Source organism: Coregonus clupeaformis, chromosome 27 (genome assembly GCF_020615455.1).
Source record: "Coregonus clupeaformis isolate EN_2021a chromosome 27, ASM2061545v1, whole genome shotgun sequence".
NCBI classification, from domain to species: Eukaryota; Metazoa; Chordata; class Actinopteri; order Salmoniformes; family Salmonidae; genus Coregonus; species Coregonus clupeaformis.
In genome coordinates this window covers 12,194,545-12,338,723 of record NC_059218.1, presented here as the reverse complement: position 1 = coordinate 12,338,723, position 144,179 = coordinate 12,194,545, and the positions used below count along the sequence as shown (strand labels likewise).

General features: G+C 44.9%; 1 protein-coding gene across 2 annotated transcripts; it reads right to left on the bottom strand.

The window, feature by feature from the left end:
* Nucleotides 1-46,619: 46,619 nt before the first annotated feature.
* LOC121541461 (electrogenic sodium bicarbonate cotransporter 1-like) lies at nucleotides 46,620-134,155 on the bottom strand. Of its 2 annotated transcripts, none has more exons than XM_041850491.2 (26): nucleotides 133,724-134,155; nucleotides 116,722-116,795; nucleotides 112,819-112,995; nucleotides 100,092-100,227; nucleotides 93,228-93,388; nucleotides 91,592-91,774; nucleotides 90,654-90,794; nucleotides 88,658-88,734; nucleotides 87,380-87,537; nucleotides 87,073-87,160; nucleotides 83,369-83,523; nucleotides 83,013-83,144; nucleotides 82,359-82,533; nucleotides 71,324-71,457; nucleotides 63,908-64,182; nucleotides 62,443-62,498; nucleotides 61,859-62,044; nucleotides 58,556-58,669; nucleotides 55,814-55,975; nucleotides 54,428-54,606; nucleotides 54,004-54,076; nucleotides 52,682-52,750; nucleotides 52,263-52,436; nucleotides 51,747-51,911; nucleotides 49,570-49,640; nucleotides 46,620-49,385 (listed from the first exon to the last, which is right to left on the bottom strand). In XM_041850491.2, the coding sequence occupies exons 1-26, from the start codon at nucleotides 133,741-133,743 to the stop codon at nucleotides 49,277-49,279; spliced, it is 3,444 nt and encodes a 1,147-aa protein (XP_041706425.1). In that variant the 5' UTR covers nucleotides 133,744-134,155; the 3' UTR covers nucleotides 46,620-49,276. The 2 variants fall into 2 exon arrangements, with proteins under 2 accessions (XP_041706425.1, XP_041706426.1); XM_041850492.2 differs by lacking the exon at nucleotides 90,654-90,794 and adding an exon at nucleotides 50,894-50,996 and having other exon boundaries at nucleotides 49,294-49,385.
* Nucleotides 134,156-144,179: the final 10,024 nt, after the last annotated feature.

Sequence of the window (144,179 nt, the reverse complement as noted above, 5' to 3'; positions counted from 1 at the left end):
GGCATTAATATGGAGTTGGTCCCCCCTTTGCTGCTATAACAGCCCCCACTCTTCTGGGAAGGCTTTCCACTAGATGTTGGAAAATTGCTGCCTCCATTCAGCCACAAGAGCATTAGTGAGGTCGGGCACTGATATTGGGCAATTAGGCCTGGCTCGCAGTCGGCGTTCCAATTCATCCCAAAGGTGTTCGATGGGGTTGAGGTCAGGGCTCTGTGTAGGCCGATCAAGTTGGAAGCACAGAATCATCTAGAATGTCATTGTATGCTGTAGCGTTAAGATTTCCCTTCACTGGAACTAAGGGGCCTAGCCCGAACCATGAAAAAGAGCCCCAGACCATTATTCCTCCTCCACCAAACTTTACAGTTGGCACTATGCATTCGGGCAGGTAGCGTTCTCCTGGCATCCGCCAAACCCAGATTAGTCCATCAGACTTCCATATGGTGAAGCGTGATTCATCACTCCAGAGAACGTGTTTCCACTGCTCCAGAGTTCAATGGCGGCGAGCTTTACACCACTCCAGCTGCTGCTTGGCATTGCACACGGTAGTGAGTGTTGCAACCGAGGAGAGACAATTTTTACGCGCTTTGCACTTCAGCATTCTGCGATCCCATTCTGTGAGCTTGTGTGGCCTTCCACTTCGTGGCTGAGCCGTTGTTGCTCCTAGACGTTTCCACTTCACAATAACAGCACTTACAGTTGACCGGGGCAGCTCTAGCAGGGCAGAAATTTGACGAACGGATTTGTTGGAAAGGTGGCATCCTATGACGGTGCCACGTTGAAAGTCACTGAGCTCTTCAGTAAGGCCATTCTACTGCCAATGTTAGTCTATGGAGATTGCATGGCTGTGTGCTCGATTTTATACACCTGTCAGCAACGGGTGTGGCTGAAATAGTCAAATCCACTAATTTGAAGGAGTGTCCACATACTTTTGTATGTGTAGTGTATGCAAAGTGACTTTGGATGTCGTGAAAAGTGCTCGAAATTAAATGTATTATTATTATATGCAGAGTATGATAGACATGGGATAGAACAACAACTCAGCATTCCAGTGATGCAGTCAGAGATTGTTTTGGCTTTGTCTTCTCTCTCTCTTCATCGGAACAGTACAGCCACACTGTTTTGGAGTGGAGTCCCATACGACTCACTCCCTTCCTGGATGACATCACCACTTCATCAGTTTGGATTAAGTCAATTGTCTCCACCGTAGCTCTGTTCCATGTTCCAGGAGGAGGGAGATCAGGAAGGCTCTATCCCTAAGAAAACACTGGCTATCCCCTATGGGCCCTGGTAAAAAGTAGTGCACTATAGAGGGACTTGGATGCCATTTGAGACATAGTCACTGTCTACCTTTCTACTTCCTCACCACTCTAGTTTGCTAGTCTAACAAGAGACAGTGTGTAAGTAGAACTTGGAAGTTTCCACAGAGCACATACTGATAAGCATCTGACAGATGACCAGGCTCAATTCATGTGGGATTGGCTAACAAGGACTCTGTGTGAAGAGAGGGAGACTTTGTGTTTGTGTGTGCATGTGCATGTGAGTGCCTTGTTTGCCTGCCTGCCTACCTGCCTGCCTGTCTACAAACAGCAGTATACTTTAGTTTTTCTCTAAACCAAATTGAATGCATAATGCAAACTTTCACCACTCCAACAGAAACGACGTCATTCTGGGGTTAAATCCATCTGTGATCCCTATCGTCTGTTGCAGCCCTTATTGAGGAAGACTGCTCATTGTTCACTCAATCCCTGTACCAGACCCATCTCTCAGCCTAACAGTCTCACCCTGACTTTTCAGCCTCAGTCTCAGCCTTCCTTCCTGCTTGTCTCAGAAAAGCACCAAGGATGATAACCTTGAACAAAGGAGAGAGGGGGGAGGTGTACAAAAGGCAAGAATGCCACAGCGATGGCGTATTTCTCCAGTAAAAGAAGAGAAAAGAGAGAATGAGAAGTAAAAACAGAACCAGATAAAGAGAGAGAAGGAGAGAGAATATCTGAGGGAAACATCTGGTCTGATTATGCTCTGGTTCCTCTCCATACAGTTCAATGTAAAAGTGTCAGCTTCCTGCTTCCCCTGTTTGTCTCCTGGCCTCTAGAGGTCAGCTGTGTTCCCCTTTGCCTTAGTTTTTCCTCATGTGTCCTAATTAGCTTATCTATGTCACCTGTGCCTTGTTTCCCCTTGAGTAGTTTAGCTGTGTGTTTTCCCCTTGTTTCTCACTTGGTTATTGCGTCCTGTCTATGTGTCTCCTGCTTTGTCCCACCGTATCAGTCCTAGTAAGTTATTCGAAGTTATCTTTAGTTTGTTTTTTCTCCCTCGGGGAGTTGTTTTGTTTTGCCTCCTGTTTTGGAACATTAAATCTACTTACCTGGAGTATTGCCTTGGGTGTCTCATTTGGGTCCTACAACATCTCCTCTGTGGCTAAGGGGTAGTACCCCCAGCTCTACACATTTGAGACCGGAGTTCTAGCCCGGCTTGTGACAGAATAACCAAGTCAATCATGGACCCAGAAACACTCAGTTCCCAGGACCTGTTGGCGGTGATCATTCGACATGAGGCTTCTTTCCAGCGCCATGAAGCCGTTCTCAGCCGACAAGAGGAGCTGATGGCTAGACATTCTCAACTCCTGGCCGAAATGATGAGTTCCCTTCACCAGCTCTTTGAACGCCTCCTTGGTTCTCCCCCTTCCCCCCGGTCACCTCCCAGTGACGACAGGCCTTCTCGGTTGGCGGAGCCCCGACTACCACCTCCCAAGCCCTTTTCTGGGGATCCAAGCTCTTGTCAGGGTTTCCTCACCCAATGCTCCCTCACCTTCGAGCTCCAACCCTCAAGTTTTCCCACAGACCGTTCCAAGATTGCCTACCTCATTACCCTTCTTTCAGACAAGGCGCTCGCCTGGGCCTCTGCGGTGTGGCAGTCCCAGGAGGCCTGTTGTGACTCCCACGCTGCATTTGTAGAAGAGTTCAAGCGGGTGTTCGATCATCCTGTCAGTGGGCGGGAGGCTTCCAAGCGCCTACTGTCTCTCCGTCAGGGCCCCCGAAGCACGGCAGATTTTGCCATTGAGTTCGAACCATAGCAGCAAGGAGCGGATGGAATGATGAAGCGCTGAGGGTCTGCTTTCAGGGAGGGTTATCTGAGCCCCTTCAAGATGAGTTAGTCACCCGTGAACCAGCTGAAGATCTCGAGTCCCTCATAGCCTTGGCCATCCGCCTGGACAATCGTCTAAGAGAGCGGAGAACGGCTCGCCGTCAGGTGTCTCAGTCCCAAGTTCCTCTGAGCAGCTCTGTTTCTCCTGTTTGGACTCCGTCATTCAGAGCTGCCCCGGCTCCTGAACTGCCCCAGGATTCCCCGGGAGAGCATGCAGTTAGGCCGTTCCAGGCTTTCTTCCAACGAAAGGGAACGTCGCATGAGGGAGCGTCGGTGCCTCTACTGCGGGGTTGCCGGTCACTTCCGCTCCACTTGCCCCCGAGCTGGGAAACGCCTGTCCCGCCCAGCTACAGGAGGGTTGTGATGGGGAAAATTAGAGCTCCTCCTACTAACGCGGTCCTAGCTATTCCAGCCACTCTGTCCTGGGAGGGCCACCAGCATCGGGTCCAGGCTATGATCGATTCCGGTGCCGCAGGTGATTTTATGGATGTAACCTTGGCTAAGGAACTTAAGATCCCTACCCAACTACTTCCTCAACCCCAGGCAGTTACAGCCTTAGATGGCAGACCTCTGGAACCAGGAAAAGTTACTGAGGCGACTCAGTCCCTGCGACTTACCATCTCTCAACACCAGCAGGAGGAGACCTTCTATCTCATTGACTCTCCCGAGTATCCTATTATCCTGGGTCACCCTTGGCTATGCAGACATAATCCCCAGATCGACTGGCCTACTGGCACCATTCTTAGCTGGGGTCCCACTTGCCAACTCACCTGCATGCTTCAGAGTTCCTCAGCCCCTAGTACCCAGTTTCAAGAGTCTGTTGACGTCTCCCGAGTCCCCAGTGTTTACCATCGGTTCAAAGCAGTGTTCAGCAAGGCCCGGGCTACTGCCTTACCGCCTCATCGCACTTATGACTGTGCCATTGATCTACTCCCTGGGTGCTGCCCTCCTAGAGGTCGGATCTTTTCCTTGTCCTCCCCCGAGCACGCAGCTATGGACACCTACATTAAGGAGTCCTTGGCAGCCGGCCTCATCTATGCCTCTACTTCCCCGGCTGGGGCGGGTTTCTTTTTTGTTGAAAAGAAAGACGGGGGTCTGAGGCCTTGTATTGATTACCGGGGACTCAACAAGATCACGGTTCGGAATCGATACCCTCTTCCTCTCATGGCCACTGCTTTTGAGCTGCTTCAAGGGGCTTCCATTTTTACTAAGCTGGATCTCCGCAATGCTTACCATCTCGTGCGGATCCGGCCAGGAGACGAATGGAAGACGGCGTTCAACACGCCCACGGGACACTATGAATATCGGGTGATGCCGTTCGGGCTCACCAATGCCCCCGCAGTATTCCAAGCCCTGATTAATGATGTTCTCCGGGATATGCTTAATCTGTTCGTCTTCGTGTACCTGGACGATATCCTCATCTTCTCGAGGTCACTGAAGGAGCATGAGGGGCATGTTAGCCGGGTTCTCCAGAGGCTCCTTGACAATCACCTCTACGTTAAGCCTGAGAAGTGTGAATTTCATGTTTCTCAGACTCAGTTTCTCGGGTTTATTGTCACTCCCGGGCACCTAGAGATGGATCCCAAGAAGGTCAAGGCGGTCCACGATTGGCCCACACCTGCCACGGTCAAGGAGGTTCAACGGTTCATTGGCTTTTCTAACTTCTATCGGAAGTTCATCAAGAATTTCAGCTCGGTGGTAGCCCCCTTGACGACGCTTACCAAGGGAGGAGGGACCAAGATTCACTGGGGTCCGGAAGCAGCAGGGGCCTTCGAGGATCTCAAGCGCCGCTTCACTTCTGCTCCGATTCTGGTGACCCCTGACCCAGAGAGACCTTTCGTGGTGGAGGTGGACGCCTCAGAGGTGGGGGGTGGGAGCCGTCCTGTCACAGAGGGGTGCGGATGGGAGATTACACCCTTGTGCCTTCATGTCTCGCCGCCTGTCTGAGGCCGAGCGCAACTACCACGTGGGGGATCTAGAGTTGCTTGCGGTTAAACTGGCCTTGGAAGAGTGGCGCCATTGGCTTGAGGGGGCTCAGCACCCTTTCCAGGTTCTCACAGACCACAAGAACCTGGAATATCTCCAACAGGCTAAGCGGATGAACCCTCGGCAAGCACGATGGTCCCTTTTCTTTAATCGATTCCAGTTCATCCTGACTTACCGACCTGGCACCAAGAACGTCAAGCCGGATGCTCTGTCTCGAGTCTATTCTCCCGAGGTACAAGAGAAGCCCTTGGCATCGATTATTCCGAGGTCTAGGATCGTCGCACCTCTTCAGTGGGAACTAGAAAGAGGGGTACGAGAAGCTCTTGCCCATGAGCCCGATCCAGGCGGTGGTCCTGCCGGTCGCCTGTACGTTCCTCTCTCGGTTCGGGCCCGCGTCTTGCAGTGGGGTCATGAGTCGCCCTTGACATGCCATCCTGGCAGTGCTCGCACACTGGAGTTCCTCCGACGGCGGTTTTGGTGGCCGTCCATCAAGAAGGACGTGCAGGTCTATGTTGAGGCCTGCCCTGTGTGCAACCAGGGAAAGTCGACACGCCAGCGACCCCAGGGACTGCTCCATCCCTTACCTGTTCCTCGAAGGCCATGGTCACACCTTTCTCTGGACTTTGTTACGGGACTTCCTCTATCCCAGGGCAACACCGTCATCCTTGTGGTGGTAGACCGTTTCTCTAAGGCTGCCCGGTTTATTCCCCTGCCCAAGCTGCCCTCGGCTAAGGAGACTGCGGAGCTCCTCATGAACCATGTCTTCCGGATATTTGGCATTCCCCTGGACGTGGTCTCTGACCGAGGTCCCCAACTCTCGTCCCGGTTTTGGGGGCCTTCTGCAGGCTTATTGGGGCCACAGCCAGCCTATCGTCAGGATTCCATCCAGAGTCTAATGGCCAAACGGAACGGATTAATCAGGATCTGGAGACCACCCTGCGGTGTATGGCGGCCAGTAATCCCACGTCTTGGGCCACCTATATCATTTGGGCTGAATATGCCCACAACACCCTCCAGTCCTCAGCCACCGGATTGTCCCCTTCGAATGCCAGTTCGGTTACAACCCTCCTTTGTTTCCAGAGGAAGAGGCGCAAGTTGGTGTTCCCTCGGCCCAGCGCTTTGTCCAACGCTGTAGGCGGACCTGGAAGAAGGCCAGGTGTACCCTCCTTCGGACCTCCCAGAGATACCAAAGTCAGGCTAATCGCCACCGCCGGACGGCCCCTAGTTTCCGAGCTGGTCAGAGAGTTTGGTTGGCCACTAAGAACTTGCCCCTCCGGGTCGAATCCAAGAAGCTTTCCCAGAGATACATCGGCCCTTTCCGCATTTCTAGAAAGGTTAACCCTGTGTCGTATCGTTTAGTTCTGCCTCGCTCCCTTAGAGTTAACCCCACTTTCCATGTTTCACTCCTTAAACCTGTCTTGTCTTCTCCTTTTGCCCCCCCACACAGACCCCCGCCACCTCCCAGGATTATAGACGGCCAGCCAGCCTACACAGTCCGCCGGATACTGGACTCCCGGAGGGTCCAGAACTCTCTGCAGTATCTGGTGGACTGGGAGGGCTACGGGCCAGAGGAGCGCTCCTGGGTTCCGGCCAGGGACATCCTGGACCCAGGGTTGATCCGAGATTTTCGCACCCTGGGGCCAGGGTGTTCTGGAAGGAACGTCAGGAGTCGTTCCTAGAGGAGGGGGGTCCTGTCAGCTTCCTGCTTCCCCTGTTTGTCTCCTGGCCTCTAGAGGTCAGCTGTGTTCCCCTTTGCCTTAGTTTTTCCTCATGTGTCCTAATTAGCTTATCTATGTCACCTGTGCCTTGTTTCCCCTTGAGTAGTTTAGCTGTGTGTTTTCCCCCTTGTTTCTCACTTGGTTATTGCGTCCTGTCTATGTGTCTCCTGCTTTGTCCCACCGTATCAGTCCTAGTAAGTTATTCGAAGTTATCTTTAGTTTGTTTTTCTCCCCTCGGGGAGTTGTTTTGTTTTGCCTCCTGTTTTGGAACATTAAATCTACTTACCTGGAGTATTGCCTTGGGTGTTTCATTTGGGTCCTACAACATCTCCTCTGTGGCTAAGGGGTAGTACCCCCAGCTCTACACATTTGAGACCGGAGTTCTAGCCCGGCTTGTGACAAAAAGAAAGAGAAAGAAAAGACAAATACAAAAAGAAAGACAGGTCTGGAAATAGAACCTGATTTACATGCAGATAAACACACTGAACTTCTCTCTATTAATTGGTTGTGTTTCAGGTTGTATTTCTGTTGGCAGACATGCCATAGTGTCTATCTGTGTGTCTATCTTTGCGTGAAGAAGGTGGGTGGACGGAACTATACCTCCATACAGTAATGCAGCAGCACAGCAACATACATTTTTCTACAGGTGTAGGATCTCACTTTGAGCCAGTTTACTACAGCAGGAAAATAATCCTGCATCAACAGGAAATGTGAATTATTATGAGGATTATAATTAATGGACATATTTGTAGGGGTTGATACATTTTTCGTTAGGGCAAATCAAGTGGAAATTACAAACTTTAGAAGCCTTTTTAAAACTCAAATACACTACAAGTTTGCATTTCCTGCCTTGCAGGAAAATTCTCAGCAACAAAAAGAGCAGTACAACACACTGCACCGCACACAAAAACCATAAAACACAACACTCATATATTGTGCTTACACACACACACACACAACGCATTCCCACTTTATCTATTGTCGGTTGACTATTCATTAGGTTATTTATGGAAGTTTTACACACTAATGAATTTTTCCTGTGATGAATGGTGGTAATAACAGGGTGCCGAGAGGAGAATGCTGTTCAGTGTGCTCTGTAAGGCCTAATCAAGCCAGGGTGATGTATTGTGTGTGTGTGTGGTGCGTGCATGTGTGTGTGCCTAATCAAGGCAGGGCTAAGTATTATGCATGAAATAAAAGCATGACAGCCCAGTTTATTGATTACTGGGTAGATTGTACATTAGTTTCTCCATCTCTGTACACTAGGCTCACTCTCTATCTCTACATCTATCTCACTCTCTCTCCATTCACAATTCTGGGGGTTGCCATGACACCCGGCAATAAGAGATAACAGGTTATATTTTAACAAATCTTAGTGCTGGCGGTAGCGCTATACTGTAGGTTCAAGGGTGTTGTCAGAAATATTTTTGCTATTTTCATAATCTGAATTATAGTAGCTGGCGGTGGCGTGAAAAGGCTGGGTTTTGATGAATAAACAAGTTTCAGGTGTGTCTAGGTTTTACCTTTCACTGGCAAATCAGAATGTGCTCCATGGCTAAATATGTGGTTGCTCTCACATTTGAGAAAACATAACATAATTTCATATCTGATAGACCTCCGGCCTGAGCTTTCATAAGCCATACGATCTATCATAACGGTTATTCATTCATTTTTGCATTCAACAGCCAGAAAGCTTACTATTTTTAAGGGAATCATATCACAGATAAACATACACCTAATGAGATATCTAGCTAGCTAATAATAATAATAATAGTAACCCTCTTTATTTCTTTCTTTCTTCTGGCTGGCAGGCTAGTTGCTACAAATCCAATCACAAGCTTGTTTTAGCTCTAGCTAAATCCTAATGACAAGTATGCTTCAAATTTGAGCATTTTATTTTGAACACAATGAAAACACGAACATAAAAAAGACAAGACACAAGACTGACTCAGCCTGCAGCTTGAACAACAGTCAACAGGCTAGCTACCATTAGTTAGCTCACAGACTTTGGTAGCTAGCAATCTAGCTAACATTATCTGAGGAGACACTATAGTGGCATGGAAATATGATGACATTGCTAAAGTAGGCAAGTCATTAGTAGAAAACAACTTTGCCATCATTATCACGTCGTCAAATTTACTTTAGAGAAATGGCAATTGCCATAGAAAGAAAAGTTAGTCAAAAATAGCTAGCTAGCAATGCTAACGTTAGCTAGCTAAAATCCGGTCCTGTCCCTCAATCTTAGCTAGCAATCTAAAGTTATACTCCATCTAAAGTCAATCTGGCGACATCACAGTGATAACAAAACGTTTTTGCCTCCTTTAGAAATGTCATAATTTTTCCAAGTCACTATAATGCACTTTAAACTAAATCTTCATCAGCATATGGCGGCTCAGAGAATGCCATTGAGTAGCTAGTAGAACGTTCATTAGGGCATCAGTCCTCAAGAGAACATTCATGATAAAAAGGGAATGTTAGCTCTCTGTTTTGCTATTCCCAAACTTTCTATTTTAATAAGGCTTTGGTGATTAATATTTATTTCAAAGCAGTCTCACAAGCCAAACCCTTTATTGAATAAAATGTTATTCGTCACATGCTTCGTAAACAACCGGTTACTTACGGGCCCTTCCCAACAATGCAGAGAGAGAAGAAACTGAGAAATAATAGAAAAGTAATGAGACGTAATAATAAAAGTTATAATAAATACACATTGAGTAACGATAACTTGGCTATATACACGGAGTACCAGTACCGAAATGATGTGCAGGGATATTAAGTAATTGAGGTAGATATGTACATATAACTAGGAATAAAGTGATTAGGCAATAGGATAGATAATAAACAATAGCAACAGCGTACAGTATGAGATGAGTCAAATAAGTTAGTGCAAAAAGGGTCAATGCAGATAGTTAAATAGTTAATAACCAAATAGCTACCCGGACGAACTATTTAGCAGTCTTATGGCTTGGGAGTAGAAGCTGTTCAGGGTCCTGTTGGTTGCAGACTTTGAACATCGATATCGCTTGCCATGCGGTAGCAGATAGAAAAGTCTATGACTTGGGTGGCTGGAGTCTTTGACAATTGAGGGCCTTCCCCTGACACCGCCTGGTATACAGGTCCTGGATGGCAGGGAGCTCGGCCCTAGTGAGGTACTGGGCCGTATGCACTACCCTCTGTAGCACCTTGCGGTCGGATGCCAAGCAGTTGCCGGTGATGCAGCCAGTCAAGATGATCTCAATGGTGCAGCTGTACAACAGTTTGAGGATCTGAGGGCCCATGCCAAATCTTTTCAGCCTCCTGAATGCCCTCTTCACGACTGTGTTTGTGGACCATGATAGATCCTTAGTGATGTGGACACCGAGAAACTGGAAGATCTCCACCCGCTCCACTACAGCCCCGTCAATGTGAATGGGGGCATGCTCGGCCCTCCGTTTCCTGTAGTCCACGATCATCTCAGCTGACATTGAGGGAGAGGTTGTTGTCCTGGCACCACACTGCCAGGTCTCTGACCTCCTCCCTATAGGCTGTTTCATCGTCATTGGTGATCAGGCCTACCACCGTCGTGTCGTCAGAAAAATGTATGATGGTGTTGGAGTCGCAGTTGTGGGTGAACAGGGAGTACAGGAGGAGACTAAGCACACACCCCTGAGGGGGCACCCGTGTTGAGGATCAGCATGGCAGATGTGTTGCCTACCCTCATCACCTGGGGGCAGCCCATCAGGAAGTCCATGATCCAGTTGCAGAGGGAGGTGTTCAGTCCCAGGCAGAGGAGGTTGGTGGCACCTTAATTGGGGAGGACGGGCTTGTGGTAATTTCTGGAGCAGAATCGGTGGAATGGTATTAAATACATCAAACACATGGTTTCCTAATATCATGACTTATATCAACATTATTATTATTAGCCGTCCTCCCCTCAGCAGCCTCCACTGGTCCCAGGGTCCTTAACTTAGTGATGAGCTTGGAGGGCACTATGGTTTTGAACGCTGAGCTGTAGTCAATGAATAGCATTCTCACATAGGTGTTCATCTTGTCCAGATGGGAGAGGGTAGTAGGGAGTGCAGTAGAGATTGCGTCATCTGTGGATCTTTTGGCGCGGTATGCGAATTGGAGTGGGTCCAAGGTGACTGGGATGATGGTGTTGATGTGAGCCATGACCAGCCTTTCAAAGCATATTATGGCTACAGATGTGAGTGCTACAGGGCGACAGTCATTTAGACAGGTTACCTTGGCGTTCTTGGGCACACAGACTATGGTTGTCTGCTTGAAACATGTAGGTATTACAGACTGGGTCAGGGAGAGGTTGAAAATGTCAGTGAAGACACTTGCCAGCTGGTCAGCGCATGCTCTGGGTACATGTCCTGGTAATCTGTCTGGCCCTGTGACCTTGTGTATGTTAACCTGTTTAAAGGTCTTACATCGGCTACGGAGAGCGTGATCACGCCATCGTCCGGAACAGCTGGTGCTCTCATGTATGGTTCAGTGTTGCTTGCCTCGAAATGAGTATAGAAGGTATTGAGCTCATCAGAAGCATGATATAATAAATCACATCTCTCATTCCATGGCACTGTGCACACATAGGCCTAAATGTCTTTATGCATAACATTTGCACGTCCATACAAAATAGTAGGCTCCTGTTAATTGTATCGTTGCCTATTTGTGAGGCACATTCTCAAAACAATTTGCAGTTGACATGGCATTGTTGGAGGACTGAATAACATTTTTACATTTAAGTCATTTAGCAGACGCTCTTATCCAGAGCGACTTACATCAGCAATTAGGGTTAAGTGCCTTGCTTAAGGGCACATCGACAGATTTTCCACCTAGTCGGCTCGGGGATTAGAACCAGCGACCTTTCGGTTACTGGCACAACGCTCTTACCCACTAAGCTACCTGCCGCCCTTGTAGGAGCACGTCCAGGGCTCTACAGTGTGACCATTTCACTCACATATGCGACAAAAAATAGATGTGTGCAGTAGTGCCACCAAAGCCATCAGATGGACCCTTCAACCACTCTCCTTTGAGCCCTGCACGGGCATGAATTTTAAGCCCGAGCCCTACCCATGTCCGCGACGTTCAGGCCCTACCCTACCCAGGCACGATTGCTTCTGCCAAATTTAAGGCCCGGTCCTGCCTGAAACCTGAAATCAGAAATAACTTCCTCTGTTAGTAAATCCATTAGCTGCTCCTCTCTGTCTGTCACTCGATCGCTCTCTGCGCAGGCAGCTCGCTCTGCATGCACTCTGCTCCTGGCTGCTCTGAGTCTGTATATCCATACAAGCAAGTTCTCTGCTTGGGCTGCTCTGCCAGAGATATTAGAGAAAGGAGATAGGAATCCCTTTGGGCAATGAATGGAGGAACGCCCCACCCAGGAACGCCCCACCCAGCAGACTATCGACCAATCGCGTTCACGTTGTCATGCTGCGTCACGTGGTTGCTAAGCTAATCGGCACGCAATCCCTTCTCAAAGTCAGGGTATGAGTCGAGAAACATGCCCATTTTCCTCGAATCTCACGATTCCAAAGCTATACAATATGACATATATCAAGTTATTTATCTCACATCTCTGAAAATATTTGTAATGTTGTACTTCTTGTTGATGAAATTCATGGGCGTTAATACGATTCCAGTGGAGTTTCCCATCTCCTCAAAAGTATCTCTGGCTCTGCTCAATGAACGAAGAGACATGAGAGACCTGTTAGCTACTTTTGGTCACTCTAAACAATGACAAAACTCAAGGAACATTATATATTTTTTTAATAATCTCTCCTGTCTTATATTTGACAAGATTTAAGCACTTCTGACACCATGTTATGATCTTAGTCACATATGACTGTACTGCGCAGCAGAGCAAGAGCAAATGGCTCAGCTTCAAAATGTTAGTGATCAATTTAGTGATATCCGAGCCCTACCCGTACCCTAGTTATTGATGAAAAAACAGGCCCTACCCGATGTATAAAGTCAGGTCCTGTCAGGCTCGGATGGGGTAGCAGACCTCTAACTCTCCTTGGCACACCTCAATGACCAGGCTCCAATCAATAGTCAATAGTGGATCTTTTCATTGTAGTACATGTTAATAGTCACCACTCATGGAACAACATGGAGTGGCCCAGCCCTCTAACTTTTAACCACTGTGTGAGTTTGATTGAAGACCACTCTTGGAGAAGACGCTTTAAAGGAGAAGACCCTCCTCATCTAAACCCATCCCAGGTTAGGGATAGATTATATCAGATCTGTGGTAGCGGATACCCGCATAGTGGTTGTTTTGGCGGTGTCAGAAGTGGAACTGCATTATAGCTGTCAAATCCACAAGCGGTCCCGGCATTATAAGTAAAGCGGACATTGCCATTGGCTGCACAGAGTTGCATTAACCTCCCATTGTCCTAGGTTCAAAATGACCCGCCACTGTGTTGAACCAACTTTATTTAATTTTTATATTTTTTGGATCATTTGTGAGAGGGAGGCAGTGATACTTTCTTTAAAGTCTCACTGCCTCCTTCTCACAAATGATCCCTTAAATATAAGAATTAAATAAAGTTGGTTCAACACAGTGGCGGGTCATTTTGACCCTAGGACAACGGGAGGGTTTTAAGATAAATTCCATGCAGCCTTGCTTACAAGTTTGAACACTGCAATGTGAGATGTAGGGTGCATTCATAAATTCACTCTGGCCATCTACTCCGATTTCAGAGGACTCTCGTCTGTGTGCCAGAGCGTAGAATAACTGATGAATTCACGAACACTCAACACCTGTTGAAAAAAAGCATAATTCAATTGTTGCCAGCAGCACAGTTACAGTGACTAACGATCTGGATAACATGAAAACAGCCTAACCAGCTCTGCAAGGGCGAGTAAAATGGGAGGTGTTCTCTCATTTTCGTCTGGAAGTTGCTAGCAAGCTAGCCAATGTTAGCCAGTTAGCTTAGGTGCTTGACTGTCGTTGTGAGGTCAGAACGCTCTGGACAACCCTACTCCTCGGCCAGAGCGTCCAGTGTGCGCCCTGAACGTTCTGAGAGCGAAACGCTCTGAATTTACGAACGGACAATCGGACAATCTGACAATGAACAATCTGACAATGCTCTGAGCGCACTCTGGCACTCTAGATTGAATTTACGAACACACCCATAATCTACACCTAGATTATTTTGTTTAATGATTTTCTATTTGAGTGTCTTTATTTCTGTATATCAGTGACATGTAGTCAGGGTAGGCAATGCTTACCCTGTGATAATGTTTTTTTTTTAAACTGTTATGAAAAGCCAAATAAAATATGTGAATGATATAAAAAATAAAACAAATGTTATCTAATGTTTTTCTCAATGTTTCTGGTGGTCTTTATGCTCAAAATCTCAAAATGTGCTAAAACTGCGCCAGGGTTCGCATGTCTTCCTTCCCATCCAAATCCATTCAAATTCTGGATGCCCACGGCCATTCCTGACTAAAGTCACTTTTAATAGACAGGATCAATAGGCTTCGCTGCTTTCCTAGCTAAAATATGTTGGATTGAGCGGATTTCACATTTTGTGCATGCATATTGCTTACACATGTTGTGTTGGAAAAGCTCTGCACATTTGGGCGTGTCTACGTAATTTGGCGTGCACATATCTTAAACTGAATGAAGTCAGAGATATTAGAGAAAGGAAGAGATAGGAATTCCATTGGGCGATGAATGAAAAGATCTCGGAAAATATTTGTAATGTTGTACTTCTTGTTGACGAAATTCATGCTAATGTTGGGTTTTTGAACTAGCGCCCAATTGACTCTCATTCACTCCTTGAAGGAGATCTCTCCTTGTCCCAGAATCGCCCAGAATGCACGGCCCATTGATGATGCATGGGCAACGTACTCAATGGCCATTAATACGACTCCAATGGCATTTTCCATCTCTTCAAAAGTATCTCTGATAAAGCTAGCTATCTAGAAAAAACAACTTGACAAAATGGTCTGTCGGAAAACCACACAAAACCGGGGTTTCCAGTCGAGGAGCTCACAGGTGATGGAGTGTGGCTGGTAGAGCTTTTTGAGAAGACGCGACATGGCGGCAAATTCAAGCTACAAGAACCACTTGAACAGTTTGCTACTACAGCGGATGAAGGAGCAGAACGAGTGTGGAGATGTGGAAATGGTCAGCGAGGAAGAAGGAAAGGAGCTGATTGTAGAGGGAAGCGGTGTGGTGAGGAAGATTGGCGTCAAGTTCAAAAAGAAAAAACGTATTCCAGTTGCTCTGAAATTTTACCTAACGAGAGTAAGGATGAATTACTGTACCTGTGGTGGCAGATGCGGTGAAGACTGCCGAGTTTGACCCAACCCGATGATTTTGGCTCAGTGGGAATGAAATCTTTGGAGAGAATGGATGCTTGCCTTCTGGCTGATCCATGTGTGGTGTCAGATTGGGTGGAGAAGAGGTTGGTAACTGTTGAGACGATTAAAGTAACTCGCAGTGGATTTTTTGCGTTTCTTCTGTCCAGAGGGAGTGGGCGCTCAGCACCACGTGCCTTGGGACAAGAACTGTGACTTGCTTCGCTCTCCAGAGCAGGGCAACATTGAAAGGAGTGATAATTGGGGTGGCGTTAAGTGTTGAGAAGGATCAACTGAAATGGAAGATTCCAGGTGTCTGTGACGTCCATCATTTGGTGCGACGCAGACCCGGTGGAGAGTGTGGTGAAACATGACAAAGTCAAGTTAGGATGTGTCAGTTATACTGTGAAAGCTTTTGTCCTGTACCCATTACGGTGTTTTAGGTGCCAAGCTTATGGTCATGTTGTAGCGGTGTGTACGAGGGAGAATCCTAGATGTGATAAGTGTGCAGGAGGGCATGAGACAAAGGAATGTGTAGTATCGGTGGAAAAAGTTGTGTGTGTTAACTGTAAGGGTACCCATGGTGCTGGAAGTCGGGTGTGTCCGGTGAGAGAAAGGCAGTTTGAGGTTGCAAGGATCTGAGTAGTTCAGAAGGTGTTGTATGCTGAGGCAGTAAAGCAAGTAGTAGAAGAATCCAAAGAGGCTCCCTGTGAGTAGGCCAAGGCTCATAGGGGCTGATAGGAATAACGTGTCAGTAAAGTTTGTTTCTTAGTGTTCATAGTGGTACCTCAGAAATGGAATGTAAATCACATAAAATAGATGTTGTGGTGGCAGCTGCAGAGAAGTACTTGGGTCTATGAGATTGTTTTGCAGATGAGTTACAAGGTGTGTTGAACGATAATGTCCCGTCCTCCCAGGCTGCTGGCCTGATGTAGAATCAGATAGGGCCAAGTAGTGGAATAGTGGTGAGGTTTTAATAGGTGTAGGATTAGTTAGTTGGTACATTTTTCTTCCCTTTTCCCCGTCCTGTTTCCCTTCCCTTTTTTGTGTCACAAAGTGTAATGAATTCACATTCCAGAACAGTAGGCAGGAACACAGGGCTAGATAAGAGAAATAGATGAATAGGGAGGCTGTGACCGCCCTCACACTCCAGTACAATAGGTGGTGGTGTATGCACCTTTCAGTTGGTTTGCAATCCGCCAATACAAATTTAAAGAAGAAGAAACTGAACGTCAAAATGTTTCTACATTGGATTTCCAAAGAAAAATTTGGTCTGCGCTTCCAGACCTTCATCAGAGGAAGGGACAGAAAATCGTCTGATCGTTTTAACAGGAGTGGCATGAACGAAAAGCGTGGCTGTGCTACCAGGAGCCACCAGCACTGTCTCCCCTGCCTGCTCTTCTCAGCCAGGTACAACATTTGAGTAGAAGGCAGCTACTGAAACCTCAACAACCTGACCAATGCCCTCAACAAACACGAAAGTTGCAATCAAACATCCAACAACAGATCACCCTAAAAACTTTTGGGAACACACAGATCGAACTGGCATTAAATGAGCAGCAAAAACAACAAGTGACTATCCACAATGCTAAGGTAAAGGAAAACCATGAGATTTTGAAAGACCTTATTAGAGCAACATTACCTTATTAGAGCAACAAGAGTTAGCATTTTGCGGTAATGAGAGTACAAGCTCATGTAATCGTGGCAACTATGTGGAGTTATTGTATATCTTTGCTGAAAAAGATGAAAGGTTAGCTAGACACTTGGAGGCTATACAGCCGATTACAGAGTAATTTTCAGCCAGGTACTTTTTCCACTTAAATTAACTAGGCTACTTTTCAATTCGCTAGTCAGAAAAAAAGTCTACAGAACCCTCTCCCGCTAGAATGAATGATATGCATCTTCTAGAGATCTATTGATAGGACAGACAATGTGAGCGATGACAGGGAAACACTCCTGGTTTGACAGTCTGCTGTCTGGTTGTGGTCGAATTTCTACACGGAGGGAGAGAGCATGAATTTGCACGTCCCATACAATGTGAGTGAATTTGCACAGCCCATATAATGTGGTAACGATGAGTCGAAATCGATTTAGCCTATTGTTTTGTGGCACATTCATTTATTTTCTTTCACATGCAGGGTCTGACATTAATGATGGCCCACCGGAGCCAGTAAAAACATGTCGGGCCAGTGGCTCGCTGTAAATTTTCAGCCATTTTTGCATTCCAGTTGAACATTTACCTGCTATGTCACAGTCTACCATTGAAGACTACACGCGTAAATGTCATGCTATTTGAATTTGAGCATATGATTAGCCGTTCATTCATGCACCACCATGCTACCGCAAGTCACAACTTCTCAAGCAGTACATGAGTTGATGCCTTCACACAGCACATGCAAGCTGTCCAGAGGAAAAATAAGCTCTCATCAATCTATTCACTGAGCTTATTTATTTTAGGGAAAGCAATTTACAAAAGTAAACCTTCAATAGTGAACATACTAGCAATATGCTGGCTACTGTTGATATTCTGCAAAAAGAAAGCTACAAAAAGACACCTAGCATTGGTCTTGGCTAGCCTACTGTAGCCATGTCAAGATCTCTTTTGGAACATTTGTCTTAAAGGGCAAGCTGGTCTCAGAGGATTTCTTATTAAACTAAAGTTGTCCGGGATTAGATTCGAACTCGCAACCTTTGGGTTGTTAGACGTTCACGTTATACGCTTACCCATCCACCCCGACTAACTGCCCTATTTTCGTTTTTGCCTTAAGTAGCCATCTGTCTTATGTAACCATACCAAACGTAACATATCATACTAATTTGTCTGAGCAAAGAAATTATATATAAAAACAATTTTTTTTTTGGGGGGGTTATTGTTGGACATAAAATACTGTAAAACACCACAAAATCAGCTCCAAGTTATTTAAATGCTAGAAATATGTTCCCATGTATTCCCACGTGATCGCATACAAATGTAAGCAAGGTTTGAAATGATTATGTTTTAGTAAAATATTATATCTGTTTGGGCTTCTTGCAGTCAGTTTGCAGTCTACAAATTATTTGTAATTATGTTCTGGCCCCCCAACCATCCGCTCAAGAAAAAATCATCCCGCAGCTGAATCTAGTTGATGATCCCGGCTGTAGGCTATCAAATGATTTTCCTTTGTAGCTTACTTCCTCATTTTCGCCATTGTCTATACTTTAGTGGCTTTAATGTGTATTTCATATTTACAAGACCATGGTGCTTGCCTACGGAGCTGTGAGGGGAACGGCACCTCCGTACCTTCAGGCTCTGATCAGTCCCTACACCCAAACGAGGGCATTGCGTTCATCCACCTCTGGCCTGCTGGCTCCCCTACCTGTGCTGAAGCACAGTTCCCGCTCAGCCCAGTCAAAACTGTTCGCTGCTCTGGCACCCCAATGGTGGAACAAGCTCCCTCACGACGCCAGGACAGCGGAGTCACTCACCACCTTCCGGAGACATTTGAAACCCCACCTCTTTAAGGAAAACCTGGGATAGGATAAAGTAATCCTTCTACCCCCCTAAAAAAAAGAAAAAGTGGTTATCCCACTGGCTATAAGGTGAATGCACCAATTTGTAAGTCGCTCTGCTAAAGCGTCTGCTAAAGCAGCGTCTGCTAAATGACGTAAATGTAAAAATATCCTAAAGCGGTCTAGCTGTTTATGGTTTGGATTTATGGACATCACTTTGATCAGTGGTGTAAAGTACTTAAGTAAAAATACTTTAAAGTACTACTTAAGTAGTTTAGAAAATAATGTACTTTTTACTCCAAACATTTTCCCTGAAACCCAAAAGAACTTGTTAAATTTTTTATGCTTAGCAGGATAGGGAAATGGTCCAATTCACACACTTATTAAGAGAACATCCCTGGTCATCCCTACTACCTCTGATCTGGCGGACTCACTAAACACAAATGCTTAGTTTGTAAATTATGTCTGAGTGTTGGAGTGTGCTACAGGCAATATTTAAATTAAAAAAACTAGAAAATGGTGCAGTCTGGTTTGCTTAATATAAGGAATTTGAAATGATTTATACTTTTGATACTTAAGTATATTTAAAACCAAATACTTTTAGACTTACTCAAGTAGTATTTTACTGGGTGACTTTCACTTTTACTTGAGTCATTTTCTATTAACGAGATATTCTATCATTTGGTGTTTTGTTGATGGTGGTGGAAAACGCTGTCTCAGGTGCCGCTCCAGAATCTCCCATAAGTGTTCAATTGGGTTGAGATCTGGTGACTGAGACGGCCATGGCATTTGGTTTACATCGTTGTCATGCTCATCAAACCATTCAGTGACCACTTGTGCCCTATGGATGGGGGCATTGTCTTCCTATGGTAGCCAAAATAATGGCCTGCCCAGCATTTATATACATGACCCTAAGCATGGTGGGATGTTAATTGCTTAATTAACTAAGGAACCACACCTGTGTGGAAGCACCTGCTTTCAATATACTTTGTATCCCTCATTTACTCAAGTGTTTCCTTTATTTTGGCAGTTACCTGTATATGTGTGTAATAATATTTCACATGATAATATTACTATGTGTGTACCTACTAGCATGCTAGCAGATACCAATAGACTTCCAGTCATTGTGCTAACGCTAGTTAGCATTGGCTCGCAAAACAAACTCTTCATTCTTACTGGACACAGAGACATAAAAATGGTATCCACGAGTTCATCTGACTCTGGGGAAGTGCCAAAATCCTGAAGAATCCCTTTAATCTGTGTCCTGACAGCGAGGTTACAGGGCCCCAGGTGTGAAGAACTCGAGATTTAACAAATCACACACACAGCAGGGTGCAGGCTTTCGAGTAATGCACATCAGTGATTCCGCTGCAATCATTTAGCTGTACTGCTGGAACAATAAAAAATAAAAACTCTGCTGAAGCGCACTTTGAAGATGCTTGTTTTTTTTTTATTGTTAGGTATTACTGCACTGTTGGAGCTAGGAACATAAGCATTTCGCTACACCCGCGATAACATCTGCAAAATATGTGACCGCGACCAATAACATTTGATTTGATTTGATTTGATTTGAAGAGTCCAGATTTACTTTTCCTCTGCAAACAAAATGAGTAATGAATACAAAAATCCAACAACCTATCCAACTGACAACCTCTTAGAAAAAAATATAAACTATTGCAGCCCAGACTTTAAAATAACAGATATTGGCACAAGATGGAGGGAATGCTGGAACATAACTAACACAATTACAGGTAATGAAAATGTACGCTTAATCCAGTATAAACGAAGGCTTGGAACCAGTTCATGGAACAGAACCGTAAACCAGAAAATAACAAAATTATTTGAGGAACATAACCCAAACTGGAAACGTAAGTGATCTATACCGTTACGGAACAGAACCGTTATTTTAAAAGCATGGGAACCAGTTAATAATGTTATTTTACGTTCCGGGCATTTCTTTTTGTAAATCATAAACCTTTCATAAATCACAACAAAGCACCTAGGCAAAGCCCTCACTCTGTCACTCAGAAACTTATTCCAGCATCTTCCTGCCAGCTGGAAATATTTGCCAGTGGGTGTGTGTGTGTATGTAGGCTACCTGCTCCTCCCCTTTGAAACATAGGTTTTTGTAGCCTACTGACAACGTTACAAGCATGATTCAGAAATTAGGGAGAGATGTTTTAAAGAATGGATTCACTTTTTCATTATAGTTAAGGATACTGTAGTTATCATGTTTCCCATTGGATTCACACCAAGAAAGTTGTAAAGATGGCAAGACAACACCTTTTCCCCCTCAAGAGACTGAAAGAATTTGGCATGGGTCCCCAGATCCTCAAAAATTTATACAGCTGCACCATCGAGAGCATCCTGACCGATTGCATCACCGTCAGGTATGGCAACTGCTCGGCATCCGACCGTAAGGCGCTACAGAGGGTAGTGCGTATGGTCCAGTACATCACTGGGGCCAAGCTTCCTGCCATCCAGGACCTCTATACTAGACGGTGTCAGAGGAAGGACCAAATAATTGTGAAAGACTCCAGCCTCCCTAGTCATAGACTGCTCTCTCTACTACCGCACAGCAAGCGGTACCGGAGCGCCAAGTCTAGGTCCAAAAAGGCTCCTTAACAGCTTCTACCCACAAGCCATAAGACTGCTGAACAATTAATCAAATGGCCACCCGGACTATTTGCATTGTTTTTACACTGCTGCTACTCGCTGTTTATTATCTATGCATAGTCACTTTACCCCTACCTACATGTACAAATTACCTCGACTAACCTGTACCCCCGCACATTGACTCGGTACCAGTAACCCCTGTATATAGACTCATTATTGTAATTTTATTGTGTAACTTTTATTTAGTAAATATTTTCTTAACTCTTATTTTCTTAAAACTGCATTGTTGGTTAAGGGCTTGTAAGTAAGCATTTCACGGTAAGGTGTATTCGGCGCATGTGACAAATACAATTTCATTTGATTTATTAACTACACAAAGGTAAGACGTGTTTTTAATTCTAGTGCTGCTCTGCACACACAAACTTGGAAGTTAAAATATATTAAAAGTTCCTCTGTAGAAGCCGCTCCTCCGTAGGTATAATTATGTGGACCTAACAAGATGCCCAGCGCTTCAAGGCAAGCTTCCTCCATCCTCTCTCGCTCTCTCCTCACCTGCAAAATGTTAGTTGCATCTAGCGCCCTACACTGTGACTGGCAGCACAGTGTGTGTGTTTGTCTTTCGTTATGTATGATTAAACCATGCTGTTACAGCAAAATACAATTTGCTCTTAACTAGGGCTGTGGGGGTCACAGAATTCCGTCAGCCGGTGATTGTCAAGCAAATAACTGTCGGTCTCACGACCATTAATTAACATACACATTTAGCATCTCCTGGCTTCCACAGATATTCTACAAGCCACTGATGCAGACCTTTGGAACATCTACATTTAAAAAGTCTAATAAATCCATGTATTAAAGCCTACACCTCCACAATAAATCCATTATTTATTTTAGACAGGTCTAAAGAAACATGATATGAAGAAAATGCATCTATTTCAGAAGAACAGAATAGCATACTCTGAGTTGTCCTTATGTTAGGTCCTGATCTGGCTATACAAAATGACTGTGGGCTACACTAGTTCATTTAGCAGACAACATTTGCTTAGAATTCCGTGGCATTATTTTATAGTATGAAGAATACAATTGAACATAGCTGAATAAAATAGAAAGGATATTTTCTCCAAACGATTTGAGGGAGTGCGCACATGTGGCTATTCTGTGTTGTGCGGTTAACAGTGAAATAGGTACTCCTACAGTGAGGGAAAAAAGTATTTGATCCCCTGCTGATTTTGTACGTTTGCCCACTGATAAAGAAATGATCAGTCTATAATTTTAATGGTAGGTTTATTTGAACAGTGAGAGACAGAATAACAACAAAATAAACAGAAAAACTCATGTAAAAATGTTATAAATTAATTTGCATTTTAATGAGGGAAATAAGTATTTGACCCCCTCTCAATCAGAAAGATTTCTGGCTCCCAGGTGTCTTTTATACAGGTAACGAGCTGAGATTAGGAGCACACTCTTAAAGGGAGTGCTCCTAATCTCAGCTTGTTACGTGTATAAAAGACACCTGTCCACAGAAGCAATCAATCAATCAGATTCCAAACTCTCCACCATGGCCAAGACCAAAGAGCTCTCCAAGGATGTCAGGGACAAGATTGTAGACCTAGACAAGGCTGGAATGGGCTACAAGACCATCGCCAAGCAGCTTGGTGAGAAGGTGACAACAGTTGGTGCGATTATTTGGAAATGGAAGAACCACAAAATAACTGTCAATCTCCCTCGGCCTGGGGCTCCATGCAAGATCTCACCTCGTGGAGTTTCAATGATCATGAGAACGGTGAGGAATCAGCCTAGAACTACACGGGAGGATCTTGTCAATGATCTCAAGGCAGCTGGGACCATAGTCACCAAGAAAACAATTGGTAACACACTACGCCGTGAAGGACTGAAATCCTGCAGCGACCGCAAGGTCCCCCTGCTCAAGAAAGCACATATACATGCCTGTCTGCAGTTTGCCAATGAACATCTGAATGACTCAGAGGAGAACTGGGTGAAAGTGTTGTGGTCAGATGAGACCAAAATGGAGGTCTTTGGCATCAACTCAACTCGCCGTGTTTGGAGGAGGAGGAATGCTGCCTATGACCCCAAGAACACCATCCCCACCGTCAAACATGGAGGTGGAAACATTATGCTTTGGGGGTGTTTTTCTGCAAAGGGGACAAGACAACTTCACCGCATTAAAGGGACGATGGACGGGCCGTGTACCGTCAAATCTTGGGTGAGAACCTCCTTCCCTCAGCCAGGGCATTGAAAATGGGTCGTGGATGGGTATTCCAGCATGACAATGACCCAAAACACATGGCCAATGCAACAAAGGAGTGGCTCAAGAAGAAGCACATTAAGGTCCTGGAGTGGCCTAGCCAGTCTCCAGACCTTAATCCCATAGAAAATCTGTGGAGGGAGCTGAAGGTTCGAGTTGCCAAAAGTCAGCCTCGAATTCTTAATGACTTGGAGAAGATCTGCAAAGAGGACTGGGACAAAATCACTCCTGAGATGTGTGCAAACCTGGTGGCCAACTACAAGAAACGTCTAATCTCTGTGATTGCCAACAAGGGTTTTTCCACCAAGTACTAAGTAATATTTTGCAGAGGGGTCAAAAACGTATTTCCCTCATTAAAATACAAATCAATTTATAACATTTTTGACATGCGTTTTTCTGGATTTTTGTTGTTGTTATTCTGTCTCTCACTGTTCAAATAAACCTACCATTAAAATTATAGACTGATCATTTCTTTGTCAGTGGGCAAACGTACAAAATCAGCAGGGGATCAAATACTTTTTTCCCTCACTGTATATGCTTAATTTAGAGTTATTAATGTAACTTTAGTTGTTCTACAAACGTTGGGCTATATATTTGGATTTTTTATTGTAAGGCTGTATGATATGACTCTAATGATGATTTGAAAAAAGTTGCTTGAGAGGCATGAGCTCTGCTTTGTTTTTTTGCGCAGGCTGTACATACTTCATCAGTCTCTCATTCACAATTTGACAAGCACTTGATAATGCCTCAAATTTCCTGGCGGCATCCCCTTTGTGTGGCCGTAATGCACCCTAAAAAAATCCATGCCTTTTGGGGCCAGTGGCCGTTGTGCCCTTGGCCCTGGGGTTCTGCATAAATATTCCAAATGTAGTCTGGGACAGTTGTGGGATGTGATAGATTCCAAATTAATACAACCACTAGCATCAAAACAACTTTTTGACGCAATGTGGCTGTTGCAACAGATCTGAACATTTAGCTTAAAATGATGATAAAGTATTAGGCTATTTCTTCATATTATAAGCGCAGCAATGTGCACACGGCAGTAGGCTATAAGCGCAAATGTTCCATTAGCGGGAAAACACCATTATCAAAAGTGACTGCAAATGCGATTATGCGTGTAATGCTTTTATTATAAAGGTGCATTTTTTGGTGAAAATGATCTTCCCCAAACTTGAAACTCACGCGCTGCTTATGTATTCCAGTTAGGCTCTACACCCCTTGTAAAGCGGATTAATGTGCTTAATTTTAAGAAGTTATTTGGCCACTTTAGTTGTGATACAAACCTTATCAAAACATATAGGCCTATGGGCAAGGGTACATTTTGGCTATGATTTGAAAAAGTAGCACAAAAAAAGGCATTGTTTCTTGCCTTACGCTGGGCATCATTCACAAGTGACAATATATAATTCAGAAGTGATAGGCTAATATTGTCACCCATCAGACTATTCTTGATTTAATCTTGTCTTTATATATACACTAAATAATATATGTGTAAAATTTGTTTTGATTTAGAATGGACCATTATCATGCACCTGTCTCGAAACAGGGGCAGGGGAAAAAATAAATGTACTTAAATAGCGAATGGAGGACGCTTTTCCTGTGGTTCATTTTCATACCAGCCAGGTAGGCTATACTCCTGTTGTAAATATAAGCAGTGTGCTTAATATTAGGAAAGTTGAGAAGTAAATATAGTAGGCCTAGCCTATAGAAAGTGTCACGACCCGGTGCGAGAAACAGTCACTAATAATTGTCAGAACCCAGAAGATGAGGCAGACACAGCTGTACTAGAGATGGTGGTTTAATTAAAGAACAAAATCTTCAGGCAAAGAAACTAAATCCACAATGTCCAAAAATAAAGCCAAGAGGCACAAAGAGGAAAACCTCCAAAAAACAAAAGAAACTCCACAAAGTGGTAAAAACAGCAGGGAAAAACAAACCTCAAAAGACTACTCAAACAAAACACAAGAACTAAACCAGAGAACCTCTGGAAAATCCCACCAGAGAAATATCTATATAAAACAAGGCTTGGGCTGGGGCTGGGTGCTAACTTACAAACACTGAGCAAGGAACTGAGGAACACACAGGGTATAAATACTAACAAGGGAATGACCTACAGGTGCAAACAATAATTAGAGCAAGAAAAACAAAAGGTACAAAAAAGGTGCAATGGGGACATCTAGTGACCAAAACCCGAACAGTCATGGCCAAAACCTGACAGAATCCCCCTCCTAGGAACGGCTCCTGACGTTCCTACCAGCCTTCTCAGGGTGGAGGGCCCTGAACTGACGAATGAGGTCAGGGTCCAGTATGTCCTTGGCAGGAACCCAGGAGCGCTCCTCGGGACCGTAGCCTTCCCAGTCCACCAGATACTGCCAGGACCGCTGCACCCGGCGGGAATCCAGTATCCGGTGGACGGTATAAGCCGACTGGCCACCGATGACACGGGGCGGAGGGGGGGAGGTCTGCCTGCCGGGATAAGGGGAGAAAAAACAACAGGTTTTAATAAAGAAATGTGAAATGTTGGATTGATCTTAAGTGATCTGGGTAAGTGCAGGCGAAAAAGTAACGGGATTGACTCTCCTGGCAATCTTAAAGGGACCGATGAACCTCTGGGACAGCTTGCGAGACTCCACCCGTAGTGGTAGGTTCTTAGTTGAGAGCCATACTCTCTGGCCGGGGTACAGGGTAGGACCGGGACGGCGACCTCTGTTGGCTTGTCGTTGGTACTGCTGAGAGGAACGCAGAAGATTAAGACGTGCCTTCTTCCACGTAAGCCGACAGCGTCTGATGAACCTCGAGGCTGAAGGCACTCTGACTTCTGCCTCCTGGTCCGGGAACAATAGAGGCGCATAGCCAAACTGACACTCATGCGGGGACATACCAGTGGAGGAGGAGCACAAGGTGTTGTGCGCGTACTCGGCCCAAACAATGAAGGATGACCAAGTGGACGGGTTGTTGGAAACCATGCATCTGAGGGTGGTTTCCAGTTCCTGATTCATCCTCTCAGTTTGGCCATTGGACTCCGGATGGTACCCTGAAGATAAACTGGCCGTGGCCCCTATGAGTTGGCAGAAGGCCTTCCAAAACCTTGAGGCGAACTGGGGACCTCTGTCGGAAACCATATCTTGCGGAATCCCAAAGACTCAGAACACATGGTTAATCACCAACTCAGCTGTTTCCTTGGCAGAAGGTAATTTGGTCAAAGGAACAAACCTGGCCGCCTTAGAAAACCTGTCGATGATGACTAGGATCGTAGTATTACCATGGGACGGAGGAAGGCCAGTAATAAAGTCCAACGAGATATGGGACCAGGGTCGGTGGGGAATAGATAGAGGGTGAAGGAGTCCTTGAGGGCGGAGGTGAGAAGATTTGCCCTGGCAGCACACGGAACAGGCCTTGATGAAAGTGGCAACGTCTTCTTTTATGGTGGGCCACCAGAACTTACGCTGGATGAACTCCAAGGTGCGGCCTACGCCCGGGTGACAGGTGAGGCGAGAGGAGTGCCCCCACCGAAGGACTTGGGACCTTGCTGCCTTGGGAACAAACAACCGATTAGCAGGACCTCCTCCAGGGCCCGGTTCGATGGCTTGAGCTTGTTTCACGGTATCCTCCACTTGCCACGAGATCGGAGCCACGATCTTAGCGGCCGGAAGGACAGTCATGTCAGTATCTTCTCGAATGGCAGGAGAGTAGATTCGTGACAAGGCGTCCGGTTTGAGATTCTTCGACCCGGGTCTATAGGTGAGGATAAACTGAAATCGGCTGAAGAAAAGAGACCATCGAGCTTGTCTGGCGTTCAACCGCTTCGCCTGCTGGATATACTCCAGATTCTTGTGGTCCGTAAGCACTTGAAACGGTTGAGAAGCCCCCTCGAGCCAGTGTCTCCATTCCTTCAATGCCATCTTAACCGCTAGGAGTTCACGATCCCCCACATCGTAATTCCTCTCGGCCGGGGTAAGCCGGTGAGAGAAGAAGGCGCAAGGATGAAGCTTCTTGTCTTCACCCCTCTGAGACAGGACAGCTCCAACCCCAACCTCTGATGCGTCTACCTCCACCACAAAAGGTTCATCCGCCGTTGGTAGTGTCAGGATGGGAGCAGAGAGGATGCGCTGCTTGAGTCCTTGGAAGGCCGTCTCAGCTTCTCTACCCCACAGAAACCTTGTGTTGCCACCCTTGGTTACCGCCGAGAGAGGGCTGCCACCGAGCTGAAGTTCTTGATGAACTTGCGGTAAAAATTGGTGAAGCCCAGGAAACGCTGAACTTCCTTAACGGACTTGGGGGTGGGCCAATCCGCTACCGCCTCTACCTTCTTGGGGTCCATCTGGACTTGTCCGGGTTCCACTATAAATCCCAGGAATTGTACTCGAGAGGAATGGAATTCACACTTCTCCGGCTTAACGTACAAATGGCTGTCTAGGAGGCGTTTGAGCACTTGTCTGACATGCTTAGTGTGTTCTTGAAGGGAGCTCGAAAAGATGAGGATGTCATCCAAGTAAACAAACACAAAGATGTTAAGCATATCCCTAAGCACATCGTTTATGAGCGCTTGGAACACAGCCGGAGCGTTGGTCAGGCCGAAGGGCATCACCGAGTATTCGTAGTGACCAGTAGGCGTGTTGAAAGCGGTCTTCCACTCGTCCCCGGGTTTGATCCGCACAAGATGGTATGCGTTCCCGCAGGTCAAGCTTAGTGAAGACAACTGCTTCCTGGAGCAGCTCAAAGGCTGTGGCCATAAGGGGTAGCGGGTAGCGGTTACGGACGGTTATGGCATTGAGTCCCCGGTAGTCGATGCAAGGTCGTAATCCACCGTCTTTCTTGGCCACAAAGAAAAACCCTGCTCCCGCCGGCGAGGTAGATGGACGCATGAGGCCTGCTGTCAGAGCGTCCTTGATGTAGGTATCCATAGCAGCTCGTTCGGGAGGAGAAAGGGAAAAGATCCGACCCCGGCAATAATGGCTCAGAAACACTGAGCCATTATTATGAACCCAGAGGCAGCCAGTACCCAGGATCTTTTTTCCATGCTGTCCCACCATGAGGGGACTGTCCAACGCCACGAAGCTGCTCTGGTTCAGCAAGAGGCCTTAATGGCTAGACATTCTCAACTTCTGTCAGAGATGCTGACTTCCATAAAGCAGATTTCGGATCGACTTTCCCCGGCAACCGCTTCTGCTCCAGTTCATCCGATTCAAGGGCCCCTGGCAGTTAATCCCCTGGCTGAACCTCGTCTGCCGCCTCCCCAACGGTTCTCAGGGGATCCGAGTGTTTGTAAGGGGTTTTTCACCCAATGTTCTCTCTCCTTTGAGCTGCAACCATCGTCGTTTCCCACCGACCGGTCCAAGATAGCATATATCATCACCCTGCTGTCGGAAAAGGCCCTAGCCTGGGCTACTGCTGTGTGGGATGCCCAAAGTCCCTGCTGTGCCAGCTACTCTACCTTTGCTGAAGAATTCAAGCGAGTGTTTCAAGGTCCTACCAACGGCCCTGACTCAGCCAAACAGCTCCTGACTCTCCGCCAAGGTCGGCGCAGCGTGACGGACTATGCCATCCAGTTCCGCACTGTGGCAGCAGCAAGTGGCTGGAACGACGAGGCGCTCACAGTGTGTTTTTGAAGGGTCTTTCTGACACCATCCAAGATGAACTGGCCACTCGGGAACCTCCGGACAACCTCGAGTCCCTTATCAAGTTGGCTTCACGCATAGACCAGCGTCTGAGAGAGAGAGAACAAAACCATAGACCGCTCACCCTAGCTCCTATCGGTTCCAGCTCCGAGTCTCCACCTTTATCCTCGCTGGCTCCACCAGAACCCATGCAGGTTGGACGCATCTCCCAGGCTGAGAGAGACCGCCGGATGAGGGAGCGATGCTGTCTATATTGCGGCAAACCGGGCCATTTCCGCTCCACGTGTCCCGGGCTCCAGGGAAACGCACTCTCCCGTGCAGGCCTGGGAGGACTGTAACAGGAAACATAACCTCCTCCCATCCATCCAACTCCCGCCTGCTCATTCCAGTTACCCTTTCCTGGGACGACCACGAGTTTTCTCTTCAAGCCTTGGTAGACTCTGGAGCCGCAGGTAACTTCATGGATGGGATCTGGGCGAAGGAGAATGGCGTTCCTTCTGAACCTCTAAGTGACCCCATAAGGGTTACTACGTTGGATAGAAGTCCTTTGGGATCTGGACTTGTCACTCGTGCCACTACCCCCCTTACGACTTTCAGTTTCCCAACACCAGGAAGTGATGAACTTTCATCTGATCTCCTGTTCCGAGTTTCCTCTCGTCCTTGGTTATCCCTGGCTTCACAGCCATAACCCTCACATCGACTGGTCTGTGGGCACTATCAAGCAGTGGGGTCCTACGTGCCAAGCCACTTGTATCTTCCCGAGTTCCCAGAGTTCTCCTTCCGAGTCTCTAGAATCCATCGACTTGTCCCGAGTTCCTGAGTGTTACCATGACCTCAAACTGGTATTTAGCAAACAGAGGGCCACCAAACTACCACCCCATAGACCTTACGATTGCACCATCGACCTGTTGCCGGGGACCTGCCCTCCCAGGGGTCGGATCTTTTCCCTTTCTCCTCCCGAACGAGCTGCTATGGATACCTACATCAAGGACGCTCTGACAGCAGGCCTCATGCGTCCATCTACCTCGCCCGGCGGGAGCAGGGTTTTTCTTTGTGGCCAAGAAAGACGGTGGATTACGACCTTGCATCGACTACCGGGGACTCAATGCCATAACCGTCCGTAACCGCTACCCGCTACCCCTTATGGCCACAGCCTTTGAGCTGCTCCAGGAAGCAGTTGTCTTCACTAAGCTTGACCTGCGGAACGCATACCATCTTGTGCGGATCAAACCCGGGGACGAGTGGAAGACCGCTTTCAACACGCCTACTGGTCACTACGAATACTCGGTGATGCCCTTCGGCCTGACCAACGCTCCGGCTGTGTTCCAAGCGCTCATAAACGATGTGCTTAGGGATATGCTTAACATCTTTGTGTTTGTTTACTTGGATGACATCCTCATCTTTTCGAGCTCCCTTCAAGAACACACTAAGCATGTCAGACAAGTGCTCAAACGCCTCCTAGACAGCCATTTGTACGTTAAGCCGGAGAAGTGTGAATTCCATTCCTCTCGAGTACAATTCCTGGGATTTATAGTGGAACCCGGACAAGTCCAGATGGACCCCAAGAAGGTAGAGGCGGTAGCGGATTGGCCCACCCCCAAGTCCGTTAAGGAAGTTCAGCGTTTCCTGGGCTTCACCAATTTTTACCGCAAGTTCATCAAGAACTTCAGCTCGGTGGCAGCCCCTCTCTCGGCGGTAACCAAGGGTGGCAATACAAGGTTTCTGTGGGGTAGAGAAGCTGAGACGGCCTTCCAAGGACTCAAGCAGCGCATCCTCTCTGCTCCCATCCTGACACTACCAACGGCGGATGAACCTTTTGTGGTGGAGGTAGACGCATCAGAGGTTGGGGTTGGAGCTGTCCTGTCTCAGAGGGGGTGAAGACAAGAAGCTTCATCCTTGCGCCTTCTTCTCTCACCGGCTTACCCCGGCCGAGAGGAATTACGATGTGGGGGATCGTGAACTCCTAGCGGTTAAGATGGCATTGAAGGAATGGAGACACTGGCTCGAGGGGGCTTCTCAACCGTTTCAAGTGCTTACGGACCACAAGAATCTGGAGTATATCCAGCAGGCGAAGCGGTTGAACGCCAGACAAGCTCGATGGTCTCTTTTCTTCAGCCGATTTCAGTTTATCCTCACCTATAGACCCGGGTCGAAGAATCTCAAACCGGACGCCTTGTCACGAATCTACTCTCCTGCCATTCGAGAAGATACTGACATGACTGTCCTTCCGGCCGCTAAGATCGTGGCTCCGATCTCGTGGCAAGTGGAGGATACCGTGAAACAAGCTCAAGCCATCGAACCGGGCCCTGGAGGAGGTCCTGCTAATCGGTTGTTTGTTCCCAAGGCAGCAAGGTCCCAAGTCCTTCGGTGGGGGCACTCCTCTCGCCTCACCTGTCACCCGGGCGTAGGGCCGCACCTTGGAGTTCATCCAGCGTAAGTTCTGGTGGCCCACCATAAAAGAAGACGTTGCCACTTTCATCAAGGCCTGTTCCGTGTGCTGCCAGGGCAAATCTTCTCACCTCCGCCCTCAAGGACTCCTTCACCCTCTATCTATTCCCCACCGACCCTGGTCCCATATCTCGTTGGACTTTATTACTGGCCTTCCTCCGTCCCATGGTAATACTACGATCCTAGTCATCATCGACAGGTTTTCTAAGGCGGCCAGGTTTGTTCCTTTGACCAAATTACCTTCTGCCAAGGAAACAGCTGAGTTGGTGATTAACCATGTGTTCTGAGTCTTTGGGATTCCGCAAGATATGGTTTCCGACAGAGGTCCCCAGTTCGCCTCAAGGTTTTGGAAGGCCTTCTGCCAACTCATAGGGGCCACGGCCAGTTTATCTTCAGGGTACCATCCGGAGTCCAATGGCCAAACTGAGAGGATGAATCAGGAGCTGGAAACCACCCTCAGATGCATGGTTTCCAACAACCCGTCCACTTGGTCATCCTTCATTGTTTGGGCCGAGTACGCGCACAACACCTTGTGCTCCTCCTCCACTGGTATGTCCCCGCATGAGTGTCAGTTTGGCTATGCGCCTCTATTGTTCCCGGACCAGGAGGCAGAAGTCAGAGTGCCTTCAGCCTCGAGGTTCATCAGACGCTGTCGGCTTACGTGGAAGAAGGCACGTCTTAATCTTCTGCGTTCCTCTCAGCAGTACCAACGACAAGCCAACAGAGGTCGCCGTCCCGGTCCTACCCTGTACCCCGGCCAGAGAGTATGGCTCTCAACTAAGAACCTACCACTACGGGTGGAGTCTCGCAAGCTGTCCCAGAGGTTCATCGGTCCCTTTAAGATTGCCAGGAGAGTCAATCCCGTTACTTTCGCCTGCACTTACCCAGATCACTTAAGATCAATCCAACATTTCACATTTCTTTATTAAAACCTGTTGTTTTTTCTCCCCTTATCCCGGCAGGCAGACCTCCCCCCTCCGCCCCGTGTCATCGGTGGCCAGTCGGCTTATACCGTCCACCGGATACTGGATTCCCGCCGGGTGCAGCGGTCCTGGCAGTATCTGGTGGACTGGGAAGGCTACGGTCCCGAGGAGCGCTCCTGGGTTCCTGCCAAGGACATACTGGACCCTGACCTCATTCGTCAGTTCAGGGCCCTCCACCCTGAGAAGGCTGGTAGGAACGTCAGGAGCCGTTCCTAGGAGGGGGGATTCTGTCAGGTTTTGGCCATGACTGTTCGGGTTTTGGTCACTAGATGTCCCCATTGCACCTTTTTTGTACCTTTTGTTTTTCTTGCTCTAATTATTGTTTGCACCTGTAGGTCATTCCCTTGTTAGTATTTATACCCTGTGTGTTCCTCAGTTCCTTGCTCAGTGTTTGTAAGTTAGCACCCAGCCCCAGCCCAAGCCTTGTTTTATATAGATATTTCTCTGGTGGGATTTTCCAGAGGTTCTCTGGTTTAGTTCTTGTGTTTTGTTTGAGTAGTCTTTTGAGGTTTGTTTTTCCCTGCTGTTTTTTACCACTTTGTGGAGTTTCTTTTGTTTTTTGGAGGTTTTCCTCTTTGTGCCTCTTGGCTTTATTTTTGGACATTGTGGATTTAGTTTCTTTGCCTGAAGATTTTGTTCTTTAATTAAACCACCATCTCTAGTACAGCTGTGTCTGCCTCATCTTCTGGGTTCTGACAATTATTAGTGACTGTTTCTCGCACCGGGTCGTGACACTTTCTATAGGCTAGGCCTACTATATTTACTTCTCAACTTTCCTAATATTAAGCACACTGCTTATATTTACAACAGGAGTATAGCCTACCTGGCTGGTATGAAAATGAACCACAGGAAAAGCGTCCTCCATTCGCTATTTAAGTACATTTATTTTTTCCCCTGCCCCTGTTTCGAGACAGGTGCATGATAATGGTCCATTCTAAATCAAAACAAATTTTACACATATATTATTTAGTGTATATATAAAGACAAGATTAAATCAAGAATAGTCTGATGGGTGACAATATTAGCCTATCACTTCTGAATTATATATTGTCACTTGTGAATGATGCCCAGCGTAAGGCAAGAAACAATGCCTTTTTTTGTGCTACTTTTTCAAATCATAGCCAAAATGTACCCTTGCCCATAGGCCTATATGTTTTGATAAGGTTTGTATCACAACTAAAGTGGCCAAATAACTTCTTAAAATTAAGCACATTAATCCGCTTTACAAGGGGTGTAGAGCCTAACTGGAATACATAAGCAGCGCGTGAGTTTCAAGTTTGGGGAAGATCATTTTCACCAAAAAATGCACCTTTATAATAAAAGCATTACACGCATAATCGCATTTGCAGTCACTTTTGATAATGGTGTTTTCCCGCTAATGGAACATTTGCGCTTATAGCCTACTGCCGTGTGCACATTGCTGCGCTTATAATATGAAGAAATAGCCTAATACTTTATCATCATTTTAAGCTAAATGTTCAGATCTGTTGCAACAGCCACATTGCGTCAAAAAGTTGTTTTGATGCTAGTGGTTGTATTAATTTGGAATCTATCACATCCCACAACTGTCCCAGACTACATTTGGAATATTTATGCAGAACCCCAGGGCCAAGGGCACAACGGCCACTGGCCCCAAAAAGGCATGGATTTTTTTAGGGTGCATTACGGCCACACAAAGGGGATGCCGCCAGGAAATTTGAGGCATTATCAAGTGCTTGTCAAATTGTGAATGAGAGACTGATGAAGTATGTACAGCCTGCGCAAAAAAACAAAGCAGAGCTCATGCCTCTCAAGCAACTTTTTTCAAATCATCATTAGAGTCATATCATACAGCCTTACAATAAAAAAATCCAAATATATAGCCCAACGTTTGTAGAACAACTAAAGTTACATTAATAACTCTAAATTAAGCATATACAGTGAGGGAAAAAAGTATTTGATCCCCTGCTGATTTTGTACGTTTGCCCACTGACAAAGAAATGATCAGTCTATAATTTTAATGGTAGGTTTATTTGAACAGTGAGAGACAGAATAACAACAACAAAAATCCAGAAAAACGCATGTCACAAATGTTATAAATTGATTTGTATTTTAATGAGGGAAATACGTTTTTGACCCCTCTGCAAAACATTACTTAGTACTTGGTGGAAAAACCCTTGTTGGCAATCACAGAGATTAGACGTTTCTTGTAGTTGGCCACCAGGTTTGCACACATCTCAGGAGTGATTTTGTCCCAGTCCTCTTTGCAGATCTTCTCCAAGTCATTAAGAATTCGAGGCTGACTTTTGGCAACTCGAACCTTCAGCTCCCTCCACAGATTTTCTATGGGATTAAGGTCTGGAGACTGGCTAGGCCACTCCAGGACCTTAATGTGCTTCTTCTTGAGCCACTCCTTTGTTGTTAAAAAACAGCAGGGAAAAACAAACCTCAATAGACTACTCAAACAAAACACAAGAACTAAACCAGAGAACCTCTGGAAAATCCCACCAGAGAAATATCTATATAAAACAAGGCTTGGGCTGGGGCTGGGTGCTAACTTACAAACACTGAGCAAGGAACTGAGGAACACACAGGGTATAAATACTAACAAGGGAATGACCTACAGGTGCAAACAATAATTAGAGCAAGAAAAACAAAAGGTACAAAAAAGGTGCAATGGGGACATCTAGTGACCAAAACCCGAACAGTCATGGCCAAAACCTGACAGAAAGCTGACGGGATCCTCCTCTTTTTAATAAAGGCCATCACTGTTTTCTTGTGCAATTGCATAGCCTATAGTAATGTTGCGCAACATGAGATCATGGGCTCTCATTAAGTGTTTCATTAGATTTTCGATTACATTTGCATTGATGTCAGAGTGATTAGAGGGACAATAGAGTGCTGAGTACCAGGCAGTTAGCAAGTTTGGTAGGCTACTAATGACCATCAGCAGCATCAGAGCTTGGAGAAGCCTAATTACCGTGACTAAACGGTCACATGGAATTTGACTGCCTTCATAACTTGACCGCCGGTGTGGCGGTAATATGGTCACCGCAACAGCCCTACTCTTAACGACTTTCCTATACATATTAAATTGCTTACCCGCTCCATAGCAAGCTGCTCTATCCACACTGATTGGTGAAGTAAATAAATAATAAATAAGTAATTTTAATGTTGAGCTAAATGTTTTTAGAAAAAGTTGATTTCAGAGTTTTAAAAAGGAACTATATAAACCAGTACTTTTTTTTGTTTTGAACGGTTCAGAACTTTATTTTGATGGTCGGAACAGTGTAACGGAACGAAAATAATAATGGTTGTGTTCAGAATGTAACGTTTGGAAAATAATTTCGGTTCCAACCCCTGTAATAAACTAATATATAGAATTTATTATACAAGAGAAAACATTTACAAATCCTACAGCGCAATCACAGAGTCATGTCTTAAGTGTAAAACTAACAATTACTCAATAATCCATACCTTCTGGGAATGCTATAAAGTCCAAAAGTTATGGGCGGGGTAAGAAAGTTGGCTGTCAGAAGTATTACATTTAAAATGTACTTTTAATCAGTCTGTCTGCATATTTCAAGATGTCATATGAGGGGGCAGTGAGATACCTGATGGGTTGGACGATACTCTTCTCGTCAATCGTCTTTAAAAAATGTATACTGGAAATCAACCATCGTTAAGACAATAGAAAAATCATATGCTTCATTATCTGAATATTGAAAGAGCCTGGGCGATGGAGAGGAACAAAACGGTCCAATTTGAGTAGTGCAGACACTGGAGATAAGGGTGAGAATAGGTGGGTCTGGACAGGAGTGATGTTGATGTTTGTGCGCGTCTGTATGTTGTCTTTTGTATATGTATGTTTTGTATTGTTAGAGAAAAAAAAAAACATGAATATATATATTTCTCAATCAGACAAACCCATAGTAGAATAGTTTATCAATTTTCCTAGTCCATTTGTTGTTGTGTGTTCTGTGCTAGATAAATATTCCTCTAGAGGCACATTCATGTTACGAGTGCCATAGGGAGAGAAACATTCTGTCAAGCAGTCAATGCACAACAATTCTTGCAATTGTGGGGAAAACAGCAGTTTTAATGGCCTTTGTTAAAAAGGGGACCACCCCCCGAACCTCCACCCTCCGTGACCATTTCAGACCCCTTGACTTTTTCCACATTTTGTTACGTTACAGCCTTATTTTAAAATGGATTTAATTGTTTTTTTCCCTCATCAATCTACACACAATACCCCATAATGACAAAGCAAAAACAGGTTTGTAGAAATTTCTGAAAAAAAACAGAAATATCACATTTACATAAATATTCAGACCCTTTACTCAGTACTTTGTTGTAGCACCTTTGGCAGCGATTACAGACTCAACTATTCTTGGGTATGACGCTACAAGCTTGGCACAACTGTATTTGGGGAGTTTCTCCCATTCTTCTCTGCAGAACCTCTCAAGCTCTGTCAGGTTGGATGGGGATTCGTCGCTGCACAGCTATTTTCAGGTCTCTCCAGAGAGGTTTGATCAGGTTCAAGTCCGGGCTCTGGCTGGGCCACTCAAGGACATTCAGAGAATTGTCCCGAAGCCACTCCTGCGTTGTCTTGGCTGTGTGCTTAAGGTCGTTGTCCTGTTGGAGCAGGTATTCATCAAGGATTTCTCTGTACTTTGCTCCGTTCATCTTTCCTTCGATCCTGACTAGTTTCCCAGTCCCTGCCGCTGAAAAACATCCCCACAGCATGATACTGCCACCACCATACTTCACCGTAGGGAGGGTGCCAGGTTTCCTCCAGACGTGACGCTTGGCATTCAGGCCAAAGAGTTCAATCTTGGTTTAATCAGACCAGATAATCTTTTTTCTCATGGTCTGAGAGTCATTTAGGTGCCTTTTGGCAAACTCCAAGCGGGCTGTCACGTGCCTTTTACTGAGGAGTGGCTTCCGTCTGGCCACTCTACCATAAAGGCTTGATTGGTGGAGTGCTGCAGAGATGGTTGTCCTTCCTGTAGGTTCTCCCATCTCCACAGCTGAAGTCTGGAGCTCTGTCAGAGTGACCATCGGGTTCTTGGTCAAGTCCCTGACTAAGGCTCTTCTCCCCCGATTGCTCAGTTTGGCAGAGCGGCCAGCTCTAGGAAGAGTCTTGGTGGTTCCAAACTTCTTCCATTTAAGAATGATGGAGGCCACTGTGTTCTTGAGGACCTTCAATGCTGCAGAAATGTTTTGGTACCCTTTTCCCCAGATCTGAGCCTCGACACAATCCTGTCTCTGAGCTCTACGGACAATTAACAACCTTATATAGACAGTTGTGTGCCTTTCCAAATCATGTCCAATCAATTTAATTTACCACAGGTGGACTCCAATCAAGTTGTAGAAACATCTCAAGGCTGATCAATGGAGACAGGATGCACCTGAGCTCAATTTCGAGTCTCATAGCAAAGGGTCTGATTACTTATGTAAAAAAGGTATGTTTTAGTTTTAATGCATTTGGAAAGATTTCTAAAAACCCTGTTTTCGCTATGTTATTATGGAGTATTGTGTGTAAGGCTGTAACATAACAAAATGTGGAAAAAGTTAAGGGGTCTGAATAGTTTCCAAATGCACTGTATATTGCATTTTGGCTGGGCCAGCCTTGCTCTTGGGTGCTTTTTCAAAAGCCTATGTCAGATACTCCATTTAGTGTAATTAGCTCCAATTAGTGTAATTTGCATTAGGAGATAAGAAATAAAGTTGGCATCATAAGAAAGATATTCTCCTCTTTTCTACTGTAGGTATGTATTTCAAAATTAGTTTGTTACTAGCAACTTTTATAAAAAATATTTGTATGTTTATTTTCGCGGACCCCTTGCAGTACCTCAGCGATCCCCAGTTTGAATATCCATGCACTAATGTCTAACCACTGTGGGAGTTTGATTGAAGACCACTCTTGGAGAAGACGCTTAAGAGGAGAAGTCGCTCCACCTCTAAACCCATCCCAGTTTAATCTCTGTCCTCACAGCATGATTACAGGGCCCCAGGAGTGGAGAACTCCAGATCGAACAAATGGCATACACAGCAGGGGCAGGCCTTTAGGTAATGGACAGTTTGAGCACAGAACCTGAGAGAGACCAGAGAGACCAAAGAGCATCCTCGTTAAGGTTTGGTGGGGTTGTTTTCTACGGACCCAATTCAGATGTATGCTTTTCCTACGGATTTAAATTTTTTAGGAGTAGGGACGCATTTATGTAAGGGTTGGTGTGAGACACCTAGTGGGTCACTGCGTAACTGCGACCCACCTCCTGTAGCAGTGCCCCCCCAACGAATGGCCCCAGCCGTTCACCTCGGCGCCTCCGAGTGGAGGCAACAGAATGTTGTTATCTGCCCTGGGTCCAGAATGTCCCTCCTGGGCACCCAGGACCTCTCCTCCGGCCCATAACCCTCCCAGTCCACCAGAAATTGGAGACCCCTCCCCACCCGCCGGCAGTCCAGGATCCGGTCCACAGTAAAAGCCAGCTGCCCTCCGACGAGGCGCAGCGGGGGAACAGGACGAGGAGGGGGAGCCAGGGGACAGGTGGCGACAGGCTTAAGGAGGGACACATGGAACGTGGGATGCACCCGCATGGTGAGGGGAAGTTGAAGGCGGTAGGCCACTGGGTTGACTTGCCGGACCACTCTAAAAGGCTCAACGAACCGGGGGGACAGCTTCCTGGACTCCACGCGGAGGGGAAGATCCCACGTGTAGAGCCACACCCTCTGTCCCGGGCAAACGCCTGCGGTTGGCCTGATGTTGAGACGTGATCAAGGCTCGCTTAAGCGCCGCCCGTACCTGCCTCCAGGTGCGGCGACAGCGACAGATTGACGCGTTCCGTCTTCCCGTTCGACTGGGGATGGAAGCCGGAAGACAAGCTGACGGAGGTGAACGCCTTCCAGAACCTGGAGCCCACAATGAAAAACAGGATATCCTCCCATAGCCCCACTGCCACCTGGACATGCACAGGGACAGTGCGCCGGGTGATGAAGCCCGACCCCAACGGCCGGCCGTCCAGGCCCATGACCGGAACCGGCTCAGAGAGGGAGGGTAACGGAATGCTCCACCCTTGGGCCAGCCCTGCATCCATCAGGTTTCCCGTAGCCCCCGAATCCACCAGTGCATGCGCCCGACACGCAGCGCGGGCCCACTGAACCCTGACGGGGAGAAAAGTCTGGGAGTCTCTGGGGTTGGGGTTTCGGTTCCGGCTCGCTAGCACCCCTCCCGATATTAGCGAGCCCTGCCGTTTCCCGGCTTCTCCGGGCATGAGTTGCAGTGGTAACCTGCCTGGCCGCAGTACAGGCAACGTCCCTGGCACAGACATCTCTGGTTACCCATCCTGGACAAGCGCGCCTTGCGTCATCCCTCTCTCGTGCACCCTCTCACAACGCCGATTGTCTACCCGCACCGAGAGGGCAATGAGGCCATCCAGTCGCTCAGGCAGCTCCCTGAAGGAGAGTTCGTCCTTCATCCCCTCCGATAGCCCCTGCGCGTAAAGGACAACAAGGGCGGCCTCCTCCCATCCTGCCTCTCGAGCCTGGGTTTGGAACTCCACGGAGTAGTCCGCCCCCGAACGGTCATCCTGCTGACAGGCCATGAGCCGCCTTGCGTAGCTCCCGGGTGAATTGGTAGGAGCCGGAGCACGCCGGAATTTGGCTCTCCCACTCCGTGGTAGCCCAGGAAAGGGCCCAACCTATCAACAGAGTGATAATGTAGGCCACCCTGCCCTGCTCCGTCGGGAAGGAGGAGGGTTGAATACCAGGGAACACTGGGTGAGGAATTACCTGCAGCCCTCTGGATGTCCGTCGTACCTCTCCGGAGGTAGTAGGCGGGGTTCCTGCAATGTCGCAGGCGAGACTGGAGACGCCGCTACCGTGGCTTCCGCTCCGCCGGCTACCGGGGCTGGTCGGGTGTCCACCCGGCTTTGCACGGCAATCATCAGCTGGCGGAGATTCTCTGTGATCTGCTGCAGGCTGCGGTCGTGCTGGGTCAGCATAGCTCCCTGCGTTGCCAATGCACTGCAATACTGTGCTGCCTCCGCTGGGTCCATATTGGCTCTGTTTTCTGTAAGGGTTGGTGTGAGGTGTGACCCAGGTGCGGTGCAGGATAGACAGTAGGCAGTAGGCAGAGATGGTGAAACAAGGATCTTTACTGGTGGTCCCAAAACCAGGATACATAACGGACGAAAAAATAGAGGAGCAAATTGTTCTCCAAAAACAGGCTGACAGCAAACATACGAAATACTAACTATGACTGAAAACAACAATGAAACAGGGAGAACACTTCTTAAGTACCTGTACATACGTCTCGCGATCAGACACTGATTAGTACTGTTTGGCATCAAGAACTAGCAGAGAAAACAGAACAAGGGAACACAGGGAAGTGAGGGCATAAATACACAGGTGAGCAGGTAGACACAGGTGACACCAATAGGATAATGATTAGTCCAGACTGTGAGTGAGGAGGTGCCTAAGGTTGTCGGAGGATGACACCTAGTGGGTCGCTCCGGAACTGCAACCCCCTCCTGTAACACATTTAGTAATCTACCTACATAAAACAACAGGTTTGGAAAGCCTTTACGCACTAAATATATTGGTGAAACAAAAATACAGTGGTTTGATTAATCCTGAAAGTTGCCATTCAGTAGTTCAATCCATTAAATATTGGAAGGAGAGAAAACTGTAACAATAAGGGTTGACCAATAGTTTATGAATCCTCACTGATCATGGAACTGATATGACAACGGTCCAGTTGTCATAAACCATGTGCCAGGCTCCAGGTTTAAACTACCAGGCTTGGTCTGCGTTCCATGATGATTCCATAAAGTGGACTACATGTCCCAAGGTATTGAACAACTTGTAATAGGTTAAATATAATCCACTATTGCTAGCGACCCTTTTAGATCAACCACACGGACGTGACAGAGGAAAGAAAGGGAATGATGCCAAATGTAGGCTACAAATTCAAAAAATTAACACTAAAGTGACAGTTAATAATGTTTGTGGGTATTACTGACGGTGGCTATCGATAGTGGCTAACATGATACAAATTGTAAAAATACGTAGAAATGTCTGGGCTGAAATTAAACATTCTAGAGCACACAAAGGTTACATTTGGCAAGACTGTCACTCTGCACGGATTTGGCTTGTCATCTCATTTGGCTTGCGTCTCCAAGATTCATCCCTGCAAGTTATATGCCATACAATTTCAATTCTGCATAACGACACAGCCTTTCACATACTTCACTGTGGGAAAAGGGCACACATACTGTACCTGTCAAGTTGATATACTTCAGTTTGTTGCCATATGACTGGTTTCACATTTGTCTCCAGGGATCATAAGGTAAAATAAATGTAATTTATATTTATAATTGTCATTTATATTTAAAATCCCCTTTTCCAAAAGGATTACTCATTTACCTAGCTCTTATCAATAGCTCTTCTCAATTTGTAAATTACAGTGCATGGAGAATGGTGTTATTTCTATTGGGAAAAAATGTATTAGATGTTTTTCCACTTGGAACCGATAGGTTGCTCGACCTTATTCATTGTGTCCTCACGCGTAAAGGTGGTGGAATTGTTTCTGCATTCATAACCAAGTGGGAAGGTGGTAATTAACAGATGTGAAGTCATAAATACCAGTTGGATGCATTCACATGCTTTGAACTCGTTGAGAAACGCCCATTGGCTAATAGCCAACAAACTGTGTCAACCATAAACTAAAAGTACAGCCATCATGCTTGTCAACAAATTATAGTGTTCAAAAACCATATTAATAGACTGATTTTTATAAATAATGTTTTGTTGTTGCATTTAACTGCCGAAAATGCTGTTATCGAGGTAATTTCCTTAGTACAGTAGGTGACATCAGGTCAGCATATGGCAGAAGTCAGAGTACAGGGATGATAAATGAGTTTCCCTCTAGTAATTACCAGTTGGAGGGGTGTTGAAGTGAACTTTTCCAAGTCGTATGTGGTAAATACCACCTTCCCACTTGGTTATGAACACAGCATTAGTCAAGGTCAGAATACAGTGAATACCTCCATTTCTTTGACCGCCACACCTCCATTTTTTGACCGCCACCCCATAAGCGTACCTTGCTGGGACTGGCTTTTCCGCATGCGTAAGTTCAAGGACAGAATAGCCATAGAGAGACATTTGCATAAAAAGGGAATTAAGTTACATTTACACGTACATAACTCGGGTCTGAATTCCCCCCTACACGAATTCAAAAGATCATTGTTTAATTCAATGAATTAAGACATTGTTTTCTCTCCAAGAGTGCAAGAGATCTATGATATGCTGGACAAACAGAATACTTGTATTAGTAGAAGTTAGAACACCCACTGCTCTCTTTGGTCAATAAAACATGAGCTTAGCCTAGTGACCATCCTTGTCTATACTGCCACTCAGTGGTCATGCCAGGGACTGGAGGCTCCAAGCCCTCCAGGTGTGTTTACACAGGCAGCCCAATTCTGATCGCATTTACACTAATTGGTCTTTTGACCAATTACATCAGATCTTTTCAAATCAGATATTTTTTTGAGCTGATCTGATTGGTCAAAAAAGATCAAAATTGGGCTGCCTGTGTAAACGCAGCCTAGGTGGCTCTCACAGGCCAGAATCCACTTTCCACTTCTCCTCTTATCATATCTGATCCACCTTTGATGTTTTCAGCCAATATGAAATGTTGAAACAAGTCTTTAGGGTGCAGATTAACTCTAGCCTACCTCTGGTCCTGGCCACTATTGATGTCTCTTTATCTCAGCTTTTTCAAGGCAATGAGGCAATCCATAATGGATCTGACATGTCAAAATGTTCTTTGTGCTCATGTCAATAATGAATTCAGAAAGAAAATCTATTATCAAAACATAGTATTGTCTCTATCAATTAAAACCAACATTCAGGTAGACCTATATATCACACCCAATGGGAAAGCGTATGGACGACATAAGTAGTAACCTAGGGAGTAACATGTTTTTTCATCCTACCCATGTTTTGTCATTGCATCTCGTAGCGTGCTATTGGCCCTATCACTTTCAGAACATCATCCTTCACCCTCCGCAAAAGAGACACCTGTAATCTCAAATCAGGCTTGCGGATGCCTGAAATCCGTGGGAACACGCTATGGAATCTGCAACGGGAACCACCATGCTTTGGGCGGCAGGTACAGTGTTGGGCCAGTAACTGAAAGGTTGCTGGTTTGAATACCTGAGCCGACAAGCTGAAAAATCTGTTGATGTGCTCTTGAGCAAGGCGCTTAATCCTATTTTTCTCCAGGGGCACCGTACTACTATGGCTGACCCTGTAAAACAACACTTTTAACTGCACCTGTATGTGACAATAAAACATATCCCTGTAGCTCAGTTGGTAGAGCATGGCGCTTGCAACGCCAGTGTTGTGGGTTCGTTTCCCACGGGCGGCCAGTATGAAAATGTATGCACTCACTAACTGTAAGTCGCTCTGGATAAGAGTGTCTGCTAAATGACTAAAATGTAATGTTATGTGGCTCTCAAGATCAAAGTAACGGGTAACCTCAAGCGATCGTCTTTTCCCCTGGAAACCATGACAGTGTCCGGTACACCATACAAGATAGTTACAGATTTGAGCTCATTAGGCTTTCATTCCGTTCCCGTGATTCTGTTCGCTACGGCAATGGAAACTATGCAGCAGCCATCACTAGTGGTTATCTTTGCTGTTAGACTCGATGCTGTGACCAGAGGTCATTTTGATAATTCTTGAGCGAAAGTCTTTGTGTTGGCCTATTAGGTGAACACAAAACACAGCTTATCCACCTACAACATGTGTGGACAGAGACCTTGTGTGCGTTGCTCTAGGCCTTTCTATCGGACAGGAGATTGAGCTAGTCCTAATGGTCTTTAAGTAGCCCACTTTGATCTCATCAGCTCAATTTTCTGCAGGGTTATGTTTTTCATCCCAGTTAAATTGTTGACCCCTATAGAGTGCTCTGGCTCATTCAACTACAACATATTATGACGTCTATGGTAGCGGAGTATATCAACCAATTACAGCGTCTGCCGGCAGTCTTTATCTGATAAGGTGGTCAATCTAACATCAGTTATTTTGCAAAGAGACCAGGAAAATGGCAGTTCCGAAGACATTTCTTAAGAAGGTTTTGTAAATCCGGGCCCTGAAAGTTTGGCAAGGTTATATTAGATCAAATATATATTTTTTACATGGACAGACTAACAAAGAATCATTTTCAAAGTGAATTTATTGCTTTCAATAAGTATTCAATAAGTGCCTTCGGAAAGTATTCAGACCCATTGACTTTTTCCAAATTTTGTTACATTACAGCCTTATTCTAAAATGGATTAAATAAATAAAAATCTTCAGCAATCTACACACATTACCACATAATGACAAAGCGAAAATAGTTTTTTTGAAATGTTAGCATATTTATCAAAAAAAATAAAAAAATTAAAAAATCTTCCTTACATAAGTATTCAGACCCTTTGCTATGAGACTCAACATTTAGCTCAGGTGCATCCTGTTTCCATTGATCATCCTTGAGATGTTTCTACAACTTGATTGGAGTCCTCCTGTGGTAAATTAAATTGATTGGACATGATTTGGAAAGGCACACACCTGTCTATATAAGGTCCCACAGTTGACAGTGCATGTCAGAGCAAAAACCAAGCCATTAGGTCAAAGGAATTGTACGTAGAGCTCCGAGACAGGATTGTATCGAGGCACAGATCTGGGGAAGCGTACCAAAACATTTCTGCAGCTTTGAAGGTCCCCAAGAACACAGTGTATCAACTTGACAGGTACAGTATGTGTGCCCTTTTCCCACAGTGAAGTATGTGAAAGGCTGTGTCGTTATGCAGAATTGAAATTGTATGGCATATAACTTGTAGGGATGAATCTTGGAGACGCAAGCCAAATGAGATGACAAGCCAAATCCGTGCAGAGCTTTGAAGGTCTTCCATTCTTAAATGGAAGAAGTTTGGAACCACCAAGACTCTTCCTAGAGCTGGCCGCCCGGCCAAACTGAGCAATCAGGGGAAAAGGGCCTTGGTCAGGGAGGTGACCAAGAACCCAATGGTCACTCTGACAGAGCTCTAGAGTTCCTCTGTGGAGATGGGATAACCTTCCAGAAGGACAACCATCTCTGCAGCACTCCACCAATCAAGCCTTTATGGAAGAGTGGCCAGATGGAAGCCACTCCTCAGTAAAAGGCACATGACAGCTCGCTTGGAGTTTGCCAAAAGGCACCTAAAAACTCTCATGAGAAACAAGATTCTCTGGTCTGATGAAACCAAGATTGAACTATTTGGCCTGAATGCCAAGCATCATGTCTGGAGGAAACCTGGTACAATCCCTACAGTGAAGCATGGTGGTGGCAGCATCAGACTGTGGGGATTTCTTTTCAGTGGCAGGGACTGGGAGACTAGTCAGGATCGAGGCAAAGATGAACGGAGCAAAGTACAGAGCAATCCTTGATGAATACCTGCTCCAGAGCGCTAAGGACCTCAGACTGGGGGCGAAGGTTCACCTACCAACAGGACAATAACCCTAAGCACACAGTCAAGACAATGCAGGAGTGGCTTCGGGACAAGTCTCTGAATGTCCTTGAGTGACCTAGCCAGAGCCCGGACTTCAACCCGATCGAACATCTCTGGAGAGACCAGTTGTGCAGTAACGCTCCCCATCCAACCTGACAGAGCTTGAGAGGATCTTCAGAGAAGAATGGGAGAAACTCCCCAAATACAGGTGTGCCAAGCTTGTAGCGTCATACACAAGAAGACTCGAGGCCGTAGTCGCTGCCAAAGGTGCTTCAACAAAGTACTGAGTAAAGGGTCTGAATACTTATGTAAATGTGGTATTTTAGTTTTTGCTTTGTCATTATGGGGTATTGTGTGTAGATTGATAAGGGGGGGGGGGGGGAATTTAATCAAAATGTGGAAAAAGTCAAGGGGTCTGAATACTTTCCGAAGGCACTGAACGTCATTTGAAAAATGTATATGCCAAATCCATCATTTTATAAGTAACATACTCATTCATGTTAGTCTATACAGATGAAGGAAATACCGTAAGTCTTACAAGTAGGTTTAATTGATCATAATTATAGTTTTATTGCTTGAATCATTTGTTCTTCCACGTTTTACATTAAACTGTTTGACACCTGTATCTAAGTGCTTATTGAATATGAACCATGTTTGTCGCTTGAAATATTGAATCAAATGTGCCAACAATATTAAAAACATATGTTTTTAATTAAATTAGCCCACTGAATCAACACATTTTACAGTAAAACATGGACTAATCCTAAAATTAGAAACCCAGAAAATGAATATACAGACGATTAACATTTTTCCCAAGACTGATCAAGATGGATGCTGGCATATTTGGGATAGAAAACATGACATCAATAGTGACCCTGATTAAGAGTGTACCATCATTCCGACATCCACTACAGTCCTCTCATACTTCAGATACACCTACAATACAATCTTGTTTGATTATACCACTCAAGATTACAACAAATATAATCTGGGTATTTTATCACTGCAGTATCTTTTAACATTTATGAACCCAGTAATCACTAAGACCACAAAATCAAGTCCAGTAAATTTTGCCCAAGTTAATAATTTAAGCTTCAATTTGTACACTGTATCTATCAAGAATACATTCTATAAAGGGCTGCAATGTATCCATTTATCAGTAAAATGGCAGCTCTGAAATTTTGAATAATCTCATCCCCAGGCTCAATTGCTACTGAGCGAGTCGCCTGGTGGATGATACTTTGTGAAAAGCTGCAAACTAAACGCAGCATTAGTTTTTGCAGAAATGCAACTGCAAGACACAAGTAACTTCAACATTGCATTCTCTCACAGTGATTATTCAATGATTGATAAGTTCATAATCAGTTTAAAATCATTAAATATCATAAAAAAACAACACTAAATCATCACTTCGTTAAAAAAAGGTCATAATAAAAATGTCACTCCACAGACAACTGTAAAAACGCTGTCATCTCATTAACAGCTTAATAGTAAATACACTTCATTATTATTTGACTTATTCTCTCAGCGATATAATATACGTCACTGTTATTGCATTTTCATTTCAATATGATACAAATAAAAATCTCTTTAATGAATTAGTTACAGAGCAAAAGGAACTCGGAAAGTGATCAGATAGAGAGATCCTATGCTGTGCCCTTTCATAAAAATCATTCAGTATGATGACAGATCATTACATAATACTAATGCGTTCATCATACTTTACTTATAATACCTGGCACCTACATTAATTAAGTCAAAGAGGTAGAGCTACAAATACAAGTATATACATGTATTTCAATCCCTACTACAGATAATCGTAGTTGGAGTCCTGTCTCTTTATAAAGCTGATAGAAACAACAGATATTATTAGGAAAACAGTTCAAATCAGAAAAGTTGGTCAGTTTCACACAATGGGAAGGAAAATAGCCAAACCAACATTTTGAATCAAGAGCAAAATGTTTTTTTTTTGTTGCATAGATAGAGATGAAATAAATATGATAAAGCAGGTGTGAAGGGGTAAGAGAAAAGACAGAAAAATATTAATATACATGAACAAGAACAAGAACACTATAATAGGCCTATGCTGGAGAGTAGAACATGAACAAATAATGGGATTTTAAAGTTTGATCTGTTCTGGCTGGCATAAAATAGTACAGTCCAGTTTAACATCACAGCTCCATAAGATTTATATAAGAAAGTATGTTGTACTTAATGAGCTAACAGGCATGTATTATGAATACATAAAGCATTGTATTAGTTTGTGAATGCTTTATAAATCATGAATACCTTTCTCATGAATTAGCCATAAATGGCTAACAAAGAACTTCACAAAGTTTTCCTTGGTACAGAGCATTAGGGCAATTCCATGCCAGAGTAGGCAAAAATATTTTCAGGCTACGTTGCCGTGGAATCTGCCTTTTTTAACCTTTTTTTATACAGCAAATTAAGAATTGTCAAATGCAACCCCTCCCCGTCTCACAAACATTCACATCTCCCGTTTCACAAGGGTCCCTCCTATACTTCTCACTCTCAAAACAAAGAATTCTGTCAGTTTTCTTCAATTAAAAATATGTACTTCAGCAGGACATTAAAATGAGTACTATAAAACAGTGCTACAGTATAAAATAGGCTGCTGTAGGAGTCTGTGGTTACATCCACAATGGCATCCTATCCCTTACCAGACCTGGGTTCAAATACACAGCCCCAAACAAGTATTTCATTTCATTTACATTTCAGTCATTTAGCAAACGCTCTTAAGTACTTTTACTTGAGTATTCAAATGGTTATTTGCAAAAAACGAATAGTTGACCAAATTGTATTTGAAAGTATTTTCAAATACTTATTTCAAATAATATTTTCATATTGTTGGGTTAAATACATGGGAGTGTATTTATTTAAGTCTGTGTATTTTAGTATTTTCAAATATTTACCAAGTGTATTTCCAAATACATTCCAATATTCAACTGCTTGTTTTTTCAAATAAAGGTTATCTGAATACATGTTTTGAAATGTATTGAAAAGTAATTTAAATACCTGAAATAGTATTTGTACCCAGGTCTGTTCCCTATATAGTGCACTGCTTTTTGACCAGGGCCCTATGGGATTTCAGACGCACCCCGTGTTGTATTGAGTAGTGGTGTGCAGGTAATGCTGCTGGTTCTGCTGTGTTGTTTGAACAGTAGGACGGGTTGGGGTTAGACTAGAGGGACGTTTCAGAACCCGGAGCCTGTTTTTTCCAGAAGAAGCTTTTGTCCTCTTGCTCCAGGTCTATCCTAATCTGAGGCACTGCTTTTCTTAACGGATTCAGACTGAAAGAGAGAGAAAGAGAGGGGAGGGGGAGACAGAGAGAAATAAGAGAGAGTGAACAACCAGGGACAGCAAAGGAACAACATTAATATGACAAGCTGTACTCTATAATAGATTGTCACAGCATGTGATATTGGTGTGAGTGTCTGTGGGTATAAAGTAAGGCATGCAAGCAGGCACAGTTACCTTGCAACAGTAGTGGGCATAAAGTAGTCCTCAGCATGGTGAGTGTGGGTCAAGGAAAGACGCCGGGGGTCCTACGGGAGAAGACCAAATGCACACAACATTGACATAATGTTTTAGTCACTTCAATATTCCCTCAAAATATTCTCCCAATTCAGGACAGGTATAGCAAAAGAGGAGAGTTAGAGCAAGCTTTGCAAAGCCATGATGTTTCACAGTAGAAGCAGCTGTTAAAGGCCGAGTGCAGTCAAAAACATGATTTTCCTGTGTACGTATATTTCCACACTATGAGATTGAAATAATACTGTGAAATTGTGAAAATTATGATAATGCTCTTTCAGTGTAAGAGCAGTTTGAAAAGATGGCCGGAAATATCAGCGATGTGGTAAATTAGTTAGTAGACCAATAAGAAAGAGAGTTCCAAACCTCTCTGCCAATAACAGCTAATTTTCAGTTTTCCCCTACCCACTGAAGTCCTATCAGAATTCTAGCAAAATTATTGGTTTGAAAACAATCACATTAAGGTGCCTAATTATTACCCAAAAGAAAATTGGATTTTTAGATAAAAACGGCTGCATTGGACCTTTTAATTAAGCGTTCGAAAGCAGCTTAAAATAAAAGAACAGTAAGAAAGGATTAGAAAAGTAAGGTCATCTGCATTAGTTTCTCAAAATAAAGCTGGAGGTCTGCAAAGTCAGAGAAAAGCATGAGATCTGATGAAGACCCAAAAATTAGGTTAGTGCTTCGTGGAGAGAGAGAGAGGGAGGGAGAGATTGATTCTCAATTGGGCAAAAGTCCGTCCTCTCCTCGACTCCTCCGTCTTCCTGGAGGAGAGTGGAGACTGTCAATTCGTTAGTAGGAGGAGTACGCTCCATTACTCGATTACCTACTTCGGCAGAGGATGCACAAGAGTATCCTCCCGGCGGCAAGTGCGGAAGTGTTTTAAAATCCACCACACCGCCTTTGAATTAGCTGTTGTTTTCTCAAAGTAGAAAAGTGTGCACACATTTAAAAACGATACGCTACTTATCATTTTTCTATAAGAATGTCTTGCACAACTAGCTAAATTAGTTTTTAGCACTTTACACATTTATTGTGGGATTTGTTTTGTTTCCATGTTTCCTCTCCTTGCCTCCACTCCCTCGATGGAAGACAGGACGCAAGGAGTCGAGCAAAACCAAATGAGATTCTCCCAGAGGCAAAGAGCGGGAAGGGGGCAAGAAGATAAGAGAGAAACAATTCCAAGAAGGCATTTGCAGCACTCAGTAAGTAAGTAAGCACAGTGCAGTTGTGGGTAGGAGACCCCATGCAATCCTGTTGTACTCACTGTCTGAGGCCTTATCCTTATCCCCCAACATGGGCTCCGTCTCCATTATATCCATGGAGATTTTAATACTGGGGATATTGTCATTGTAGGGGTACTCAGAGGGCTGGAGGGAGAGACAATAACAATGGCTATATTTTCTGCTACTTACTTAAACTCATTCAACATATTGGCAACTAATTACTTGGGTCGTATTCATTAGGGCACACAGTAGCAAAAAAATATTTTGCAATGGAAAACATAAACGTGCGTTTCTCATTGGACAAGTTCAGGTAGTCCTTACCTGTTTCATTGCGTTTTACTTCTGTTTGGTACCTAATGAATACGACCCATGTATTAACTGTAATGTTGTGGAGTGGTGCTCGTCTTAAAGTATCCCAAAGAAACAAACAAGTAATTCATAATGTCATTCGTGCTGTGTAATTAACCATTTTACAATGTAGTTTCTACACAAACACCTGGTCATTTCTGTACCGTACCTCAGTGGAAAAGACAGTGCTCAGACAGACAGACAGACAGACAGAGTGTTCATTTCAGTACCGTAACATAAAGTGCTAGACAGTTCTCACTTGGGGAACAGTGTTCACTGAAGGGATAGTTTCGGAGAGCGAGATCGTTTTGGACAGAGGGTGAACACAGGTGAAAAAAATGGAGGATTTGAGGAGTGGTGGACTTTTAGGAGGGACGACAGGTCATGAGTTAAGTGGCTAGTGTTCTACAAAAATTAACATGCTAGTACTACATTAGTACTACTACTACTACTACTATTATTATTACTATAAGGTAGAACCCTTGGGAAAAACACATGAAATTAAGCAGTCTGATCCGCTTCCAATAAAGCCTCAAAAGTACGTACAAAATCGATTTCACTGTCGATGCTTCCTTTCTTCTGTTTCTTCTTCCTCTTCTCATCCTCTTTCTTCTTCTTGTCTTTCTCCGGGATGACGTCATCCAGGTAGCTGAGGTCGTGCTGGGAGAAGATGTAGTCCATGGCCTTTCTGACCGCCACCAGGGCCAAGATCTGGAGAGACGGACACAAACACACATCAATGGAGATAGATAATGGTTCTACTATATACTGTGTTGGTGGGTATGTGGCTGGATTCATTGTACAGTATGTGTGTTTGTGTCAGCTAGTAACGGTTTCCACACTGTGAGCGGATGTGTCACAACCGTATGTTACCCATCTGTATGTTTAGGAATGGTTTATTATTGGTTAATTGGTACATTTAATCTTGTAGGTGTACTTACTTGCATGGTTGTGTGTGTGTGTCTGACTGTTGCACACATACCTGTGAGTGTGTGTGTGTCTGTGCGTGCATTTGTGTGTGTGTGTTTGTGTGCACGTGTGTGTTGCATGCGTATGGCTCACCATGACGGGGAAGATGATGGCAGCGACGGTGGACTTGAGGACCCAGAGGAGGGCGAGACAGAGGGCCTGTATGAAGGTAAAGAGGTGGATACGACGCTGGGGAACGTGGCGCAGGTAGATCAGGTCAGGCTGGTGCTTGGCTGGCATCAGGAGAAGCTGCAGGCGATCCATGAACTGATGGACAGACAGTCGTACAGAAGTAGGGCCAGAATACATGGGTTGGGGATGTGACTGGCATCACACACACTATTATTGATGGACTAATATAACTAACAGGCACAGAGTTTCAGACGCCATTTTGACTCTGTGTTCTCTGACTGACAGTTGTACCGCGGTAAGGCCCAGATACATGGAAGCGGCAGTTAATAGCACTAACAGGCCTAGAATTTCAGACTTAATTTTGGGTCAGAGCCACTCACCTGGACACCATTGAGAGATGCCACGCCCATGTAGAGGAACACGCCATAGAGCACAGGCATGGGGATGAACTGGGGAGACAGAACAGGAGTGGCTGAATGACACAAAGGAAGTAATAGAGGCTGTTTTCCACAGAAACACAACCAACAAACATATTCCTTCCTTTTTCAATTTTTTAGGACTGATATGAAGACGTGTCTTTTATCAAAAATGTGGGTTAGGATTAACCCTGTTTTCAATAACAACAGTGATAACTTTTGATGACATGTTGTTTTGTTAGCTCTCAAATAAATCAGCAACTTGTTTTTGCAGGTTTATCGTCCGTTAGTCTGCACCTCGTTAACCTTTTTGGTGTCTTCAGCTCCTACAAAACGCTCATTTACTCTGAGTAGAAGGTGATCAATGTGTTTACAGTCAGAACCAGCCTAAAATAGTAGTCAGTTGACATTGCCTAAGCACCTTATCTGGCATTACTAGAATGTGCTGTTACTAGAGCTGACCTCTCGAGTCGATCAGGTATCAAATAAAATAAAATGCTGTAACCCTAATCCCCAGAGTCTACTACCCCACCCCTACACTGTAACACACACACAAATACCTGCACACACACACACACACACACACGTGTAAGCTCACACAAGACCCCCCCCACATACACACACTACATGGCTCGGGGAGCTAAGGGATGTGAAGAGACTACAGTAGACTACACTGGAAAAGACACCATCTCAGAGATAGAGATGTCACTACTCCAAACGGTCCACAAGGGGGAGGACCATTCCCACTCACAGCACTGGAAAGTCATTTATGACAGTCAGATTAACGAGAGAACAGGAAAGCGGAGAAGTCATAGTCACTGAGCTGCAACCTGACCCTAAGCCCCGATGATGAACACGCTTATTTCACATCACCTCAACTAGGCTCCTCACTAATTGGATAACCACAATAATTCCCATTATTTACAATTGGAATGAGTGATGGGATTTCCCACTGAAAGGGGAGAACAGTAATCCAGTAAATTGAGAACAGAAAAGTTAGATTTAAAGGAATGAACAGGTAGATTTGTGGTCCTGTGAGGCTCAGGTAGTGGCAAGAGCAATGTCAGGATTGTGGGTTTGATTCCAGCTAAGGCCACTCATATGAAAATGTATGCAAGCACCACTGTAAGTCGCCTTGGATAAAAGCGTTTGCTAAATGGCATATATTATTATAGATTTAAAGGGAATTAATAGGATGGATTTAGGGAATGGGTAGGTACATTGAAAGGTAAAGAGCCGGTAGATTTAAAGGGAATTGGGGAATGAACAGGTGTATGAAGCACTACCTTAAGGATAGGAGCCATGAAGACAGACAGTCCAGTCAGAACGAAGACAATGACACCGGTCACTCTCTGCTCCCTGCGGTAAGAAGGCATAGTTCATCACACATCACATCATACAAACACACACTGCACAGACACCACATCAACCACAGTCAATTTTCTAACTTTTTTGTCCACTGTTCTGATGTGACAATCAAAAAACTTCATCATGTTCATGTACTGCTACAAGATTGTAAAATGTATTCTATTCAATCTTAAACAAAATGTGACTATGTGGGAATGGCAAAGTGAAACTCAAGGCCATTGTACTGCAGGCTACATGTAAAGGAGACAGGAGTCTTTCTGCTCTGATAGCTCTCTTCGCTTCACTGACTCTTCTTCCATTCCTCCCTTCTCACCTCCCTCCCTCCCCTCCCTGCTCACCCACCTGACACCCAGGAACTTGGGCTGCTCCCCAGGGGCCGAGCACTGGGTCTCCATCTTCAGAGAGTCGATGTGGGCGATGGAGATGACAGTGGCAGCCACGTACCAGGGCAGGCCCATGAAGGAACACACGATGAGTAGTATTGCTACCCAGAACAGGTCCAAGTGGTAGCCTGCCCCTTTCTGTGTGGAGGTGGAAAGAGAGAAGAGAAGGAAATTGAGAGGTGTGTGTCAGTAACCACTAACCACAAGGAATCAAACGAGTTACCATTGACGTAACATCCAATACAAAGTGTTGTCGCCCCTCTGTTCTTTTACAGCTCATTAACTTTATCTTAAGATACACTACATCACCAAAAGCATGTGGACATCCCTTCAAATTAGTGGATTCGCCTATTTCAGTCACACCCGTTGCTGACAGATGTATAAAATCGAGCACACAACCATGCAATCTCCATAGACAAACATTGGCAGTAGAATGGCCTGTACTAAAGAGCTCAGTGACTTTCAATGTGGCATCATCATAGGATGCCACCTTTCCAACAAGTCAATTCATCAAATTTCTGCCCTGCTAGAGCTGCCCCGGTCAACTGTAAGTTATGTTATTGTGAAGTGGAAACATCTAGGAGCAACAAGTGCTGAAGCGCCTAGCGCGTACAAATCGTCTGTCCTTGGTTGCAACACTCACTACTGAGTTCCAAACTGCCTCTGGAAGCAACGTCAGCACAATAACTGTTCGTCGGGAGCTTCATGAAATGGGTTTCCATGGCCGAGCAGCTACACACAAGCCTAAGATCACCATGCGCAATGCCAAGCGTCAGCTGGAGTGGTGTAAAGCTCGCCGCGATTGGACAGTGGAAACGCGTTCTCTTGAGTGATGAATCACGCTTCACCATCTGGCAGTCCGACGATTGAATCTGGGTTTGGCGGATGCCAGGAGAACACTACCTGACCAAATGCATAGTGCCAACTGTAAAGTTTGGTGGAGGAGGAATAATGGTCTGGGGCTGTTTTTCATGGTTCGGGTTAGGCCTCTTAGCTCCAGTGAAGGGAAATCTTAACGCTACAGCATACAATAACATTCTAGACGATTCTGTGCTTCCAACTTTGTGGCAACAGTTTGGGGAAGGCCCTTTCCTGTTTCAGCATGACAATGACCCGGTGCACAAAGCGAGGTCCATACAGAAATGGTTTGTCGAGAATGGTGTGGAAGAACTTGACTGGCCTGCACAGAGCCCTGACCTCAACCCCATCGAACAACTTTGGGATGAATTGGAACGCCGACTGTGAGCCAGATTTCTTCTGTCAAGATCAGTGTGTATTAAGTCAATATCTTATCTAATCTCTTTACCCCGCTGACCCAGAGCCCCTTCATCCTCCCACTCCTCACCTTGAGTTTGTGCTCCTTTCTGTTGACGATGACAGCAGTGATCTGCTGGTCCATGAACACTAGGATGGTGACCAGGAGAGCAGGGAGGGCTGCAGCCAGATACACCCACCATGGGTTCCCTCCGAACGGGGGCACGAACCAGCCACGGTTGGGGCTGGTGGGCTGGGGACCAGGAGCAGAGATAAATATTGTAGGCCAGGGTTGATTTAAACACACAGGACAACAGACTCTCACACACTTTATCCTTACCAGGCAAACATGGTCATGGTTTCAGGGTGTTCTTAGAAATGTAATTTTGTTGTTATGAGTATGTCATGACTCAATGTAAAATGTGATATGGTTGCCCCAACAATAACCTAAAAAGTTTCCTCTCATTTAAAAAAATTTAACCTCACGGAAACAAAACGTCCTTATTCTGCGGCACTTTGAATAAGATTCAAAAAGTCCTGGAGAGGTACAGTGAGGGGAAAAAGTATTTGATCCCCTGCTGATTTTGTACGTTTGCCCACTGACAAAGAAATGATCAGTCTATAATTTTAATGGTAGGTTCATTTGAACAGTGAGAGACAGAATAACAACAAAAAAATCCAGAAAAACGCATGTCAAAAATTTTATGAATTGATTTGCATTTTAATGACGGAAATAAGTATTTGACCCCTCTGCAAAACATGACTTAGTACTTGGTGGCAAAACCCTTGCTGGCAATCACAGAGGTCAGACGTTTCTTGTAGTTGGCCACCAGGTTTGCACACATCTCAGGAGGGATTTTGTCCCACTCCTCTTTGCAGATCTTCTCCAAGTCATTAAGGTTTCGAGGCTGACTTTTGGCAACTCGAACATTCAGTTCCCTCCACAGATTTTCTATGGGATTAAGGTCTGGAGACTGGCTAGGCCACTCCAGGACCTTAATGTGCTTCTTCTTGAGCCACTCCTTTGTTGCCTTGGCCGTGTGTTTTGGGTCATTGTCATGCTGGAATACCCATCCACGACCCATTTTCAATGCCCTGGCTGAGGGAAGGAGGTTCTCACCCAAGATTTGACGGTACATGGCCCCGTCCATCGTCCCTTTGATGCGGTGAAGTTGTCCTGTCCCCTTAGCATAAAAACCCCCCCAAAGCATAATGTTTCCACCTCCATGTTTGACGGTGGGGATGGTGTTCTTGGGGTCATAGGCAGCATTCCTCCTTCTCCAAACACGGCGAGTTGAGTTGATGCCAAAGAGCTCGATGTTGGTCTCATCTGACCACAACACTTTCACCCAGTTCTCCTCTGAATCATTCAGATGTTCATTGGCAAACTTCAGACGGGCATGTATATGTGCAGGGGGACCTTGCGGGCGCTGCAGGATTTCAGTCCTTCACGGCGTAGTGTGTTACCAATTGTTTTGCTGGTGACTATGGTCCCAACTGCCTTGAGATCATTGACAAGATCCTCCCGTGTAGTTCTGGGCTGATTCCTCACCGTTCTCATGATCATGCATGGAGCACCAGGCCGAGGGAGATTGACAGTTCTGTTGTGTTTCTTCCATTTGCGAATAATCGCACCAACTGTTGTCAGCTTCTCACCAAGCTGCTTGGCGATGGTCTTGTAGCCCATTCCAGCCTTTTGTAGGTCTACAATCTTGTCCCTGACATCCTTGGAGAGCTCTTTGGTCTTGGCCATGGTGGAGAGTTTGGAATCTGATTGATTGATTGCTTCTGTGGACAGGTGTCTTTTATACAGGTAATACACTGAGATTAGGAGCACTCCCTTTAAGAGTGTGCACCTAATCTCAGCTCGTTACCTGTATAAAAGACACCTGGGAGCCAGAAATCTTTCTGATTGAGAGGGGGTCAAATACTTATTTCCCTCATTAAAATGCAAATCATTGTATAACAATTTTGACATGCGTTTTTCTGGATTTTTGTTGTTGTTATTCTGTCTCTCACTGTTCAAATAAACCTACCATTAAAAGTATAGACTGATCGTTACTTTGTCAGTGGACAAACGTACAAAATCAGCAGGGGATCAAATACTTTTTCCCCTCACTGTACATCATTACACAACAACAAAAAACACTCTGAGTTAGTCTGCAGTTGCACAAAGCTGTGTCTGTACCTGCAACTATAAGGCCCCCAGTGTTCTCCCCATGTCCTATAATCACCTTGTTATTTGATGCACACACCCTCCCCACACCCCCTCTTACCCTTCCTCCACCCCCACATCACCCTTGCCCCATTCAACCTCCCCCCTCCCCAACCCCCACGCTCGATACTTCACCCCTCCTCACCCCCACTCCCTCCACCATTCGGCCCCAGTGAGGTAAGGTAAACTAAGGTAAGCTAATAATCTCAGTCACGGGCTCTGTATCTGAGTTTCAGGTTCTATCTGCTCTCCCTCCTTGGCAGTAGTACACAGCCAGGTAATGATTATGCAATACTTTAATACAAGGATTACAAAGACTTTATGTCTGCCTAAGAAAATGCAGCATTGTTCAGGTGGAGATCTGATTGATACACCTGTCCCTCTTGTGTAACTCTAGAAAACGATATCATTTCAATATATCAATCAAAATCTGGACCAGAGTGTACTACATACACATTTGCTTGTACTTGAATTTAAAGCATCATCACTGAAGTGAATGTAGGTGTGAACCTGCGCACTATACAAAACAAGAACAGAGGATATAGTGGACAATATACAAAGCCAACATTTCTGCACAAGGCCTTTCTCAATACCACGGACATCCACCCTGGTACTCACCTTGAATTCAGTTGGCACGATGAGCTTGGGTGTGTCCACTCCGACCAGGGCATCCACACCACAGAAGATGACAATAGCCAGGATGATGGCAAAATCACTGATCAGTTTCCTCACCTGCGGTACAATAGGGAGGTACAACCATGTTGAGTTTGACAAGGCTTTTGGCTAAGGCAATGCAGTAAGACCTACCCTTTTTCATCACACAATAATATGTTCACGAGAGTGGAGCAGAATGGTTCCCAGCTAAGCCATTATGACCAATGTAGTTTCATTGAGTACAGGTATTTAGCCAAAGCTTTGTTGGGGGAGATGATTATAATAAGGCTAACCAAAATGTTCCAATTATCTCAGATTTCACATTAATTTCACTGTACATATTGTATATTTAGATTACTGTTACCGTATTGCTCCATATATTTGAGCCATGTTTCCAAACATTGAAACCCTTTACTGTAAATTGGGTACTGGACTCATGTTGTGCACTAACCATGGTTCAGGCCCGTTCCTATGCATGGCCTACAGTATATGTAGTGGAGGAAAGCTTCAGTACATGGCCTCCTGGGAAAGTTCAACCCACGCGCCCCACCCTCCCTCTGATCCCGCCCTCCCTCCCACAGTGCGGTAAATGAGTAGAATTTTTACGTCTACGGCAGTGCTTGACTTGGTCTAAAATAAGTGCCATTACTCATTTTGGGTGCCGGTACTGTTTATATTTAGGTGCAGGAACTGCACAATACTTTTGAGCTAATATTTTATGAGAGGTGCAGGAACTCAAGCAGTAGAAAATGTGTGGTGCGTTTACTCAGTACTGCTGAGCTCCTGCCCAAGTCCAGCACTGGTCTACGGTCCTGCCATGCTATAGGGTCCAAGCCAGCAATGCAGGACAATGAGACAGATAAGGCAGTTAGCAGAGAGAGTAGCGAGGAGCAGGGTAAAGTGAGCCTTGTTCTGGGCCTGTATTCAAAAAGAGTGCTGATCTAGGATCAGGTCCCCCCCCCCCCTCTTAATCATTATGATCTACCTATATAAACACTCCTACTCAAAGGCCCCGGAGTCTAGAGAGGACTCTTGGCTAGCTTAACACACACTACTAGTGTAATGACTGTGTGTGAATGAGGACAAGAGGATGGGGCCCTCCTCCACTGGAGCAATACAGAGATGAGTACTGCCCATACTGTATACCAGGCAGTTCATCCACTGGTGTTTTGTTTATATTTAAGGATACAGATACACTGAAGTGTAAGTGTAGTGTTAGTGTATACCCACTCTAACAAATAGACTTACACTTTAGTACATCCCATTCCCCCTTGCACAGTGTTAGTGGTCAACATCTCACCTTCCTGCAAAGATTCTCATGGACATCTGAGCCTATCAACTAACCCGAGAATGTCACAGCGAGGAGGGGGGAGCAAGGAGGTTTAGAGCGATGTGCTGTACATCATGACCAGAGTATGTGAGCAGAGCTGGAGCGGAGCGTGCCCAATTTGACTGGAGCGCAGAGCGAGATTCCCAAAGGCTGGAGCGTCAGCCTTCTTGCCCACTCCAATTTCGCTCCAGTAGCGCTCACTCGAGCTCAGGGCATGCCTGACTCAGCATGCATTTGTATTCTACTTGTGTGCTGCTATAGCCCCTTGCTTTAGCTACTGTCATGGAGTTCACTAAATATTTTCATAAAGAAACTGATCAAACACACAGGTACAATAGGGCCTCCCGAGTGGGGCAGCAGTCTAAGGCACTGCATCGCAATGCTTGAGGCGTCACTTGAGGTGTCAACTGCATCTCTGCCCAGCCTGCCAAGAGTGGCCCGAAGGGTGTTTAGCATTCCCAGTGGCTCTGCAAGCGCGGATAGGATATTCTCCGCTGTTGGCCTGCTCTCCAGGCACCATCGCCAGACTCGTGTTTCTAAAAACAAATTCAAAGATAGCCATTATGCGCAATTTATAGGCTATAATGATTTAATAGAACGAAATGTTGTTTAAATGCTGAGTTCTTTATGTCCCTACCAGCCTAGTGTCGCACTTGCAAATGCTTCACAATGTATTTCTTTGTAGGCTATAGCCTTGAAATAAATGAAGTAATATAGCCTAAATAATTCATTTTTGTTCCTTCTAAGGCTCCCTGTGTCACGATCGTCGGGAACAGAGGACCAAGGCGCAGCGTTGAAGGCGAACATACTCTTTTATTAGTGATTACACGAACAAAAACAACAAACGATAACGTGACGTCCACGGTCTAACACAAACCACACTGGAACAAGATCCCACAAACACTGTGGGAAAACTGGCTGCTTAAGTATGGTTCCCAATCAGAGACAACAAGCAACAGCTGATACCCGTTGCCTCTGATTGAGAACCACACTGGCCAACATAGAAATACAATACTAGACCGAACACAATAGAAAACTCACACCCTGGCTCAACATACTAGAGTCCCCAGAGCCAGGGAGTGACACCCTGTCTGGCTCCTGACCTATTTAGAGTGTTTATATACTGTTTAATACGACATGTAGCCTATTTGAAATGATGAGCACTTACATTCACCTTTTCATGTTTATTAAAATACTTTTTGTTCAAATCATATGGTTTGGTTTCAATACTTAAAAACCAAATGGTAGGTTCAGGTAGTTACAAAAATAAATGGGTGTTGGTTAAATTGTGATTTTAATGAATGGAGCGAATTTGGAGCAGCATTTCTTTTCCAGTAAGTGCGGAGAGGTTTTTAGCAGAGCAGCTGGAAAGCGCACCACTCCATGAGCGATGAGAGGGATTTCCGACCGCCCAACTCCGCTCACATACTCTGATCATGACACATCGTTATGTACTAAAACCTGGAATAACAGAAGCAGTGGATGCTAACTGGGTCAAAAGGGTCAGGGCTGCCGGTGGTTGGATTTGTTCATCTGATGTAACCGGAGATTTCACTCCACTGAACCCAGACATGGATCATGGAAATTTGCCAAGAAAACATAGAAGGTAATGAAATCCTAGGAAAGACATACAGTAGGTATATAGGCCTACCTATCACATGTCTGCTGTAGAATCAACTATATCTGTAAATATAGAGAAAGTAACCTGATTGTATTGCCACTGTCTGTTCACACAACTTACCTGTCCTATACAATGTTTTGACATTTCAATTTCATTCGCCCCTTTCCCTTTCTTAAAAATCAAGCAAACTCTGATCCTAAAACATGATTGGCCAGCGGGACAGTGAAACTAAGACCCTGAAACATGATTGGCCGACGGGGCTGTCACAACTTTGATCCTGAAACGTGATTGGCGGTTAGGGATGTCAGTCACTCACAGTGGTGGGGAAGAAGCGGCTGAACTTGAACTTCTTGAGACACATGGAGCAGGTGTAGGTCCCCAGGAAAAGTATGAATGACATCAGCGTGACGTCAGGGACGAAGCCGCAGGCCGGACCAATCAGCTCACCACCATACTTCACACACTGTTTCTTGTCGAGAGACGCCCATGTGGCGTTTACCGGCTACGGGAGAAACACAGACACACACACAAACATGCACAGACACAAGACACACACACAGACAAATCCATTACATCATGAGTCATGACTAAAGGATAAACTGAATATGTACATGCAGAATCTCCTAAATCCCGGAAAAAAAACTTTTCATGACATAAGTGAAAGAAACATCTTTACTATTGATTAAATATTGATTTAATTCAAATCAGTTAATGATAGCGTTGTCCATCAACAATGCATCTGCATTGTTGATGGATAACACTATCATAACCTAATTTACCCACAACAGCTCAGACACATTCCTGTCTGAGACACACTCAGAAATATAGATTTCCTTCAGACCTTGTGACTGAAGATGATATGGCTGTCAGAGAAGAAACACTCAAGTGACTGCTGCTTACCAGATCAGTATCGTTTATCCAGGAAGAGGCATCGCTATAGAGACCCGTCATATTGCCTGGAAGGAAACAAACCACAACAAAAACAACGACAGTGAGGTCTCCACAAAACCACTTTACGAGGTACTTGTCAAACTATAACATGCATTTTCCTTTGAGTTTTAAACACTAGCCTTTTGTCTGAATTGTCAAAGGAGAGAGGTGACGGTTGACAGGCTCAGGCATATGCAGTGTTACTTTAATCGGAGCCCCTGAGGATAAATCTTAATGCTAGTTTGGCTCAGTCACAACAACATATCTCCCCCCAACCATATAGTGCTGAGCGATTAGTGCTTTTGAGGTCGGTTCGGTTTCGGTTCGAATATTAAAAAATAATCACAGTTTTCGATTTTGGTTTTGATTATTATTATTTTTTTATTTATTAAATGCATTATGCATTATGTGTGTTGAATCCTGTAACAATACAGAATAAAAGTCCCATGACAGTAGTGACTGGCCATTATTGCTTATCACATTAATTCATAAAATCTTTCAATTGTTATGTATATTCAATGTTTTATTTGCTGACTTTATTATTTCATTTCAAGTCATCTCATCTCATCTCTATAGAGCTGCTGCCTATGCTGTCTGACAAAATCACTATTTTAGTAGTTCTTCAAAGTAAATAAGGCATACTTTTATGACTGCTGAATACCAACTATCAATCACTTAGATAATGTATTTTCAGGTGGAGATACTTTGCGAAGCAACTACTCTCTATCCCTCTCAAACACGCGTCTTCTGTCTCTTCTCTCCCTCTCCGTGTCTGCCCCACACAGACCGAACAAGTAGGCTCGCAATGGATTATGGTCATTGTAGTTAAATAACACGTTTTCTGCGCTAAACTATGTAGAATATTGGCCTGTTGGAAACTATAATTCCCTACTACATCGTACAGTTCGGGCTTGATCTGATTTATCTCCAGAGAAACTGCGCATTGAGCTCACAAAAAAAAAAGAACTAAATGGAATTCAACTAATTTAACCAATGTCGGTCAATTAGATGTTTAAAAAAACGAGTACAGACATTTTGGTTAATCGCTCAGTACTACAACCATAGAAACCTGCCAAGTCACTCACTAAACAGGACCTGGTAAAACTGTTGAGAGAGTACACAGTGATTTCTCTTAAGTGAACACGTACTTGGACCATATAATTATCCCCAGTTTAAATATATTGCGGAAAATTGTGTAACGCCTGTTTTCTGGGCTATAGTGATGGCAATGGGATGTGAGCTCACCAACTCAAAGCTAGAGCAACACTGGCCAAACCACAGAACCAGAAAGAGATTATATATAAAATGGGCCAAACCCTCTTCGGTAGCTACACCCCTGTTGTCACCTGGACCATCATCATTAGCACCTTCTGATCTGATTAGTTTAAACTACACAAAAGCCAATGAGCTGTGAGCACAGTGCTGATCAGCATACCGTCGTCCGGTAGGGGCATGCAGCGGCAGTCGTACGTTGTGACGTAGTTGGGGTCGTAGTCAGCGTTGATGGGGTTGTAGTGGGCCAGCTTCAGCATCTTCTTGAAGGCATCGTAGATGAAGATGAAGGAGATGAGGGATGAAAAGCCCTCCTCCGTGAAACGCGTGAAGTACTTGACCAGGAAGCTGGCGTCTGTGGCAACCAGCACCAGACAAAAGAAAGCTGACCACAGGCCGATCCACAGCCGGAACTCCAGGTAGTCAAAGTCATTGTCTCTGGAGGGAGAGAGAGAGTGATGGTACGACCATGGTTAGTTAATGTAAGAGTTGGCCAATCCACGACCAGAACTCCAGGTAGTCAAAGTCAATGTCTCTGTAGAGGGACAGGTGGGAGAGATGGTAGCACCATGGTTTGCTATTAATTTATTAACCTTTATCTAAAAAGGAAGTCCCTTCTAAGTCACTTGGAAGTTCCTATCCCAAATCGATGTATGTGTGTTTTGTGTGTATTAGAGACAGACAGAAAGATAGACAGATACTGTAAGGCCTGCAAACAACACCACTGACTCAGCAGTTAGTGAACCCAGTTGTGAAAACAGGGCATGGCGGCTTCAACTCAGACCCGAGCCGTGGAAAAATGGCGCCGTCGGCTAAGCTTTGGCAGTCTCCATTCACGTTATGACATTGAATGAATGTGAATTATTCATAACGGAACATAACCACTCCAGTGTTCTCTGTAATGTAATGCTAGAAGATGGCCTTCTCTCTGGCATGGCAAGGAGGACGAAAAAAAAGAGAGGAGAAAGGAGAGAGAGGAGAAAGAGGAGAAGAGAATTCTGGTCTGGTCTGGCCCGTGTGGGAGCAGGTCTAGACCGGGGTCACATGACACCATTCAGTGGAGGAAAGAGGAAGTAGAGAGCAGGACACAAGGGGAAATGAAAGGACAATCGGCCTGGCAACGTGACCGCGGGCAGTTTGTTTGTTATTGTGAATAAATCGAAGGACTATTTGTTCCAGAAAATCAGATAGATACAAAAACTTGAGCCCAAAACAATGTGGCCAACATCTGACTGCAGATGAAATTCATATTGTTTATGTCTATCATGAGTATTATTTGTATTTTAGTTTTACTTGTTTTATATTGAAGGAAACACAGAACCTGTGTAAATAGAAATGCAATATGCAGCTTTTGCCAGAAGGAGAACTAAACACATTCACATGGTGAATTAGGTTTGGGTTTAGCTTTTTAGTGGGCACCATGGTACCCTTGAGCCAGTACCACATACCACTGGTAATCCTCACAACAACAGTCCAACTCTGAAAACAAATACTGGAGCAAAGCAAAACATCCCTAGGGCCATTATTGTTGCTAATTTGTTTTACTTCTATTGAATTCTCTCAGACATATTTCCCCAGTCATATGAGGTCATTTAAATATGAGAGTGAGAGAGAGACAGAGACAGAGACAGCGACAGAGACAGAGACAGAGACAGAGAGACAGAGATTATTTGTATTTTTTTGTTTATTTGATCATTTAAAAACAAGGTACACATACAAAATTATGCACTTGATTAAGAATCATCGAGGACAAACACAAGTCTACGACATGTCCATTGTGGTCCTCTTTCATGATAGCATTTGGCAAGTTTGGCATCTGTGGCAGAATAAAAAACAGCAGCTAAAATGGCAATTTGGTTACTTAGTAATATAAACACACAACATATACACTATACACAAAGGAAAACAATTTGGTCATCATCATTAAGCTAGGAGGGATTGCTCATAGAGGCACACTATCCATTAACCACGATTTCACCTTCCTTTTAAAGCTACTCAGAGGAAGACTATTCCACCCAGAGGATCCTGAAAATAAAAAAGTACCTTTCCCTGTCAAGCTTCAGTATCTATTTCTAATCAAATCAAATGTTATTTGCCACATGCGCCGAATACACCAGGTGTAGACCTTACAGTGAAATGCTTACTTACAAGCCCTTAACCAACAATGCAGTTAAGAAAAAAAGTGTTAAGTAAAAAATAGGTAAGTAAAAAATATTTTACATACACCTTAGCCAAATACATTTAAACTCAGTTTTTCACAATTCCTGACATTTAATCCTAGTAAAAAAAAAAATGTTTTAGATCAGTTAGGATCACCACTTTATTTTAAGAATGTGAAATGTCAGAATAATAGTAGGGAGAATGATTTATTTCAGCTTTTATTTCTTTCATCACATTCCCAGTGGGTCAGAAGTTTACATACACTCAATTAGTATTTGGTAGCATGGCCTTTAAATTGTTTAACTTGGGTAAAACGTTTCGGGTAGCCTTCCACAAGCTCCCCACAATACGTTGGGTGAATTTTGGCTCATTCCTCCTGACAGAGCTGGTGTAATTGAGTCAGGTTTGTAGGCCTCCTTGCTCGTACACGCTTTTTCAATTCTGCCCACACATTTTCTATAGGATTGAGGTCAGGGCTTTGTGATGGCCACTCCAATACCTTGACTTTGTTGTCCTTAAGCCATTTTGCCACAACTTTGGTAGTATGCTTGGGGTCATTGTCCATTTGGAAGACCCATTTGCGACCAAGCTTTAACTTCCTGACTGATTTCTTGAGATGTTGCTTCAATATATCGATAGTTTTCCTTCCTCATGATGCCATCTATTTTGTGAAGTGCACCAGTCCCTCCTGCAGAAAAGCACCCCCACAGCATGATGCTGCCACCCCAGTGCTTCACGATTGGGATGGTGTTCTTCGGCTTGCAAGCACCCCCTTTTTCCTCCAAACATAACGATGGTCATTATGGCCAAACAGTTCTATTTTTGTTTAATCAGACCAGAGGACATTTCTCCAAAAAGTATGATCTTTCTTCCCATGTGCAATTGCAAATCGTAGTCTGGCTTTTTTATGGTGGTTTTGGAGCAGTGGCTTCTTCCTTGCTGAGTGGCCTTTCAGGTTATGTCGATATAGGACTCGTTTTACTGTGGATATAGATACTTTTGTTCCTGTTTCCTCCAGCATCTTCACAAGGTCCTTTGCTGTTTTTCTGGGATTGTTTTGCACTTTTCCCACCAAAGTACATTCATCTCTAGGAGACAGAACACGTCTCCTTCCTGAGCGGTATGACAGCTGCGTGGTCCCATGGTGTTTATACTTGCGTACTATTGTTTGTACAGATGAACGTGGTACCTTCAGGCGTTTAGAAATTGCTCCCAAGGATGAACCAGACTTGTGGAGGTCTACAATTTGTTTTCTGAGGTCTTGGCTGATTTCTTTAGATTTTCCCATGATGTCAAGTAAAGAGGCACTGAGTTTGAAGTTAGGCCTTGAAATAAATCCACAGGTACATCTCCAATTGACTCAAATTATGTCAATTAGCCTATCAGAAGCTTCTAAAGCCATGACATCATTTTCTGAAACTGTTTAAAGGCACAGTCAACTTAGTGTATGTAAACTTCTGACCCACTGGAATTGTGATACAGTGAATTATAAGTGAAATAATCTGTCTGTAAACAATTGTTGGAAAAATTACTTGTGTCATGCACAAAGTAGATGTCCTAACCGACTTGCCAAAATTATAGTTTGCTAACACGAAATTTGTGGAGTGGTTGTATGTAAACTTCAGACTTCAACTGTATATTCAGGGGGTACCGGTACAGAGTCAATGTGCAGGGGCACCGTTTAGTTGAGGTAATTGAGGTAATATGTACATGTGGGTAGAGTTAAAGTAACTATGAATAGATAATAAACAGAGTAGCAGCAGCGTAAAAGAGGGGGTGTGGTGGGGTGGGGTCGGGTGGGGTGGGGTGGGGTGGAGGGGGGTTAATGCCAATAGTCTGGGTAACCATGATTAGCTGTTCAGGAGTCGTATGGCTTGGGGTAGAAGCTGTTAAGAAACCTTTTGGAGCTAGACTTGGCGCTCCGGTACCGCTTGCTGTGCGTTAGCAGAGAGAACAGTCTATGACTAGGGTGGCTGGAGACAATTCTTAGGGACTTCCTCTGACACTGCCTGGTATAGAGGTCATGGATGGCAGGAAGCTTGGCCCCAGTGATGTACTAGGCTGTACGTACTAACCTCTGTAGTGCCTTGCGGTCGGAGGCTGAGCAGTTGCCATACCAGGCGGTGATGCAACCAGGCAGGATGCTCTTGATGGTGCAGCTGTATAACTTTTTGAGGATTTGAGGACACATGCCAAATCTTTTCAGTCTCCTGAGGGGGAATAGGCTTTGTCGTGCCCTCTTCACGACTGTCTTGGTGTGTTTGGACCATGATAGTTTGTTGGTGATGTGGACACCAAGGAACTTGAAGCTCTCAACCTGTTCCACTACAGCCCCGTCGATGAGAATGGGGGCGTGCTCAGTCCTCTATTTTTCCCTGTATTCCACAATCATCTCCTTTGTCTTGATCACATTGAGGGAGAGGTTGTTATCCTGGCACCACACAGCCAGGTCTCTGACCTCCTCCCTATAGGCTGTCTCATCATTGTCGGTGATCAGGCCTACCACTGTTGTGTCGTCGGCAAACTTAATTATGGTGTTGGAGTCGTGCCTGGCCCATGAAGTCATGGGTGAACAGGGAGTACAGGAGGGGACTGAGCACGCACACCTGAGGGGCCCCCATGTTGAAAATCAGCGTGGCAAATGTGTTGTCCTCCCGAGAAGCGCAGTGGTCTAAGGCACTGCATCGCAGTGCTAGCTGTGCCACTAGAGATCCTGGTTCAAATCCAGGCTCTGTCATAGCCGGCCGCGATCTGTCATAGCCGGCCGCGACCCAGCGTCGTCCAGGGAGTGGGGAGGGAATGGCCGGCAGGGATGTAGCTCAGTTGGTAGAGCATGGCGTTTGCAACGCCAGGGTTGTGGGTTCGATTCCAGTATGAAAAAAAAATAATAAAAAAATGATGTATGCACTCACTAACTGTAAGTCGCTCTGGATAAGAGTGTCTGCTAAATGACGTAAATGTAAATGTAAAAATGTTGTTACCTAACCTTACCACTTGGGGGCGGCCCATCAGGAAGTCCAGGATCCAGTTGCAGGGGAGGTGTTTAGTCCCAGGGTTCATAGCTTAGTGATGAGCTTTGAGGGCACTATGATGTTGAACGCTGAGCTGTAGTCAATGAATAGCATTCTCACGTAGGTGTTCCTCTTGTCCTGGTGGGAAAGGGCAGTGTGGAGTGCAATAGAGATTGCATCATCTGTGGATCTGTTGGGGTGGTATGCAAATTGGAGTGGGTCTAGGGTTTCTGGGATAATGGTGTTGATGTGAGCTATGACCAGCCTTTCAAAGCACTTCATGGCTACAGATGTGAGTGCTACAGATCGGTAGTCATTTAGCCAGGTTATCTTAGTGTTCTTGGGTACAGGGACTATGGTGGTCTTCTTGAAACATGATGGTATTACAGACTCAGTCAGGGACATGTTGAAAATGTCAGTGAAGACACTTGCCAGTTGGTCAGCGCATGCTCGGAGTACATGTCCTGGTAATCCGTCTGGCCCTGCGGCCTTGTGAATGTTGACCTGCTTAAAAGTCTTACTCACATCGGCTATGGAGAGCGTGATCACAGTCATCCGGAACAGCTGATGCGCTCATGCATGCTTCAGTGTTGCTTGCCTTGAAACGAGCATAGAAGTGATTCGTTTGGTAATTCCCAGTGATGTAGCTCAGTTGGTAGAGCATGGCGTTTGCAACGCCAGGGTTGTGGGTTCGATTCCCATGGGGGGCCAGTATGAAAAATAAATAAAAATAATAATGTATGCACTCACTAACTGTAAGTCACTCTGGATAAGAGCGTCTGCTAAATGACTAAAATGTAAAATGTAAATGTAAATTTAGCTCATCTGGTAGGCTCGTGTCACTGGGCAGCTCGCGGCTGTGCTTCCCTTTGTAGTCTGTAATAGTTTGCAAGCCCTGCCACATCCGATGAGCGTCGGAGCCGGTGTGGTATGATTCAATCTTAGTCCTGTATTGACTCTTTGCCTGTTTGATGGTTCGTTGGAGGGCATAGCGGGATTTCTTATAAGCGTCCGGGTTAGAGTCCCTTGTCTTACCGGAGTCAGCCGTTCTATCCTGCCGATGTAGCGTATATCCCGCCAGCTGCATGTTATCCATGTCGTCGTTCAGCCACGACTCGGTGAAACATAAGATATTACAGTTTAATGTCCAGTTGGTAGGACATTCTTGATTTTAGGTCGTCCATTTTGTTTTCAAATGATTGCACGTTGGCTAATAGGATTGATGGAAGAGGCAGATTACTCGCTCGCCGTGGGATCCTTCCAAGCCACCCCGACCTACGTCCACGATATCTCCGTCTCTTTCTCTTGCGAATGACAGGGATTTGGGCCTTGTCGGGTGTCTGTAGAATATCCTTCGCATCCGACTCGTTGAAGAAAAAATCTTTGTCCAATACGAGGTTTGTAATCACTGTCCTGATATCCAGAAGCTCTTTTGGGTCATGAGGGACGGTGGCAGAAACATTATGTACAGATAAATTACAAATAACGCGAAAAAACACACATAATAGCACAATTGGTTAGAGGACCGTAAGACGGCAGCCATCTCCTCCGGCGCCAACAGCTTACACAGACATTAGCTATCCTAGCTCTAGTGTTGTGGTTGTGTGAGCCTCTAACATGGGGAAAGTAATCTCAGACAAATACCTAGGTGCTGCCCCATGGATGATCCTATGTACCAGACTAAGCGTGGTCTGTGTGACCCTTGACTCAACGGGCAGCCAATGAGCTCCTTAAACTGGCTCCTACCAATATGAGTATGTGGGCTCAGATTCAACACCACCCTAATCAACTTGTGCTGGGCTATCTGAAGCTTGTTTTTTAGTAGATTAGCTAAGCCTTCAAATCAGGAGGTGCTAGCATAGTCAAAATGACAATGGATGAGTGCATTAGCTAGCACTTTCTTTGAATCTTTGTCCAACAGCTTAGACTCAGCTAGCATTGTAGCTACCTTGGCTACTGAAACACTTTAAAGGAGAAAAAGTTTGGTTAGACCCCTAGCTTGGCGTAGTAGCTCTTGACTTGGTAATTCCCAAACAAACAACTGGTGGTGGGTAAGTTCCCAACCTACTTACTGAGGTAAAATATGTTCCTTTAATGATTTCCACATCTTTTTGGGGTTGTTTTTGTTCTCTGCAATTGTGTCAGTATAGTACCCCCTTTTGGCTTCCACAATCTTCTGAGCCTCATTCCTGAGCCCTATATATAAAATGAAGGCCTTGTTCCTTGACTGAATGGTTTCAAGGATTTCATGATTAAACGAAGGGTTGGCGCTCTGCTTTACTCTAACTTCCTAAATGGGAGCCACTGTGTTAACAACTCGGAGGAACCTATTCTTGAAAGCCTCCCTGACAGAGTATCAATATCTGTGGTGCTCATAATGCAAGACAAAGAGAGAGGGTGACACTTACTTGCTGAAGTTGAAGAGGAGCCTTTCAAACACCAGTACAGGACCTGTGCTGCTGAGGATGGTGAGAGGCTGGCCAGCCAGCAGACAGAACAAGGCCCCTGTCACTGCTGTGCCCAGGAAACTTTCCAACACACCCTGGAGGACAGGAGACGAGAGGGACACAGAGGGGCTGGTGAGTCAAAGAAACACACATACAGACAGAGATAGAAAAAAAAGAGATAGGCAGATGGAGGCGTTTGTCACAAATCCAGGGAAAGATTAGTCTCCTGGTGGAGTTACTTAAAGGTCATAGGTCAAGGACACAGGGTAAACAGCGAGGGCAACAAAATCCAAACCACTGATGCATATGCTTAAACCGAGTGGGACTGGACAGGAGAGTGATTGGTGGAGTGCCGACGGCAGGGTCTGGATCCAAACTACTGTTCTGGTAACCTACCCTCACACTTGGCTTGCCTGGCTACCGGTCCACATTGCTCCGGCCAAATGCCACAGCCACTAATGTTTCTTCTCCACAATGAGTCTGGATGCGCTTCCTCCCCGACGACTTCTCGAATGTGAACACATTCAAACCGTTCTGATTGGTCCCAGAAACCAAATGGGTTGGGCCAGAGCCGGCCTACACAGATCATGAATCATGTCATTTGGACATCAGCCCAAACAACTTCTAGGAAAGAAGGTTCAGAGTGATGCATGGAGCGATCAATAGAGCAGCTAAAATAAATTCAGGATGAGACGTCAGGTAAACACTTGGCATCATCTAATGAGAGATTGCTCAACTTGAGAGAGTTTGCTTCTGTGTATGGATGAGAACTGGGGATTGTCAAGTGTGCAATTGTCTTCAGACCATACTATTTACCAAGAGAGATTTCATCTATATTCTTCATAGCTATTTACCACCACAAACCGATGCTGGCACTAAGACTGCACTCAACGAACTGTATAGGGCCATAAGCAAACAAGAAAATGCACATCCAGAGGCGCGCTCCTAGTGCCTGGTGGTTTTAATGCAGGGAAACTGAAAACCGTCTAACCTCATTTCTACCAGCATGTCACCTGTGCAACTAGAGGCAAAAAACTCTAGATCACCTTTACTCCACACACAGAGACACATACAAAGCTCTCCCCCGCCCTCCATTTGGCAAATCTGACCATAACTCATCCTCCTGATTCCTGCTTACAAGCAAAAACTCAAACAGGAAGTACCAGTGACGCGCTCAATACGGAAGTGGTCCGATGAAGCAGATGCTAAGCTACAGGACTGTTTCGCTAGCACAGACTGGAATATGTTCCGTTATTCATCCGATGGCATTTACCACATCAGTCACCATTTTCATTAATAAGTGCATCGACAACGTCGTCCCCACAGTGACCGTACATACATATCCAAACCAGAAGCCATGAACATCAACACTGAGTTAAAGGCTAGAACTGCCGCTTTCAAGGAGCAGGACACTAATCCAGACGCTTATACGAAATTCCGCTATGACCTCCGACGAGCCATCAAACAGTCAAAACGTCAATACAGGACTAAGATCAAAAAACTTCGCCAGCTGTGATGCTCATCAGATGTGGCAGGGATTGCAAACTATCATGGATTATAAAGAGAAACCCAGCAGCGAGCTGCCCAGTGACGTGAGCCTACCAGACAAGCTAAATTCCTTCTATACTCGCTTCGAGGCGAGCAACACTGAACCATGCATGAGAGCACCAGCTGTTCCAGACGACTGTGTGATCTTGCTCTCCGTTGCCAGTGTGAGTAAGACATTTAAATTATATGATAAAAACATATTTCATTTTTTTTGGAACAGCAAGCCAGACAAAATTAAACGGGCCTATTTATATAATTAATATGAATTCGGAGGACATAAATTATTAAATATTAAAGCATTAGACCTATCACTAAAAGCTTCAGTCATACAAAAGTTATACTTAAATCCGAACTGGTTCTCTAGCAAATTAGTAAGATTGTCTCATCCCATGTTCAAAAATGGCCTTTTTCCCTTTATTCCGATTACAACCTCTCACTTTCAGTTATTTGAAAAGGAAATAATCTCCCAAATATCACTATTTCTAAAACAAGCCATAGAAATTGGTTGCAATTTCAATTTAATCCTCCAGAAACGACAGAACAAATAATGCGACAAATTTTGTGGTTAAACTCAAATATAATAATTGATAAAAAGAGTTTTGAATAAAAAAAAAAAAGGTATAATCCTCGTAAATAATATCATAGGTAGGACTGGTAGAGTTATGTCGCACATGCAGCTAGCAAGAACATATGGAAATGTCTGCTCTACCCAAAATTACGACCAAATAATTGCATCATTACCGCAAAAATGAAAGAGGAAAGTGGAAGGGGGAAAAGGTAAGGAACTTGTCTGTCGGTCCTGCATTAAATAACATAATTGGTTAAAGAAAATTGTGATAAATGAAAAAGTATACCAGTTTCATTTAAGGACCAAAGGATTGACAGCCGTCCCATATAAATTGCAAAATAGTTGGGAAGAGATTTTTGACGAACCAATTCCATGGCATAGTGTTTATGAACTGATACGCAAAATGATTGGCTGAAGGATTGCAATATTTACCTGGAGCGAACCCTACAGATAGCACTACTGGGTGATCTGAAAAGTCATAGTCAATCGATCAATAATATAATAATACTTTTAGCAAAAATGCTTATTTTCAATTTACAATTTGTCTAAACAATGAGAATAGAAGGGTTCAGAACTTTTGTGAAACATCACAGTAAAGTTGAAAAATATATAGCAAAAATAAATCCAATAGGGATGGTGTTAAGAGATAGATGGGAGGTGTTGAATGGAGCTGAAGGATGGGACTAATAACAACTAACAACAACTAATAACTGGTGATAAAATTCTCTCTACTATTATTCTGACATTTCACATTCTTAAAATAAAGTGGTGATTCCAACTGACCTAAAACTACTAGGATTAAATGTCAGGAATTGTGAAAAACTGAGTTTAAATGTATTTGGCTAAGGTGTATGTAAACTTCCAACTTCAACTGTATATGTATGTAAACTCAGCAAAAAAAGAAATGTCCTCTCACTGTCAACTGCGTTTATTTTCAGCAAACCTAACATGTGTAAATATTTGTATGAACATAAAAAGATTCAACAACTGAGACATAAACTGAACAAGTCCCACAGACATGTGACTAACAGAACTGGAATAATGTGTCCCTGAACAAAGGGGGGGTCAAAATCAAAAGTAACAGTCAGCATGTCTTCCCTGTAACGCACAGCGTTGAGATTGCCTGCAATGACAACAAGCTCAGTCCGATGATGCTGTGACGCACCGCCCCAGACCATGACGGACCCTCCACCTCCAAATCGATCCCGCTCCAGAGTACAGGCCTCGGTGTAACGCTCATTCCTTCAACGATAAACGCAAATCTGACCATCACCCCTGGTGAGACAAAACCGCGACTCGTCAGTGAAGAGCACTTTTTGCCAGTCCTATCTGGTCCAGCGATGGTGGGTTTGTGCCCATAGGCGACATTGTTGCCGGTGATGTCTGGTGAGGACCTGCCTTACAACAGTCCTACAAACCCTCAGTCCAGCCTCTCTCAGCCTATTGCGGACAGTCTGAGCACTGATGGATGGATTGTGCGTTCCTGGTGTAACTCGGGCAGTTGTTGTTGCCATCCTGTACCTGTCCCTCAGGTTGGATTGTCGGATGTACCGATCCTGTTACAAGTGGTCTGCCACTGCGAGGACCATCAGCTGTCCGTCCGGTCTCCCTGTAGCGCTGTCTTAGGCGTCTCACAGTACGGACATTGCAATTTATTTTCCCTGGCCACATCTGCAGTCCTCATGCCTCCTTGCAGCATGCCTAAGGCACGTTCATGCAGATGATCAGGGACACTCCTTCTTTCTTTTGGTGTTTTTCAGAGTCAGTAGAAAGGCCTCTTTAGTGTCCTAAGTTTTCATAACTGTGACCTTAATTGCCTACCGTCTGTAAGCTGTTAGTGTCTTAACGACCGTTCCACAGGTGCATGTTCATTCATTGTTTATGGTTTATTTTTTTGCTGAGTTTATATGTAGGTAAGTCAAAACTGTATCACGGCCAGGAACATTCACTGTCTTCTTGGTAAGCAACTCCAGTGTAGATGTGGCCTTGTGTTTTAGGTTATTGTCCTGCTGAAAGGTGAATTTATCTCCCAGTGTCAGGTGGAATGCAGACTGAACCAGGTTTTTCAGAAGGATTTTTCCTGTGCTTAGCTCCATTCAGTTAATTTTTTTATCTTGAAAAACTCCCCAGTCCTTAACGATTACGAGAATACCCATAACATGATGCAGCCAACACTATGCTTGAAAATATGAAGAGTGGTACTCAGTTGTATTGGATTTGTCCCAAACATAACCCTTTTTTATTTAGGACAAAAAGTGAATTGCTTTGCCACATTTTTTGCTGTATTACTTTAGTGACTTTTTGCAAACAGGATGCATTTTTTGAATATTTTTATTCTTTAGTGGCTTCCTTATTTTCACTCTGTCAATTAGGTTAGTTTTGTGGAGTAACCACAATGTTGATGATCCATGCCTCAGTTTTCTCCTATCACAGCCATTAAACAAACAGTTTTAATGTCACCATTGGCCTCATGGTGAAATCCCTGAGTGGTTTCCTTATTCTCCGGCAACTGAGTTAGGAAGGACGCCTGTATCTTTGTAGTGACTGGGTGTATTGATACACCGTCCAAAGTGTAATTAATAACGTCATCATGTTCAAATGGATATTCAATGTCTGCTTTTTTTTACACATCTACCAATAGCTGCCCTTCTTTGCAAGGCATTGGAAAACCTCCCTGGTCTTTGTGTTGGAAATTCACTGCTCGATGGAGAGACCTTACAGATAATTGTATGTGTGGGGTACAGAGATGAGGTAGTCATTCAAAAACCATGTTAAACACCATTATTGCACACAGAGTGAGTCCATGCAACTTATTATGTCTTGTTAAACAACCTTTTACAATAACAAAGGGGTTGAATACTTATTGACTCAAGGCATTTCAGCTTTTCCTTTTTAATTAATTTGTAAACATTTCTAAAAACATAATTCCACTTTGACATTATGGGGCAAAAATAATCTCAATTTAATCAATTTTAAATTTAGGCTGTAACACAACAAAATGTGGAAGAAGTTCAGGGGTCTGAATACTTTCTGAAGGCACTGTAGTCCCCTCAATGCTCATCACTAAGCTCAGGATCCTGGGACTGAACACCTCCCTCTGCATCTGGATCCTGGACTTCCTGACGGGACGCCCCCAGGTGATGAGGGTAGGCAATAACACATCCGCCACGCTGACCCCCAACACGGGGGCCCCTCAGGGGTGCATGCTTAGTTCCCTCCTGTACTCCCTGTTCACCTACGTCTCCGTGGCCGCGCACGACTTCAACACCATCATTAAGTTTGCTGACGGCACGACGGTGGTTGGCCTGATCACCAACGACAATGAGACAGCCTATAGGGAGGTCAGTGACCTGGCAGTGTGGTGCCAGGACAACAACCTCTACCTTAATGTCAGCGAAAAGGAGAGCAGAGCACGCCCCAATCCACATCAAAGGAGCTGTAGTGGAGCGGGTTGAGAGTTTCAAGTTCCTCAATGACCACATCACTAAGGAATTATCATGGTCCACACACACCAACACAGTCGTGAAGAAGGCACGACAATGCCTCTTCCCCCTCAGGGGGCTGAAAAGATTTGGCATGGGGCCTCAGATCCTCAAAAGGTTATACAGCTGCACCAATGAGAGCATCTTGACTGGCTGCATCACCGCTTGGTATGGCAACTGCTTGGCATCCGACTGTAAGGCACTACAGAAGGTAGTGCGTACGGCCCAGTACATCACTAGGGCCGAGCTCCCTGCCATCCAGGGCCTCTATACCAGGCGGTGTCAGAGGAAGGCCCTAAAAATGGTCAAATACTCCAGCCACCCAAGTCATAAACTGTTCTCTCTGCTACCACACGGAAAGAGGTACCAATGCACCAAGTTTGGAACCAACAGGACCCTGAACAGCTTCTACCCCCAAGCCATAAGACTTCTAAATACTTAGTCCGGGTAGCTATTGGTTAACTATTTAACTATCTGCATTGACCCTTTTTGCACTAACTCTTTTGACTCATCACATACAATGCTGCTACCATTTATTATCTATCCTGTTGCCTAGTCACTTTATCCCTACTTTATCCCTATATCTACCTCAATTACCTTGTACCCCTGCACATCGACTTTGTACTGGTACCCCGTGTATACAGTGCATTTGGAAAGTATTCAGACCCCTTGAATTTTTCCACATTTTGTTACATTACAACCTTATTTTAAAATTGATTAAATTGTTTTTTTCCTCAATGAATACACAATACCCCATAATGACAAAGCAAAAAAAAAATATATATATATACTCAGTACTTTGTTGAAACACCTTTGGCAGTGAATACAGCCTCGAGTCTTCTTGGGTATAATACTACAAGCTTGGCACACCTGTATTTGGGGAGTTTCTCCCATTCCTCTGCAGATCTTCTCAAGCTCTGTCAGGTTGGATGGGGAGCGTTGCTGTACCGCTATATTCAGGTCTCTCCAGAGATAATCGATCGGGTTCAAGTCCGGGCTCTGGCTGGGCCACTCAAGGACATTCAGAGACTTGTCCCGAAGCCACTCCTGCCTTGGCTGTGTGCTTAGGGTTGTTGTCCTGTTGGAAGGTGAACCTTCACCCCAGTCTGAGGTCCTGAGTGCTCTGGAGCAGGTTTTTATCAAAGATCTCTCTGTACTTTGCTCCGTTCATCTTTGCCTCGATCCTGACTATTCTCCCAGTCCCTGCCGCTGAAAAACATCCCCACCACCATTCTTCACCTTAGGGGTGGTGCCAGGTTTCCTCAAGACATGACACTTGGCATTCAGGCCAAAGAATTCAATCTTGGTTTCATCAGACCAGAGAATCTTGTTTCTCATGGTCTGAGAGTCTTTAGCTGCCTTTTGGCAAACTCCAAGCGGGCTGTCATGTGCCTTTTACTGAGGAGTGGCTTCCGTCTGGACACTCTCCCAGAAAGGCCTGATTGGTGGAGTGCTGCAGAGATGGTTGTCCTTCTGGAAGGTTCTCCCATCTCCACAGAGGAACTCTATAGCTCTGTCAGAGTGACCATCGGGTTCTTGGTCACCTACCTGACCAAGGCCCTTCTCCCCAGATTGCTCAGTTTGGCTGGGCAGCCAGCTCTAGGAAGAGTCTTGGTGGTTCCAAACTTCTTCCATTTACAGTGACATTTTAGTAATTTAGCAGACGCTCTTATCCAGAGCGACTTACAGTTAGTGAGTGCATACATTTTTCATACTGGCCCCCCGTGGGAAACGAACCCACAACCCTGGCATTGCAAGCGCCATGCTCTACCAACTGAGCTACATTTAAGAATGATGGAGGCCACTGTGTTCTTGGTGGCCTTCAATGCTGCAGACGTTTTTTGGTACCCTTCCCCAGATCTGTGCCTCGACACGATCCTGTCTCGGAGCTCTACAGACAATTCCTTCGACCTCATGGCTTGGTTTTTTCTATGACATGCACTGTCAACTGAGGGACCTTATATAGACAGGTGTGTGCCTTTCCAAATCATGTCCAATCAATTGAATTTACCACAGGTGGACTCCAATCAAGTTGTAGAAACATCTCAAGGATGATGAATGGAAACAGAATGCACCTGATCTCAATTTCAAGTATCAGAGCAAAGTGTCTGAATACTTATGTAAATAAGGTATATCTGTTTTTTAGTTTTTAGAAATTAGCAAAACAATCTAAAAAACAGTTTTTGCTTTGTCATTATGGGGTATTGTGTGTATATTGCTGGGAAAAAAATACATATTTAATCAATTTTGGAATAAGGCTGTAACAGAACAAAATGTGGGAAAAGTCAAGGGGTCTGAATACTTTTCAAAGGCACTGTGTAGCCAAGTTATCGTTCCTCATTGTGTATTTATTCCTCGTTATTATTTGTTCTATTATTTATATATTTTTCTCTCTGCATTGTTGGTAAGCATTTCAGTGTTAGTCTTCACCTGTTGTTTACGAAGCACGTGATAAATGCAATTTCATTTGATTTTAAGCTTTCCACATCATGATATCAATCTGCCGATTCAGCGAGTGTTCTATTTCCCCCATCACACAGCTCCAGACATACACAGAGCTGTTATACTGGCCAATCAGGACAGACAGCCCTGTTCAAGTTCACATTGTGCCATCATGTGTTTATACTAGCTGTCTTTTACATAACATCACTAGGCCTGGGTCGGGAGACAGTGGACAGCTGGGATGCAGGATCAGAGCTACGCAGCCTGGAACACTGTGCACTGAGGCTTGGATAGCTATGGCTTCTGGGAAAGGTCAGGAGAGGGATTCCCTTCCCCTCCTCCCACACAGTGGAGTGAGGCTGGGGGAGGACGGAGGAGACGGGGCAGTGACGAGGCTAGCTGAGTAATCTGGATCTGTGGTTATTTCTAGTGGAGCCAAATCCCCTGAGGCCAGCTCTCCTCAGCTCACGCGTGCCTGCCTCGACTGACGTAACTGAGTAAACTTGTGTGATTAGTTGTACTCTCCCCAACTCTCCCACTTCATACTCTAACACTCAACAAGCCGCCTGCGTCCCTACAGTAAACCAGATCATCCTAGCCAGCAATATGCACACATCTGTCTTGGCATATGACCTTAACACACAGTTAGTGGCAACTGCACAAGTAGGGCAGGGCGATGTGTCCCAGGTCAGGTTAATTATACTATAGCCTACATTACAAGATGAGCTATAAGGAGATGTAAAGCAATTTAGATGTAGAAGTTGAGCATTTGCCATGATGTTACTATGACAAGGAGTTTTCCTGACCACGTGAACTGAGCAAGACAAAACTCCGGTTCCCAGTTATATGCTACAACTAGGGTCCTGTTGAGGTCACAGGTCAAACTCCTGTCCCTCATTATGAATTATTAATAAAGTATTTGCCATTGCTTAAATCCAGTCATGCTTATGCAAAAACAAATCAAAATATATTTTATATTTGAGATTCTTCAAATAGCCACCCTTTGCCTTGATGACAGCTTTGCACACTCTTGGCATTCTCTCATCCAGCTTCATGAGGTAGTCACCTGGAATTTCTTTCAATTAACAGGTGTGCCTTCTTAAAAGTTAATTTGTGGAATACCTTTCCTTCTTAATGCATTTGAGCAAATCAGTTGTGTTGTGACAAGGTGTGGGGGTATACAGAAGATAGCCCTATTTGGTAAAAGACCAAGTCCATATTATGGCAAGAACAGCTCAAATAAGCAAAGAGAAACGACAGTCCATCTTTACTTTAAGACATGAAGGTCAGTCAATCTGGAACATTTCAAGAACTGTGAAAGTTTCTTCAAGTGCAGTCGCAAAAACCATCAAGCGCTATGATGAAACTGGCTCTCATGAGGACCACCACAGGAATGGAAGACCCAGAGTTACCTCTGCTGCAGAGGATAAGTTCATTAGAGTTACCAGCCTCAGAAATTGCAGCCCAAATAAATGCTTCACAGAGTTCAAGTCACAAACACATCTCAACATCAACTGTTCAGAGGGGACTGAGTGAATAATAATAATATGCCATTTAGCAGACGCTTTTCTCCAAAGCGACTTACAGTCATGTGTGCATACATTTTTACATATGGGTGGTCCCGGAGATCGAACCCACTACCCTGGCATTACAAGTGCCATGCTCTACCAATTGAGCTACAGAGGACCACAGGCCTTCATGGTTGAATTGCTGCAAAGAAACCACTACTAAAGGAAACCAATAAGAAGAAGAGACCTGTTTGGGCCAAGGAACACGAACAATGGACATTATACCGGTGAAAATTTGTTCTTTGGTCTGGAGTCCAAATTTGAGATTTTTGGTTCCAACCGCCGTGTCTTTGTGAGACACGGTGTGGGTGAACGGATGATCTCTGCATGTGTATTTCCCACCGTAAAGCATGGAGGAGGTGTCATGGTGTGTGGGTGCTTTGCTGGTTACACTGTCTGTGATTGATTTAGAATTCAAGGCACACTTAACCAGCATGGCTACTACAGCATTCTGCAGCGATACGCCATCCCATCTGGTTTGGGCTTAGTGGGACTATCATTTGTTTTTCAACAGGACAATGACCCAACACACCTCCAGGCCGTGTAATAGCTATTTTACCAAGAAGGAGAGCGATGGAGTGCTGCATCAGATGACCTGGCCTCCACAATCACCCGACCTCAACCCAATTGAGATGGTTTGGGATGAGTCGGTGTCACGTTCGTCTAATGACGGGACAGACCAAGGCGCAGCGTGATATACGTACATGTTTATTCAACTAAATAAACACACGACAAAACAATAAACGAAACGTGAAGTCCTAAGGTAGATACAACAAACCTTAACCCGGAACAAGATCCCACAACTCAATAGTGCCAATAGGCTGCCTAAGTATGGTCCCCAATCAGAGACAACGAGCGACAGCTGCCTCTGATTGGGAACCACACCGGCCAACATAGAACTATACATACTAGATCCCACATAGAAAATACTACATAACAAAGAATATACACACCCTGACTCAACATATACGAGTCCCCTGAGTCAGGGCGTGACAGTCGGACCGCAGAGTGAAGGAAAAGCAGCCAACAAGTGCTCAGCATATGTGGGAACTCCTTCAAGACTGTTGGAAAAGCATTCCAGGTGAAGCTGGTTGAGAGAATGCCAAGAGTGTGCAAAGCTGTCATCAAGGCAAAGGGTGGCTATTTGTAGAATCTCAAATATGAAATATATTTTGATTTGTTTAACGCTTTTCTGGTTACTACATGATTCCATATGTGTTATTATTATTTTGATGTCTTCACTATTATCCTACAATGTAGAAAATAGTAAAAATAAAGAAAAACCCTTGAATGAGTAGGTGTGTCCAAACTTTTGACAGGTACTGTATATATAATAAATATTTCAACTGGTTCTGTTTCACAAAGACATATAAACAGGTGGGGCTCACCTGCATGTTTTCCGTAGCATCTCCTAGCAACCCTCCGAAGGTGATTGCATTGGTCACAGTGCCTAGGTAGATGAACAAGATGGCGGACAGCGACTGGATGTGAATGGCGTCATAGAAATCACTGGCGAAGAATGGCAGCTTCCGCTTGATGTCCAAAATGAGGCCGCCGCAAAACCTTAACAATGAAAATGTGACAGTGACATTTTACATTTATGCCACAAAGTTTTAATTATTGTTATAGCATTATTATAAAGATGTAAAATCCTCGTAAAGGAGATGGATCGCTACGATCCCCATTCTGTTTTGGTCAGCGTAGCTACTGTATCTGTCTGGTTTACGAGATTACTAAAGATGCTGTCTCATCACAAATCAGTGTGTGGCACATGGTGAAAAGGCAATGGTAAATAGTGTCTTGCTTTGGCCACACACGTGAGGTGTAATTTCCTGGAATTCCTTAGTGACATGCGTGGAGTTACAGTGTTATAGTAAATAGTTGTAGCATTCCGATTTCAGTGAGAGTTGAGGCCCTGCTAAGTGACATTCTATCAATGTACTACATGTTGTTATTGGCAACAGTTGAAGACGGCTCTGTTATTCAATACTACACCATATCATATGGTTTAGGCAAGTATTAATGAGCAGTGTCATCCTTACTTTCCAGTGTTCATGAGCTCTTCTCCGACATGTCCATGTCCCCCTCCTCCTCCCTGACCCCCGTCATGTCCATGTGTGTCCCCGTTCATCTGGGGCCCATCCCCTCCACCCCCAGCATTATACTGGTTCTTCCTATACAGACACACACAGTAGGTTAACCCACAGACATCACTCTCCAACACACATCTGATTGTTTATGGTCCACCATGAGTACCCAGTTTGGAGGAAAGAGAGGGAATAGTCCTGGTATCTTTTTAAAAGAAACATGCGCAATTTATGTAATTTTCTGGAACTAGGAAAGTTTACAGAATTTTGTAACCCTACTAGGACCAGCGGTGTGTGTGGCAGTGCTGTACCTCTTGTCAGAAGAGGGCAAGGACTTGGGGGGTTCTATCCTGATGTCAGGGTCCCACTCCCCAGGGGGTAGGACGATGACCTCATCCAGGAACTCCTCGATGCCTGCCAGCAGGTCCTGTCTGTCCTTGGCCTTGTAGGCAATGTCATGGAACACCTGACCAAAACACAACCAATGAGAAACCTTATTAACATCAACAGCAGCACACAACCAATCATTTCTCGTTTCACACTTGTCTCTTCCTGATATTGTGATCAGAGTAATTGGATCCTAATCATTATCATCCATTTGTATGTACAGTGGCTTGCGAAAGTATTCACCCCCTTGGCATTTTTCCTATTTTGCTGCCTTACAACCTGGAATTAAAATGGATTTTCTGGGTGGTTTGTATTATTTGATTTACACAACATGCCTACCACAGATGCAAAATATTTTTTCTTGTGAAACAAACAAGAAATAAGACAAAAAACAGAAAACTTGAGCGTGCATAACTATTCACCCCCCCCAAATTCAATACTTTGTAGAGCCACCTTTTGCAGCAATTACAGCTGCAAGTATCTTGGGGTATGTCTCTATAAGCTTGGCACATCTAGCCACTGGGATTCTTTGCCCATTCTTCAAGGCAAAACTGCTCCAGCTCATTCAAGTTGGATGGGTTCCGCTGGTGTACAGCAATCTTCAAGTCATACCACAGATTCTCAATTGGATTGAGGTCTCGGATTTGACTAGGCCATTCCAAGACATTTAAATGTTTCCCCTTAAACCACTCGAGTGTTGCTTTAGCAGTATGCTTAGGGTCATTGTCCTGCTGGAAGGTGAAGAGGTTTCCCTCAAGAATGTCCCTGTATTTAGCGCCATCCATCATTCCCTCAATTCTGACCAGTTTCCCAGTCCCTGCCGATGAAAAACATCCCCATGGCATGATGCTACCACCACCACGCTACACTGTGGGGATGGTGTTCTCGGGGTGATGAGAGGTGTTGGGTTTGCGCCAGACATAGCGTTTTCCTTGATGGCCAAACAGCTCAATTTTAGTCTCATCTGACCAGAGTGCCTTCTTCCATATGTTTGGGAGTCTCCCACATGCCTTTTGGCAAACACCAAACGTGATTGCTTATTTTTTTCTTTAAGCAATGGCTTTTCTCTGGCCACTCTTCCGTAAAGCCCAGCTCTGTGAAGTGTACGGCTTAAAGTGGTCCTATGGACAGATACTCCAATCTCCGCTGTGGAGCTTTGCAGCTCCTTCAGGGTTATCTTTGGTCTCTTTGTTGCCTCTCTGATTAATGCCCTCCTTGCCTGGTCCGTGAGTTTTGGTGGGCGGCCCTCTCTTGGCAGGTTTGTTGTGGTGCCATATTCTTTCAATTTATTAATAATGGATTTAATGGTGCTCTGTGGGATGTTCAAAGTTTCTGATATTTTTTTATAACCCAACCCTGATCTGTACTTCTCCACAACTTTGTCCCTGATCTGTTTGGAGAACTCCTTGGTCTTCATGGTGCTGCTTGCTTGGTGGTGCCCCTTGCTTAGTGGTGTTGTAGACTCTGGGGCCTTTCAGAACAGGTGTATATATCCTGAGATCATGTGACAGATCATGTGACACTTAGATTGCACACAGGTGGACTTTATTTAACTAATTATGTGACTTCTGAAGATAATTGGTTGCAACAGATCTTATTTAGGGGCTTCATAGCAAAGGGGGTGAATACATATGCACACACCACTTTTCCGTTATTTATTTTGTAGAATTTTTGGAAACAAGTATTTTTTTTCATTTCACTTCACCAATTTGGACTATTTTGTGTATGTCCATTACATGAAATCCAAATAAAAATCAATTTAAATTACAGGTTGTAATGCAACAAAATAGGAAAAATGCCAAGGGGGATGAATACTTTTGCAAGGCACTGTAAATACTTACAGTATCCCATCTATATAAGCCATATGCCATTATCTCTTAATAATAAAACAAATATATATATGCCAATTAGCAGACACTTTTATCCAAAGCGACTTACAGTCATGCGTGCATAAATTTTACGTACAGGTGGTACCGGGATGCAAACCCACTATACTATACGTCACTATACGTCAACAGTGAAGAGGTGACTCCGGGATGCTGCAGGTCCTCAACTGGCAGCTTCATTAAATAGTACCCGCAAAACACCAGTCTCAACGTCAACAGTGAAGAGGTGACTCCGGGATGCTGACCTTCTAGGAAGAGTTGCAAAGAAAAAGCCATTATCTCAGACTGGCCAATAAAAAAAAAAGATGAAGATGGGCAGTCTGAGATATGGCTTTTTCTTTGCAACTCTTCCTAGAAGGTCAGCATCCCTGAGTCACCTCTTCACTGTTGACGTTGAGACTGGTGTTTTGCGGGTACTATTTAATGAAGCTGCCAGTTGAGGACCTGTGAGGCGTCTGTTTCTCAAACTAGATACTCTAATGTATTTGTCCTCTTGCTCAGTTGTGCACCAGGGCCTCCCACTCCTCTTTCTATTCTGGTTAGAGCCAGTTTGCGCTGTTCTGTGAAGGGAGTAGTACACAGCGTTGTACGAGATCTTCAGTTTCTTGGCAATTTCTCGCATGAAATAGCCTTCATTTCTCAGAACAAGAATAGACTGACGAGTTTCAGAAGAAAGTTATTTGTTTCTGGCCATTTTGAGCCTGTAATCGAACCCACAATTGCTGATGCTCCAGATACTCAACTAGTCTCAAGAAGGCCAGTTTTGTTGCTTCTTTAATCAGCACAACAGTTTTAAGCTGTGCTAACATAATTGCAAAAGGGTTGGCTAATGATCAATTAGCCTTTTAAAATGATAAACTTGGATTAGCAAACACAACGTGCCATTGGAACACAGGACTGATGGTTGCTGATAATGGGCCTCTGTACGCCTATGTAGATATTCCATTAAAAATCAGCCGTTTCCAGCTACAATAGCCATTTACAACATTAACAATGTCTACACTGTATTTCTGATCAATTTTATGTTCTTTTAATCTACCAAAAAATAGCTTTTCTTTCGAAAACAAGGACATTTCTAAGTGACCCCAAACTTTTGAACGGTAGTGTATATGATTCACTACACAGATATTAAATCATAAACAGTCAGGTCCATAATTATTGGCATCCTTGATAAAGATTAGCAAAAAATGAGCAAGAAAATGAGCCTACAATATATCTCAGTATTTGTATTACTTATTTTATGCAGTCTTTTTTGCTAATCTTCAAGGGTGCCAATAATTATGGACCTGACTGTATGTAATCTCGCGAGATCAATGTGGAAGTACAAGGCTAAAATCTATTCTAACCTTACCATGACTTCAATCCCAGATCAACCTTGTAAGCCTTGCCGATTTGGTAATTACAACTGTAGGATCCAGAAAGCCTTGTGTAAGACACTACATCTTAGTTTCCTAGACTACACTGTGTTGAGCCATATGCCACCTGGGTGCTATATATGGCCTGGAGTCTTCTTTCTGCCTATGTTAATCTCTTAATACTTCAGCTGCCCAGACTCCATTTACTAAACATAGGGCAAACACTGCAGTGCACCAATAGACTCACACTCAGATTAACAAATATAAAATACATTCACACGGACTAAGTTCCTAGAACTCCAGGAAGACTGGACAGTATCATCAACTCCTTGCACATACCCTTGGTAAATATACAGTGTAAGTGGGCTGGACACAGTGGTCACGTACCTCATCAGACATGAGGGTGGCGATAGCTCGTCCGATCTCATGGTAGGAATTGGCTTTTCCTTTGGGCCCCAGCAGCACGAATAGGAACCTGAAAGGAAATACAGAGAAAAGTAGAAGGATATTCAGAAATAGACAGCTTACATGAAAAAGCCCAAATTGGAGAAAACAGTGGTCACTAGTGGTTGAACTCTATAATTACAGTACCAATCAGCCTCTACAGGCAATGAGATATGTGGTATATTTGGTGGGTTTGTTTAGTTCTGGTGTGGTTGTGATTGTGGTGGTGATGGTGGTTGTAGTTGGTTACCTGGTAGGGACGGGGACCTCTGTCAGAGATCCCAACATGACAGCCTGCTGCAGACGGACGAACGCCACGAAGGGCGTGTCCAGGAAGTCCACCTCTCCGACCAGGACATTAGATGCCTCGGCATCACGAGGAAGCTTCTTCATGAATTTATTCTTCAGCTACAGATGGTGAGGGGGGAGGAGAAAGAGAGATGAAGAGAGAGAGAGAGAGAGAGAGAGAGAGAGAGAGAGAGAGAGAGAGAGAGAGAGAGAGAGAGAGAGAGAGAGAGAGAGAGAGAGAGAGAGAGGCAAGAGAGAGAGAGAGGGGATAGATAGACAGTTGAACAGAGAGCAAGACAGAAAGAGAGAAAGAAGGCAATGAAATCCTAGCCTTGACACACATCTGATGTGTTGCTCTATTGAAAAGACACGGTGCTTGAAAGGACTGTCCTTATCAGAGTAGAATGAGAAGAGCAGTAAAGGTACTCTAACAATGGACATTTCACATGCTCCAAAGTTGTACAGTTTCATGAATGAAATGGGGCCGCACAGTACAGCCCGTCCCCAGCACATAGGCATTGCATGCTGTATTGTGTGGCAACACTGCAGCTCGTAGCGTCTTTAGAAACAGATTAAAGCGTATTTATCACTCTGTGACTCACTAACTCACAAGCAGTATGATGAATGACAGATAATAAAGTCCTTTCTGTTCATTGCTGTTATACACTTTAACCACAAGTCTATTTAATGAGAATGTAACACGGTAGCAACAGAAAAGACTGACCTCTGTGCAACTGTATACAAAATAACAGGCCAGTGTGATTGCATACCAGCCATTCACTTTAGGTCAATACGCCGCTATATTCAAATGAAGGCCTAAATGGGACTCTGACGTACTACTTAGTCCCAGTGAAATGCAAAAAACCTAAACATACAGAGACCTCGGGTGAGGAGATGATCAACTAAGCAAGGTCATGGTGTTTTATCAAACGCCAGAGCAACTTGACAAATTAGCTACTGTTCCGGGAGTTAGTTACTGTGTCTGTGTACTGGTTTCAGCAGACTTCACGAGGAGTGGCAACATTGGTACCAAACACTTAAGAGAGAGTGTCAGGGCTCTTATCTTTGTGTGTTAGGCTCGTAGGCTTTATCAGTCGAGCAAGGCCACACACCCCTAGAAACACACTCCATCACACACAAACACACACACTGTGCCCACTCCTTGACCCTGCATAGTGTTAGAGCAGGAGTTGAAATTTAGAGTGCCCAAACACAGACACACACACAACAATATCCTCACCTGGTCTCGATCTGGTTGGTCAGAGAAGTCGTTGAGGCTGTTGGAGGTCAGGTTCCGATGGGTCGTGGCTGGGCTACCTGTGGGGTCAGAGGTCAGAGCTCAAAGACCAGGACTGAGAGCAGTCACCGTGTTCATTAGGGCACAAAACAGTCAAATGGTTTAAAGCGCTCTGAAACGGATGTGAGTGTTTCTTATTGGACCAGGTAGTCCCTCCTTGTTTCAGGCGGTTTTCTTCCGTTTGGTGCCTAATGAACACGACCCTGGGCTCCAACAAAGTCACTGAGATGAAAGGTAAAGCACAAGTCCCAGAAAAGACAAAGGCCCAGATAGATTAGACTGATCTCAGAGAAGGAGATGAAGAGAAACAGAAGAAAATAGGAACAGAAACTTCAGAAGTCCTAATATAAATGTGGAAGGCAGCCAGGGCTTAGTTAAGCTTTAGGGCCGATGCCAGCTGCAGTGGATGAGATCTACTGACTGAAATCTCCCACTGCCATGCCCTGTCCATCTCTGATCTGATGCCAACTGGTCACTCACTGACACAGTAATGCAGAGAGAGGGCACGGACACAGTCTTATTTGTAGTCTATGGTGGGGTTGGTGGGCGAGTGGGAGAGTGGGAGAGATAGCCATCTTTCTTTACCCTCTTTTAGCCAGCAGTATCAGTTCTCTTAACCTGACAAAGTTGGTCAATAGTCGAGTCGGGTCTACATTAGCTAGTTGGTTGTTTACTATTTCTCTGGGCATGATGGACTGTGACTTGGATGCTGTTTGATGCAGTCGTATAAAAAAATCATCCAAAAATAGTGGACTGATAGTGATATCCCATGAGAGTATTGTTTTCAGTCATCAATGCTAATATCAGCAATATGAGTTTGGATCGCAAATAAGCACATAGACTATTGTCAAGGTATGTGTTATGACCTGTTATAGACTATGTTATATGACTATTATAACCTGACTTACACGGGTATCCCACACTAGGGTGTTATAATGCATTATAACCTGACTTACTGAAAAATATCCATGTTTTAGAGTGTTGTATTGCATTATTTGCGTATGACTGACACAGGCATCCCGAAAAATGTCCATGTTAGAGTGTTGTATTGTTTTTTAACCCACTTGCAAAAGTATCCCACACAAGGGTATATTATAATGCATTATAATATTATATTCAGGGGATGGAACCGGTTCAGGGAACAGAACCGTTATTTTAAAAGCATGGGAACCAGTTAATAACATTATTTTACGTTCCAGGCATTTTTTTCTAGTCCCACAACAAAACACAACAAAGCGCCTATGCAAAGCCCTCACTCTGTCACTCAGAAACGTATTCCAGTGTCTGCCTGCAAGATGATAATCTTTGCCTGTGCGTGTTTAAGCTACCTGCCCCCCCATCCCAAGTATGGCTACTGTACTGACGTTACAAGCTTGATTTAGAAGATAGAGAGATTTTGAATTAGCTAGAGAAGAATGGATATACTTTTTTAATGCTAGTTAAGGATACTATAGGCCTAGTTATTACATTTCACATTGGATTTAGTAATGACAAAAAGGTAAGACGTGTTTTTAATTCTGGTACCGCTCTGCACACACAAGCTTGTTAGCTAACTAACAAGCTGCCCATCAAGCATGTAAACAACTAGCTTGCCTGCTCTATCTGCACTGCTTGGTGAAGTAATTGAATGAGCTAAATGTAAAAAAACATGATTTCAGAGGTTAAAAAAGGAACAGAAAGGAACAATATAAACTGGTACTTTTTGGGGGTTCGAACCAGTTCAGAACTTTATTTTGCTAGTCGGAACAGTGGAACAAAATGAAAAAAAATCGCGGTTCTGTTCAGAACGAAACAATAGGAAAATAACTTTGGTTCCAATCCCTGGTTATAATGCATTATAGCCAGCCTGACTTACACAGACATCCCTTGTGCCATATGTGTTACAACCTGACTTACTAAGGTATCCCATGTGTTATAAATGCATTATATCCTGACTTACTGATGTATTGCATGCTGGAGCTCCTTTGGACCTCCTCTATCGGTTCCTCAGGGCCAAGCGTGGTTGCATAAGGCACAAATTGGGACTGGGACTGGGGGTGCGAGAGGGGGAAGGGCTGGGGGTGTTCATGGGGACTGCGTGCTTTAGTGCAGACAGAGCATCCCGAGAGAGAGAGAGAGAGAGAGAGAGAGAGAGAGAGAGAGAGAGAGAGAGAGAGAGAGAAGGAAGGAAGGAAGGAAGAAAGGAAGGAAGGAAGGAAGGAAGGAAGGAAGGAAGGAAGGAAGGAAGGAAGGAAGGAAGGAAGGAAGGAAGGAAGGAAGGAAGGAAGGAAGGAAGGAAGGAAGGAAGGAAGGAAGGAAGGAAGGAAGGAAGGAAGGAAGGAAGGAAGTGAAGAGAAGAGAAGAAAATATAAGAAAATAATTGCTGAGACTTTTCCCACAAAGACAGTGTAGAGAATGTTAGTCTGTGCAGGAGAGTAAAGAGTGCAGTTAGAGGATAGACAGAACAAGAACAATCTCACACACTTCAAAGTGCAGTACCATATTATTGTGAGTGGCTATCCAAGCAGTTATGGTTTTGATAAATAATTAAATCACATGCTGTAAAGTCTGAATCCATTTTGGAGATTGTAGTATTTAGAAGAAAAAAAAAGCATCGACACGAAGAGTTACAAGAATCTTGCCAGGCAAATTCACATTGTTAATAGTTCAGTCTATAACCACCTAGATATATGTACCTATAACATCTTTACTGCAATCAAATGATGGCCCATAATGTTGATCATACACTACACCCTATCCTATAGAATTGATGACAAAGTCCACCAGAGGGAAAAATCAATCATGGTAGATTGATTGGTAGAACTTATTGGGATAGGGTAGGAAGTAGATGGTAAGGAGAAAAAATAAAAGACTGCACCAAACTGGCATCTGCATTACCGTTCTGGTCTTGGTTGGAAAACAGCCTACTTGCACTGGACACCGTCTTGCCGATGTCGGCAAGGGAGCGCAGGTTGGACTTCTTGGTCTGGTGACGATGTTTTCGTAGCAACGTGTACATGACCTGATCCTTCAGCTCGGCCTTCAGCTGACCGATCTCGATCTGGTTGTCAGTGATCAACTCTGAGAGAGGGAGAGGGGGGACAGAGAGGGGGGACAGAGAGAGCGGGGACAGAGAGAGGGGGGACAGAGAGAGCAGGGACAGAGAGAGGGGGGACAGAGAGAGAGGGGGGACAGAGAGAGCAGGGACAGAGAGAGCAGGGACAGAGAGAGAGCGGGGACAGAGAGAGGGGGGGGACAGAGAGAGAGGGGGACAGAGAGAGGGGGGACAGAGAGAGGGGGGACAGAGAGAGCAGGGACAGAGAGAGCAGGGACAGAGAGAGAGCGGGGACAGAGAGAGGGGGGACAGAGAGAGGGGGGACAGAGAGAGGGGGACAGAGAGGGGGGGACAGAGAGGGGAGGCAGAGAAAGGGGGAGGGACAGAGAGAGGGGGGGCAGAGAGAAGGGGGACAGAGGGGGGGGACAGAGAGAGCGGGGACAGAGAGAGGGGGACAGAGAGAGGGGGACAGAGAGAGGGGGACAGAGAGAGGGGGGACAGAGAGAGAGGGGGACAGAGAGAGGGGGGACAGAGAGAGGGGGGACAGAGAGGGGGGGACAGAGAGAGGGGGGACAGAGAGAGGGGGGGACAGAGAGAGGGGGACAGAGAGAGGGGGGGACAGAGAGAGGGGGGACAGAGAGAGGGGGGACAGAGAGAGGGGGGACAGAGAGAGGGGGACAGAGAGAGGGGGACAGAGAGAGGGGGGGACAGAGAGAGGGGGGACAGAGAGGGGGGGGACAGAGAGAGCGGGGACAGAGAGAGGGGGGACAGAGAGAGGGGGACAGAGAGAGAGGGGGACAGAGAGAGGGGGACAGAGAGAGCGGGGACAGAGAGAGGGGGACAGAGAGAGGGGGGGACAGAGAGAGAGGGGGGACAGAGAGGGGGGGACAGAGAGAGCGGGGACAGAGAGAGGGGGGACAGAGAGAGGGGGGGACAGAGAGGGGGGGGACAGAGAGAGCGGGGACAGAGAGAGGGGGACAGAGAGAGGGGGGGACAGAGAGGGGAGGCAGAGAAAGGGGGAGGGACAGAGAGAGGGGGGCAGAGAGAGGGGGGGACAGAGAGGGGGGGACAGAGAGAGCGGGGACAGAGAGAGGGGGGGACAGAGAGAGCGGGGACAGAGAGAGGGGGGACAGAGAGAGGCGGGGACAGAGAGAGGCGGGGACAGAGAGAGGCGGGGACAGAGAGAGGGGGGGACAGAGAGAAGGGGGAGAGAGTGGGGGGCAGAGAGAGGGGGGATAGAGAGAGGGGGGACAGAGAGGGGGGCAGAGAGAGAGGGGGACAGAGAGAGGGGGGACAGAGAGAGGGGGGGAAAAGGGGATGAAGAGAATGTCAATATTGAGGACACTTGGTTTCAAAGAGCACTGTTTTGGAATGTCCCAATTTTAAAAGCACTTCACAGTCAGACAGACACTGACTGATGTTTTTGCGTGTCCTGGTGCAGTGAGATGCCGGGGCTTATGGGAAGCGTAGTTGTCTTACCGACCACCTGTGGTAGAGTGGAGGCCTCCAGGTCCAGCAGGATGGTGCCTTTCTCAATACAGGTCTTCAGCTCAAACAGACTGTGAAGGGACAGGGTGGCCACGTGGGGCTTACTCCAACGCTCTCCTCCCTTTTCCACCTTCTCCTCAAACTTTATCCACCTAGAGAGAGAGAAATAGATTGAGAAAGAGAAATGAAGGATAATTTTTTTTATTTACAAAACAACCCCTCAATGTTATGCATTCATCACTGTTCATGGAAAATAGCAGGGGATGAGGACGACGCAATACAAATCCTGTACATGTACATATTGAACGTGGTTCTTTCCATTGCCAAGTAACCGTACACATCAAGCATGTTAAAATACCAGTCTCTGAACTAAGACAAGGACCACACACACACACACTGTGGCAGTCAGAGCCTTGATGGCGAGAGGTTTGTCCCTTTAGAATTCTTCTAATTTCTCCATAACAAAGAGCTATTCACCTGGTCCAGGAGGGGGTGAGGGGATCGGGTTTCGGGTTTCCGAGGGTGATATAGAGTGTCCCTATGGTCATAACTCATGCTCCACCTGCCTCAACTAACCTCGCCCCGCCTCCCCTGCCTAAACCCCCTGCCTCACCTCCATTCAGGCCTCTGGAGGGGGTGAGGGGATCGGGTTTCGGGTTTCCGAGGGTGATATAGAGTGTCCCTATGGTCATAACTCATGCTCCACCTGCCTCAACTAACCTCGCCCCGCCTCCCCTGCCTAAACCCCCTGCCTCACCTCCATTCAGGCCTCTGGAGGGGAGAGGAGACGGGCCTCAGACGGGCCGCAAGGGGATGTAGAAAGGGGAGGTGGGGATGAGGGAAGGGGAGGGAGAGACAGGGACAGGGAGCTGGACCCCACAGGGAGTTTGGGGGTGGACAGAACTTTTCTAACGCAAAGTTCAGACGCCGAACTTATAGAAATTAAGAGTGGGCTGGCACGGTTGAGAGCTTTGCTTGACATACTGATTGGTTTCATACAACCGCTGCAGACTTCCTCGTTGGTTTTGGGTCAAATTCAGGCATAACACCGACCTCTTGTGTTAAAGAAACCATCAAGTTTATTGCACTAAAAAGACAAATAAAGATGATTCACACACCTGTGCAGTGCTGAAGTTAATGTTTGAAACTGTGAATATGATTGGTTTCATGTGTCTCGGTTAACGTAACATGTACTAAGGAATCAGGAAGAGTCTCCTCATCCCTAAAATAAACCATGAGATCTGTTAGCGATATTAGGCCTACTGTGCAACGTAGACATTGAATTTGTATGTTGATGTATTGCCCATCGGTTATGAATGTTTCAACCGCTGTGTTGAGAAGTGATGTTTTTACCGTCATTTCCTGGTTTCAAAGAACACCAAAAACTACACTAACCATGAGCCTTAGCCTCACCTACTAATCTGAGGCCATGACTGTGCTTCCGTTGTGGGTGTGGTAGAAATCAAACATTTTAAAAATTTTACATTTTAGTCATTTAGCAGACGCTCTTATCCAGAGCGACTTACAGTTAGTGAGTGCATAATAAAAAAAATATAATAAATTATACTGGCCCCCCGTGGGAATCGAACCCACAACCCTGGCGTTGCAAACGCCACGCTCTACCAACTGAGCTACATCCCTGCATATTATTATATGATAATTGCATGCAAATAAAGGTTCTGTCGTAGTCGGCCCATGGGGCGGCGCACAATTGGCCTAGCGTCGTCCAGGGTAGGGGAGGGAATGTGGCCAATTGTGCGCCGCCCCATGGGTCTCCCGGTCGCGGCCGACTACGACAGAACCTTTATTTGCATTCAATTATCATATAATAATATGCATTACCATTTCTCCCGACAGTGGAAGAACTGCTCTGGCTCGCTGCATGAAACACAGGCATGCTTCACCTGCACCGCACCGAAAGAGAGGCAGAGGCTGCCGAACTATCGTCAAAAGTCAGACGAGTCGCACTGCAATGTTTCAGACGGCACTCTATCCCTGCTCTTCCAAAGAGTGAGATCTTTTTTTTTGTTCGGAGTGGCGATAGAGCAGTGTTTGAACTAAGGCTAAGAAACTCAAGGCACTCTCAACTCAAGTATTACAGCAGGGGTTTATTGGAGGTTCTAAGTGAATGGGTAAAGGAGCATGTATCTGTCAGTATGTGTGTACATGTATCTTTCAGTACGTGTGTACATGTATCTTTCAGTACGTGTGTACATGTATCTGTCAGTACGTGTGTACATGTATCTGTCAGTGAGTGGTAAGGTGAGAAAGAAAGGGAGAAACAGAGAGAGAGAGAGAGAGAGAGAGAGAGACAGACAGACAGAGAGAGAGAGAGACAGAGAGGGGGCGAGAGAGAGAGAGAGAGAGAGAGAGAGAGAGAGAGAGAGAGAGACAGAGAGAGAGAGAGGGGGGGCGAGAGAGAGAGAGGGGGGAGCAAGAGAGAGAGCGAGAGAGAGTGAATGATAGGGTGTGTGTATCAGTGTGTGGGTGTGTGATAATAGATAGGCCTACTACTGAAACTCACTGAGGTGTATTGACATGTATAAAGCAGAGATTTGTTTCCCTTAAAGAGAATGTCCATTCCCTGCCAAGGCATTTCCTCCATCTCCACCTGCAAGTACCTAACAGTAATGCTATTACTGTCTCCATCTGTCTGTCTGTTTGTCACTATGAGCCTACCAGGAACTCACTGCTGCTAGTAAAAACGACTGATGTATTTGGCTCTTTCATTACTATGGCTGCGTCCAAAATGGCACTCTATTCCCTATTTAGTGCACTACTTTTGACCAGGGCCCTTAGGGTCAAAACTTTGGGCCATATGTATTAAGCGTATCAGAGTACTAATACTGATGTTGGATCAGGTCCCCCCCCTGTCCTTGTAATCTTAATCATTGTGATCTACAAATGTAGGATCTTTATTTGAGCCAGTTTGCTACAGCAGGAAAATAACCCTACACCAACAGGAAAATGTAAAGCCACAAAAGAGTGATCAAATTAAAATCCTACATCTGTAAAAGGCATAATGTATCCTAAATCAGCACTCCTACTCTGATGCCTGTCCAGAAAGAAGATCACATGGTAGGTAACTGAGGTTGTGTTCAGGGTTCACTTAGGGAACAGTGCAGTGTTGTTCATCCAGATAAGAGTGGGCAAGGAGTTCACTGGAGGACACACTATTATCCTGCGCAGGAATTCATGTTAGTGATGGGGGGTGGGGGGAATCATACCGTTACATATCGTAATATTATTTTGGACAATAATATATCGATACTTCAACTCCAAGTATCAATAAATAAATAAATAATAACATATATAATAATTTGTTGGGTAGCGTTAGCGCTAGTTGGCTGTACCTGCACTAAAACTCCGGTATTTTTCATCCTATAGCTTGTTCTCCATCTTCAATAGTGAGCCAACATGTTTTCAGCACTTTTATTTTCATGACTGATGAAAACTAATTTCCCCGTGCTCTCTCTGGTGTCTCTGCAGCAGATATACACTGAGTGTACAAAACATTAAGAACACCTTCCTAATATTGAGTTGCCCCCCCCCACCCCTTTGCCCTCAGAACAGCCTCAATTTGTCAGGGCATGGACTCTACAAGGTGTCAAATGCATTCCACAGGGATGCTGGCCCAATGTGACTCCAATGCTTCCCAAAGTTGTGTCAAGTTGGCTGTATGTCCTTTGGGTGGTGGACCAATCTTGATACACACGGGAAACTGTTGAGTGTGAAAAACCCAACAGCGTTTCAGTTCTTGACACACTCAAACCGGTGCGCCTGGCACCTACTACCATAACCCGCTCAAAGGCACTTAAATCTTTTGTCTTGCCCATTAACCCTCTGAATGGCATACATACACAATCCATATCTCAATTGTCTCAAGGCTTAAATAGCCTTTATCCTGTCTCCTCCCCTTCATCTACACTGATTGAAGTGGATTTAACAAGTGACATCAATAAGGGATCATAGCTTTCACCAGGATTCACCTGGTCAGTCTATGTCATGGAAAGAGCAAGTGTTCTTAATGTGTATAGCCTAGTGAGCAATATATTTGGCACATCAAATCGCAATACAAGCGCAGTATCGAATTGCAATACATATCTTATCGACACCTAAATATCATGATAATATCGTAAGGTCCCTGGCAATTCCCAGCCCTAATTCATGTACACACACGAACACTCCCCTACTCACGCTTACATCTATACACACACCCGCTACTGCGATATACCACAGCTGGGTGTGTGTTGGTGACAAGGGGGTTAACGTTACTAAGCCTTGATGGCCCAAGGTCCAAGGGGGTTAACCGTGTAAAGCCATGACATTCGAACAGACGCACATGAGCGACAGTGATTTACTGACCGAGTCTCCAACTAAAGGAAAGAGTCAGTGTGCGTGTATGTGTGTGTGTATGCATGCTTGCGTGTATGCGCGAGTATAGTGCATATGTGTGCGTACAGTACACCATATTGTGATGTCACGAGAGGCTGTGTCCTGGAGGGACGTTACATCCCCCTGAGATGGCTGCAAACCCAGACAGCTATGGCTCCATCTGCTGGTATGGTCGGGAACTCCAACCCTCTATGGCCAATCTTCCCACGCAGCTGAAACCAATCAGGAGCTGATGAGCTGAAGGTTTGTTGAAGGGAAGAGACACGGTCTCCAAGCTGGGCTCTCTGGAGGACAAGAGTGCTGCACGTCCACTTCCATGAGGAATATAAGGATTTGGAGATACTTACCTTTGGGAAATACTCACCTTTGGATATATGCACCTGTGGAAATACGTGTGGGACATTTGGAAGGACGTTTTGCTGGGTTGGCCACTAGCTGCAACGTGGAATACAGTAAGACTGGGGAAAAGTTATTTGAGCGAGTGAGAGTTATGCTTTTGGATGTGGAAGAGACATCCCTGAACTGTTAACCCTTAAAGAGCCACAAGAGAACAGAATTGTGTTATAATTTCGTTAGTTTCCCAAGACCTTTAATAAAATCCTTGTTTTGATTGAACCTGGGCTCCTTGCACTACTTGAGCAATCCCGCTGAAAGCTGTGTAGCCTCTCGTGACGTCACAGATGGTGGAGAATACGGGCACGCTCAAGCGTTAATAGTGCATGTCAGAGGAGGATACCGAAGGTTTGATCACCCAGTTTTCCAAGTTGGCCGTAGGCTCCCCGCCGACTGAAATGGAGGACATATTGAAAGCCCTTGTTGCTGGCCAGCAAGCCCAGATGCAAGCAAACGTGGCTCTCTTGGAGGAGCAAAAGAAAGCCAACCTTCTGAAGGCAGAGGAATTGCAGTTGCAGAGACAGAGGGTTGTCCAAAATACCCGCCCAATAAAGGCAAGTGACTTTATATCTAAGATGGGAGCTACCGATGACATTGAGGCATACCTGCATGCATTTGAGGCCACGGCCACTAGGGAAGCCTGGCCCAAGCAACAGTGGGTTGGTCTGTTAGCCCCTTCCTAACCGGGGAATCGCTGAATGCTGTCCGGGACCTGGGCCCTGACCAGGTTACTGACTATGATGCCCTGAAGTCTGAGATCCTCAGCAGATATGGACTCACAAGGTTTGGTATGGCCCAGCGCTTTCACAGTTGGACCTTCCAACCAGACCAACCTCCTCGGGCGCAGATGCATGAACTTGTCCGAATCGCAAGGAAATGGCTGGATCCGCAGAGGAATACAGCAGCGGCGGTGGTGGAGGCCGTTGTGGTGGATCGTTACCTACGCGCCCTGCCTTATGAGGCAAAACGGTTCATCAGTCAACAGGCCTTGACCACGGCTGATCTGACCGTGGAAGCTGTGGAAAAGTACCAGGCCACAGCGGAGATGCTGAATGCTTCCCGGAAAAACCCCAGGAGTGCGGCCCCACCACAAATGGGGAAAACCCGTCCAAAGGACCCCAAGGTCTCGAACCCCGCCGCGTCAGGACTTATCCCGGCTCCAGGGGGAGCCAGAAACCAGGCGGGTCCAAGAAGAGTACACCAGGAGGGGGAACCTCGACAGTGTTACCGGTGTGGGGAGATGGGACATATCTCCTGGCAGTGTGGGAAACCAGCCGATGAACCTATGCCCACTGCGGAGTCCCTGGTCCTAGAGTTGGAGGAGTTGAAGAGAGAGCAGTCTGGCAAGCACCACGGCAATGCGGACGCCCTCTCCCGGCGTGATGCCTTCTTCGCTGCCTTTACCCCGACGAGGACGTCGGTCCCGAGGAGGGGGATGTGTGATGTCACGAGAGGCTGTGTCCTGGAGGGACGTTACATCCCCCTGAGATGGCTGCAAACCCAGACAGCTATGGCTCCATCTGCTGGTATGGTCGGGAACTCCAACCCTCTATGGCCAATCTTCCCACGCAGCTGAAACCAATCAGGAGCTGATGAGCTGAAGGTTTGTTGAAGGGAAGAGACACGGTCTCCAAGCTGGGCTCTCTGGAGGACAAGAGTGCTGCACGTCCACTTCCATGAGGAATATAAGGATTTGGAGATACTTACCTTTGGGAAATACTCACCTTTGGATATATGCACCTGTGGAAATACGTGTGGGACATTTGGAAGGACGTTTTGCTGGGTTGGCCACTAGCTGCAACGTGGAATACAGTAAGACTGGGGAAAAGTTATTTGAGCGAGTGAGAGTTATGCTTTTGGATGTGGAAGAGACATCCCTGAACTGTTAACCCTTAAAGAGCCACAAGAGAACAGAATTGTGTTATAATTTCGTTAGTTTCCCAAGACCTTTAATAAAATCCTTGTTTTGATTGAACCTGGGCTCCTTGCACTACTTGAGCAATCCCGCTGAAAGCTGTGTAGCCTCTCGTGACGTCACAATATGCACGTGTATAGATGACTGCTCACCTGGCTGTCTCCTTCCACTCCATCTCCTGTCCATCGACGGCCAGCAGTTCGTCCAGCTCAGTGAAGAGCTGAGGGGGCGGGGGGCCGTCATCCTCCTCACCCAGGATGAACCTGATCCTCTCTGCTGCTGCAGAGACTGGAAGGGGAGGGGGAGGAGGAAAAGAGAGAGAGCAGAGGAGTGGAGAGAGGAAAAGCAGAGAGGGCGCGGCGAGAGAGAGAGAAAGGGAGCAAAGAGGAGAGAAAGATCACACGAGGGTCTGAGGCTCAGGGGCTAAAGCAAAAAAAATCTCATAACTGAAACGTAAGTCAATCTCAGCTCAAGGGCCATATTGAGATTTTGAAATCGAGGGCCGCGCAGATTTTTTTATGACCGATTTGTTCGTCAAAATCAATTTGCGTGCAAGAAAAAGCACAGTTATTAGAAAATACTGTACATAGGTCTATTTTCATTTCTACATACTTTATCTAGTTTTAGACGTTAAATTGTGTCCTGGAGTGTTTTTTTAACCCCAAATAATAATTCTTCCTCAAACCTCTCATGTCATCCATATGATAGAAATCCGTCACCGTGACGGAGAACTTTAACCCCAGGTCTGAGGTAGGCCTGTGTCAGTAATATCATAGATCACTACTACTGGAGGTCATGTTGTAGTGTGCTCACTGACAGCTCCCATCTGTATGTCATCACATAACAACCCATTATATAAAGACAGGAATAAAATACTAGTAAATAAATGTGATGGTAAATACACGTGTATGTTTCGCTCACTCTACTCTGATCTCCCTGCAGAGCTCCCTAAATCCTAGGAGCAGTGCTTCCAGAATGAGACATACACACTAAGCCAGAGCTGATGGAATGCGTAGCGTGAGGGTAGACAATCACACACCCTGATATACAGACATGTTCCGTGTGCAAGTGCGTTTCAGGAAAACGACTTCCTTCTAAGAACAGGGGTTATGTCTACTTGACACCAGGTGTGTGTGACTACTGAGTCATATCACTTCTAATCTCTCCATGGACAGACTATCTGTTCCGCATAGTTCTGGGTTAACTGGGATTACGTTACTTAAGCAAGACCATAAAATGTCACACAGATAACTTGGTGTGTACATTGAGAGATAGCTTCAGAGAAAGTGTTTTGTTTTTTTAAGGTTAGAGCTGATATACATGAGAGTAAATTCGTCACAAGTACATTTGTGGGAATAGATAGAGTTGTATTGACATCCGCTATCACTTCTATGAATAGGAGGGGGAAAGTTGTGCAACTCCTGTAGAGTCGATGTCACAATGAGGATGTTAAGAAGTCAATCACCAGGCTATTTCTGAAGGAAGAGAGTTTCCTACGGAAGCCATTAATAAGCTCCAAAGACTAACTGACTTACTGACACCTAAGAAACACTCTCACACACCAGAGAGGACTTAAAGGGGCAATCTGCAGTTGCAACATCAATTTTTTGACTTATTAATTAATGATATGTTCCCATTGATACATGCCCCATGAGCTTAGTTCATCTGTCACACCCCATCAGAACCCAAAATAGGAGCTTGTTTTACTCCAATGTTTATAAACAAAGTAAATGTCAACAAACACTGTATAGCCTCAAAAAACTATAATTGTGATATCATGGATGCTCAGTCCTAGCATCACTAGCTCTGTCTATGAATTTGAGAGTGGTTACATTTCTCCAATCACAGCCCTCAGCTTTTTACCGAAACAGGGGTGGGGATGCCACAGTGTTATTGTTTCAACTTCGGATTGTCCCTTTAAGAGCTGCTTTATATAGTTCACAAAATAATGATGAAATAATTAGCTGTGGAAAAGTTTTTTTTAAAGTAAGCTTTTAATCCACAGCTAATCACTTTGTGCTGCATTGGTAGTAGTTGTGCTCTATAAATACAGTTTTCCATTGTTGTAGTTTGTTATATTTATTTATTTTCTAGGACAACTTTGTCCTGTTCCATTAGGAGATGCCCATATACAAAGTCATACTGTATAACTGCTCGAAATAAACAAAGAGGGAATAAATCACAGTGTAAATAAATATCACATATTCCAGACAAGACAAGGGACATACAGAGTTATATTTCCAGTCTTGTATATAGTACACCAGACTGTTAGGTCTCCCTGACATAGACCATACAGACATAAGGGATATTTTCACTAGACTAGAGCATATTAGCCACCCTAAACAAACACACCACACACACACACACACACACACACACACACACACACACACACACACGGCCTTAAGGCAACATTTTGTCCCTCTGATGTCTGCAGTGTGTGTGCATGTACGTGCGTGCATGCTAGCGCTCATACGTGTGTGCCTGTCTGCCCTTAGGTCTTACTCCTGTCTGTCAGACTTTTAGGGCCTGACTTTTACAAGGGAGTGTTTGTTAACGCTGTACAGAACACCAAGCCATTCACCTCATAAATCTACCAACTGGTGTTATCAATAAAAACCGGGGCTTTGTTGATGTTGCACACAACTCTCAAGTGGACGGCTTCACACTGTTGGCCAAAATCAACAGGATTAAGGGGAATTAGCCAGAGGGCAAAACAGCCAGCCATCGGAAAATCCTAGAAGTCTGAGTTTATGTACTGTAGACTTGTAGGGTAGGTGTCTGTGTTATGAGGTTGCACTGTCTGACGCGGTGGCACGTTACCCATACCAGGGTTGAATGGCGGGAACCTGGTTACTGGGATTTATCGCCCAAAACCACTCCCTTTTCCCAGGATAAATACTGCAAGAAACTGGTAAATTATAATACATTATTCATATGAACAGCATGGCATGAAATGGAACTGTTAAATGATATGCAATGTCTAAATCTGGCTTCTCTATGGCCTCTGCATGATGAATCAACGCTCAGGGTGGGGACAGACCCATCTCAGTATGGAGCGCATTTCACAATGCATGTAGACCTATCATCTCTCATCATGGTAACTTTCTTTCTTGTGACAGGTAGGCCTACATTTGCTGCAGAATAGCCTATGCTACACTAATATAAAGACCGAATGCGCGTCTAATTTACCCATCTCCATCTGGCTTTCGGGGATCACCTTGTTTTTCATTGTAAAGATTATATATTTTTGTTTATGCAGCTGCAGGGTTTTAAAACAGCGTATCACTCGAATATCGTTGTTTTAAATCAGTGCACACGCGAGCACGCTCTCGCAGTCTTTCTGTCTCTCCATCAACTCTATTCAAATTGCATCCAAAATAGATAATCCTGTTCTAGATTGATATATAGCCCTATATATAGATGTCCTAGCCTACCTCTTTCAGGAAATACATTCAATGCCGTATTCGCCTTATATTTAGCTAATTAATGATGAGTTATGCATAATAAGCTTCTAACTTATAGCCTGTGTCTCTTGCACAATACGCAGGCACCTGTGCTCCACTGGCCTCTCCTTATAAAACGCTCCTTAGCTCTTGGAGTCCCATGCAGAAAAAGCTAGACTATAATAGTTTGCTGGACATTATTTGTTTTAGCATTTCTTATACCAATAGACTATTCGAAGAGGCTGAAATTCTAGTTCTATATTATTCAAGGAAGTTATTAGAATGATGAAGAAAAGGAAACTTATTTCATTTAATTGTTGAAAGCGAGGAAGGAATAAAGCAAAAATAGAGAGAGAAAGAGGAGGTAGGCTAATAACGTTAGGGGAAATATTATGAAAGGTATATATGCATCAGCTTACTAATTATACAAATAGGCCCTATTATATTTCAAAATTAAAAACAAATTCACTAGCCTATACTTGTAACTTTGTAGGTCGCATGTGCTGCACCAGAAACGCATGTTCTCTCCCTGCTTTATCATGGTTTGAATGATGTACGTAATTCCAGTCCATATAATACAGTATAACACAATACAGTACTGTAATACAGTTCACACTCATAAAGATTAGCCTACTGGAGCTAGTTCCATTTATTTATCCAAGAGAGCATATAGCTAGCTACATCTATGGGCTTTTATGTTTTTCTGTCTTGCGTAATGTGCAGCAGCCTGTATCATAGGCTGTGCTACATGTATTGGATAATGGCACAATCATTTGGGCTTTTTTGGGATTGGGCTCATAAAATGTCGTTAATGTAGGGCTCATAAAATGTATTTAATATATGGCTCATCAGGCTCAGGTAGCATCAGGTTTGAATGTTCATGCTGATCAAAGCTCTAATCAAATCCAGACAAGTTTATATGCATTATAATGTTTTTGAATGACACTTCTGGTTTTGGTGGGAAATACCGGGTTACCCGGGAGAAAAGTGATTTATTCTCAGGATGGAACATTTGTAAAATACTGGGAAAATGTTCAACCCTAGCCCATACCCTTCACACTAGTGAACATGTCTGCACACCTTGTAACTGTCTAGGTCTAGGAGCAGGTAACACGTACATGATGTACTGTAGCATCTGACACCTCCTTTCCTATCCTCTCATACCCTTCACATTTCACATCCCCTGTACACTATTCTCTGACCCTTAAGGGACATACATTTAACTAAGAGTGCAGGCTTTTTTTCCAGCCCTGCACTAAAGCACCTGATTCAACTCATCTTGGTTTTGATGAGTAGTAGATCATGTGAATCATGTGTTTTAGCACTGGGCTGGAATAAAAGCCTGCACAATCTGTAACTGTCTTGGTCTAGGAGCAGGTAGCTAATAGGGGTGTTAGGATTCGCCGATACGCATCGGTCCCCTATTTAAATGTTTAAGATACAAGGTCCGCAGACCCCAAACCGATGAGCATGCATCGGTCAGAAAATCGATTCAAACGTTACGAATCGCCGGTTCACATTTTTTTTGTGCTATTATTAAATCATTTCTACCTTCTACCTTTGGTGACAACTGATGCACTCTCTCCTTCAGTGTCGAACTGCATGTAACTGTGTTGACAGTCATTGCTCTACAAGTCATTTTGCATGCCGAACAACCCCAGGCACTATCAGTAGCCTAGTCAAATTGGGCACTGTGCCTAGCTTTGCGCGATGACCAACGCGAGGTAGGCGGCCTAAAATGCTCAAATGGCTTGCGTGATATTAGGCTTTATTAGTTGAGTGACCACCTTGTCATTTGCCATCTATGTGCTGTTGAAAATAGTGTTTTGCAGCACAACGGCAGAGTCATGTCTTCAGTGTAAAACAAACAATGACTCAATAATCCATGCTTTCTGTTAGTGCTATTTAGTCCGGAAGTTGTGGGCGGAGGTAGCAAGTTGGCTGTCAGAAGTATTACAAATGTAAACATACTTTTCATCCATCTGTCTGCATACTTCAAGATATGGCATATGGGGATGTAGTGAGATATCCGACGGGTTGGACGATTCTCTTCTCATCACTCATCTTGAAAAAACATACACTAAAAACTTGGATATCAATCAATCCGCCATCATTAACTAACACAATGGAAAAATATAATGATTTATTATTTAAATATTGAAAGTGCGTGGGCTACGGAGAGAAACAAAATGGTGAAGTTTCAGGCCATGTGGCGGAAAGTGTATGCGGACGCTGGAGATGGGGTATACGCTAGTGGGTGTGGGCAGGTGTGATGTAGTTGATGTTTGTATGATGTTGTCGTTTTGTATTGTTTCTAAACAATACAATAAAATCGTACAAAAACATATACAGTTGAAATCGGAAGTTTACATACACCTTAGCCAAATACATTTAAACTCAGCTTTTCACAATTCCTGACATTTAATCCTAGTAAAGATTCCCTGTCTTAGGTCAGTTAGGATCACCACATTATTTTAAGAATGTGAAATATCAGAATAATAGTAGAGATAATTATTTTTTTCAGCTTTTATTTCTTTCATCACATTCCCAGTGGGTCAGAAGTTTACATACACTCAATTAGTATTTGGTAGCATTGCCTTTAAATTGTTTAACTTGGGTCAAACATTTCGGGTAGCCTTCCACAAGCTTCAAACAATAAGTTGGGTGAATTTTGGCCCATTCCTCATGAGAGACCTGGTGTAACTGAGTCAGGTTTGTAGGCCTCCTTGCTCGCACACCCTTTTTCAGTTCTGCCCACTCATTTTCTATAGGATTGAGGTCAGGGCTTTGTGATGGCCACTCCAATACCTTGACTTTGTTGTCCTTAAGCCATTTTGCCACAACTTTGGAAGTATGCTTGGGGTCATTGTCCATTTGGAAGACCCATTTGCGACCAAGCTTTAACTTCCTGGCTGATGTCTTGAGATGTTGCTTCAATATATCCACATCATTTTCCTTCCTCATGATGCCATCTATTTTGTGAAGTGCACCAATCCCTCCTGCAGCAAAGCACCCCCACAGCATGATGCTGCCACCCCCGTGCCTCACGGTTGGGATGGTGTTCTTCGGCTTGCAAGCTCTCCTCCTTTTCCCCCCAAACATAACGATGGTCATTATGGCCAAAAAGTTATATTTTTGTTTCGTCAGACCAGAGGACATTTCTCCAAAAAGTACGATCTTTGTCCCCATATGCAGTTGCAAACCGTAGTCTGGCTTTTTTTATGGCGGTTCTGGAGCAGTGGCTTCTTCCGTGCTGAGCGGCCTTTCAGGTTATGTCGATATAGGACTTGTTTCACTGTGGATATAGATACTTTTGTTCCTGTTTCCTCCAGCATCTTCACAAGGTCCTTTGCTGTTGTTCTGCGATTGTTTTTGCACTTTTCGCACAAAAGTACGTTCATCTCTAGGAGACAGAACGCGTCTCCTTCCTGAGCGGTATGACGGCTGCGTGGTCCCATGGTGTTTATAGTTGCGTACTATTGTTTGTACAGATGAACGTGGTAACTTCAGTCATTTGGAAATTGCTCCCAAGGATGAACCAGACTTGTGGAGGTCTACAATTGTTTTCTGAGGTCTTGGCTGATTTCTTTTGATTTTCCCATGATGTCAAGCAAAGAGGCACTGAGTTTGAAGGTAGGCCTTGAATTACATCCACAGGTACACCTCCAATTGACTCAAATGATGTCAATTAGCCTATTAGAAGCATTTAAAGCCATGACATAATTTTCTGGAATTTTCCAAGCTGTTTAAAGGCACAGTCAACTTAGTGTATGTAAACTTCTGACCCACTGGAATTGTGATGCAGTTAATTATAAGTGAAATAATCTGTCTGTAAACAATTGTTGGAAAAATTACTTACTTAAGTAGATGTCCTAACCAACTTGCAAAAACAATAGTTTGTTAACAAGAAATGTGTGGAGTGGTTGAAAAACGAGTTTTAATGATTCCAACACTTAGGTTGGAGACATTAAAAATAGTTTTTCAACCACTCCACAATAACTTCCGACTTCAACTGTGCATTACCAGTCAAAAGTTTGGACACACCTACTCATTCAAGGGTTTCTCTTTATTTGTACTCTTTTCTACATTGTAGAATAATAGTGAAGACATCAAAACTATGAAATAACACATATGAAAAAAGTGTTAAAAAAATCAATATATATTTTATATTTGCAAAGCTGTCATCAAGGCAAAGGGTGTGTCACGCCCTGGCTCTAGGAACTCTTTTATGTTGAGCCACGGTGTGTAGAGTCTATGTTTTGTGTTCATTGTGTCAGTTTCTAGTTCATGTGTTTCTATGTTGGCCGGGGTGGTTCTCAATCAGAGGCAACGTGAATCAGCTGTTGCTTGTTGTCTCTGATTGGGAACCATTCTTAGGCAACCTGTTTGGCACAGTGTATTGTGGGATCTTGTTCCGTGTTGGTTTGTGTATGTACCCAAGGACTTCACGTATCGTTTTGTTGTTTTTGTTCGTGTGGTGAAATATAAATAAAAGATGTTCGCATTCCACGCTGCGCATTGGCCCGTTTCATCAAATGACGATCGTGACAGAAGATCCCACCAATACTGGACCAAGCAGCGTGTTTTGGAGCTAACGCCGGGTAAGGAGATGGAGAAGTTGGCGATGGCCCAGGTGGGCCAATGGTGGTCCTGGGAGGACATGTTCGAGGTTAGAGGACCATGGGCAAAGGTTAAAGCCTTGGCGAGAGAGGAGGTACGGCGCCAACAGTGTCGTCGTCGGACAGGCGAGAGGCAACCCTAAGAAATTTTTAGGGGGGGGCACATGGCATGGATGACGGGGCTGCTGGAGGCAAATAAAGGGCGAGTTTGTGGACGAGGAGAGAAGGCCACCGGGTTACGGGAGCCATTGGTGATTAGAGGGAGGGAAAGTGTAGAGGCACGGCGAGAGGTACTGAAGTGTGTTGCCAGTCCGGTCCGGCCCGTTCCTGATCCCCGTATAAGGCCAGTGGTGTGTGTTCCCAGTGCGGTCCGGCCTGTTCCTGTCGCTCGCACCAAGCCTGTGATGCGCATCGCCAGCCCGGTCCGGCCTGTTCCTGCCCCTCGCACCAAGCCTATGGTGCGCGTCGCCAGCCCGACCCGGCCTGTTCCTGCTCCCCGCACCAAGCCAATGGTGCGCGTCGCCAGCCCGGCCCGGCTGTTCCTGCCCCTCGCACCAACCCAATGGTGCGCGTCGCCAGCCCGACCCGGCCTGTTCCTGCTCCCCGCACCAAGCCTATGGTGCGCGTCGCCAGCCCGGTCCGTTCCTGCTCCCCGCACCAAGCCAGGGGTGCGCGTCGTCAGCCCGGTCCGGCCCATTCCTGCTCCCCGCACCAAGCCTGTGGTGCGCATCGTCAGCCCGGTCCGGCCCATACCTGCTCCCCGCACCAAGCCAATGGTGCGCGTCGCCAGCCCGGCCCGGCCTGTTCCTGCTCCCCGCACCAAGCCTATGGTGCGCGTCGCCAGCCCGGCCCGGCCTGTTCCTGCTCCCGCACCAAGCCAATGGTGCGCGTCACCAGCCCAGCCCGGCCTGTTCCTGCTCCCCGCACCAAGCCTGTGGTGTGCATCGTCAGCCCGGTCCGGCCCGTTTCTGCTCCCCGCACCAAGCCAGGGGTGCGCGTCGTCAGCCCGGTCCGGCCCATTCCTGCTCCCCGCACCAAGCCTGTGGTGCGCATCGTCAGCCTGGTCCGGCCCGTTCCTGCTCCCCGCACCAAGCCAGGGGTGCGCGTCGTCAGCCCGGTCCGGCCCATTCCTGCTCCCCGCACCAAGCCTGTGGTGCGCATCGTCAGCCCGGTACGGAGCATTCCTGCTCCCCGCACCAAGCCTATGGTGCGCTTCGTCAGCCCGGTTCGGCCCGTCCCTGCTCCCCGCCCCAAGCCTGTGGTGCGTCGTCAGTCTGGCACAGCCCGTGCCTGGTTCGCCGGTGCCTGGTCAGGTACCGCTCCACACCGGAGCCTAAGCAATCCGCTCCACCGATGTCCAGTCCAGCTCCAGCCAGCGGGACCAGACCAGGGGCACTACGGGGGGGTTATTAGAGGGTGGTGGTCACGCCCGGAGCCGGATCCGCCTCCGAGGAGGAATGCCCACCCGGCCCTCCCCTGTTCGGTTTATGTTGGCGCGGTCGCAGTCCGCGCCTTTGGGGGGGGGTACTGTCACGCCCTGGCTCTAGGAACTATTTTATGTTGAGCCAGGGTGTGTAGAGTCTATGTTTTGTGTTCATTGTGTCAGTTTCTAGTTCATGTGTTTCTATGTTGGCCGGGGTGGTTCTCAATCAGAGGCAACGTGAATCAGCTGTTGCTTGTTGTCTCTGATTGGGAACCATTCTTAGGCAACCTGTTTGGCACAGTGTATTGTGGGATCTTGTTCTGTGTTGGTTTGTGTATGTACCCAAGGACTTCACGTATCGTTTTGTTGTTTTTGTTCGTGTGGTGAAATATAAATAAAAGATGTTCGCATTCCACGCTGCGCATTGGTCCAATCCTTTCGACGATCGTGACAGGGTGGCTATTTGAAGAATCTCAAATATAAAATATATTTTGATTTGTTTAACACTTTTTTGGTTACTACATGATTCCATATGTGTTATTTCATAATTTTGATGTCTTCACTATTATTCTGCAATGTAAAAAATTGTAAAAAATAAAGAAAAACCCTTGAATGAGTAGGTGTGTCCAAACTTTTGACTGGTAGTGTGTGTATATATATATATATATATATGTGTGTGTGTGTTTTACAGGAGTAAATGTAAGCTACCGGATACACAACTCTCATCTGGCTATAACTGCTGAACGGGGCTTCCAACCAATTGTATTTTTATTGTTCAGGTTCAACATCAGCAATAGTTTTGGTAGTTTTGCTTTAAACAATCAGCGTATATGGTCATTTTAAGATATACACTGTATAGTTGATCATTTCATAACGATGACATCAATTATTTTTGCGAGGTGCCCTGCATGGCCAAAGCAAGAGGAGAAGAGAAGATCACTCCATAAAAACTTCCAAACGGTCAAAACGATTTGATTTTGAGATGAGGTTGAAATTCTAAGTTGTGCTATATATTCACTGGCTATGTCATAGCTAATTTCTAAATGATAAATATTCATACATTACTATCTAAAACACTTAATCTAAAAAAATGACAAGTTATTTAGTGGGTGATGGTGATTTCAGAACCAATGTTGGGGGACAAAAAACATGGGCTACATTGTCCCCCCTAATCTGATGGTGGTAGATGCCTAGTCTCCCTTATGGCTCAGATCAGGTGCCTACAGAGTACATACATCATTTACACACACACACACACACACACACACACACACACAGAAGTGAGCTCAGACAGATCCAGCTCAGAGAGGCCCAGCTCATGAGCTCCATCAGAAGCAGATTTTAATTTAGAATGGAAAATAAATGTGCTTATGCAACAAATGTTAGTGCATCAAATCTTATCCCGTCGAACCGAATCGTAGCGATTTGTTCTCTAATCAAACTGAATCGCACCGAATTGTCTCAAACTCAAATGTAGCGTTCCTGTATCGTATCAGAGCCCATGTATCAAGATACGTATCGAATCGTCTTGAAAGGGAAAGATGCACATCCCTAGTAGCTAACCAGAGTTGGTGACATGACCACAACCCTCTCAAGATCCTGCTATAGACCAAGAACAGGACCAGGTGAAGGGAATTTGTGTCAACGATATAATCACCTCTTCAGTGTACTGACACTTGGCATAAGTGTTAATAGCTAAATTAATCCTCAATACAGAGTGTCAGAGTGTTTATAGTTCAGGGGGGAATCCACGGTTCAAGACCGTGTGATGGTATTCCCTCTAGTTACCCTCTCAGTCAACCACACAGAGCTGTTTACAGCAACATCATTTCGCAGACAGACAGAGAGGAGCGTTTAAGGAAAAGTGTATACTACAGGTAGTGTCAGACAGGCAGACAGACAGAGAGGGGATTATGGTAAAGTACACACTACAGATACTGGCTGTCTGGCTGGCTGGGTGCCTTGTCACAGCCAAATGAGTCCCACGTCCCTGAGTCTGTCTGGTTCTGTTCCACTGCATCCAAGCAGAGATAAGAACTCCATAAACAGCCACTAATGCTTTGTTTTTATATGTGTGCATTGCTCTGTTTGGAACGTACACATATAGAAATGTTACAATACAAATTTAGGACAGACACTGACAGAGATAAGATACCATGGACCACAAATTTCAATCAAGAGTATCTTTATGGATCAGTGGAGGCTGGTGGAAGGAGCTATATGAGGACGGGCTCATTGTAATGGCTGGAATATAATTAAATGGAATGGAGTCAAACATGTGGTTCCCATATGTTTGCTGTGTTCAATACCGTTCCATATATACCTAACCCTCACCTTAGCAAGCAGTTGCTTTCCAACAGACAGTTTGTTGATAGTATGACCATCTGTAGAGCAATGCCATAACTCTGATCTCTGTCTACCTCCACTTGCCTTCCCTTTAAAAAGTGTGTGTACGGATGGTCACATCCATGGGGTCAGTAGGATCTTTCAACCAGATCTAAACTCCATCAGTGACCCAAACAGAGGAGAATGAATCTCCTTCTGTCCCCTCTTTCCCTCTTTTCAATCACCAACTAGAGATACTGCTACTGATGCTACTGCTGCGTGCTGCTGTACTTCTGCAGCGTGATAGTCTCTATACTGCTGTTAGGCCATCAACTTTGAGCCCCAAAGTAATTAAACAAACATTAAGGGCTATCAACACGCTGGATTAAAGCGGTTGACTGTAAGCAAGGGTAACTGCACAGTCAAGAGAAACCCTGAATGTGTGAAAGTTGCTTATTGTGGTTTGGATTGTTATGGTTTTGACACAACTCTATTTGATGTGACACCAAATGAGTTATCACTGACAAGGTATGGCACGAGTCAACCATGAGCTTCTGTGTTAGTTACAGTTAGGACAAGCATCTCTGCCCATTTATTCTCTGGTTTAAGCCTGCAGTATGGAAATAGCATTCTTAGCATAAAAATAACTCCACTTGGATTGAGACTCGCAGCAACACTGTTGAGTGGTCTAGTGTAAACCAACAGCTAAAAGTAACACAGCCGTGAACACTGATGTAGTGAGGTTTGGGTAACAACGATGTGTTACTAGGCAATACTAGGCCAGGGGAATTAGGTAATAGTTTCTCAGTCAGTAATGCTGTACATTTTCTAATGTCAACATACTGTATCCCAGAGCTGACAAAATGACAGATTTACCAAATCTAAGTGAAACGTGAACTGGTTGGTTGATTATTCCCTATAGTTGTATTCACTGCTTAATTACAGTATATTGGCTTGACTTGTTTACATTCATTTTATTGGTTGAAAGATCCATCGATCTATTCACTCCTTGTTTTTCTAGTAGAGATGCATGCTGGGTAGTGTAGTTTGGGCTGTCATTACTCACTGAGGGGTTTGAGGATGTTGGGCGCTGCCTCATCAGTGTTCTCGCCGTCCGTTTTGTCCCCCTCTACTTTCTCCACCGGCCTCTCCTTCCTCTCCTTGTGGCTGGACTTGCGTCGGTGGCGCCGGCTCCGCTGGTAGCTCTTGGGCACGTGCACGCCGATGTACACGGTGTGGTGACCTGAGTGAGAGAGAGGGAGAGGGGACACAATGCAAAGGACGCAGGTCAGATTAGGAGGACTACGATTGCTATGCCAAGAAAATAACATGAATCCTGCCATGCTGATAATCCGCATCAAACGGAAGAAATGCACAAAGTCAATGAGGATCAGTTGGGTAAGTAAAACTATGGGAAAGACAGGAGGATGGATTAGATTTGATAGGGGGAGGGTTGGATGTCAAAGAACACATCGATATGGCTACCTGCCTTTTAGGTATGAATTAGGCTGTTACCAAACAAAATGTATCTGACAAAACACACACACTGCTGCTGGCCTATTTAGTCAGCTTGTTTGATAAAACGTTTTGTCAGTTATTTGTTCGTCAGGCTGTTTCCCCTGGGTCAATCAGACTGGGATCTGTCCTCATCCTGACACATGTTGGGGATGTAAATACATTTCAACCACTTCCTGTGCAGCAGCTCTGACAGGAAACTGCTAAACATCTCCAGGAAGTCATTTCAGAGAGAGAAAGAAACAGAAACAGTCCCACAGTGTCAGATGCTCCAGCTCACAGCTTCCTGTATCCCAGCCTGGTCAAATGTTCTTGGCTGTATACACAATCCTAATGTACATTAATGTAGGTTTTTGGTGGGCATGGGTAACCTATACAAAACAGAACTCACATTCCCTAGTGCAGGGGTCTCCAAACCTGTTCCTGGAGAGCTACCCTCCTGTAGGATTTCACTCCAAACTCAGTTGTAACTAACCCAGTTCGTCTTATCAACCAGCTAATTATTAGAATCAGGTTAGGGTTGATTAGGTTTGGAGTGAAAACCTACAGAATGGTAGCTCTCCAAGAACAGGGTTGGAGAGCCCTGCCCTAGTGTGATCTCACACACATGCTAACATGCTACATGCCTACAGTGGGGAGAACAAGTATTTGATACACTGCCGATTTTGCAGGTTTTCCTACTTACAAAGCATGTAGAGGTCTGTAATTTTTATTTTATCAAAAATCCAGAAAATCACATTGTATGATTTTTAAGTAATTAATTTGCATTTTATTGCATGACATAAGTATTTGATCACCTACCAACCAGTAAGAATTCCGACTCACAGACCTGTTAGTTTTTCTTTAAGAAGCCCTCCTGTTCTCCACTCATTACCTGTATTAACTGCACCTGTTTGAACTCGTTACCTGTATAAAAGACACCTGTCCACACACTCAATCAAACAGACTCCAACCTCTCCACAATGGCCAAGACCAGAGAGCTGTGTAAGGACATCAGGGATAAAATTGTAGACCTGCACAAGGCTGGGATGAGCTACAGGACAATAGGCAAGCAGCTTGGTGAGAAGGCAACAACTGTTGGCGCAATTATTAGAAAATGGAAGAAGTTCAAGATGATGGTCAATCACCCTCGGTCTGGGGCTCCATGCAAGATCTCACCTCGTGGGGCATCAATGATCATGGGGAAGGTGAGGGATCAGCCCAGAACTACACGGCAGGACCTGGTCAATGACCTGAAGAGAGCTGGGACCACAGTCTCAAAGAAAACCATTAGTAACACACTACGGCGTCATGGATAAAAATCCTGCAGCGCACGCAAGGTCCCCCTGCTCAAGCCAGCGCATGTCCAGGCCCGTCTGAAGTTTGCCAATGACCATCTGGATGATCCAGAGGAGGAATGGGAGAAGGTCATGTGGTCTGATGAGACAAAAATAGAGCTTTTTGGTCTAAACTCCACTCGCCGTGTTTGGAGGAAGAAGAAGGATGAGTACAAACCCAAGAACACCATCCCAACCGTGAAGCATGGAGGTGGAAACATCATTCTTTGGGGATGCTTTTCTGCAAAGGGGGACAGGACGACTGCACCGTATTGAGGGGAGGATGGATGGGGCCATGTATCGCGAGATCTTGGCCAACAACCTCCCTTCCCTCAGTAAGAGCATTGAAGATGGGTCGTGGCTGGGTCTTCCAGCATGACAACGACCCGAAACACACAGCCAGGGCAACTAAGGAGTGGCTCCGTAAGAAGCATCTCAAGGTCCTGGAGTGGCCTAGCCAGTCTCCAGACCTGAACCCAATAGAAAATCTTTGGAGGGAGCTGAAAGTCCGTATTGCCCAGCGACAGCCCCGAAACCTGAAGGATCTGGAGAAGGTCTGTATGGAGGAGTGGGCCAAAATCCCTGCTGCAGTGTGTGCAAACCTGGTCAAGACCTACAGGAAACGTATGATCTCTGTAATTGCAAACAAAGGTTTCTGTACCAAATATTAAGTTCTGCTTTTCTGGTGTATCAAATACTTATGTCATGCAATAAAATGCAAATTAATTAGTTACAAATCATACAATGTGATTGTCTGGATTTTTGTTTTAGATTCCGTCTCTCACAGTTGAAGTGTACCTATGATAAAAATTACAGACCTCTACATGCTTTGTAAGTAGGAAAACCTGCAAAATCGGCAGTGTATCAAATACTTGTTCTCCCCACTGTATATGTAGCATTCACAGTGGATTTAGGGAGTCAAGTGAAGACATTTTACAGGCTTCTTTTTAATTGTTGCTTATATATTCTCATCTTATCTGAAAGTGGTATTATAAATATTATATTATAAACTTGGCTTTGCGAAGGTCACTTAAAATCAGAGCACTGACTACATGGCTACTACTGACTACTGACAGGCTGTCTTGGGATGTAAAAAAAGAGTCAAGTGGAGTTCAACCAGGGGTCATCCACCAAAAGGCAAAATCCATTCAAACATGAGGTTGGTCGTGACTGAGTAATGTGGCTTTGAGTTATTTCACATTCATTGTGACTGTGGCTTTTCTGGCTGTTGATTATTTTCACTGTGTGGCTCCACGTGAGGTGAACTCTGGGTTTGGGGTTTGTTTGAACTGAGGGAAATTCTAACACAGAATCTCACAGAGAGGTGAGATAGCTGGCAGATATGGCTGTGTACACACTGCCTATCACAACTTCAACTGTGACATGATTGTCTCTCTTTGTGTGTGTGTGTGTGTGTGTGTGTGTGTGTGTGTGTTTACATATTGTAAAGTGGTTATCCCACTGGCTATAAGGTGAATGCACCAATTTGTAAGTCGCTCTGGATAAGAGCGTCTGCTAAATGACGTAAATGTAATGTAAATGTAAATGTGTGTGCGTGCGTGCGTGTCGAAATTTGTAAGAATGTGTGTATGTGTTTGTGCAAACGTGTGTGTGTGTGTGTTTTGGCCACTGGGGGGAGTGCGGCAGGCATCGCTTGATAAACCTGTGTTATGCGCTCCACTTCTTTATCTTCAATATTAATCGCTCCTATACTTCATCCTGATATTAGTGGGAAAACCACAACAATAGAAAACCAATCGAAAACACAGACCTGGAGAGAGAGGGCATTACGAAATAGGGTAGCGGAGAGTGACAGCTGGCAAAAAGGATGACGCAGGAGAGAGAGGAGTGGGAGATGTGACGGAGAGAGGAAGAGCGAGGAAGGGAGAGAAGGGAGAAAGAGAAACTGAGACCTAGAGAGAGAGAGAGAGAGAGACAGAGAGGTGGAGAGAAATCAAGGGATGGAAGAGGAAAGAGAGGGAGAAATAAGAGGGGTAGACTCTTTGGAGTTGGTGGTTGAGAGGCATGAGATAACAAAATTGTTAGCCAGCCATCATAGACGTCGGTGGTAGATAACAACATTGTTAGCCAGCCGTACAGCAGCCATCATAGACGTCACAGAGGCTCAGTGCTCTTACCTTCCACCTCCTCCTCATCACAGACATGCTTGACGAAGGATGCACCTCTGTCCAGCACCACCTCATCCTCCACCCTGCAGGAACAACAACAGGAACACTGTGAGAACAGGGGAATAGACCTAGAACACTAGTAGAACAGGGGAATAGACCTAGAACACTAGTAGAACAGGGGAATAGACCTAGAACACTAGTAGAACAGGGGAATAGACCTAGAACAATAGTAGAACAGGGGAATAGACCTAGAACACTAGTAGAACAGGGGAATATACCTAGAACACTAGTAGAACAGGGGAATAGACCTAGAACACTTGTAGAACAGGGGAATAGACCACTAGCAACATCACTGTTTCCCAAACCCGTCCTCATGACCACCAGCAGCCACTCCACATTTGTTAATTTCCAACACGAGTCCACCTGATTCAACTTATCAAGGGCTTGCTGATAAATTGACTAGTTGACCTGAATCAGTTGTGCTAGTCCTGGAATAAGTCAGATATGTGAAAAGGCTGGGTCAGGGAGTCTCCAGGACAGGGTTGGAAAACAACACCCATACGTAAAATGTATGCAAGCATGACTAAGTCACTTTGGATAAAAGCGTCTGCTAAATGGCATATACAGTATTGTTATTATGATTATTTAATATTATTATATCAATACAGAGGCTGTAGCAGTGAGAGCAGGATGTGTGTCATTAACCTAACATCAGAGGCTCTTTTGAGCAGAGACTCCTGTGGTTATGAGGGTGACACACAGACACAGACACACAGGCCTTACTCCTCCAGCTGGCTTCTTACAATGATCTGCCCTGGCTGTCGGGATTAGCCTAGCTTTACTTAGGAGTGGAACCTTCTATGAGCACGCAAATACACACACACACAAAGCTTCTTTCCTGCAGCTGCCTGCACTAAGAGACTAGTTACTAGATCAAAGGCTCTGTGTTTATTTACATCAAGACTGTTATGAGCTCTGTTGTGAAATATATAGTATGTACACAACCTACCGTCTATTGTGTATCCAAATGCGTACAGAGAAAAAAATAACATGAACAGATTGATTAACAAGTGAAGGGTAGATGGACTCCTTGTTGAGGGTCTCAAAACTTATTTTATGCTTATTTATTCATTCTAGGGGCAACAAGTGCATAGAAGGAGTAGAAAGAGTCAAATCTGCTACTGTTCCTTCAACGGCGAAGTACTCTTGCTACAGCTAACCTCCCCCACTTCTACTAACCACATTCACACACAAAACACACACACACACACAGTTGTGCATCGTCAGGCTAACTAATTATTTCCTTTATTATTTGGACCTGTCAAACGGTTATTGTGCCAGAGGGCAGAGGATCCTGCTACTACAATGGAGAGATAGAACATCATAACAAGATCCGTTCAGTCTCTATTATTCATCCCATTCAGTCTCTATTGCCCATCTTTTTCATGGGAAGGCACTGAACCTGGCATGGACTCTGGAACATCACGTAATAGAGCAAGGTTCTATGTTCTTGTTGTTGGATAGTAACTCTGCAGGTCTCGAGACACACAATGCAACTCCATTGCATTGGTCAGATCCTCTTTCACGTTCCCATGACTGACCAAGCACAACATGGTGTCTATGAGAGGGTGTGTGGCACTGCTCATACCAGCATGTGTGCTCCGATCTCCCAGGCTGGAAATGTATGATTTGCATTTTCTGAGCGGGATTTCTACACACTTGTAACACAGTGTTACACCATTTAAGCTTGTGCATGCATGCATGCCTGCCCTTTATCTGTGTCCATGCTAATATGTTTCCTATGTGTGCATACTGGTACATTTATGTAGGCCTAATTGTGTATTTTGCCTTTAGTTGTACGCCTGACAATGACCATACACCTGCTTCAAACCTGCCAGTCATAGTAGAGAGAACAGAATAGTCTGTGCCAAAAGCCTGCTGCAGGACAGGTAAGTTACGTTATCTTGTGTATGAGGAAGTAAGGGCTCAGTTCCCTGTCCCAGAGTCGGATCACTTTGTGGGGCTACATGGCTTATAATTCTCCCCTGATCCCCCAGCCAGCCGGCTCTTCCTGGAGCAGGGAGGGCTAGGAATGTGGCTCCTCCAGTCCAGCAGAGACCAGCTAGCTTAGGTGACTTTAGAGACCAGATGTTTAGACCACATGGAGAGCCAGTCTCAGTCAGAACAAAACGGCACAACACAGGGAGAGGAGCAGGAAGGAGATAGTCAAATATTTCCACATTGTGAAGAACTCCCTGCTCCCTCAGACACGAGCTGGGGTGTGAGGTCACACCGGTGAGAGAGTCTGCACACAATTCTCTCCATCCTTCAGTTTCCAGCTCATCACCGAAGGCAGCGGTCACTTACAGCTACAGCTGTCCCTCACAAACATTTGTCTGTGTTCTTTTCTAGTTCTGTGTGCATTTATGCCTATGGAAGTAATCCTCCTAATGTTATAAAGTGTAAGGTATTATGTTTGTATTATAAGTTTGCCACAGCTACACAAGTTGTAACTTGGCCTTATAACTTTCCTGCGTCATTGCTCGCTATCTCCTATGCTAATGTGTCCTATGTTAGATCTTTGCTAGTGACCTTTGCCACTTGCCACTAGTTCTGTTATCACTAAGTAATATATTATATTTTGGCAACAACAACCTGTAGATCACATTCCTGTATTTTAGCTGCATTACATTATCTAGGCTCTCCTCCTCCTTGTCTTCTTCAAATTGGGTTGCCTAGGGTTTGTAAACCAAAGACTATGGTAATATCCAGGAGCCAAGACCAAGATTTATACCAGGACGTTGGTCCCAATATCCAGACCCAGAGTGTTGAGACTATGACAATTAAAGACCAAATTGATGTGGTATTCAGTGGTCTCAAGACCAAGACCACTAGATCAAGAGTCCATGGGTCCTTTCTTCAAATGTACACTTTAACCCGATCGAACATCTCTGGAAAGACCTGAAAATAGCTGTGCAGCGACGCTCCCCATCCAACCTGACAGAGCTTGAGAGGATCTGCAGAGAAGAATGGGAGAAACTCCCCAAATACTGGTGTACCAAGCTTGTAGCGTCATACGCGAGAAGACTTGAGGCTGTAATTACTGCCAAAGGCGCTTCAACAAAGTACTGAGTAAAGGGTCTGAATACTTACGTAAATGTTATATTTCCGTTTATTTTCTTATTTTTAATAAATTTGCAACAATTTCTAAACACCTGTTTTTGCTTTGTCATTATGGGGTAATGTGTGTAGATTGATGAGGGGGGGAAAAACAATTTAATACATTTTAGAATAAGGCTGTAACGTAACAAAATGTGGAAAAACTCAAGGGGTCTGAATACTTTCCGAAGGCACTGTAAGGTCCTGTAAAATTCTATAATTAGACCCATACAAAAATGTTGCGTGCACACATAGTAGGTCCCGTACCGGTAAGGATTTCAATCTACTTTCCGTCTTCTATTTTCCGTCTTCTTCTTCTTCTACTACTATGGTATTATGGCGGTCCGCAAACAATCGTTAGAGGTGGATGCCGCCACCTACTGTACGGGTGGTAAACTATCAAAAAAATATCCATTGTAGGAAAGGGCGAAAAAAACGACATCCTACAAAATACAAAAATAGACACATTCAAGTCACATCCCTACACAGGCTTAGAGTCCAAAAAAGCGTTTTGCTGCACTCACAATGATTTCTTCTTCATTTGTGCTGTGCAGTTTATGACCATAGTAATAAATGCTACAAAGTCCACCTTTTTCCACGTGTAATATATCAGGATCCATTGATTGCAGAGATAAGATCCCTGGTGCAGGCCCAACAACATAGCGTCTTCAACGCCACCTGCTCCTTCCACTCTTCTCACCTCCTCCAGATAGGAGACACACTGGACAGCCCTTATTCTTCTCACCTCGGGACCATGTTCACCACAACAATTGCAGCATTTAACCTCCACTGGCATTAGATACTCTTCCCATCTGTATACACTTGACACATGTCCAAATGTGTTGCATTTATGGCACTGAAGGGGTTTGTGCACGAATGGTCTTACAGGGTATCTCATATAGCGTAACTTTACATGAAATAACCAAAGTATAGATTAAGTGAATTTCTTCACCCCATCAACCATACGGGTCAGTCGACGTCCACAAATCAATCCACCTACTTCCTCAGGTATTTCATCTGCACACACTTTATGCCCCACCCCAGAGTTAACCCTCTTGATAGGCACTCTGCTTTGAAGGTCAAAACATTCCACTCATATATCATCTTGAGGCACAATGCACGTGCACAAATCAATCCACCTACTTCCTCAGATATTTCATCTGCACACACTTTATGCCCCACCCCAGAGATAACCCTCTTGATAGGCACTCTGCTTTGAAGGTCAAAACATTCCATGAGTGGAATGTTTTGAACTCTTCTGCTCCGCGGACACACAAAAAAATCCAAATATGCCCACTTCTTGACTCTCACTGACGCCACTTCACCCAACGCATCCCTGACATTTATCGAGACTTCAAAACGGATCTCCCAGGTTACATTGGTCTAAAAATCTCACTCCGACAAAATAAATGAGTCTAGGGGTTTCCTAGACTCCATCTATGGCTGATACGGTAGCCCACAGCCATATGGCATAACCAGATGAGGGCCTAACACAAGGACAACTCAGAGTATGCTATTCTGTTCATCTGAAATAATTACATTTCCTTCATATCATGTTTCTTTAGACCTGTCTAAAATAAATAATGGATTTATTGTGATGGTGTAAGCTATATTAAATTGATTTATTAGACTTTTTAAAATGTCGATGTTCCAAAGGTCTGCATCAGTGGCTTGTAGGATATGCTTGGAAGCCAGGAGATGCTAAATGTGTTTATGTTAATTAACGGTCAATTACCATGAGACCAGCAGTTATTTTCTTGACAATCACCAGCTGACAAAATGTCATAACCGCCACAGCCCTGTTTCCACCACAACTTTACTTCTCGTTTCCTTTCTTTTTCACTGTAACCATAATCATTCTCACTCTCTGCGCTCTCATCTTTAAACAAAACATCAATCACATGACTTCTCAATCTACTTTCACCCCGGATTACAACAGGTTGTTGTTCGCTAGCTCCGCCCCTTCCGGCGGCTTCATGCTAATCAGCCATTTAGAGCATTACATTGTTCTCCCACCAACTAGTGGCACAGTCAATATTACAGCTAATATACCAGCAAACAGGGGACGTCCTGAGGACATTCAGCAACATTCCTATTAGTTCCCTTAAGGGTTTCGGCACGACATTATCCCATTGATGTTCTGAGAACGTTCTAAGAACGTTGCGTGATGATTCCAAGGGAATGTTCTCTGAGAGACCTTTGTGTAGTTCCCATCAAATTCCCAGGACATCACTGAGGACCATGTCAGTACCTTTTTTAGGATGTTCTCTGGACTTTCATTTTACTAGTCCTTAGAACGCATGATGGTCCCAAGGGAACGTTCTCTGGGGGATCTTTTTATAGTTCCCGGTTTGTCATGGCCCCCTGAAGTTCCCCTGAACGTTCTTGGGACGTTGTGTCATGTTCCCCTAAAGGTCCCCTGAACGTTCTTGGGACGTTGTGTCCTGGTCCCCTGAAGGTTTTGTAGTTCCCGGTTGGTCCCGGGGACGTGCCGAGGAGGTTTTTAGGACATTCGTGGGACGTTGTGTCCTGGTCCTCTGGTGGTTTTGTATAGTTCCCGGGTTGTCCTGAGGATGTCCTAAAAACATCCTCTGGGATGTCCCCTAGACTAACCGGGAACTAGACAAAGCCTCCAGGGGACCATGACACAACGTCCTGACCACTTTAGGCAACCATTTCGTGACGTCCTAATGACTCATTATTGTTTGCAGAGATATGCATATTGTTTACATGTTTAGCATTACTTATGTATATTCCAGCAACTTATTATGTATGCGTATTCCCTATAATATTTACCATTATGTTTATGTGTACATTCCTTAACATTATTATGCATATTTTTACCACTATGTTTATGCATATCCCAGCTTATTACCATTGTACTACTATGTCACACTACTGTGTTGATGACTCCTTGTACAATTCTCATTGTATTATCATACCTATCTCTCTTGTAGAAACCACATTATACTACTGTTTTCCTCATTACTCTTCTGGCTATTGGATTAAAGTGTTCACAGTGAATCAACCGCTTAGAGCAGGGGTGTCAAACTCATTCCATGGAGGGCCTAGTGTCTGCTGGTTTTTGGTTTTTCCTTTCAATTAAGACCTAGACAACCAGGTGAGGGGAGTTCCTTACTAATCACTGACCTTAATTCATCAATCAAGTCCGAGGGAGGAGGAAAACCCGCAGACACTCGGCCCTCCGTGGAATGAGTTTGACAAGTGGCTTAGAGTGTCTTTCTGACAGAAGATACAGGGGCTAGAGTCGCACTCCCAGCACATAACGAACTTAGTATTCTACATACCTGCACAATGTTCTTAACCCGTAGACTTGGGTCACAGCAGTACACATAAAGAGAGAAACAGACAGATTAAGGCACGGACAGACCGGTAAGATTGTCAAGTGTCTGCCGGCCAAGAGCACTTAGCATCTCTGAACAGAGTGCCAGTCGTAATTTGCAAACCGAGTGCAAACCGACTCCACATGTAGAAACGGGTGAACATTACGCCCGTCAGTCGCCAACGGCAGGTGGACCCTATAGCACACCGCGCTGACAGCAAGCGAATTAACTGCGAACGAACGGCCCCGTACTGTGCAGACTGACAATCGGTCTGGTAAATGTTCTCCTTTAGACAGTCAGTCAGTGGTTCCGGCCTTGTGAAACAGTGATGAGTGAAGGTGTTGGTAAGGGGATTAGCAGGTTGCTTCCACATGGCTTTCGGTTCACCAGTGGGGGTATAACATTAGAGGGTACTGGAGAGGAGCTGTCATTAATCTGTGGTCTGATGACAGTAGCTATACATACTGAACATACCTATAGTACCTACTGTAAGCTATACTTCTTACATCTACCCAACATATGGGTAATTGGGCACTCCAGTTTTCAACACAGATCATTAACAGGATAAGGTCAGAACTGTGACCATCCCCCTTTCTCACTGTCCTTATATTTTAAAAAAATAAGATATACTTTAACTTATCAATAATATCTAATATAGTCCTGTAGACACATGTTCAACAGGTCATTTTTACTGAAGATAAATATGGTATTTCACATTCAACTTCCAGTGTTTGTTCCTTAATTCGAGCACCTTGGACAGCAAGGTAGGCTAGTAAATGTTAATTTTCTCCCTTTTCACTGTCCCGGGCTGGAATAACACTGCTACACAGTTTGAAAAATAGAAAATAAACAAAGACAGGAAGCATACAACTTGTTCCTGAGATAGATAGCACCAGTTAGCAGCTCATCTGCATTTCCCCAGCAGAGGGACAGCCTTATCACTCCATTATCTGGCCTTCAGATATGATTGGGGCCAGACCATAACCATAACGTTGAAGCAAAGCTCCCAACATCAAACACACAGGGGAGAGGCGTGGCCTGGGGGCCTGGCATTAGGCCATCCTGCCAAGGGCTGACAAAGCTTGGACTCAGACTCTCCTGTACCCTCCTTTGTTTTTTCATTCTTAAAGGAAAGAATGGAGAAAAGGTTGAGTTCCCACAGAGTTGTGTTTTGAGCGGGATCAATGCAGCCTTGGGTTTCATTGTGTTTCTTTGTGAGGTAAAGGAGGCATCGAAATGGGGGAGCGTTGTATTGTACTTAATTTCTCACCATTATCTTGTCTTGGTACTTCTTCTTCTGTCTTTCCAGGACAGCCTACGTGCCTTCCTGGTGCGAACAGTTACAGAGTCATATCTGTCACACAGAGAGCAGGCCATGGCCTCAGTCAATCCCTCCAAGATACTACGTGCCTTCCAGGCGAACATCTACAGAGAATCATCTCATATTTGTCAGAGCCGGCAATAGCTTCAGTCAGCCAGTCAGTCAGTCAGCCAGCCAGTCAGTAAGTCAGCCAATCAGTTAGTCAGCCAGTCAGTCTCTCAAGTCCCTGAGGTGTCATTTGTGATGTGACAAGGTCAGCTCTTACTCTGAGGCTCTGGAGCTCCGTTTAAGGACATAGGGAAATGTCTGTATGGACAGCTGCAGGCGCATAGGGAGAGTGAGAGGGCCTTGGGGTGTACAGCGTCAGGGGTCATCCCTATTCATATGAACTAAAAGAAGTAGGGAGTTCTGGTTGGTGGTTTAAGAGGGTTTCCCGAGACAGCCACAAACAGGCAGAGGTAATTGTATGGCTGGCATATTTCAAGTTTTCGATATTTAGAGAGCTTGAGACTATAAGGTTCTATCTGGGATTATCTGAGATAATTGGCTTTGAAGTTCCAAATGAGGAACTCTAAATATCAAAAACTTGAATTATGCCAGCCTTACAATTACCTCTGCCTAAATGGTGTCAGCTATTTTTTTTATCTACTATTCTTTTGAATTTAAGAACATGATTTGGGGTATTTGGAGTACTATATAGGTAGAGAACATTGAACAGAACAACTCAATGTTGACGAAAATGCAGATAGAACCATATAGTCCCGAGTTCTCGATTTGTAAGTTGCAAACTGCTAATTATTTTGCCAATTTCCCTGGAAAAAGTGAAGAGTGAATGAAGTTTACAGTGGCTTACTTTCATTCTTTTATAAAGCCTTAGTATTACATTGTTGTAATATAGCATATTGGAAGGACATTTAAGTGCATCAGAAACGTGATATGATAGCACTGGCTGATACAAAACCATTAGCGGATCCACTCACGTAGAATTTAGCGTAGCCTTTATCATAGCCCTCACAAGTAGCATTTAGTGTAGCATTCACCATGATAGCCTTCAGAGGGGGTGAAGGGGTGAGGAAAGGGAGGGGTAGTGCAGCCAGGTCAAGTAACAGAGTGATAGGGCCTTCATTATAGCATTGCCTTGGCCACAAGGAGAGAGAGAGAGACAGACAGACAGACAGACAGACAGACAGACAGACAGACAGACAGAGACAGACAGACAGACAGACAGACAGAGACAGACAGACAGACAGACAGACAGAGACAGACAGACAGAGACAGACAGACAGACAGACAGACAGACAGACAGACAGACAGACAGACAGACAGACAGACACAGACAGACAGAGACAGACAGACAGACAGACAGACCCAACCGAACAGACAGACAGAGACAGACAGAGACAGACAGACAGACCCAACCGAACAGACAGACAGAGACAGACAGAGACAGACAGACAGACAGACAGAGACAGACAGACAGACAGACAGACAGACAGACAGACAGACAGACAGACAGACAGAGACAGACAGACAGACAGAGACAGACAGAGACAGACAGACAGACAGACAGAGACAGACAGACAGACAGACAGACAGACAGACAGACAGACAGACAGACAGACAGAGAGAGAGAGAGAGAGAGAGAGAGAGAGAGAGAGAGAGAGAGAGAGAGAGAGAGAGAGAGAGAGAGAGAGAGAAAGAGAAAGAGAAAGAGAAAGCAGGGTCATGTTGCAGGCTCAATGCTGGGGAGGAATGAGGTCATGGGGATAACGCTCCTACCACACCAGGGGCCCCATACGCCCCCAGGAAAGAAGCCAGTTAATCAGCCCTTGATGAGGTTTCTGAAAGTGAGGGCCTTATGAGGAATGCACAGTACAGGACAGGAGGTACACCCACAACAGGAGCGCAGGGCTAGTCGTACACCTTACCCGGGACAAGGACATATTGTGTCCCACTATTAGTGACACAATATTCTATACTCTATTTCTCTACACCAGCCTCATGGTATTTAGTCTTTGTAGTCTCCATGTACATAGGGCCACAGCAGTGAGCAAGAGGTTGCCACTGGGGCATTTGGCCTAACACCGTTTTTCACACCTTGGGGTTGAGCTGATTTTTGTGTCAGGTTTAAGGTCAGCAAAGCTGTGGTTTGTCTTGTCTCTCTAGGACTGGCTTCCTTCCATACAAAGGTGTTGCTAGTCACTCACCTCATTATTGGGAGATAGTATGTCTTCCTAAGATCCTATGTTTGAGGGGATCAGTTTGAGCAAGGCAAGAGGAGCAGAATAGCTCATCTTGATCACATAATGAGTAGCGATTTGGGCTGCATGGTGCCATTAAACCCATACATCTTATCCAGATTGCTGCAGCCCGTCTGGTGTTCAACCTTCCCAAGTTCTCTCATGTCACCCCGCTCCTCCGCACACTCCACTAGCTTCCAGTTGAAGCTCATATCTACTACAAAACCATGGTGCTTGCCTACAGAGCTGTGAGGGGAACGGCACCTCCTTACCTTCAGGCTCTGATCAGACCCTACACCCAAACGTGGGCACTACGTTCATCCACCTCTGGCCTGCTAGCCCCCCTACCTCTACGGAAGCACAGTTCCCGCTCAGCCCAGTCAAAGCTATTCGCTGCTCTGGCACCCCAATGGTGGAACAAGCTCCCCCACGACGCCAGGACAGCGGAGTCACTGACCACCTTCCGGAAACCCTACCTCTTTAAGGAATACCTGGAATAGTCTAACAGTAATCATTCTACACCCCCCCTCCCCCAGTGGTGGTTGTCCCACTGGCTATCCTAAGTTGAATGCACCAATTTGTAAGTCGCTCTGGATAAGTGCGTCTGCTAAATGACTTAAATGTTAAATGTTAAAATTGTGATTTATAGACCAGTGATTCTGCGCAGTCCGACTCGACTACTATGTACAGTTGAAGTCGGAAGTTTACATACACTTAGGTTGGAGTCATTAAAACTCGTTTTTCAACCACTCCACACATTTCTTGTTAACAAACTATAGTTTTGGCAAGTTGGTTAGGACATCTACTTTGTGCATGACACAAGTAATTTTTCCAACAATTGTTTACAGACAGATTATTTCACTTATAATTAACTGTATCACAATTCCAGTGGGTCAGAAGTTTACATACACTAAGTTGACTGTGCCTTTAAACAGCTTGGAAAATTCCAGAAAATGATGTCATGGCTTTAGAAGCTTCTGATAGGCTAATTGACATTATTTTAGTCAATTGGAGGTGTACCTGTGGATCTATTTCAAGGCCTATCTTCAAACTCAGTGCCTCTTTGCTTGACATGATGGGAAAATCAAAAGAAATCAGCCAAGACGTCCGAAAAAAATGGTAGACCTCCACAAGTCTGGTTCATCCTTGGGAGCAATTTCCAAACGCCTGAAGGTACCACGTTCATCTGTACAAACAATAGTACGCAAGTATAAACACCATGGGACCACGCAGCCGTCATTACGCTCAGGAAGGAGACGCGTTCTGTCTCCTAGAGATGAACGTACTTTGGTGCGAAAAGTGCAAATCCATCCCAGAACAAAAGCAAAGGACATTGTGAAGATGCTGGAGGAAACAGGTACAAAAGTATTTATATCCACAGTAAAACGAGTCCTATATCGACATAACCTGAAAGGCCGCTCAGCAAGGAAGAAGCCACTGCTCCAAAACCGCCATAAAAATGCCAGACTACAGTTTGCAACTGCACATGGGGACAAAGATCGTACTTTTTGGAGAAGTATCCTCTGGTCTGATGAAACAAAAATAGAACTGTTTGCCCATAATGACCATTGTTATGTTTGGAGGAAAAAGGGGAAGGATTGCAAGCCGAAGAACACAATCACAACCGTGAAGCACGGGGGTGGCAGCATCATGCTGTGGGGGTGCTTTGCTGAAGGAGGGATTGGTGCACTTCACAAAATAGATGGCATCATGAGGAAGGACAATTATGTGGATATATTGAAGCAACATCTCAAGACATCAGTCAGGAAGTTAAAGCTTGGTCGCAAATGGGTCTTCCAAATGGACAATGACCCCAAGCATACTTCCAAAGTTGTGGCAAAATGGCTTAAGGACAACAAAGTAAAGGTATTGGAGTAGCCATCACAAAGCCCTGACCTCAATCCTATAGAAAATGTGTGGGCAGAACTGAAAAAGGGTGTGCGAGCAAGGAGGCCTACAAACCTGACTCAGTTACACCAGCTCTGTCAGGAGGAATGGGCCAAAATTCACCCAACTTCTTGTGGGAAGCTTGTGGAAGGCTACCCGAAACGTTTGACCCAAGTTAAACAATTTAAAGGCAATGCTACCAAATACTAATTGAGTGTATGTAAACTTCTGACCCACTGGGAATGTGATTAAATAAATCAAAGCTGAAATAAATCATTCTCTCTACTATTATTCTGACATTTCACATTCTTGAAATAAAGTGGTGATCCTAACTGACCTATACAGGGAATTTTTACTAGGATTAAATGTCAGGAATTGTGAAAAACTGAGTTTAAATGTATTTGGCTAAGCTGTATGTAAACTTCTGACTTCAACTGTAGCTAGTCAATCACAAACACACATTATGTCTTCCTCATACAACTGCCCGAGTCTGGGTGAATGATATTAGGTTTACACATGATTAAGAACGTTTTTACTCTACGATAGATTCTCGAGAGGTATCAAAAATTACCAGCGACTAGACAATTTAATGTAATGTAAACTGCGAAATTATCGAGTTTCGTGAGCCACCTCCAGAGGTCGCGGTCGAACTCGCCCGAGTCAGCCCTCTCTGAGCAGCCGGATGTAAACGGAATTGTCTCTTCAAACGAAATTCTCCTACAGTAAAAAATCTTAATAGCAGAGCAATGTTTTTGAAACGGATTAAATGTATTTGCATATTTTATGCTTTATTATATCACTAGTCTACCATCTGTGCTCACTAGCCTAGGCTATATGCTGCTGTGAGTGCTCATGTGTGGAATGCATGGAATTGCAGTTATTCTACAAAAAATATATATTTTTTAAAATATTGTTTGGCAAATGTAGGTGTTTTAGAAACCTTAGAATCTGCTGTTTCCAATATATTATAGGAATACAAATGTTTGATCTGCATGAACTTCTGTAGGATGATTTGAAAAAGTCGCTTTTTAGTACTCTCTGTTCCTCGGTTTTATACACGTGGAATGCGGTTGCGAGTCCGGTTGGACGTACTGCTAAATTCTCTAAAACAACATTGTTTATGGTAGAGAAATTTAGAGAAATTAACATTCAATTCTCTGGCAACAGCTCTGGTGGACATTCCTGCAGTCAGCATGCCAATTGCACACTCCCTCAAAACTTGAGACATCTTTGGCATTGTGTTGAGTGACAAAAATGCACATTTTAGAGTGGCCTTTTATTGTCCCCAGCACAAGGTGCACCTGTGTAACAATCATGCTGTTTAATCAGCTTCTTGATTTGCCACACCTGTCAGGTGGATGGATTATCTTGGCAAGGGACAAATGCTCACTAACAGGGATGTAAACAAATTTGTGCACAGAATTTGAGAGAAATACGCTTTTTTTGCGCATTGAATAATTGTTGGATCTTTTATTTCAGCTCATGAACCATGGGATCACTTTACATGTTGCGTTTATATTTTTGTTCAGTGTATTTCAGCCAATTTTGGTCTTTAATATATGGCAGACAAACAAGTTCCCTACCTTCTTTCCCTTCCACTTGCCGCCAATGTTGCAATCAGTTGTTTATAACTTATGATAGAGCAAACATTCCAATATATTTTTGATAGCTACATGTGACATAACTCCACCATTCCTATTCATAATATAATTCATAACTATAATACCTTCTTTTTTTTTATCCATAGAGAATGTTTTTTTTTATCAAGCAGTATATTTGAGTTTAAACATAATATTTGTTGTAATATTTGTTCTGTCTTTCCTGGAATATACTATTTTAATTGTAACCAGCTTTGTATGGCTTGTTTAAGAAAGGTCCATACTTTGACAGGTATTTACCTCTCCATGGTTGCAGGATCTTGTCTATTTATGCTAACTTTCTATGGAAATTTGTTGTGGTAAATTAACTTATATCTTTAGGGATATGAATACCAAGTATGTCTACTTCACCATCAGCCCTTTTTATTGGTAAACTACAGGGTAATGTAAAAGTTGTCTATTTTAACAATCCAATACGTAATATGGTAAACGTATTATAATTTGGTTTTAGTCCAGAGGGGCAAGAGAAGTGATCTAGATCTTCAATGAGAGGAAACTTCAGTCATCGGCATACATTGACACTTTTTCAGCCCTGGATTTATAACCCCTTGATGTTCCGTTCCCTTCTTTGTCAATTACACACGGCACTGTTCATCAGTCTCTTCATTCACAAGACAATTGATAATATTGTCACCCATCAGACCATTGTCAATTGAATCATGTCTTTAGGCTACATCTATTATTACATGTGTGAAATTAGTTGCAATATAATTTAGGTGTAGTTTCAATGGGCCATTGTCAGATGGGTAGCCATCTGTCGGGTGAAGGAAGGGCAGGGGGGAAAATGACATGTCCTCCTAAAACTGCTTATAACAAAAACTATTGTGATATCGAAACTCTAACGTCAGTGTGTTAAATAGATACATTTAGGAAAAGTCAAGGACGCAAGGGGACATTACTTTAAATTTGAGCTGCGGAGCAAGAATGTTTAGTTGACAAGCCCCCAAACCCTCTTTCGGCACGTGACAGTCCGTTGTTAATGTAAAAAGAAAACTTTATGTACATATTACGTAAATTAAAATCTCATTGCGAAACCTCTGCTTCAACTCTCTTCAATCTGAATAGGCTGTTGATACACCAGAGGGCAAAACCTCTCCACCAAGGACTTATTTCACCACAGAGTGTTAAAGTACAATCTTATCTTATCTACTACCAACAGACCTCTTGCTAACTATACCTCTCAGCATTACATTTTACATTTTAGTCATTTAGCAGACGCTCTTATCCAGAGCGACTTACAGTTAGTGAGTGCATACATTTTTTTCCATACTGGCCCCCCGTGGGAATCGAACCCACAACCCTGGCGTTGCAAGTGCCATGCTCTACCAACTGAGCTATACAGGACCTCTCTCTTGGGCTAGCCAAGATTAGTGTGTCAGTGCGTGAGGATGTGGGATCAGCAGGCCTGGGCCATAGGATCAGGGATCATCCCCGGACCCAGGTTCCTTACAGCATGACTCATTAAATCCCAATCCCACCACAATGACCCTGGGCAGGTCCTCCACCCTGAAGAAGGTCCTTAAGCCTAGCCTCTGGCTGGGGGTTTAACCTTAATACATTGTTGGCACAGAGCTAGTTACAAGGCTAATGACAGAAAGATAGCGACAGAGAGCTACCTTCTCAGGGCTAGCAACACACTGTTGTGTCCTTTGGAGGATATGCTTGGTCTGGGCAACCATTGTTATATGGTAGATGATGTCGTTCTTTGTAGTCTTGTTTGGTTGGCATTCAACTTTGCATTCACTCTTACCTGCTTAGTCAAGGCATAGGCCTACATCCCTGGTTCAGGTTGAAGTACTTTCCCCACCCTCGCTTCCCTAGCTCTCTCACATGTTAAGGTGGTTGCTTTTGCAGTGTGCTTGGAAAATGATCTTTGGGAAACTTGCTATCAGCTCTAAAGGATTGTGTAAACAGTGACTGTTTATTTCCTAGTGACTGTGCACTTTTAAGTCTTAAGTCACTTTTGGAATTTTCTTCTAACAATACCTTTACAGGTGTGACGCCACTTGCAAGAAAAAAACAAGGAAGTAAGACAGGTTTTCAAATTCTAACCAGCATGGCACCTAAGCAGTCTGTGAAGTGTCAATCACAGGTTTCCTGTATGTGTTCTATAAAGCAGAGACAACAGGAAACAACACATTGATAAACACAGATAGTAAGTAGATAACATAATGATGACAGAAAATAAAGAGTTTCCTGTCCAACATAGACAAAGAATAAAGAATGAGGAATCATTTGTTTTAAATAAAGGTTATTTGTAGGCAACTTCAGATTAAAGGTGTGGCCAGAACTTTTAAAATGTGTTTCCTTGTTAAACTATGATGCAATGAAAGCACATTGAATGGATGTGGAAATTATTCAGAAGGAGATCACAAATGTCAATATATCCAAAGGTTCTCTCTGCTCTCTTTTTCAATGCATTTGACCAGCTGATCTCTTTCCCACACCCCAGTTACTGCTTCAGACATATATCAGAATAAATCTACAGAATGAATGGATTACATACTCTGTACAAATAACTTCACAGAGTACAATGCCATCTGGAGGATTAGATATGAGGAGAATGAGTGGAGTGTAGCAACCAACCTATACAACCCAAACAGTCAAACGTTCCACGTGGTTGCATGTTCCTGAGAAGCAAGCACAGTTGGTTGGGTATACTTTCAAGAGAGGCCACACAGACTGACGAAGAGTTCTAAGAGGTGTTGAAGAAGAAGTACCACATGTATTCATGGTTTTTTAACCCCGACGAGCGATAACACTTGGCTCTAGAGTCTTTTTTAGACGCGTCCATTCTAATTGATTGTGACAGGATCTCGGGAAAAAGATTACCGTGCCCTCTCAAGCCGCCTCGAAGAAGCAGCGGTAATCCAGACCTCATTTGCTTAGCCTATCAAATCGGTTAGCTGCTGAGAATTGAGCAAATGTAGGGTGCTAAATAGTTAACACGTAGTTAATTCTCTTTACCACAAAGATGAACATCCTTCCTCGAAAGGTGTTGTAGTTTACACTTTAAGTAGTTTCCCCCTGATTTTAAAAAAGGTTTCTCAATAGGTACACAATGCCATGCCAGATTCAATGCAATGACAGAAATATTTTCCATGATGGAACACTTTTGGCGACAAGAAGTATATGCGTAATTACGCTTAGATTCCAGTAAAATGTTGAAATAGGAACTCTATCCAAGTCGTAGTATTAGGGACATCTGCTACTCAGCAGGAACGTGAAAATAAATTACCCCACTTCTGACTGGGGCAATATTTGAAGCGCAACATGCCCAGTCCCAACAGACATCACCAGCCCCACTAACGTTATATAGTGGACAATTCAAATCCCACTTTTTGATAGGCTATGGTCATTGTAAAATCATTATTTTCAGATTTAAAACGGGTTCATACTCACTTGTTTTTATCGGTGCTCATTCTGCTGGAGTTTTATGTCCAGCTTTTATTCAGGGATGACTCCAGAGGCGAGCTGAAGCAGACGTCACAGTTCTCTTGTTCAATAAAAACAAGAAAGTTGTTGATGTGTTTCAAACAACGCGTAAATAAGCTATTTTACTCGAAATAACTTTACAGTACGGGTCTCACTCCATTGAGGAACTCTCTAGCTTTTAAGAAGTATCCTATTAATCTCCAAGGGAAGTAGTGGTATCGTCCACAAATGCTTATAGTGAAACTATCTGGCAGTAATCAATGTTATTTCGTCGGTTCTACAAGCTATATAGAAACGGAGTTTTAGATTATTCATACCGCGAAATATTCTATCACACCATTCTAAGTAAATCCTCGATTTTTTGCGATCGTTGTAGTATTTCGCTGCGCGCGTCTGAAGAAGCTCTCCGAGCGTGGAGTGTCTTTTTAAAAATGTAAAGTTCCATCCCTCTTTCAACGTCACGCCACAAGTGGGAGGTAGAGGTAAAAAAGTTAGAGTAATAATCAATGTCAGCAGCACGGTGGGAAAAAAATCTAGGTGAAACTGACGTGTACCTGTTTACTTTCTACACTAGAAATTAGGGGTTCAACAAGGGTTATTTAAGAGTCTCACAATGCCTCGAAGAACCTGACCAGTACATAATATAGCACATAACATAGTGGTCAGAATTATGACCAGCTGGTCTTATGGTTGTCAGAAAAATATGTCATATTCAGGTCAGTAAAAATAAGTTTAAAAAACGTCCGTCTTCAACCAGTTTGTGACTAGATTAAGACGTCATAAAATGATGTCGTACTGACGTCTTTTCAACCAGGTTTTGCCCACTGGTTTAGGGTTCTTGACACTGAAAAATGCTCCCAAAAGGTTCTTCAAAGAACCCCATAGGAGGTGGGGTTCATCAAGGAACCTATTTAGTTCTTGGGGGTTCTTGCAGAAACCTAACTTCCCAACTAAAAAATGTGGATTTGAATTTGAGAAGACAGCAGGTGCAGGCACTTAACTGAGAAATTGAAAGCTGTCCTCAATTTAAGGTAAAGGCTCTCCCTTGAATGATCTAAATGTATTATGTTTTAGGATGATACCATCTATCTTTTCGTTTTTGTGCAAATGGCTGTGTTGTTTGACACTTTCTCCCTTTTAAAATTATTTCTAAAACAGAAAATGGACACAATTCAATTGATGTCAATCAACAAAGAGGTAAGAATACATGTATGTAAGAATCTGTTAAAGGCTTTATCTGCATTGGGCGCAGATGACTGAACTGCTCACTTATTTGTGTGTGCAGGTATACGGACAAGGAGGCACACAAAGGTATGTACAATTGGTATTGGTTTGTCTCATAATGTTATGCAGATCACTATAATCTTATAGGACTCAATCACAGCAGTCATCTTCCTCCTCCCTGACCTCTTCAATGAAGATCCCAGAGGCCTCTACATTATAAACAAGGTATGTGTATGAAAACCGTTGTCAAAAGTGACGTTGTTTCATTCACATTTACCACAAAAACCAAGGTATGAATACTGTCGTGTAATTTTTTGCATTCACAGACTCCACCCTCCCTACACTTCTGATGAATATAACAGGAAACCTGTGTGATCACCATGCACTGCAAAATCATTCTGGCTATGGATAGCCAACAGAGGACATCAACACATCAACACGCCAGAGGATATACCCATTGGACTTGGGGCTTTGCTGGGAGTTGACCTCATGTGTAGCTCAGCTGGTAGAGCACGGCGCTTGTAACGCCAAGGTAGTGGGTTCGATCCCCGGGACCACCCATACACAAAAATGTATGCACGCATGACTGTAAGTCGCTTTGGATAAAAGCGTCTGCTAAATGGCATATTATTATTTATTATTATTATTTAGATTTTGAATTCTGCTTTGCCACTAAAATCATAATAAACATTGAAAATTAAAAGATTGTGTTATTGCACCAAATGGAACCTCTAAACTGCCTGTACTAAAAGCTCATATACACTGAGTATACCAAATATTAGGAACACCTTCCTAATATTAAGTTGCATCCCCCCTTTTGCCCTCAGTACAGTCTCAACTCATTGGGGCATGGACTATACAGGGTGTCGAAAGCATTCCACGGGGATGCTGGCCCATGTTGACTCCAATGCTTGCCATGGTTGTGTCAAGTTGGCTTGATGTCCTTTGGTTGGTGGACCATTCTTGATACACACTGGAAACTGTTGAGTGTGAAAAACCCAGCAGCGTTGCAGTTCTTGACACAAACCGGTGCACCTGGCACCTACTACCATACCCCGTTCAAAGGCACTTAAATATTTTGTCTTGCACATTCACCCTCTGAATGGCACACATACACAGTCCATGTCTTCTCCCCTTCATCTATACTGATTGAAGTGGATTTAACAAATGACATCAATAAGGGATCACAGCTTTCACCTGGATTCACCTGGTCAGCCTACGTCATGGAAAGAGTAGGTGTTCTTAATGTTTTATACACTCAGTGTATTTTATGCACATGTAAGGTCTATTTTAGAGGTACACATTTACACCTGTGACACAAGCTTCTATTGTGTAGATAACCAGCAGTTTGCTGCTTATTCACAGGGGCCAGCTTGATCAAGGCTCTTCACTGACGCTCTGATCATCAGCTCATTTCCAAGCACAGTAATAGAGTTGATCAGATTGGTTGGTGTGCGAGTAAAGTCATACCTTATTTTAAAAAATCCTTGACAGCTGTGATGGAAACAGGATGTTTCGGTACAATTTCTAAATGCCAACAGATAATTTGTTTGTTCGACATGGTGGGATCTTTTTGTGTAGGTCAAATGTATCATGCGAGAAATGGCGGTGGATACGTCTTTAGCGCAAATATTGATATAACCATCATATCGAAACTTGGAGTCACGCGATGATATGGTGTGTGGTCCTCCCACTATGACTCGGGAAACCATGCAGTTTATTAGGCTACAGATGAAATAAATTATGAACTTCACAGGGTGGTGAAACTGCACTATGATGCTCCTGTCCAATAAATGTAGAGGGTCTTATTCTGGTGACATAATGATCGATGCTTGACTGCCGTTTGACAAATAAAAATAGTCTGACTAAAAACCTTTAGGCCTACCTATATACAAATAAAAATAAACAACTCTGCATCTCTGCCCAGCCTGGCAAGAGTGGGCGGAATGGTGTTTAGCATCCCCAGTAGATCTGCAAGCCCGGAGAGGATATTCTCCGCTGCTGGCCTGCTCTCCAGGCACCATCGCATGAGCCTGAAGCCTAATAAGGCATTTTTCGTTTATTTTGTATTTAATTCTAAGTAAGTCACAGCTTATTATGCGCAATTTATAGACTATAATGATCTAATACAACAACATGTTGTTTAAATGCTGAGTGCTTTATGCACTCTAAAAAGAAAAGGTTCCTGGAGTATCCTTTAGGGGTTCTTCACATTGAAACTGTGGGAGAACCCCTATAAATTCTTCGAAGAACCCTTTAAAAAAGGTTCTTCAAAGAACCCCTTTTAATGGATCTTTAAAGAACCTTTTGAATAACTTGTTGGGGTTCATTTTTGAACTACCCTCCCCTCCCCAGTTATTATTATTATTATTAATAATAATACAAATACGCATTACAATAACACAATATTTTAGTTCTCAGTGTTTATTATGATTTTAGTGGCAAAACAGAATAATACAAATCAAAATATGAGGTAAACTCCCAGCACACTCTAAACATTAGGGGTTCAACAAGGGTTCTTCTAAGATCCTCAAAGTTCTTCGAAGACCCTTAGGGTTCTTGGCACTGAAAATGGCCCCCAAAAGGATATTCCAAGAACCCCATAGGAGGTGGGGTTCTTGCAGGAACCTAACTGCCCAACTGAAACATTTCGATTTGAAAGAACAGCAGGTGCAGGCACTTGTATGATCTAAATTGATATTGTTTTATGATGATACCATCTATCTTTTCATATTTGTGCCATTCTTTCTAAAACAGAAAATGGACACAATTCAATGGATATCAATCAACAAAGAGGTAAGAATATGTATGCTATAAGAATATGTGAAGGCTAGCTGTGTTGCGTGCAGATGACTGAACTGCTCACTTTTGTGTCTGTAGGTATACAGACGAGGAGGCATACAAAGGTATTCTTATTGGTATGTTATGCAGATCACATGTACCATCCTCCTCCCTTACCTCTTCAACTAATATTCCATAGGCCTCTACATTATGGACAAGGTATGTGTATGAAAACCATTATCAAAACAGTTTTTTAATTTCACATTCACCACAAAAACCAAGGTTTGAATAATGTCGTGTGCATGTTTTGTTAATTATCTGTATAATTACAATTTTTTGGATTCACAGACTTCACCCTCCCTACACCTCTGATTAATATAACAGGAAACCTGTTCGATCACCATGCACTGCAAAATCATTCTGGCTATTGATAAGGAGAACATCAACACATTAACATCAACACGCCAGAGGATATACCCATTGGACTTGGGTCTCTGCTGGGAGTTTACCTCATATTTAGATTTTTTTATTCTGCTTTGCCACTAAAATTATAATAAACACTGATAACTAAAATATTGTGTTATTGTTGTTATTGTTATGCATATTATTATTATTAATAATAATAGGGGAGGGGGGTATTTCAAAAATTAACCCCAAAAGGTTCTTCAAAAGGTTATTCGAGGATCCATTAAAAAGGGTTCTTTGAAGAACTCTTTTAGAGGGTTCTTCGAAGAACTTATAGGGGTTCCCCCACAGTTTCAATTTGAAGACCCCTAAAGGATACTCCAGAAACCTTTTCTTTTTAGAGTGCAGAGCCCCAAGTCCAATGGGTATATCCTCTGGCGTGTTGATGTTAATGTGTTGATGTTCTCCTTATCAATAGCCAGAATGATTTTGCAGTGCATGGTGATCGAACAGGTTTCCTGTTATATTCATCAGAGGTGTGGGGAGGGTGAAGTCTGTGAATCCAAAAAATATTCATTATACAGATGATTAACAAAACATGCACATGACAGTATTCAAACCTTGGTTTTTGTGGTGAATGTGAATGGAAAAAACTGTCTTGATAATGGTTTTCATACACATACCTTGTCCATACTGTAGAGGCCTATGGGATATTCATTGATGAGGTAAGGGTGGAGGATGGTACATGTGATCTGCATAACATACCAATAAGAATACCTTTGTATGCCTCCTCGTCTGTATACCTACAGACACAAAAGTGAGCAGTTCAGTCATCTGCACGCAATACAGCTAGCCTTCAACATAGTCTTATAGCCTACATATTCTTACCTCTTTGTTGATTGATATCCATTGAATTGTGTCCATTTTCTGTTTTAGAAAGAATGGAACAAATATGAAGAGATAGATGGTATCATCATAAAACAATATAAATGTAGATCATACAAGTGCCTGCACCTGCTGTCCTTTCAAATCTAAATGTTTCAGTTGGGCAGTTAGGTTCCTGCAAGAACCCCCACCAACTAAGGATGTTCCTTGATGAACCCCACCTCCTATGGGGTTATTGGAAGAACCTTTTGGGGGCCATTTTCAGTGCCAAGAACTCAAAGGTTCTTTGAAGAACTTTGAGGATCTTAGAAGAACCCTTGTTGAATCCCTAATTTATAGAGTGTGTCCCTACCAGCCTGGTGTCGCACTCACAAATGCTTCACAATTTATTTCTTTGTAGGCTATAGCCTTGAAATAATTGAAATAGTATACCCCACATAATTCATTTTCATTCCTTATTAGTCTCCCTGTCTGGCTCCTGCACTCTAAAAATTAGTGGTCCAACAAGGGTTCTTCTAAGATCCTAAAAGTTCCTTGAAGAACCTTAGGGTTCTTGGCTCTGAAAAATGCCCCCAAAAGGTTATTCCAAGAACGAGGAACCTCCTTAGTTGGTGGGGGTTCTTGCAGGAAACTGTCACGCACGTTAGACGGAGTAGACCAAGGCGCAGCGTTGCATGCAAACATATTTATTTAAAGAGAGTAAACACTCGAACAAAACAACAAACGATACGTGCAGTCCTACGGTACAGACCAAAAGGAACAAACCAACTGGAACAAGATCCCACAACTATTGTGGGAAAACAGCCTCTATAAATATGGCTCCCAATCAGAGACAACCAGCAACAGCTGACACTCGTTGCCTCTGATTGGGAACCACTCTGGCCAACACAGAAATACAACACATAGAATATACACACCCTGGCTCAACATATAGAATCCCAGAGCCAGGGTGTGACAGTACCCCCCCCTAAAGGCGCGGACTGCGACCGCGCCTCAACATAGACCAAACAGGGGAGGGCTGGGTGGGCATTCCTCCTCGGAGGCGGTTCCGGCTCCGGGCTCGCCCACCACCCTCCAATAATCCCCCCGTAGCGCCCCTGGTCCGGTCTGGCCCCGCTGGCTGGAGCTGGACTGGACATCGTAGGAGCGGATTGCTTTAGCTCCGGTGTGGAGCAGCTGACCGGTACCTGACCAGGCACCGGTGACCCAGGTACGGGTTGTGCCGGACTGACGACGCACACCCCTGGCTTGGTGCGTGGAGCAGAAACGGGCCGGACCGGGCTGACGATGCGCACCCCTGGCTTGGTGCGTGGAGCAGCAACGGGCCGGACCGGGCTGACGATGCGCACCCCTGGCTTGGTGCGTGGAGCCGGAACGGGCCGTACCGGGCTGACGATGCGCACCCCTGGCTTGGTGCGTGGAGCCGGAACGGGCCGGACCGGGCTGACGATGCGCACCCCTGGCTTGGTGCGTGGAGCCGAGCCGGAACGGGCCGGACCGGGCTGACGATGCGCACCCCTGGCTTGGTGCGTGGAGCAGGAACGGGCCGGACCGGGCTGACGACTCGCACCCCTGGCTTGGTGCGTGGAGCAGGAACGGGCCGGACCGGGCTGACGACTCGCACCCCTGGCTTGGTGCGTGGAGCAGGAACGGGCCGGGCCGGGCTGGCGACGCACACCGTAGGCTTGGTGCGAAGGGCAGGAACAGGCCGGGCCGGGCTGGCGACACGCACCGTAGGCTTGGTGCGAGGGGCAGGAACAGGCCGGGCCGGGCTGGCGACGCACACCGTAGGCTTGGTGCGTGGAGCCGGAACGGGCCGGACCGGGCTGACGATGCGCACCCCTGGCTTGGTGCGTGGAGCCGGAACGGGCCGGACCGGGCTGACGATGCGCACCCCTGGCTTGGTGCGTGGAGCAGGAACGGGCCGGACCGGGCTGACGACTCGCACCCCTGGCTTGGTGCGTGGAGCAGGAACGGGCCGGACCGGGCTGACGACTCGCACCCCTGGCTTGGTGCGTGGAGCAGGAACGGGCCGGGCCGGGCTGGCGACGCACATCGTAGGCTTGGTGCGAAGGGCAGGAACAGGCCGGGCCGGGCTGGCGACGCGCACCGTAGGCTTGGTGCGAGGGGCAGGAACAGGCCGGGCCGGGCTGGCGACGCGCACCGTAGGCTTGGTGCGAGGGGCAGGAACAGGCCGGGCCGGGCTGGCGACGCACACCGTAGGCTTGGTGCGAGTGGCAGGAACAGGCCGGGCCGGGCTGGCGATGCGCACCGTAGGCTTGGTGCGAGGAGCAGGAATAGGTCGGGCCGGGCTGGCGACGCGCACCGTAGGCTTGGTGCGAGGGGCAGGAACAGGCCGGGCCGGGCTGGCGACGCGCACCGTAGGCTTGGTGCGAGGAGCAGGAACAGGCCGGGCTGGGCTGGCGACGCGCACCGTAGGCTTGGTGCGGGGAGCAGGAACAGGCCGGGCCGGGCTGGCGACGCGAACCGTAGGCTTGGTGCGAGGAACAGGAACAGGCCGGACCGTACTGGGAACACACACCACTGGCCTTAAACGGGGATCAGGAACGGGCCGGACCGGACTGGCAATACACCTCAGTACCTCTCGCCGTGCCTCTACAACTTCCTTCCCTCCTCTCACCAATGGCTCCCGTAACCCGGTGGCCTTCTCTCCTCATCTCCCATTTCGCCCTGTGGCAGCCTCCTGCTGCCCAGTCGCCCATGCCGTGTGCCCCCCTAAAAAATTTCTGGGGTTGCCTCTCGTCCGTCCGACGACGACACTGTTGACGCCGTTGCTCCTCTCTCGCCAGGGCCTTAATCTTAGCCCATGGCCCTTTGCCCCCGAGCATGTCCTCCCAGGACCACGATTTGCCCACCTGGGCCATCGCCAACCTCTCCAGCTCCTTTCCCGGCGCTTCCTCCCATGTCCAGGCCGCCTGCTCCTGGACACGCTGCTTGGTCCAAGTGTGGTGGGATCTTCTGTCACGCACGTTAGACGGAGTAGACCAAGGCGCAGCGTTGCAGGCAAACATATTTATTTAAAGAGAGTAAACACTCGAACAAAACAACAAACGATACGTGCAGTCCTACGGTACAGACCAAAAGGAACAAACCAACTGGAACAAGATCCCACAACTATTGTGGGAAAACAGCCTCTATAAATATGGCTCCCAATCAGAGACAACCAGCAACAGCTGACACTCGTTGCCTCTGATTGGGAACCACTCTGGCCAACACAGAAATACGACACATAGAATATACACACCCTGGCTCAACATATAGAGTCCCAGAGCCAGGGTGTGACAGAAACTAACTGCCCAACTGAAACATTTGGATTTGAATTTGAGATGACAGCAGGTGCAGGCACTTAACTGAAAACTTGAAAGATCTCCTCAATCTAAGGTAAGGTTTCTCCCTTGTATGATCTAAATTGATATTGTTTTATGATGATACCACCTATCTTTTCATATTTGTGCAAATGGCTGTGTTGTTTGACACTTTCTCCCTTTTAAAATTATTTCTAAAACTGAAAATGGACACAATTCAATGGATGTCAATCAACAAAGAGGTAAGAATATGTTAAAGGCTATAGCTACATTGGGTGCAGATGACTGAACTGATCACTTTTGTGTGTGTCTGAGTCTGCAGGTATACTGACCAGGAGGCACACTAAGGTATGTGCAATTGGTATTGGAAAACTTAAGCGAAAAAGTAAATTCTGTGTGCACTACGTCATCACGCACTGATTTTTTTCATTCAACAAGTCCGTTTGGTGGAAACACACCACTTGTGGGAAAATATGCATATTTTATTTATGCATATTTTAGAATATTTACATGAAAATCTGTCGCCAATTGGATGGAAACCTAGCTACAGACTGTGCACTGTGAGGCCAGCTCCTTGCTCAGACCATAGGACCCAGACCATAGGGCCCAGACCATAGGGCCCAGACCATAGGGCTCAGACCATAGGGCCCAGACCATAGGGCCCAGACCATAGGGCCCAGACCATAGGACCCAGACCATAGGACCCAGACCATACGGCCCAGACCATAGGGCTCAGACCATAGGGCCCAGACCATAGGACCCAGACCATAGGGCTCAGACCATAGGGCTCAGACCATAGGACCCAGACCATAGGGCCCAGACCATAGGGCCCAGACCATAGGGCCCAGACCATAGGGCCCAGACCATAGGACCCAGACCATAGGACCCAGACCATAGGGCCCAGACCATAGGGCTCAGACCATAGGGCCCAGACCATAGGACCCAGACCATAGGGCTCAGACCATAGGGCTCAGACCATAGGGCCCAGACCATAGGGCCCAGACCATAGGGCCCAGACCATAGGGCCCAGACCATAGGGCCCAGACCATAGGGCCCAGACCATAGGGCTCAGACCATAGGACCCAGACCATAGGGCCCAGACCATAGGGCCCAGACCATAGGGCCCAGACCATAGGGCTCAGACCATAGGACCCAGACCATAGGGCCCAGACCATAGGGCTCAGACCATAGGGCTCAGACCATAGGACCCAGACCATAGGGCTCAGACCATAGGGCCCAGACCATAGGACCCAGACCATAGGGCCCAGACCATAGGGCCCAGACCATAGGGCCCAGACCATAGGGCCCAGACCATAGGGCTCAGACCATAGGGCCCAGACCATAGGACCCAGACCATAGGACCCAGACCATAGGGCCCAGACCATAGGGCCCAGACCATAGGGCCCAGACCATAGGGCTCAGACCATAGGGCCCAGACCATAGGACCCAGACCATAGGACCCAGACCATAGGGCCCAGACCATAGGACCCAGACCATAGGGCCCAGACCATAGGACCCAGACCATAGGACCCAGACCATAGGACCCAGACCATAGGGCTCAGACCATAGGGCTCAGACCATAGGGCCCAGACCATAGGGCCCAGACCATAGGGCCCAGACCATAGGGCTCAGACCATAGGGCTCAGACCATAGGGCCCAGACCATAGGGCCCAGACCATAGGGCCCAGACCATATGGCCCAGACCATAGGACCCAGACCATAGGGCCCAGACCATAGGGCCCAGACCATAGGGCTCAGACCATAGGACCCAGACCATAGGGCCCAGACCATAGGGCCCAGAC

Excerpts from the sequence above, each read along its gene's own strand:
- LOC121541461 (XM_041850491.2), bottom strand. The coding sequence starts at position 133,743 with ATGAGCACCGATAAAAACAA. Across the intron at positions 52,751-54,003 it reads TCATGGCTCCTATCCTTAAG|TTCATCCCCATGCCTGTGCT; the intron begins GTAGTGCTTCAT and ends CTGTCTCCCCAG. Across the intron at positions 49,641-51,746 it reads TCGACAGTGAAATCGATTTT|GACCCCCGGCGTCTTTCCTT; the intron begins GTACGTACTTTT and ends CTTCTCCCGTAG.